Raw genomic sequence first — 119,975 nt, forward strand, 5'->3', positions numbered from 1 at the left:
ATAATACGGCAGATTTTTGGAAAGAGGTGAAAGCTCTTAATAACTGTAAACCATCTCTACCATTAACTGTTGAAGGTGTTTCTGGGGCAGATAACATTGCAGCATTATGGAGACAGCATTACAGTGCGTTGTTTAACTGTATAAAAAGTGAACCATATGAGGACAATCTTGACATGAGTAATGACACAATAAGTGTAAGGACACATGAAGTATATGAAGCCATTCATAGGTTGTCTGATAATAAATCCTCTGGTTTGGATCACATCACTGCAGAACATTTAAAACATGCTAGTGTAAGGCTAGCTCCTCTTTTAGCACTCTGTTTCACTGGGTTTATGATTCATGGCATATTACCAGACTCAATGCTGTGTATTTTACTGGTACCAGTTATGAAGGACAAAGCTGCAAAAGTGAGCTGCTTGGATAATTACAGGCCAATTGCACTAGCCAGTATTTTATCTAAGGTGTTAGAAAGAATCTTGTTTGACAGAGTTAGTGTGTTCATCTCTTCTCTGGATAATCAGTTTGGCTTCAAAGCACGGCACTGACATGTGCATATATGCACTCAAGGAAATAGTCAGTTTGTACAGGGCTAAAAATTCATCTGTCCTCATGTCTTTCATTGATGCCTCTAAGGCTTTTGATCGAGTGAACCACAGAAAACTTTTTGATAAAATGAAGAGATGGGGAGTTCCTCAGTACATCGTGAGGATTCTCTCTTACTGGTACGCTCATCAGAACATGCAGGTTAAATGGGGAAGCAGTATTTCTGCCCCCTTTGGTGTCAGCAATGGTGTTAGACGGGGTGGGATTTTGTCTCCAATTTTATTTAATTTGTATGTTGATGATTTGTCCATACAACTGAGAGCCTGTAACACTGGGTGTATATTAGGTAAAGCACTGATAAATCATCTTATGTATGCAGATGACCTGGTTGTTTTTAGTCCAAGCAGTGCTGGGTTACAGGATCTTCTTAATGTCTGTACTGAATATGGTGTGCAATATGACATTGAGTACAATGCTGCTAAAAGTGCTGTTTTGATATGTAGAACCAAGCAGGATAAACAGCTAAATTTCCCTTTGTTTAAACTGGCACAAAAAACTCTTGAAGTTCATAAAAAGGTGAAATACCTCGGTCACTTTATTACTGAGCAAATGAATGATGATGATGACATATACAGACAACGGTGTAAGCTCTATGTGCAGGCAAATACTATTGCACGCAAATTCAGCTTTTGTTCACTTCCAGTTAAAGTGGCTTTGTTTAAAGCGTATTGCACACCGCTATATACTGCCCCCTTGTGGTCATCCTACAAACAATGTAGCATGCAGAAGCTGCATGTTGCATATAATGATGCGATGAGAATCCTTTGCAGGATACCTAGAAGTGGTAGTGCCAGCCAGATGTTTGTAGCTGTGGGTGTTTGGACTTTTAAAGCACTTTTAAGGAAGCTAATGTTCAATTTTAGAGAACGACTGGATGGTTCGAGTAACAGTATAATTTTAGCACTCACAGATCCGACAGTGAGTGGTTCCCGTTACTCATCCAGTCTCAGAAAGCACTGGTTAAAGTGTTTGTGTATTTATTGATTTATTTTAAGTAATTGTGTTTTATGTATATTATGGTTTTATGTTTTTACAAATGTTTTAGATACTTATTTATATACATATATATATTTAATGGTGTATACCTTGTGTTGGGGGGGGGGGGGGGGGAGTGTTGTATGTGTGTGTTTTTTTTTTTTTTTTTTGTCTTGTTTTTATGGACATGAAGTCTGCCAATTAAGATTGAATTGAATTATAAAGATCCATTAGAGTGTTCATCATATCGTCCTATATCACTCTTAAATGTAGATTTAAAAATACTGTCAAAAACACTTGCTCTCAGGCTAGAGCAACATCTACCATTGTTAATTTCTCCAGATCAGACAGGTTTCGTGAAGGGTAGGCATGGTTTTTTCAACCTGCGCAGGTTTTTGAACATATTACACACCAAGTCAACTACAACCCCTGAAATTGCCTTATTACTCGATGCTGAGAAGGCATTTGACTGGGTGGAGTGGGATTATCTGTTTTATACTCTGCATAAATTTGGATTTGGCCCTAATTTCATTTCATGGATTCAGTTACTTTACTCCTCACCTATGGCACGTGTTAGAACAAATTCGTTATTCTCTTCTTATTTCCCACTTCTCCGTGGTACGAGACAAGGTTGTCCCTTATCCCCTCTTCTTTTTGCATTATCAATTGAACCACTGGCGATTAAACTGCGAGCTGACAGTTGCATTAAGGGCATCTTCAGAGGTGACCAGGAGCACAAAATATCCTTATATGCTGACGACCTCCTGCTGTATATGTCAGAGCCTTTATGCTCTCTTCCCCGTGCTCTTGCCATTTTTGAATGTTTTGGTAATATTTCAGGTTACAAGTTGAATCTGCATAAAAGTGAACTTCTCTGTGTCAACTCTATAGCCAGAAAGATTTCATTTTCAGGTTTTCAATTTAGCTTTAAATCAGGGTATGTGACCTATCTGGGGGTTAAGGTTACCCACTCATACAAAGATCTTTATGAAAGAAACTTTGTCCCGCTGCTTAAAAATACTGAGACAGATCTTCAGAGGTGGAACAATTTACCACTGTCATTAATTGGCCGTGTCAATTCTATCAAAATGAACATACTTCCCAAGTTCCTTTACTTATTTCAATGTATCCCATGCTACTTACCCAATAAGTATTTTATAACACTGAATAAGCATATCTCTGCATTTATTTGGAATGGCAAAAGTCCACGAATTCGTAAAGATTTCATGCAGAGGACTAGGCCAATGGGTGGATTAGCCTTGCCAAACTTTCAGTCTTATTATTGGGCAGCAAATATTCGTAATATGCTGTACTGGATGAGTAATGTTACTACAGAGACTCCAGCTTGGCTCCAAATTGAGTCATCCAATTGTGGCAAAATTTGCCTATCAGCTTTGTTGAGTTCAGCTCTCCCATTAGAACTATACACCTATAAACGTAACCCTTTGTTGTATGACTCGCTCAGAATCTGGGTGCAATGTAGGAAAAGGTTGGGGTTACACTTAATGTCAATTAAAGCACCTATCTGCTCAAACCATATGTTCCCACCCTCCATGATGGACTCTGCCTTTAAAATATGGGAAAGTAATGGCCTTAGAAATATCAAAGACCTTTTTGTAGATGGGATTTTTGCCTCATTCACGCAGCTCCTGAAGCAGTTTAATGTTCCTCGGCAACATTTTTTCCGCTATTTACAAATTCGTCACTTTGTAAAGAGTCGATTTCCTTCATTTCCGGAACTACCTGAGGAAACTTCTTTGGATAAAATTATTAATATAAACGTTCATAAGAGAGGGGCGATTAAAGAAATCTATGCTATACTATTAGATCTTCAATCTCCTTCTCTCTTCATCCTTAAAGCACAGTGGGAGAAAGACCTTGGGATGACTATAACAGATGAACTCTGGCAATCTTTTCTCCAGAGGGTACACTCTTCTTCGATATGTGCCAGGCATGGGCTCCTTCAATTTAAGGTCCTACACCGATTACATATCTCCAAGGAAAAGTTAGCCAAGTTCTATCCAGGAGCTGACCCTCTGTGTAACAGATGTAAAGCAGAAACAGGTTCGCTCCTTCATACCTTTTGGACATGCCCCAATCTTCATACCTATTGGGTGTCTATATTTAACACTCTGTCAGAGATGTATAACGTTAAATATGAGCCTTCTGCTCTAACGGCTATCTTTGGGGTGATACCTCAAGACATCACTTTGCCAAAATGCTATTCGAATTCTATTGCCTTTGCTTCACTTATCGCAAGGCGCCTTATACTTTTAAGATGGAAGCAGGAAGCTCCTCCCACACATGAACAGTGGCTTGCGGAGCTCATGAGGTTTTTACATTTAGAAAAGATGAGATATACACTGGCAGGTTCAACCACCAAATTTCTTAGGGCATGGCAGCCATTCTTGATGTACATGGAAACATTTAAAATGACCACCTTATCATGACCAGATACCATATCTCTATATCACTATCATAGCTAACTGTACGCTGAATGTCCCTTATACATTTTATTTTTCTATTTGTTTGTTGTTGTTTGTTTGTTTTTTGTTGTTTTGTAGGGGTTTCTTTGGTTTGTTTGTTTGTTTTTTCCTTCTCTATTTCTGTTATCTTTTGGGGTATTGTAAATACTGAACAGCAAACTACTGTATGTTCAATGTTTTGTTGTTAACATGCTGCTGTGACTGAAAATAAAATTTATAAAAAAAAAAAAAAGATTGAATTGAATTGAATTGAAATAAATATGCTAAGATGAGATAGCTGACTTCATCTAACTAGCAAATGTTGTCCAGGCTACGTTGGTGATACAGTTTTTTTTAATGTGTATGATATTTTTGTCATGCGATTTTAAAGCTGGTCCTACAACCGCATCCAAGAATAACATGCAGCGTATCTCAGAACTGTCGGTGAAAATTATTCTTGGAGCTAGGTTTAATTGAGCTGCATTTTAAAGAGGTGCAATTTCACAATTTGTGTATATTTTCTAAGTTCACTATTTTGTATGTGTTGAGAAAAACACAGATTTTAAAATTACATGGTCTAATATTTACATTTAGCATAACTGCAACATTATTTTTTCGTTTTTTTTTTTAAAGACTCGAAAGGACTTGAAATTCAAAGTTTCAGACTTGTGACTTGACTCGGACTTTTACACCAGTGACTTGAGACTCGACTCTGACTTGCCTGACATTACTTGAGACTTGACTTGAGACTTGAGGATAAAGACTTGAGACTTACTTGAGACTTGCAAGACAATGACTTGGTCCCACCTCTGGAGATTTTATTACATCGTAGTTATACTTCAACTAAACTTTACACCCTATATACACCTTAATCTTATCTAGTATTTGCTGTGCTTCTGTTTTACTGTATTTCGTTAGCAATTTTTGTTTTATATTGCTTTATGGATTTTATTGCGCTATTCTACTTCACTTGATTCTTTTCCCAATACCGAGCCACTACACAGCTCTTAGGATTCCCCTACGTGCTGAATTCCACGGTAACCTTGACTGTATTCATTTTATTGTTAGTGGTGTAGTCACTTTCTATGATGTACGCAACAAAAATAGTCATTGTCCTAAATTATCTTTCACTGCATGTGTTCTGCATCACCCATTCAAGCTCATTACAATAATTAGAAATAGAGTGTATATTTTAATAATATTTGTATTTTCATGCACTAATATCATTTTATTATTACACTAATATAGCACAAGGTTCAGTTACCTTTGTACAAAAATGCTTAGAAGAATTGTCCTTCAAGGAGCTAATATTTACTGTCTTACTTTAAGTACATTTTTGGAGCCGAGGTGTTCTGGGAATCCATCCTACCTGGAAAAACATCCTACCCAATGTTTCTGCGCACAAAACCAACGCCGAATTAACTCCAACACCGGTACCTTTCATGTTTAATTGAGTAAAGAAGTTTCTTCAGTACTTCAGGGTTTACTGGAGTAAAGTTGTTTTGTTTGTTTGCTTTTAACACGGGTATCTGTACTTCAACTCAAGCAAGGAAGGTCTGCACTTTAGCCACCTGTGGTTAACACTGGGTCAACATTACAATGAAGTGAGTGCGATGAGGAAAAAACAAGTCACCCAGCATCTAAAAAATATGATATAATAAGATATATATATTTTTAAAAAGATAGAACAATATAAAATTAAACTCCACTAGAGACAGAAATAACGTTTAAAAAGTAACAAAAAATAAATATTCTTAAATTTACATGTTACATGAGGTGTCATGGTGGATTTGAGTAAAAGTAAGCATTCATTTTACTGGAACCCTCGAGTCGCTCACTTCCTAAGTATCTCCTTCCATATAATTTTTTACCAGGCTAATTTCACCTCTTCCTTACGTTGTTGTTGGGATTCCCTCCTGCACTTCTCAATGGATGGTGCTAGCAAGAACAGCTTCCGGTGCCTATGAGACTGAGCTGTTGCTGGTACTACTGTTGCAGCTGAAGGCCCAACTAACATATTGCATGTTCATTTATCAAATTTTGCTGCATTTATTTTTAGTTTAATTTTCTTTTCTTACCGTTTCAGCTTCACCTTTTCGCCACTTCTGCGACACCACACTGTGTTGTAGTGTCCAGTTTAGCCATGTTTAAAGGTAAGGATTGCTCAATGATATTTAATAAACTGGAAATTTAGAGCTGACAAGTACGGAGGATACGGAAGAGGATAAGGAACATTGGAAAAGAAAAAAAGTGGGCATGTCTTCTTTTTTTTTCTTTTGACGAATTCTGAGGAAATAAAGTAAGAATTCTGAGATTAAAGTCAAAATTCTGAGATTAAGGTCAGAACTTTGACGTTTTTCTCAGAATTTTGACTTGTGATTCTCAGGTGTCATTCTTTTCCCCACGCTGAGCCACTACAGCCAAATTCCACTTTAACCCCTTTACCAACTGGCCACCTAGCTGTAATAATAATAATAATAATAATAATAATAATAATAATAATAATAATGATGATGATGATGATTTCAACTTCTGTAACAACAGAATTCCTAAATTATGCAGTAAATTATTTATTTAAATTATTATTATTTGTTATTTTGCTTCACACCTGAAAGCTCAAGACTAAGAGGAAACACTGTGGTGCTGATGAATAATCTTATGTCATGGAGGGCATTCAGAGGAAAAATCTTTGTTAAACTACACATGCAGATCCATCTGCTGTGGTGACCTCTTGCAAGAAACTAGAATAAGTTTCTATTTTGCTTTGTTTTTCTATTTAATTGAGCTCTTTGGGGGATTTTTTATGTAATTAAGCTATACTGTTTTTCTACCCAGTTAAAGCTACTTTTTAATAACTATGTTGTTTTGATGAGTCAAAACTAGAATTTTCCACCCCAACCTTTGCCTTAAATAAAGCCTTTCTTATCCTATCTTTAAAAAACATATCCCCTGGAGGGCTTACAAGTTTTTGTGAGATATATGAGATTATTTACTCTGCTATAATTGTCTTGCTGGTGTATAAACAAAGGCCTTGTACACAAAAAAATTTTTTAATGACTCGTATATCTGCAAACTAGAATTACTGTGGATAAAATTGTAAATTTGAGGGCATTAATAATATTTTTCATTTCCTCTGTAAATTAATAGTTAAATGATGAAACCAACAATATTTATAGCTACACAAAACAGTGAAATAACCATCCAGGTTTTTTTTCTCTTTGTTCCTTTGAACATTATTATGATCATGGGAGAAATATGGTTTGTAAACAGACATAAACCCATAGACCACCACTATATGCTGACAATCAACAGTGATAATCAATAATCAGACACATAAAAAGCACGTGAATATACAGCATAGACAAAAACACACAGACACATAAAATAAAAGGCAGCAAATCGAGACAAAAATAGAAACGCTACTTAATGCTACTTTCGTTTTAAAACCAGCAGCAAACTTGCTGTAAAGTGCAGGTGTTGTGGTCTCCATTATGTTAGAGATTCAGTCTTTCAGGAATAAATGGAATCGAATGCACTTTGTCTTTATGTTTGGGAGAAGGTGTGTGTGTGTGTGTGTGTGTGTGTGTGTGTGTGTGTGTGTGTGTGTGTGTTACTATACTTGTGGGGACCAACTGTCACTTATGGGGACCAAATGCCCATCCCCATGAGTTTGAAGGCATTTTTGAGACTCAAAATGTGGTTTTAGTGTCAGGGTGACAATTAGGTTATGGTTAGGTTTAGAGGGTTAGAGTTAGGCATTCATTTTTCATGGTTAGGGTTAGGGTAAGATGCCAGGAAAAGCATTATGTCAATTAAATGTCCCCACTAAGATATGAAAATGAGTGTGAGTTGTGTGTTAACTACAGTTGGCAGTTCCTCATTTTCATCTACACGCCTTGAATTCTTAAGTTATGACTTGATCAGAGCGTTTCATCGGGGAAAAAAAGACTACAGAAAAGCTGGTGATAGCTCAGCACTTAAAAATGTATGGTAGAAGAAATGACATCGAAAGATGTTCAAAGGGACGGAAATGGTTCTACAGCTGCACTTTGTCAGCATTGTTGGGAATGCGGTGTAACCAGGGTCCAAATCAATGTAGTAACCAAAGCACACAAAACTTGCCAGTTGTGGATATGTTCAATCAGTATTTGACCTTTATCATTGTGGCCCTACTGGTTTGTTTAGAAGCTGGCACAAAGCAAAGCACACGCCTGTTTTCTGACTTGGCCTAAGGCGGTTCCGTATTTCCACACGTTCAGTGTTAAATCGCCGTGATTTTATCCCTAAGTCTGAGGGCTGTGTCAAAATAAGATAACCGCTCCATCATCTCCAGAGATGATGATGCGGTGAAAAAAGTCATCTGGTATCCGTTATGCTGTCTTAATTCTAAAATGATTACAAATCGTTCCATGCAAAGCTCGAAAATCGAACCCAAGAAATGTCTGAGAGAAAACATGACTTTTCATAAGAATGCCGTGCCAAATAGAGAAAAAAAAATGACTGAGGGTTAAGTAAGAGCATGTCAGAATTGTGCACAAGCTGAAGTGTGTCCATTTGCATCCCTGTAGATGTCAACAAGCCATCCAAATGCACTTTGACAGGAAAAGAAAAGTAGAATGCATGCAGAGTGGCACTCAGAAATGGCCCCCTGGTTGGTTTGCCTTTTAGTAAGAGTGGTAAGCTTTTCTTTCTGTCCTTTGTCAGGGTTGCAGTGGCTAAAAGACGTTTCAGCGCTGATTTATCGACACTGCAGATCAAATTTTATCACAACACTTGCTTGAGATTTTTCAGTTCCATAAATCAGTTAAATCATCAGACTATTTCTGGGAGCTCATTAATAATGGAGAAAAACCTCAAGATTCAGACATTACCAACTAAATCGAGCTGCACGCAACCGTTCATTTTTCAGTCTGCTTGGCTCCATTCTAATGAATTTTACTGACAATTAGGAAGAAACAAAGCCTTCACCGTGGGTGACGAGCATATCCACGCCGTATTCTGTGTCATCCCAATTTTTCCACTTAATAGTGCCCATAATAAGTGCTTATTAGAGGTTTATATTCAGAGACAAAGCCCTTATCTGCAATTACATCCTGCTGTTGAGTAAAGTGGGAAGTTAGTCAGAGTAGAGATCCTCTTGACACTGAGTTGTGACCCTCCTGCAACCTCTGCCTCAGGATATGACTCTTCAGAGTCTCAGCTGACAAACTAACGCCTTCAGCATCTAAATTAGCTGTCTGACAGACTCTGACACCTGACACGAGTCTGACACCTTTACCAGGATATCTGCAATGGGCCGTTTCCTCTCGACCTGCATGCAGAAAGCAGTTCATCTCAGACTTTCCTCACCTAAGCAAAAGCAAGCAGTCACACTGAGCATTCTGAGTGATGTTGCTGGACTTAAAAAGAAGTCCTAAGATCATCTTATATCCCCACAATGATATTAGTTTGTCTTTATCTTTAACTTTGTCTGAAGAACTTGATTTGGTTTATGCTCATGTACTGCAATTTGCTGTTTCCATCCACAGCAGTCTGTCTATCCAGATATTTATTTCCTGAACGGATGTGTCGATGTTAATCTAAACATTTAGGGGATGTGGAAGTTGTGATGCAGACTGCAGATTGCTTCACTGTGGGGCTGTGGGCTAGTCCTACAAGTCCAGCAAACCCTGTAACGTGCATGCAATCATTGCTTATCTAGTAGAGTGCACACAGCTGACAATTGCATTGCGTTTTTTTAATATATTTTATAGTTTGCCCGCAGCCCTGGATAGCAACTGTTATTCCTATACCGTAAAGGCGTCTGTGCAGTCTGTCAGAAATGCTCACCGAATGCTCAGATGCCTTAGGAAACCCCCTTTTTCCACACCTGTCTGACTTTCTGAAACTACCAATTTGACATTCACCACCTTCGCTGGCTATTGGCCAACTGTGCAGGGGTTGGAAAGCAGCCAGAGTCTGAAGTGGTCTTCTTTTTGTTTTTGAACAAATTTACAGCATTTCTGTCTCTTTTCACATGGAGTGAAACATTATAAATATCTTCCAGGAGACAGTGGCAGAAAATGTTGTCTATTAAAACTCCAATAGCACGAGTCTAGCAAAAACAAAAACCTGCAGAGCCCAGACGAGATTTTGAGTCCCATCCCGGACCACTTGAGTAACAATATGCTGAAATGTTACCGTGGATTATTTGTTCAGTGACGCCAAACATGTGTTGCTTATCGCTACGGTAACTCCTGAGTGACAGCTGGCTTACAGTACGAAATAACACTATCAAACACAACCTCACCTTATCACCTGGCTCCAAACTGCTTAGCTGAAATATACATTTCCAGAATTATGTGCCACAGAAACACAGCAACACTACAAGACCTAAACATGTGAATAAAGTAACATATACGTGCTCTTGGCAAACTCCCACTGCACGTGCCTGTGGTGCTTCCCACTCTCGTTTTCGTGTTATGGAAGATGGACACTGTGGATTTAGAAAACATTTCTCAAACAATAGTAAATAGTGAATATATTTCGAACATATTGACATGACGGCATCACAGAGTTTCTGGAGATTTTGAAGCTGCTTATTCACAATGTGAATCTCCCATTTCAAATCTGGCCTGGTGACGATAGAGGCCATTGAAGTAAGTTGTCATGTTCAAGAAAACAGATTAAGGTGATCAGAGCTTTGCGACATGGAGCGTTATCCTGCTGGAAGATGGTGCACTGTGGTCATAAAGGGATGAACATGGTCAGCAACAATGTTTTCAGACCAAGTGCCATTCCAACCTTTTGTTGTCCAGTTTTGTTAAGGCTGTGTGAACCGGAGCCTCAGATTCTTGGTCTCAGCTGACAGGAGTGGGAGCCGGTGTGGTCTTCTGCTGCTGTGGCCCATCTGCGTCAAGGATAGACTTGTTGCGCATTCAGAAATGCTCTTCTGCATACTTTGGTTATAGTGTGTGGTTATTTGAGTAACTGTTGGCTTCGTATGAGCTGACCTCTGGCATCAACAAGGCATTTTCACCCAGAGAACTGCTGCTCACTTAATATTTTCTCTTTTACAAGCCATTCTAAGCATTTGTGTGGGAAAATCCCAGTAGAGCAGCACTTTCTGAAACTCTCAGACTAGTCTGTCTGGCACCAACAATGAGTCCAAGTTTAAAGTCACTTGTGTACAACAGTAGAGCTCTGTGGCACAAATGAATAGAGATCCGCAGCCTCAGTGATACTGCTCATTTGAAGGAGAACTTCATTGCTGATTTTGCTGATAGTAAGAAGATCATTAGGTGATTATTGCCATTGAAAAAAACCCAAAACTTTTAATTTGGCTAATCAAGTAATCAAATCATGACACACACTCACATATTGTGTTTTCCAATCCTGCCTTGATGCAGTCAAAAACCTCCTGGATTTCCATTAACATTAAAAAGCATCGGCACCCACACAAAAGTTGGGATTTAGAATTGAAGCCCCATTGAATGGGTGGCGTTTGCAGATTTATACACTAGAGGACGCTGCAAGCCAGCAGCTGTTCACCACATAGGCGGCAAAAGGGGAGTTGGCACATTGTTCTCTCAGGGTTGCAGCAATAAATTGCACTAAACCTACAATACTTAAAATTTCCAAGAGATGGCAATAGAGGATCGTGGTGGATCGCACTTCCATCAGGCACAGGAGTAATTATACACACAGATTGAAATCGACAGGGCCCCCCATCACCGCTCAACTTCTCAGAATTCAAATGACTTCATGAATGACTTAACGAGGAGCAGGACGCGTAGATCATCTTGCGGTTTGTATATTTATTTTAAAGCAACTTCGTTTGTAAAATATAAATACAAATTATGAGATATTTTAATTACAAAGTTAGAACAAAAAGAACAAACAAACCCAAAACAAAACAAAACTGGACACACCAAAAATTACCTTACTGCAGTAGCCTCCTTGTTATGTACAAGCTGTGCCAAGGGGTGAATATCAACATTATCTTAAAACTTTATTATACAATTTTGTAGTTTGCATGTTAAATTACAGACTAAACAGGAAGCAACATTTGAACATCCAGAAAAAAACCCCAAAAAACAACAACAACAGAAAAGCCCCTGAGGCTCAAGCGAGCACTAAAGTCTGAGGAGGGGATGGCTGGGGGGAGAAAAACAGGACATCATGTGCTTCCTATAAACACAGATACCACATTCAATAGCACAGCCTCGGTACTATTCTGTACAACTACACACATGCGCAATGTGCCGCGCGCTCACGCACGGCATCCAGTTGCTGACAACACGCTTACGCTCTGTTGCCATACAAAATCTTTCAGAGGGGCGTGTGAGCAAAAAAAAAAAAACTCTTGATATTATATATTTATTTATGTATATATATATATATATATATATCTATATATTTATTTATACATATATTAATTTATAAAAATAAGACCATTATTAAGTCTATTGAGTCACAAATATATTGATCCTCAGTTAACAGAGGGAAATGTTTCAGCAGCCCATCAGCCAGTAGGTCAGTCCATCTGTACAGTGCACCAGTGCTGGTCCAGAGTCGGGCCGAAGCGCAGGAACTAAAGGTCAGGCTAAGGCATATCGTCATAACCCCTGCTCGGTTCTAAAGCAAACTGCAGTCGATAATGATCAAGGTTCAGTGGGTCAAAGGGTCAGGATGAGCCCAACTTTTCCACAGCCTTGATTTTGTCCTTGAGTTTGTCACCGGGGTGATCCCAGCGGTCGTCCAGAAACTCCAGCGTGGAGCCCAGCAGGGCTGCGAGCTCTGCGCTGTCTTCCACCAGGTCCAGCAGCTCCTTGCTGTCGGGATGGAAGCCCTCCAGCTCTTCTGGGCAGGAGAAGAGCTGGGACAGAGATGCTTGCCGGTAAAACTCCGCCTCCGCTACCGTCACCACCTCCATGTGAGGGAAGGCCTGCCGGAAACCGCGAGCGGACATCCGCAGCCGACGGAGCACATCGGAGAATAGCAGCCAGTTTTTTGGCCTGAAAGAGAATAATTAACAGACGTTTAGGAATTTAGGAAAAAACAGAGTTGAAAATGTAATCTGCTTTTGAGAATAATACTCACCCCTGGGAGAGGGACACCTGGATGTTGTAGCAAGGCAAAAGAGGTCGGTCGGAGAACTCGAACTCAAACACCTCCCTTTTATCATCCTCATCTTCATCATCTGGACCTGGGGCGTCTGCTAAAATGTCATAGACACCGCCCTCTTCAGTAGACTCTGGACACAGAAAAAAGGAAAAGCACGGATCGTTTTTTAGTGAGCGTCAACATTACCATAAAGCTGCCTTGCCTAAAAGAGGCCAGTGCGACGTACAGACACTGATGATGTTTAAAAATAAAGACTTTGTAAGCACTAAAGGACACACACGCAGAGTGCTGATCAGTACTCACCACACACAGCGCTGCCATAGAATTCCCAATAAAGCCCTGGGTCGTCATCTGAGCGGCCCTGAAGGTCGGCAAAATAATCTACGGACAGAGGAGAGGAGCGAAGCCTGTTATTCAAGAGCCAAAGCCCTGGGGACAGGCAACGAGGCAAATACAATTGCCCTTGGAGAATACAGCAGAAAAATGGATAAAGAGCGCAGGAAAAAAAAGAGGAGAGAAGGAGGAGGAGGGTGAGGGGGAGTGTCAAGAGAGAAAAGAGAAACAAACAGAGCAAATGTTTTTGGGGGGAGGAGGGGAGGACGGGAGGGCTGATGGTCAGGGGCCAGCGGCTCTACCACGGGGGAGGAGAGTGGCTGTCTCCGCTGGGTTAGAGCTGGCTCAGTGCAGAGCAGGCCTGCAGACTGCTGCCAGGAATCAAACAAGAACCACACACAGTCGCCGAGTGCGCACACACACACAGAGCGATGGAAACAAACAGGCAGAGGGAGCTGGATAAGCACACCCAGCGAGAGCAAAGTGTGTATTCAGCACATGCGCGCGCACGCACACACTTGCAGAGTGAGAGCTGGGCTTTGTGCCAGTGCTGAGGCGTGGGGCGTCTGGCGTGTGTTTGGAGGGATTAACGGCCTCCAGATGAGTGGGACCAGGTGGAGGGAGGGCAGCAATCGCTTGCACTCGCTCATTTTCTCCGGTGCTCGATCTCCCTGCCGACATCGATCCATCCACCCGCGTTCTCTTCAACATTCAGCACCAGCTTTCGCAGGCGTCTACCTACTCGCATAAACCTCCTCCTGCCACCTGTTTTATTTTCGCCTCCGTTCCGCGATCGTCTCTCCTGCTCGCTACGAGCCCCCGAGTGTCTCTCAGGCAATAGCTTTTAACTAGTTCAGGTAATGCCAAGCAGCTGGCTACAGGGGAAACGTGAGCCTGTTTGTGTGTGTGTGTGCTTTCATTTCCTCCTCCTCCTGTGCACAGATTCGTGTTGACTCAACCCGAGTACAAACATCAAGCCCTCACAACACACACGTCAGACTGTAGCGTGGCAGCCTTGTGAAAAGACAGGCGCTCACATGCACACGTACAAAAGCAGAGTCTCTAGCCAGAGCAAAGCCCATTTCCGCACGTACGCTGAGCAAACACAGTTGCCGTTGCTAAGTAACCAGATAGAGGAGCTCAGAGGCAGCAGCACGCACCCTGGCGGGCTCAGACTCCCTGTCTAACAGGTGGTCGAGGGAGGAAGGGAGGGGGAGAGGAGGGGTAGGGAGGTCGCTGGAGGGGAGACGGGGATGACAGCGACGGACGTGTCGAGCTGTAGTTGGGAGGATTTGCGGAGGGGGCCTCACACCAACAGGTTGCACAGAGGTCAGAGCGCTGAAAGAACAGCAAACAAGCCAAGATGGGAGCTTTCGGGAACCGGGCTCGTGACCGATCTCTTTAACAGTTTACCCTTGCCTCACCTTTTGATGGCCACACTCCGGTGTGCCTTCTGGTTTTTGTTTTTTTGTGTGTGCGTGTGTGTTTTTTGAAAAAGAAATCCTTGCTTCGCGTTGGCTTTTATTTCCCTTTTCTAGCATTGCTGAGTTTTATGATCTGTGGTCAAAGGCACATTAATATTCAAATTTTGTGGCTTTTGCATTTCATTTTGTCTGCATGAGAGAAGAAACATTCTACCAACTTTAGCTCTTACTACACTGCGATTTTAATAAGGATCTTAAATTAGGTATTAAGTAACCTTTTTTTTGTTAAGATCCGTTTTGTCTTTCTTCATATTGCAGATAATTCCTACATATGATGGCCTAACTCAGAAGGCTTTGTTTGCAAGCCATCTATCACACGTGCCAAAATGAGACTCAAATGTAAGAATCTGAAGTCAAGGACTCAATGTCAATTTCTTTCTTTCATATGTAAGAAAATCACATTTACCAGTGAGGAAGCGCTCCATGCTGTCGCTGTGGGTCATCTTGAGAAGGCCACGGCCAGAATACGTTGCCAAGGTGGGGTCGGCGCCATAAGACAGCAGGACTCTCACCACGTCCAGGTGGTCGTTCTCCACGGCATCGTGAATCGGTCTACACACACAGGGAAGTAAGTTCATTGATTAACTATTGGAGTGGTTTTCCAGGATGAGATTAGGGGGGAAATTGCATTTTGCATCATATCTTTACAAATACATATCAAATTAAAATTATAAGAGGGAAATGTCTTCTTTACCTTCTTCAGAAAATATTTTAAACTCGGATCCACATATCCTTCAAAATCTATGGATAAAATTTATACATGGTGTGGAGGATATTTTTGGGAATTCACTTCTGATCAAACTTACAAGAACGATCTATATTTTCCTTTTTTAGATTTTCCCTAAACTCAGACGTAGCGAGACATAAAGTAAAATGAAATTCAGATTTATAAGACTACTGTTGTTCTTACTGCAGATGCTGCAAATCTCAAAAGCAAAACTGCATGGGCAATACTCCTGTAAGACCTGAGCACAGTTTCTTAGAACAGACCCCCCAGTGTAAATTTTAATAACACTGCAATGAAAGTACTAGCCTTCCCTTTCCAAAAGTGCAGCTAATCAGCCAAATCACTGCTCTTGTACAATAATGTAAAATAAATCCCAGAAATTTTAGTTATGAGAAAGCTCGCGTCACTTTATTGATGGCCAAGCCCTGGTTTTCTTTATTCGGGAATTCATGTAAAACCAAAAAAAGAAAATCCCTACATTTCTGCATTTTCCTAAGAGGGGTGTTTATGTAACCGTTGGTGTTTGTGATCGAGTGTGCACGTGCATGAAAGAGTTTGTTTACCTGGTGCCGTCCTGAGCGCTGCAGTTGATGTCAGCCCCGTAATCCAGAAGGTGTTGGACTATGGTGAGCCAGCCGCGGGCGCATGCCTCGTGGAGCGCGCAGTAACCGGCGTAATCTCTGTGATTCACCTCACACACTCTGTTCTCCAGACAGTACAGCACAACCTCCTAAAAAAAATAAAAGAGCCAACAAAGAGAGCAGGGCTTAGTGTGTGAGCATCTGCGAAGCAAACACTGCGAGAGCAGCCACACAAGTCAGATGCATGCGCAAACAGTCCTTCCCTTTACGGTTCCTGAGGGAGAAAAATGAAGGAAAGGATGAAGGAAAGGAGGAACTGAGTGTGTTTCCTGTGCTGGACAAACATACACGCTCGCACACAAATGCTCCATAATACTGGAGCTGGCGCCAAACACATCGAGGAGACCAAGTGTGACTCAACTGTATTTAGCCTGCCAGATTCTCCTCATGCACGTGTGTGTGTGTGTGTGTGTGTGTGTGTGTGTGTGTGTGTGTGTGTGTGTGTGTGTGTGTGGGGCATGGTTGGGCCTGGACGCTGCTGTGGCAGCCAGTTACAATGGCTGGGCTCTGAACACAGCATAATGGAAGCGGAACAAAGAGATTTGATAGCGCCGCTCAAGAGCTGGAAGCGTTTTCTCTGGTCTAGGGCTGTGACAGTTGGAGGTCCAGCACTAAGTAGTCAGACTGGTTTTTATTGGACTGGAGCAGCGTCTGCTGCCATTAAACAGAGACGAGCCAGAGAGACAGAAAGCAGCCTAAAAGTGTGTCGATACAGGGCCCGTTCGAGTCAGACAAGTGTGCTTTTTTTTGTTAGTTTGTGCACTTTTGGATAGGCAACTTAGTGTGGCACTGGCTATTACTAGTATTTGTAAACCCAAATAGATATATCCAGACGTTAAAATAGCTTTGAAATCCAATATGTCCTTAAATTTGCATGAAATGAGCAGTTTTGTGACCACGAGTGGCCCGTCTCCATGACACCAGTAAATTGTCCTTTCACTTTTGAGCCTGTGAAAATGGAAATGTCATGTAGAAATATAGAAAAAAAAATAGCTTGAACTCGTTAACATTAACACAATATTTGTCTTAAAACCCCTTGAATTAAAGCTGCATACATTTACATCTTTATTGCTATGTTTCATATCAATTGTAGTGGTATATAGAAGCAAAATTATATATAAATATATAGATTTTTTAAACTTATGGATCCAACTGTAACCACACACACACACACACACACACACACACACACACGTGACTCTTATATCCAGACACATTCATACCCTGTCCTGCTGACAGTCCTGTGCCGAGGGGAGCAGAGCTGCTCATCTGAACCTGGGAAATGACTCCAAACTTCCATTTCTATGCTAATTCTAGGCTGCCATCTAGTCCAAGTGTTTATCTCTCTCTCACTCGCGCTTTCAGAACAGGGTGGCTGGAGGGAGGAAGAGGGAAGGAAAGGCAAGCGGAGAGAGAAAACAGACTGACAGAGGGACGAGCAGAGGGTTAGAGAGGACGCGGAACGGGACAGACGAGAGGCAACACCCCGACAGATGACAGATAAATGAATCTGTGGATGAAATCTGCCGGGGCAGTCCTCTGGGCTGCAGCTGATAATAACAAGAGATGAAGGGGTGGTGGGTGGCGGTGTGAAAACGGGGAGGGGTGAAAGGAGTGATAGAGCGAGCGATCGGACGAGCCAGAGAGGCGGGAGAGATAATGGAGAAAGAGAAGGAAGAGGGAAAGCAGGCAAGGAAGAAGTGCAAAATAAAAAGAGGGAGAGAGAGAAATGAGGGAAGGTGGAGAGACGCTCCAACTGGTTTTCTTTCACTGCCAACGCTCTGTTTGCCTGCTGGAGAGAGATTCAGGAGCACTGTGCTCAAGCTCCCCTCTGGGGGATTCCACTTGCTGTGTGTGTGTGTGTGTGTGTGTGTGTGTGTGTGTGTGTGTGTGTGTGTGTGTGTGAGTGAATGAGAGCAAGTGTTAGAGAGACTGACGGGTAGAGAGTGTTGATATGCAGCTTTCCTCGGTCTGTGTCTGTGCGCTTGTGTGCCTTTTTGTGTGTGGCTGTGGAGGAGGCGTAGCGCTAAACCTCCGGAGCCGTGTTTAATATCGCTGGGAGAGAGCGAGGAGCTTAGCATGAGAGCCCCGGCTTCCCGCCAGACAGACACACACACGCACTCCTCCGCAGTAAAATGAGACACCCCTCCCCTCCTCCTCCTCTCGCTCTTTCGCTCCGTCCTCTAATCTCCCTCTCTAGAATGCTTCCCTGCGCTCGCCTGCAATCAATGCATCACTCAGACATTTAACCCCTCGCGGCTCGCAGAGTCCTCGCATACAGCACATGTGGTCATGTCGAGATGAATCACGTGCGCAGATGCACGAGTGGCTTTCCTTTGAATGATGAAGTCTAGGCAGCAAAGTTTGTGCGTGCTCAGAAAAGTGAAATGTGCGGATGATTGAGTGCATGTGTAAAGTGTGCGTGAAAGCCCGGCCCTCCTAGAATGGCACCGCTGGAGGGAGACGGGAAGCCTCAGTATGCAACTACTCATGATGTCAGTCAGACTTAATCTCACACTCAGCCACACATATGCTATTTAAGCCAATTTAAAAAGAAGAATGAAAAACAGGAGGATGTCCCATTCTCATCAGTAACCTGCACATTAAAGCTTCTCCACAGGTGTCTTTTAAATGGGTACGTCCACACTAATCCAGTTTCATTTTAAAACTTCTGCTTTCACATCCGCTGTCCAAAATCTTCGGCCGGTTTAAGAGCCCCGAAAATAAACCTATGGAAGCTCTGCTGACCCAACCTTTGTGTGAAAATAATGAGATATTGTTTTAATCTGGACAAACAATGATAACGCAACACCCGCGTTCACTGATCAAACCATAACAGCTAAGCTTGCGTACTTTTCTTTTGAGGTCGTCCTTCTTGTGCCAATGCCAGTGGCTTTTACTAACGATGAAAAATGGTCCTGCCACTGTCCTTACATTTTCTCTGCAACACCGCAAAGTCTGTTTTGGTTTTCTTGTTGCCGCTTCTACCTTCCACCTCGTTGGTAGTCCAGGCGGAAAAACGAAACCTTGTCTTGAATTTCGTCAATCCTGTTGTGCCGTTGCCTGCTGCACATGCATACCCTGTGGTATGCGAATGGTCTTGCAATAACCGTTTACAGTTGTGTTATTGTTTACCATATTCTGTATATTAGACATAGACGGCCCAAAATGTTTTGCTAATAACCAGCAGGGGGCGACTCGTCTCGTTTCAGTCGAGTTGTACTGAATCCTCAGACCCTCATGCTAACCGTCTGATGATGAAATTTACGTCAAGTCCCAAGCAGACTCGGAAATATAACCCCTGCTTTATGCTTCTTTGAAGTCCACCACTTTGTGAGCATGCGTAGCTGCTGCACTGTAATGTAAATTCTCCTTGCAGTCACCAAAAGCAGGTAGACGCAGACGCCCCCACGGAACTTCACACTCACCGTCTGATGATGAAATTTATATTACTTGGACCCAAGCAGGCTTGTGGATACGGAAAGCATAATCCTTTGTCACTCAGAGATTAGTAGCTATTGGTATTTCGTTGGATCAGAAGATGACAGAGTGCAAATGTAAGTTTGCAAAAAACGTTGATGTTACGTCCGAAGCTAGTTAGCAATCTTTTGCTAACTAGCTCTAGTTAGCAAGCGATACTGCTACTACCCAACAACATGATGGTGCGAACCCGCCAAAGCAGTTGTCATAGCTAGCTGGCCTGCGACGAGTAAGCTAACGACCCTAACGACCTCAGCTTAAAATTGTTTAGTTAAAGAGATGTGCAGTATTAGTCTGTTTAATGAAATGCAATACAGTTAGTGTGATAACGTGTTAAATTTTGGACTTTTTGGTCTGTAGTTCCATCAAAGGTCAGCACTGTCGGGACTGCTTGCCATCGGTCAAAGCTGAACTTTAAGTCACTGTGGATGTACTTTACCACAAAAACCACTGATCACAGTGATTTCATTTTCCAAGTTTTTCCATCACGCTTTCTGGTCCAACTACGCACTTAAAATGCAATCCAGTTTTTTCCTCTTTGCTTGGATCATACATGGATTTGAGGAGAAAAATCAGAAGCGATTCATGGGGAGAATAAATGACAGATTGCACCTTTATCTGAGCTTTCAATGGGCAGAGAGCTGAGGGGCCCCGAGCCCCAGCACTAGAGGGATGAAGACATCCGCAGAATCTCTGCTCATTACCATTTCAAATGCTCGGAGAGCGAGGGAGAGCGAGAGAATAAAAGGGGAGTGAGGGAGGAAGGAAGAGAGAGAGAGAAAGAGAGAGAGAGTGGGCTTTCATGTGCAGAGGCACGGATTGCAAAACTAAATGAACGTGAAATATGCACAGTGTCGGCCCGGGCAGCGAGAACAGCACGGAGAAGTGCATGTGTGCTAAAATCGCATGCATGAGGTGATTCTGCATCCTGCATGTGCCGATTTACACACAAACACGCACACAAAAAAGATGCAGCGGTGTATTTAGTGGCTTGTGCGTGCATGAGGAGACACTGAATTTGCATGTTCAGGTCTATGTGGGTGTGCGATAGCGAACGCCGAGAGTCGCCTTGTCTGTGTGGCATATGGAGAAGAAACATGTCAGGATGCCTGTGCATGTGCTTACTGGGTCAGAACGTGCGTGTGTGCGTGCGCGCACGTATTCCGTCGCATGCTCATAATCGGCATGTGAGCTGTGTTCGTGTGCGTGCCTCCGTCTCGCAGGCCCTCATATCTCTCTGCCTGCATGTGATAAGCCCAGAGCTCGCGGCGCTTAAACACCAGCGTGAGACAAGCGCTGTACGCATCTACAGGCTTGTATGCAAGTGTGTGTGTGTGTGTGTGTTAGGCTTTATGCATAGTTGGTGTGTGTGTTCCTGAGCACGTCCTTGTGTGTGCATGTGTGGGAGCCCCAGGGGCCTGCCCCAGGCTTATCGCACACAGGCAGTGAGAGACGAGCTTCCTGAGAGAGAGAGAGAGAGAGAGAGAGAGAGAGAGAGAGAGAGAGAGAGAGAGAGAGAAAGAAAGGGTGGGAGAGAGGGGGTTGTTTGCGCAGCGGTCAGTGCCTTGTTTGTGTAGTCTCAGGTTTTCTCCTCCCTCCTCCTTCATTCCCTCTCCACATGCAGAGCGCAGGAAGGGAAAAATGCGAAGGGGGAATGAAAAAAAAAAAAGAAGGAGAGGGAGGGAAAAAAAACGTTCGAGAGAGACGCATAAATCAGAGAGACGAGCCAGCTTCTCTCCAGCACGGCTGACTGAACCCTGCTGCTGCGCTGCACCCTGTTCGTGCGCGTGTATCTGTGTGTGTGAGAGTGTGTGTGTGTGAGTGAGAGAGAGCGAGCGAGCGAGCCAGGGAGAAAAACAGCCGCCGCCACTGCTAACCACAGTCACCACGGCACATTAGAGGGCCATTAGAACGCGATTATACTCCCAGTGCTTACCTCTCATTCACACTCTCGCTCTCTCCCATTCAGACTCACACACATAATCACTGACACACACACACGCGCGCGCGCGCACGTACCTCATCATCATAAACGTGTCCAAACACACACACAACCATAAAGCAACTCATGAATGAGCAACAAAAGAAACCCACACCTATTTACAGTTTCTGAGAAGATTCCTCTGCTGGTGATAAAAATTATCACGCACGCACACAGGCGGCATCAAAGGAGATACCGAAGGAGTGGACACGCATACAGGAGCACACACACACACACACACACACACACACACACACAGAGAGAGCAGGAATCCGCAGCTCAAGTAGCATTAAAACTACTCAGATCAATAAATCAATTTGTAACATCTGTCAACAAGGGGGAGAAACGTTTAGGCTCGCGAAGAGAAACACGGGGGATGAGGGAGAACGAGAGAGCGGGCCATCCAACTTTAATTAAAAGCTTTCGGAGCAATGGGAGTTGCGAGAGAGCGAGAAAGAGTCGGTAAAATATACACAAGTCTCATTCTTTCTTGCGTGTGGGGAGAATGAGGATCTGGTTTAGGAGCAAATGATCGGCAGCAAAGAAAAAAAAATCTCCCGATGCTACGGAGAGGCAGCGAGCATCAGTCTGCGCATAATGATCCCACCGATCCCTTCATGCTGCCTGCGCGTGCTCGTTTCTGTGCGTGTGTGCGCGCCGGGGTGTGTGTCACACTTCGCCTCACGGAAAATTAATGAGATGTGAGAGCGGAGCGAGGCGAGAAGAGGGGAGGCTGTGTGTGTGTGTGTGCGCACTTGTGGGGAAGAGGAGGGGTGCCAACGACAATCTGAGTCACAAAGAGAGGAAGAGAAAGAGAGCGCTGAGAGGAAAGGGGGGGAGGGAGAGAGCGGAAACCTGAGAGAGAGAAAGAGTAGAGCGGGCGAGCCGAAAAGATGGAGCATTTGAAGTAGAAATCGCGAGTGAGGGCGAAATAGGAGGAAATCATACAAGAAGGAAGAAGAGGAAGAATAGGACAGATGAAAGAAGAATCTCAAAAACTCTGAGAAGGGGAAAAAAAAAAAAAAAAGAGTAAAGCGACGTTTGGCAGAGTCACAGACAGGAACAAAGTAGGTGGAGAAAATGAGCTCAATTTAAGAAGGGAGAGAGAAAGCGAGAGATTTGGAAAAGACAAAGTCTGAGGGTGTAAATTGCGAAGAGAGAAAGCAGATAAGAAGGGAGGATGACTTCGACTGAAGCCTATTACCTCGTAGCCCAGTCGCGCTGCTCTCTGAAGGAGCGTCTCCCCGGCGTTCTTGTTCACAATCAGCCGACGAGCCTCTGGCGGGATCGGACGCACCACGGAGGGCTCGGCAGGGGGGGTTCTGTGCAAGCCCGCCGGCTCTGGTGGAACACCGCCCGCTCTGTCATTAGCCTGGAGCTGCAGGGAGGGTGGACAGAGCGCGGTGGGGGAGCAGGGCTTGACTGGAGAGCAGGGATAATGATTAGGAGAAGCGGCTCTCTTCCTCGGAGCGCTGCACTGCTCACTCAGCTGAGGAGAGAGTGAGAGATGGGGAGAGAGCGTTACAGTCCCTGCCACGAAGCAGACGGGACATTGACAGACACACACGAGCACGAGCATCCAAGGGGACAGGGATGAGACTACGCACACGCGCACGGAGGGAAATTAAAATGTGCATCCATGCACAGGAAATGATATCCACTTTTTTAAATAAGTTAAAAGGAGAATCAATTAAAAAGGTGGTTTAAGTATTCAAATCAGGGCCCAAAATTCATACTGAAATTTGAAGCTCAAATCTGTTCTTAAGCCATGTGTTTAGACCCCCCCACCCCACTTATCCTCACATGACTTCCAAACTACCTCTTTAACAGCATACCTACTCTATATATACACACACTCAGATAGATTTTTTATCAACAACATCTGTGTTTATATATGACTATTGTGTCTGGGAGATACGCTATGCATCGCTGAAAACACACACACACACACACTCACACACAAAGCTTTCACGCCCTAAAACAGTGCAGGTTGGCACGCCACTTTTCTTTAACTGCTAAACCAACAGAGCCCTCTGAACACAACACACGAGAGAGGGAGTTGCCTGCTTGAGTGTGTGCGTGTCTGACTGAGTGTGTGCGAACACTGCGAGCCCTCTCAGTGGAATTCCATGTCGAAGCAGCTGTCAGGCTGAGGAGGAGCAGGGGAGGAGAGCAGCACGGGCGGAAAACGACTCGCCTTCTTTTTTCTTTTTTTTTTCCGCTCAATTTTTCCCCCGTGCTCTCCCCCCTCCCTCCTCCTTTTGAACTCGGCGTTTCAAACGCTCAGTCGTAGCTGCCACATTCCTCATTGTGCGAGTGCGAGAAAGTGTGCGTGTGTGTAGCTTTGTGTTCAGGAGTGAGTGTGATATATAATTGCTCCAGGGTTTTTGAATGCTTGCGAACACGCAGACACTCGCACCCCTGTCTCTCACCTACCCACACACACACACACACACACACACAAAAAGATGACACGCGTTCGACAATTAAGGCCAGAGACACAAACACATGCATGCGGGGCCCTCCGCAGGGAGCCGCTGAGGGCGCGGGGAGGTCAAAGCTCCAGCAGTCCTCTAAACATTGTAAACATACTTCCTTCCTCAGTCCCTCCCTCCCGTCCCCAGCTGCATAATCAGAGGCGCCAACAGGCATACTGAAACAGAGTCTGCCGCTGCAAACATCCAGACGCCTGCGTCTTGGTCGCACTCACCTTGTCATCCTCAGCTTTTCCCAGCTCAGTCCCGCAACGCTGGCCCGGGCTGCTGGCGGCTGCCTCTTTCCTTTTCTCCCTCTCCCGCTCTCGCTCCCTCTGGCTGGTGTGTTTGGTCTTGCACGGCCGCTTGCCCTTGGGTTTGTCCGTGTCACTATGGCGACGGACCTTGAGGGGAGGGGTGCCTCCCACGGACTGTTCTGGGGCCGGAGAGGGGGGGCCCCTCCTGGACTCCTTGAGGCCACGGTCACCTGAGAAGGGGTTCGGCGGGTGCGCTCTGTCCTTCAGCTGGCTGGGGGGGAGGGGAGCGACGGCAGCAGCTACTCCTGGAGAAGGAAAAGAGGAAGGCAGAGTGAGCGAGTGCGAGGATAGGAAAGTATTGCAAGGCCATCTCTCACCCTCTGTTGGTTTATTAATGAGCACACAGAGCTGTCTGGGAGCGCAGCATGCCTGCTCGCCCAGGGAAAAAAAAATTATAAATAAAAAACACACACTCTCGCACGCAAGCTCGCATAAACACCGCTATAGTGATTCCTGTGCACTTCTTCACTGCAGCAAGGACACGGCTAGGAGTAATCTCCTTAAACAAATGTGGCACTGTCTGGTTTCAGCCTCTTATAGTACATATTTACACAAAAATAAAAAAGCTGCCCTTGAAACCTCAATGTCGAAAAGCTTATTGGAAATACATTTGCTCCTAAGGATCGTTGCAAACCCGCTTTAATCTACTTGGCGATCTGGTCTAGGTCTGATTTCTGCTGCAGTACAACTTTTAGAATAACAATTTAATAACAGCAATTTGTTGCAGAGACAACAGCTTTTTACAATGCAATATCCTTAACAGGCAGATTCATGCATTTCATGTGACTAGTGGTTTTCTGAAGGGGAAAAAAAAGAAAAAAACAACACACAGACACAGTGGAATAACCACAGTCATTATCAACACAACCGTTGTCACAGTCATGAGAGGTGAGAGGTAATTAAATAAATGTATATTATTTAAAAAAAAAAAAAAAGAATCAGTGCCCAGTAATGGTCTGTGGTTTCTACAGAAAAATACTCAAACCCTCTTCTGCTTTATTCACTTCCTTTAATCTCTCCACTGCTCTTTTATTCTCTCTTCTGCCTCGGAGACGCCATTTTGCGTTTCTCATAAGGGAAAGCCCTGGCTTTAGTAAGACCCCTCTACCTCACACACCCAACAAAGGGGAAAGAAAAAGAAAATCATTGATCACACATTAGTCACACTCCACCTGCCTACACATACCTCCACCAGCCACTTCCCCTCATTTGCTTTTTAATCGTCCTCACAGAGACCCCGCTGTAGATCAGCTGAACATGAAAGAAAAAGCCAAAATCTTTGCGCACCGGGAGGGTGGTGAGAGGCATTTTATCTTGTGGTTCTCTGCGTCCCCCCTTTTTTTTGATTCCTCAAGCCTTTACCCTGGCAAGAGGAAGAATCTCCCCCCCCCCCCGTGCTCCCTGACAGCTTTTGGGAAATCCCCTAAAGACAGACTGCTCAACAAGAAAGTGAAACGTGAGCCAAAGATAGATTTCCGTTACCCTAGCTGAACTCGGCGGTTTGTACGGCTGGTGGTTCACTCTTACCATTAGGCAGCTTCTCGCAGCCCCATTTCCTGTTGATCTCGCTTCTCTGCGCCGCGGCTCTGTCCTCGTGCTCGCCGGGCCTGATCTTGCGCTCGCGCAGGCCCTGGGTAGGGCTAACCAATCGGGGCTGAGGCCATGCCCTCTCTTGCTTGATTTGGGACCCATCAGGTGAAGCAGCGCCCGCGGCGGGCTTGCTGAGTCGCAGTCCCTTGAGCTCTATGCAGACCTTAAGCTTCCGCACCTCCTCGTCGTCGTCGTCGTCCGCACTGGCTTTCTCACGCTCGTCTGCAGATGAACACAAACACAGAATGTTGCTTGAAACGCAACAGTTTGATGGTTTTTGCGTTTAAACCTCGATGCAAAGATGTGAAGAGCAAGCTCTCGAGCCTCGGTTATTATTAAAAGGTCATTTTAAAAAAAAAAAACGCTAGGTAGTCTGAAAAGTGCATTATGAGCTACTTAAAAGATTTCTTCTAAGTGTCTCTGAGTTGACATTTGGATTAAAAGGTTTTCTGCTTTCTAAAGCCGTCATTGTCACCGTCTGCAACGTGCAGAACTACTGTAGATATTGACATGCAAGCAACAGAGCACAGAGAACAAAGGCCATTAATCAGGACATTCTTATGGCTGGTAAAACCCCATCTAAGCCTTACATATGACACACACCCAGGCAAGAGAGGCAGGGAGCAGGATGTAGAGCAGACAGATTGCGGAGTGAAAGGGGAGAGAAGTCAAGAGTCGGGTGGAGAAACAAAGCAATAAAGGCTGGAAAAGCAGAGGGAGGGTTCTCCCCCATGAAATTCACAGGGGACGGGTATTTGACTCGTCTGCCAGTGCCGAGGAGAACAAGCACGATACCGCATGCCAGCGAGAAAAGAAATAAAAAGGAAACCCAAACAGATGAGGGAAAAAAGAAAGGAGATGAAAAGAGAAGAAAAGAGCAGCTTTGAAGAGGGTGGGTAAGCACAGCGAAGGAACGGCAGTGCTGAAAGAAGAGAGAGAGAGAGAGACAGAGGGAATAGCTGTCCCTCTTCGTCGCTTCTCTCGCACTCCACTCAAAGGCAGGATTAAACACTTCTCAGAGCTGGCTGCCACACAGAGCGAAACACAGGACAGAGAGCAGGAAAGGGGAGGAAGAGCGTGTTGTGATGGAACGGATGTGAGGTGGAATTGATTGGGATGGAAGTAGTGATTATAAAAGTGGGATTTTTTAAAAAAAGAACAAGGGATGAAACGGTGCTCGGCATCACACGGTGAAGGAAAACTAACTGGGCGGAATTCTAAGGATGCATGGAGAGCGGATGAAGAGCAGAAGGGGGATGCTATTTGAGGCATGCGAGATGCACGCTTGTTTGTGAAATTCTCACCCGTACAAAGCTTGGCTCTTTTCTCCAAGTGGATCACCCTTTCTCCCTCCATCTCTGTGTCCTCGTCCTCCGCTTTGAGGCCAAGGGGGCGTTTCCTGGTGACCCCAAAGCCAGGGCTAGTCCTCTCGTCGGGAAAGCCCTTTGATGGCGTCAGTGTGGGTGGCATACAGTGACCTTCCTCGCACTCTTTCATCCCCTTCCTGACACCATCCTTTAGCCCTCCTTGGCCCGGACCTCTGGCCCCATCTTGGGCTTCATGAGGATGGGATAAAGGCTCCCTCTGCCCTCCACACCTCTGAAGGACTGGAACTCTGTTGTTTGTGTATGCCGGCCGGACACCTGAGCAAAGCAGAGAAGACGGGGACATGAAGCGAACAGAGGAAATATAAACATAAGATGATGGGAAGGGTGCAGACACACGGGAAGAGATTTCAGACAGAAAACAAGCAGGGAAACAGGGTGACACAAGGTGTGGTTGGTGGGGGTTGACGGAGCGAGAATGCCAGTTAAACACCAGCCCGCTTTTATTCTGCTTTAAAGACAGGCAGTAAAACTTTGATGAGTTAAAGACTTTTTAATCTGATGCGAGCCGAGCCAGCGGCCTGATGGTTCAGTGCAGCCGTGCACACTTCCAGCAGAGAGAGGCACGAAAACATCCTGCGCACATGTTGTGCATGGTGACTCCCATCCCTCTTCCCTCTCCCTCTTTTCGTCATCTCCCTGCCCCCCCCTCCATGACCGCACCACGCCCTTCTCACACAGAGCGTGACTCTACCCCCCCCCCCCCCCCTTTTCCTTCCCCTCTCTCGTCGTCGACTCCCTCTCTGTCTCTCTCCATGCCATAATTAGGCTCACACGTCAGCTGCGGCCTCGCTCCAACACACAGCTGGGCTGCCAGCCAATGTAACTACCCCGCTCCCCACCCCACCCCGCTCTTTCCGTTGCGCTCTCCCATCCGCTTTCACCCACCAACTCCCCCCCCCCCACCACAGCTTTCACTCACGCACTCCCTGCCCCTCCTTCTCCCCCATTGCCCTCCCCTCGCCATCGTCTCTCTGCGCAGATAAGCACAAAAGGCTTCTTGAAAATAAAACTCCCCCTCGCTGTCTCTCTTGCCCGCTCATTGGCTTGCGCTGCCTAGCTTGTGTAAAAGTGCGTGCACACACGGACACGCTTGTGTGTGTGTGTCTGTGTCTCTGTGTGTGAGTGGAAGAGTGTCTTTTTTTAGAGTGACCCGGTCTTGCCTCAGCATTTGCTGCAAGTGCATGAGAGCGAGTGTGTACGCTCCTATTGTTTGCGTGCGTGTCCCTTTTTTTTTGTGAGTGTTCATTTGCAGAGTGTCTGCATGTATGTGTGTGCATGCCTTGTGTATATGTGTGTGTGTGTGGTGCTGGGTTACTCACCCTCCCTCTCTCCCTGCCTGGTGGTGTGTTGGCAGTACTCCAGCACTCTCTCTCCGCACTGGCCGTCTGCCAGCTCCCGTCCTGCTGCCGAGGCAGTCATACACACACCGCTGCCCTCCTTCTCCTTCAGCTCCAGCTCCGAGAACCGCATCATTGCCCGCTGTGCATACACACACAAAAATGCAGAGAAAACCCATGAAAACCACTCATCATCTGCCCATGCCGCGCACACACACGCACCTCTCTAAGCCTAAATCTGGCCTCAACAGCTACACAAGCAAAAAAAAAAAAAAAAAGCATGAGAAATCACATCGTCTTAAAAAACAAAAGAAGAATATGCCAAAAGAATTAACCTCCCCCCACTCCCCCCCCCCCCCCCCCCACACACACACACACACTCACAACACACATACGCACACAAATACACGCAGGACACAAAGGAGGACAGATAAATCACAAGCACGGCGTCAAGACACAGGTTAGACTACTGCAGCCACTGTCAGTCCATGCGCTCTGGGGCTTAAATCCTGGCTTCTCCCTTCCTGAAACATAAACATGGCTTGGAAACATATACATCTAAGCCCTGAGGCGGAGAGAGGAGATGAAAAGGAGGGAAGAAGGAAAGAAGGGAGTGGGGAGGGGAAAAATAAAAAAAGAAGTGTGCAGCGATACACAGTACAAAGGAGACAGAGCCCGTCAGAGGCAGATGTGATAAGAAATGTAAAGAACTGACCTCCCAGTTAGCTGCAGGTTGACTTATATTACTCCCCTCTCGTGATATGACTTCCATCTAAGCAATTAGAACGGGGGGGGGGGGCTCAATATATCTGTCCAGCATTTCATCTTTTTCTTTTTCTTTTTTTTTAAATAAATGAATTTACGTTACGTTTCTCCACATGTTTCTTTTACACAGAACAGGTAGCCACAATCCCAACAAAAATAACAATCAAATTAAAGTGAATCAACAGGTCAATTAACACTGCATCAAAACCATCAAATAATCTCTGAACTGCACCAGTGACAAATTGGAAAATTTGAATGGAAATAACACGGGCATTTGAGGTATAATTGATGACACCAATTCAGTTTCAGCTGTCTTGCTTGCTTTCTTTTTTTGGCGGCAGGGGGGTGATCCAAGCAGACCACATCTGATTTTTTTTTACGCATCCAGAAATCCAGTGTTTGATAGCTTTGAGTTGCAGCTGTGGATTGACAAGCATGACAAAAGACAAAAACCACAGTTTTCTAAGGTGCATTCACAACATAGACAGACATGTGCAACCTATTAACATTTCTGCCCCTGAGCCAGTGGATAATATAGCATAGTGTGTCTTTGTGTTTCTGTGCTCAGCATTGAGCAAAAGGCAACCCCAAAAGACATAAACAGTTTGAAATGAATAGCTCAGTGTGCATGTATGAATGACAGTGGATAATAGCTAAATGTAGGTGATACTACTGTAATAGTATGTTTATAGAGGTCATGTGATCTTTGTTAGGAGGGCTGGTATTTTAGCCAATGGCGGGAGCGGGGATGAGGAGAATTATGACCTTAGACAGCAACCAGGCAGGACAGGCCATTGGAGGGAGGTGGGTTGGGTGAGGATAGTGAATGGCAGATGGGGGCATGCAGAAAGCCTTAGAGAAACCCTGAAGAGGGCAGCTGTTGGTTGTTAAGCACACTGCAAGCCCTCCACTGGCCCTAACCTTGGGGTTAAGCGTAGCCAAAGGCAGTGTGAACTGTGAGGGTGCCACAGTCATTCTCCCAAACTACTGTACATGTCTCTTTAGCACACTCAGCACTAACATGCTTTAGCCCCAAGGCAGTCACACAAGGACAAGCACATACGGAGACACAAACACGCACACACGCACAGAAATAACCTTTACAATGGCTGCTCACTAATCAACATACAAAGATAGCAGCTCTGGTTAACCTTTGAACTGCCACCCCATTAAGGAGGGTCTCGACTGGCCAGATCCCTAAGACAATGATAAACTATAAAGGGACAATCAAATCTACGGCCAGGACAGTAGCGTGACAGCAATTATATTGTATGCAAAGTATGCCAATTCCATGCAAGGTGTGCTCTATAGGCTGATCTGAATATTGCAGCAGGGGAAAACTGAGAGTGGCCTTTGAGGTTTTATTCCTGTGTGGATGTTAGAAATCAAAGTATGTCTGAAATGTCTGCACATAAGAAAAGTTGCTCATAACAACCTCTCCCCATCCCATCAATTATCTTAAACCCAGTTCATTACGTATTGCATGTATACACAAACGTGCACAGTTGTTTGCAGCCTTACCTGCAGAGCTCTCTGTTCACGGCTCAGCTTGCTCGAGTCAGCATATAGCTCAGTGGTGACACATTTAAAGCGGTCGCCAACGTAGCCTGAGGAGTTAGCAATCCTTTTGGCCAGGCTGGATCTACGAGAGTTTTTAGATGAAGTCTGGCTACCGTCTTCTTCCTCATCCCCTTCTCCCTGAGACTCCCCCAGGTCAACAATACTGTCTTCTTTTTCAGTCTCTCTCTTGGGGACTTTTTCCAGGTCTGATTTCTTCACCATATCTGTGCAGTGTTGTGTAAGGCGAGAAATTCTGCTGTCCCCCCTGTCCCCTTTGTCCCTACCAGAGCTGCGCTCCCCTGATGTTCGAGCACAGCGCAAGGTGCTCTGATCTTGGTCTTCAAGGTCTGGGCTGGGGCTCTGCTCCTCGCAGCTCTCCTCTGCTTGGGCAACCAGGCACGGAGAAGCTGGGGATATGCTAGATGTTGCCCCAGCACAGCCAGTGTCCTGGGGAACCTCTGCTCTCCCAAAGGGAGCTTCTGGTTGTCTGTCACTGTGGTTGGGCTTAAGGTTAGGACTCTGTCTGGAGTGGATTGGATAAGGAAGGGAAAGGTGGTGTTTTGGTTCATACTCAGTCTTTGTGAGATTTTGGTTACTATGATAACATTCATTTTGGGAAGCCTTGGTGCTGGTCTCGGCAGAATGTTGTTTGTGGCCTGATGGTGTAGTCTCCATATCTGTGTCTGAGTGTACAAGGTCAATGCAGACAATCTTTTCTCTGGATGTTAAAGAGGAAGAGGGGTGTTTGCTTTGACTGCCACACTGTCCTTGTGCTCCAGCTTCCCTGTCAGGCTTCATTTGGTTTCCTTCGCCTATCTCTTTCCCACTGTTGTTATCTCTGTGGCTTCCACCTTCTTCAACAGTTCCCCGAGATTTCTCCTGTCCCCGGGACTTCAGTGTTGCATCTGCCCTTTCTGCCAGCTTGTTGTCAGAGTGTGTCTGCATCAAGGGATGGGCCATCTCCTGTGAGTTATAAGTGAGATATTCTCCTCCTGGACCAGGGAGATTGTGGTATGGTAAAGGGTGTTTTGCTGCCAGGTGGGTTGGATAAAGGCTGTTGCTGCCCAGCAGTACTGGGTGAGGGTAAACTGGGCCTTTTCCTCCAATTGGCACAGAATGTATTGTCATGTTGTCTGTGATGGGGTAAGGTAGGTATCTGTTGGCATAAGCCAAGCTGTGGTTTAGATAAGCCTCATTCTGTGGAAGGTAAAGATGGCCAGGAGGATGACCGTTCTCTACACAGTGCCTCTTGTAAGATGGCACATCTGGGGTTGTTTCAGCTCTCTTACTGGTCTGGGAGGGCTTCTCTGTTCCCTCTCTGTGGTGACCCGCAGCTGGTGGAGGTTCTGACTGGCTGGGGCTGTGTTTGACCCACTCACCATTATGTTTGGGAGAAAGAGCCCTGGAGTTGACCACAGAAGTGCCAGATGGTTGAGTCGAGGAGTGGTTGGGCTCTTCTATCCTTGGACAGGATGAGCTACGTTGCTGAGGGAGTACTCTCTCCAGACCTTTATTTTTGATAACAGAGGGTGAAGAGCCTTTAGTTTGTGAAAGACCCAGGTCTGTATTAGGTCTCGGAGAGGTGGGCAGGCCCGGTGTGTGCTGTGCGTGAGAAGGTGATGGACTAGGTACGACCCAGGTGGAGTGTAAAGTGCTGATCATCTCTGGTCTGTCTGAGACCTTTGAAGAAGTGCTGCTGACCACACAATGTGGATGGGGAGAAGGGGAAAGGTTTTCTTTTAAGAGCTCTCTGTTAGGGGGAAGTCCATAACGTGGACCTGAAGTGTCCATCTTAACTGGGAATCCATTGGAGGGCAATCCAAAGTCTAGCATTCTTCCAGACAAATCCAAAGGCTTCTCTGCTGGGTCTTTGGTTGCCTGTGGTTGGTGAGCTGGTCTCTCAGAGCTGGCTTTGGAGGGAGACCTGCTGGGTCTTTTCTCAACTCCTGCATTTCTGGGTTCAGGGGCCCCATCTCTTGGCCTTGATTTGTGGGGGCTGGGTCGGGCAGGAGAGGGCTGCTCTGATGCCATGCTGCTAACAGAGAACGTAAGAGGAATGGACTGTGCGGATGTGGATGAGGCAGATATTGAGGAAGTGGACGACACCGGTTGTCCTATCCTGGCAACCGGCCTTTGCAAATCCAGTGAATTGTCGATGAGAGCAGGAGGAAGGGGAGGTTGTGGCAGGCGAGAAGAAACACGAGGAGAGGAATCAGTAGGCAGACTACTGATACCACTAGTAATAATACTACTTGTATTAATATTGTTGCTAGAGCCCTTCCTGGACGGAGGTCTGCTCGGTCTGATACTCCTGTTAGGTGAGCGGTCCCTGTCTATAGAAGCTTGATGGTGCTGAGAAAGAGGTGAGGGTTGGTGAAGCTGCTGTGCAAATGGAGGTGCAACACCAAGCCCCTTGTCTTGGCAGTGTACCAGTGATGTTGGGGCCACGGTGACTGCAGGAATCCTCATAGGTGGTGCCACCAGGGGTGAAGAGATGGGTGAAGCAGGATAGGGAGGCATATAATAGAGCCTGTCAGCAGCAGAGACCGCTGCAGCAGGGGTAACACTGCCTCCCTGGGCTGCACACAGAGAAGGATAGGCCAGGTGCTGGGGAAGATAGGGGTTGGGTTGGCTGAGCAAAGAGGCTTTGTACATGCTTAGAGCTGCATACTTGGATGTGTCCATGAAGGGATACATGCTCGCTTCGGGGTAAGGGCTGAGCCATGGCATGCGGAGGTAGCTGCCACCAGCACTTGCCAAGCCCAGTTCAGATGCTTTCTCTCCAGGCCCTACTCTGCGTTCCAAGCCGAGACCTTCGGCTCCAGGAACCAACACGGGCTTGTGGAGACTTGGATGAGCGCCCTTATAGAGGCCTAGGTATCCATTCGCCGTCTTACGACTGTCCAGAGGGCCATCAGGCTTGTAGATGAGTTCTGGGAGTCCATCCCTGTTATAAGTAAGTGGAAGTGCAGGCGCCTCTCTGCCCTTCTCTGCCTGAAGTGCTCTGATCCCTGGATACACAACCCCACCATGGAGATGAAGCCCATCGTGTAAAAGAGTGCTTCGGTCCAGCCCCATTGCTGCCAGGGGCGTCAACCTTGCATCCACCTGCAGCAACAAAGGAAAAAGTATCTATTAGCACACAAAAAAAAAATATATATATATATATATATATATATATATATATATATATATATATATATATATATATATATCCTGACATCAGCACAAAAACAAAAGAAAAAATACTACTAAAGATTGAAAAAGAAAATCTTGGCTTGTTTTTGCTAAAGTGACTTATGCGACAAATGAGTACAATCTGTACATGGGGATGAGCACGGGGACTTGCCATGTTTCGTGCGATATGGTTCCCTTGTCTTAGTTCCAGGTTGGTTTGTGCCTCAGCATCGACATCACGAACAGATGTTGCCCTGTGGAGATGAGCAAACAGTTAGCTGTCAGTGTCTTGGCTCCGTCACACACACTCACAAACAGGCACACACACATGCAAGCATGCACCGCAGCTGTGTTGCAATGCTGCTGCAAAAGCAAAAAAACCAAACAAGCAATTACAAAAAAGCGAATTCATAAAATTTCAAAAGAGGAAACACATTTTAATTCTTGCCAAGACTTAAACAAATGTGTCTCTGCTAAACAGGGATTAAACGCAGTCCAGGGATGTGCAAGTGAAACGAGGCAAGAGCAACAAAATGGCACTGTCCACTGAAGCGCTTGCTAGAGATGAAAGCACAGTGTGGGCTCCCCACTCCCGCCCCTTCTAATCTGTCAACATCTCCCCCATCCCCATATCCCCCTCCCGTTACCCCCAACCTGCCCACCCTTGGGCTAGACGTGCACTGTGAAGCTGCATCTATTCAGTCACGTTCCTCACACACTGGTTTTTCTATGCCCTCTTTGACCTGCCCCCTCGGCTGCCTCAGCCAGCAGAGCGAGGGAAGATTATGCATCACAGACCAATTCGGTGGGAGACCATTTACCACCCGCCAACACAGAGCTTCAGATCAACAAACACTCACACCAGAACACGCACACACACACAAGCACACAAAAAGAATATCAGGCAGCAAGAGAAAAGAGACGACTGTGCAAAATTTTTAATAAACCATAGATTTGAAAAATAAATCATAAATTTTAAAAATTAAGTTGACAATAGGAAACTTTTTTTAAACCCCAGAGGTAGTGACAAAAAGAAGAAGAAAAAGAAATCTTCATAAGACCCCCGTTTGTGTGAAACGTCCTTTAATGTCTTCTGTTTAGTATAGATTAGAATTTTCTTAAAGCACCAGAGTACAACAGGGTTGTTGTTGTATTTTTGTAATGACAGGGAAAATGTGAGAAGTTACAAGAGGATGGTTATCAATTATTCATTACTGCAACAAATTCTGAAGACAACAGATTCAACAACTGGTTGCTAAACCTGTGCTTTTCTCAGCTGGGTGCTGATGAGTTCGATTTCAAAAGGGGGAAAAGAACCAAACACGCCTAATTTAATTAAACTGCTGCGAAAGCAAATGTACAGAAACTTTCTGAAGAGCTAGGATTTTTTTTTTAAAGAGCAGTGGCAACCGATGTCAACCCTGCATGTTCGTTACTGCCTGAGTGACATCACAATGCCCTGAAAAACAATGTCACACACACACACACACACACACACACACACACACACACACACACACACACACACACAGGGTTTCAAAGATTTTAATTGCGCAAATGTCAAAGTATTTCGGACCCTTAACGGGTCATGTGGTATCTTAACAGCTTTTCCCTAAAAGATTAAAAATGAAATAAAACCATCAAACAGATGAAAGGATGAAAAAACTGTTTAAATTTGATCCCCTTTTCACGATTTGGGAAATATTTTACTTTGAATTCTGACTCGATCCCTAATTACGGTAAAAAAAAAATAAAAATATTTTTTTTCTGAAGGGCAGCCGTGGTAAGCAAGCACATACAGGAGTGCGGTGAGAGACGGTGAGAGAGAGAAGAGGCTTTAAAGAGGGGGGAAATGAAGCTTTGCAGAGAAACACGGCCCCTCGATCATTGCAGTAAAACGCCTCTGCGCCTCGCTGGCACGCCACTTTTATTGCCGTGACCCGGGGCACATTAATCAGCCTGCTGTGGGCCCCTCGACACGGCTTCTCCCTGTCCCATCCTCCCCCACCACCACCCTAAGCCACAGCTCCGCCGCCAGTCCACCGTCAACATCATCCGCGTCGGAAGCGAAACGGGTAGCTTGTGTGAGAGTTCGTGGGCACAAGCGAGACGGTGTATACGCACGTGTGCACGACCACGTGTTCAGCTGCAGGAGTTTCGTCAGTGCACGGGGACGCTGTTCAGAAATCACACCGCTCCTTCCTCAGCGCGTTTCTCTGCGTGCCGCTGTCAAAAAGCGGATCGTGTTGCGCTTGCACTGAAAAGTCTGCGCTCAACCAGAGCTCAACAGCTATAACAGCAGCGGACACAAAACACCCTCATTCAAACCTTTACCGGCGTTTCTGTCCAAATGAAAGAAAACTATCATAAACACATAAATCTGCTGAGCTTCTCTGGAAGGAAAAAACAGCAACTTGGAGATCGAGCGTTTTATGACAGTACTATCTCTACCTAGACTATTTTTAGATGAAATGAGCAGCAACAGGGCCGAGATAAGAGGTTGTATCGGGGCAAAAGTCAGGATGAGGCACCTGATAAACGCTGAGGGGGAGAATGCGTGTCTGCGGACTATCTCCCGCATAACTTCAGAATTGCACGAAAACGCTAAAGCTTTCTTTCTGCCTCCTACATTAGTGGGATATATAGTCATATGTTTATGTTAATATGATAAATGGGCTGGTGTTTGTTTTAGACGCTTTAAAACCTGCTGCTCAGCTCACATCCACATCGCGTGTGCAGGCAGGAAAAGATTAAATCAGGGCCCACAGGCTATCAAGACGCGAGCAGATAAGGTGTCATTAGAACCCTGTAAAATAGGTGTTTGAGGATTTTCCGGGAGTAAGTCCTGACATACTTTCTCACTGTAAGTGGATAGATGGAAAGAAAAGAATGAAAAGAAAAGCAGGAGGTGGGAGAGAAGGGAAAAGGCAGCGTGTTGACGCCCAACCCCACTGGCTAAGAATAGTTTGCGCAACAAACAACTCCCGACGGCCGTCCAATCCATCACGCTGGCCTGCAGCAGGCGGAGGGGGGAAGGGGGGAGGGCAGCGGTCGGTGCTGCTGCGTTTATAAACCAGACCGCTGGAGCGCAGCCCCGACGCGCACCATTAAACTGAAAACCACCGGGTGTTTTTTAGCGGAACCTGGTTTCAGCGCTGCGTTTCAACGGAGCAGCTGTAAACAAAGCCGAAGAGACAGACTGATGAAAAAAAAAAATAGGAGAGAGGGAGGAGAGGAGAGGAGAGCCAGAAGACAGTCCCGCTTCTCCCTCCTTTGTTTCCCGTCTCCGATGACAGCGACTTGAACTCTCAGTGACCCGCGGCAGGCGCACCAGAACAAACACCGGCACCACTCATCATTTCCTCCAGGGCTGAGGCCTCTCCCCGCGCAGCGCAGTGGTTGTGTGCATACCAATAACGCGCGCGCGTGTACAGGCCTCATCTCCTTTTAAAAGTTGATAAATGACCGCCTAGAAACGTTTCAGTGAAAGAGCTCGGGGCATATATTAAGCACGGCTGTTCCGTTTTTACGATCAGCCCGCCGCGCGACCCTGTTGTTGAATTTCTCTCAGACTGAACGAGGAAACCGGGTGGCAGGTCTCTGCTGTGCGCCGGGGGAGAATGTAGGCTACATAGGCGCCCTCTCGTTCTTTGTCCCTGGAGCTTTGCCAGACTCTCTGAAGCGGCAGAGCTGCGATCAGCTCTGAAAAAAAAAGAAAAAAAATGCACTGTGACGCAGGATAATCTCCGCAGCGACGGGGGTGGGGTGGGGATAAACATGGATTAAATGCGGGCGCGCGCGCACACGCACCCCCACCACCACACACACGGGATCACCGTGACGGCGGTGTGTTTACACGCACTCGAAACGAAAGGAATTTTTTTGCGCACACGGCGGAGAACATCTGCGGCAAAACACGTGAACAGCAACTACAGTCTGGCTACAAACTCCACAGCCTCAGGTCACCCGATCCCCGGCATTAACACCCAGCACCGTAATGAGCCAGGAAAGGGGGGGAAAAAAACCTCGGAAGAGAACGCCGGCCCAATTTTAATGGTTATTGATTATCGAGCCGACGTGTGCCAAATGGACCAATTGATCATCTCAGCGCAGGCTGCGCAATCTATGGAAAGCTGACACGCTGTAGTTTCAGATTTAACAGAGCTGTGAGCGCAAAGTGGAGGGAGGGGAGGGGGGAAGTGAGCAGGAGATGGAGGAGATAAATGTTGTGCGGGGACTCGGAGGAGAGGCGCGCTGCTGCCGGAGCGCGGAGCTGGAAGGAGAGATGGCGGCGCCTCTTCAGCTGTCACATTATTAGCGGCGCAGTTGTAAACAAGGGCCCCCCGCGTCCTCCCGGGCCGCTGCACAGCCGCACGCAAGTCGGTGCACGGTTCAGTTCCCCCCCGCAGCAACACGGCCGTCAACAACGGCGACATTGTGAGCCCCCCTCCCCCCTCGCTCTCCCTCCAGTGCTGTCACCAGGGCTCGGGCGGCGGCTGCTGAACTGGCTCTATTCATCCCAGGCCAAATGAGGACTAAATGGCTCTTTATGCCACCAAAGAACCCGATTGTAACAGAGATGCGCATGCACGAGCCGGCCCGCGTTTACCGGAGGTTTTTGGAAACGCTGGCATTGCTTTCATGTGTTTCTGATAAAAGCACATGATGATGAAGGAATGATCCTCTTTCATGTGCCCTCTATTTGTTCGCTACTTTCCAAAGGCTGAAGTTCCAAAGTGTTTCGCGCAGACGGAGACAAGAGGATGTTTTGCCTCTTTTCATACGCGCTGCTTAATTAACTGCGCCCTGTAAATTAGGCCAGACAATCTCTGCTGAAACAATTAAGTGTTTACCCTCACGGTACGACCCACGTGACCACCTTCCCCACCTCGAGGTCAGAAGCTCCGCGGCCGACACAGGCTCGTGCGATGTTACGTGCAGACAGCGCATGACGCATTCCTGGCTTTGAAGACTGTCGGCGTAATAAACTCCTGTCGCTATTAACATGCTGCGTTGCCAAGAGTCTGTGGGATTTCGTCAGAGATGCCCGAGGCGCAACGCGGTCTAAAAAAGAGAAGGGAAAAAAAGCTTCAAGACCGAGCCTGCAGAGACTAGGGAGGAAGGAGGTGAGGTGTGTCATCATCACTCTGCCGCTAAATCAATCACACCGCGGGCCAGAGCGAGGTCAGCAAACTAAATCCATTCAGAGTGAGATTTAGACTTTAATTACAGCCCCCCACTCGTTCACGTTACATTAAGCCACCACTGATGACATTTATCAACGATCGCTGCTGTAAAATAAGCAAATGTCTAAAAAAAAAATCGCTATTAAACCAACATCCCTGGGTCATCGGCGCCAGAAAGCAGCTGCTAGAGGAAAGAATAATGCTATGTGCCCCCCCTCTCTCTCTGTGGGTAAAGCAGTGGAGAGAGGGGGTGGGAGGGTAAGTGACCCGTGAGCTCCAGACCTCGTCGAAACAAAAAGCTCTCTCTCAGAGAGAGAGAGCGAGAGGTGGGTGGAGAGGGGAGAGGAGGGAAAGGGGGAGAAAAGGCGGAGGGGAGGGTGGGTTCTCCCGTTTCATCGCGAGGTCCCGGGAGGCCAGCATGGAGCATAGCTTCAATCAAACCGTGACGTCTCCTCCGGGAGCTGCGCAGCGCCTGGAAAACCGATCTCTCCTCGGCTCTCTGCCGTGCCTCCCGCTTTTGTTCACACGCATCTCGCCTCAGCAGCGAGTGCAGCGCCGGCAGCGACGAGCCTGCTGTTTTATATCCATGCGCGTGAGAGACACACACACACAGACACACACAAAGGAGCGCGACAAGAATAAGAGCGCCTTCATATTTCTGTCTGGATGTTTACCGGGACACAGGGCATTTCTTTTGACGAATTCCCCCCCGGACTATTTAGAGCACAGAAGGTTTGATAAGCAGGAGCGGGTCCCGTGATTGTAATGACACGCTCTCTCTGCTCACAATATTCCCCGCGTGTTCCCTATTGATTCCGGATTAGAAGCGGACAAACACCGGGGGGGTTAATTGGTTTAAAATGGAGGTGATGAGGGTTGTTTCTATTCTCTTAAAGGCAAGCAGATCTCCAGCCCCCCCGCGGGGCAATACGCTGACACGCTGTCACACATCATTCAGCGGGACAATAAGTCCGGCAGTCCCCGAGGCTGCTGTTGCCTCCAGGTGAACTGTGCGCCCACGGACCTCTGTGCTTTTTACAACTGCGGATTTCTCCATGTCTGCCTGCTCAAATGTCTTTAATGCTTCACACATCACTTCCCCACCTCTGCTGATTAAAAACCTGCACATGAATTGGCTGCACGTATGCAAGCGAGGTGACGCTGGCAAAGGTGAAAGTAATTAATAAACCCCCTCTTTTCTTTGCACGTTTCTGATTCTAAATTATGTCTAATTAATAAAATTAGCACCAGATGCAATCCTGTTTTGCTAAAGGGGTGGGGGGGGGGGGTGGGGGGTGGTGGCACTGAACCGCACTCTGTCAGCTAATGGGCCTTGGCAATACAACACTGTTTGTGGAAGAAGTGTGAAGTCTTCTCGTGTGAAACAGAGAAAACTCAAGTATGTCAATCTAGCGAAAGCAGCCCTCCCTTTCTGTGTTCCGACACCTGGAAAACAGATCAGTCCCACACTGACTTCGCGGCGCACAGTGGAAAAATGATGCGCAAAACAGTCCGACGAGCTTTCGCTAAAAATAAACTCGGCCCACACAAATGCGAAGTATTTGTTTTAGGCTTCCACGGCGCGCAGCGCTTGGGAACCAGACTCTATTGCAGACGAACCAAACTAAGCAGCCGTCCAAGTTTGTGCAGATAGTGTTTATTCCACGGGCCCCAATGAAATCCGTGCGTAACTTTTATTTGGACACCGAGAAAAAAAAACCCCAAGTCGGACTAAACCTGAGATCGTCACTGAACACACAAGCAAAAGTTGTTGAACAGTTATTTCAATTATAATAGAAGTTAAACTTAAAAATACCCTTTCAGTAAGTAATTAGCCCCACTGTCACGCAAAGTCACATTTAACTTCAAATAAATGCCTTCCAGTTGTCCAGCTTTTCTCTGCCATCCCAAGTAAGACCGACGTTTAATTTATATATAAACAGCTCTTTTATTCTGACTCAAAGCCACCTGAAACTGACCCCTCCACCCACACACCCACCCCTTTACAGTGTCCCATCCTGCTCCTGCAGCCTGCCGGCAGCCGTTCGCGTTATTGCAAGCGTTTCTTCGACCGTTTATCCTGCGCGGGTTGGCTGCTGGGGGCTGAAGTGGTCTTTTCAGTAGCTGCTTCCCTCACTCAGCTCGTCAATGAGCTGGAGCCAGCCAATATGAGGCACATCGATCGTCCTAAGAGAGCGTCCCCTAATTAGTGCATGCGTGGCTCCAGGACAGGCAGCAGGCAGGGCAGCACGGAAGGAAAACTCCCCAGATACGAATCTCTCTCACCGTCTTGTCTGCGGTGGAAAATGTGGTCCGATAACATCAACCTTCTAATAAATGAAAAAAAAAAAAAAAAAAGCCCCACTTCGCATAAACGCGCGTGAAACGCAGTCTGCGTTGCTCACAGAGGAGCTTCAAAGAATCGCGAGGTAAAAGACGACTCAGTTTGGAACGCATCCAACGCGCCTCGCGGCGCTTATTTTCAATTAAACTGCAATAGTGGAAGAAGCGGATCGCGCCGATTGACGTCGCGCACAACAGCGTGAGGAGGGTGGCGAAAACGATTTTTAAAGTTAGCGCAGTGTAAGTCAGTGAAGTGGAGTGTGTGTGTGTGTGTGTAGGGGGGGGGAGAGAAAGAAACCGATAATTACGGGAAGTTTATTATTATTATTATTATTATTATTAAGTGTTTGGGTTTTTTTTTTTCTAAGTGAAAGCGTCCCGGTGACACATTCTGTGCAAGAGAGCAGCGCGTATCGGAGCTCCGGGAGGAGGAGGAGAGGTGGAGATGGTAGGAAGGGGGGAGAGATCCAAACTGGCGCTACGACGAGTCTCCGTGCGCAAAGAATAATCCCCTGCATTGCAAAGCCTAGTCATACAGCAAGTGTGCCTGTATGAGTGTAACGCAAAGTCATATCCGAAAACACCTGCAAGACTCGGCGTGTGAGTGGGGAGAGAGCGAGAGACAAAGAGGTTTCCATCAAGTAGACACGAAGGTGAGCGGTGCAGCCCCCGCGTCCCGTCTCTTCCCCCAGCGCTATACCTTTGATGAGACAAGAGATTATCAGTCCACTCCGTCCAAACCAAACCTCCCCCGCGACACACACACTCCGCGGCACACCAACAGCCCACACACACACACACACCGCGGGGATGCCCTCCAACTGAACTGAACTGTGCATAAACGGAGCAGCAGCGCTCGCTCGCCTTTGGCAGGGCGAGGCTGGATTCCGTAACCTTGTTTAGCGCAGAAGCTCCCGTGTGCGCGCACGTACACGCGTACACACACACACACACACACTACCTACCCTCAGCCCCACAGGCACACTCGCGCTCTTCGTCACACAACAGGGTGCGAAAAGCCTGAATAGTCACCTTCGAGGACGGCGCCACTTTCAAGTTCGCTAATCTCTGGGATGTCCTTCTCACCTCTATCAGCTTGACAGGGCAGTTGTTAAAAGGACAAACTCATGCTCGGATAATTGTGTGTGTGCGCGCGCGCGTGTGTGTGTTATTTATCAACCACATGCCACTGCCCCGCCGAAACGCACAAAGACCACCCTATGCGCTATTCTTAGAAGTGGCCGATCCTCTCCCCAGTCTGCGCACAACACTGGACGATCGCGCTTAGATTCAGCCCCACGAGGGGACTGTTTTTAATCAAAAACACACCACATGAAAACACAGGATAATTTAAAACACCTTGGACGTTATACTGCCATTAAAAAACAGCGCTACACGTTTCGATCGTCACGCGAGGGATTTCACATCAAAGACACACGTTAAGGAAAATAGGTTCTGATTTGCCATTGATTGCCTCACCTGGTTAATTGGTGCAAGTTCCAACCGTGCTCAGCGCGCCCCGACTCACGCCTTATTTTTTCTTTTCTTCTTTCCCCCCCTGTTTTTTTTCCCCAAGTTAACTGGAAGGGCAGCGATCCGTGCGTACGTAGACTTGCCCGGTCACGGTCCTGTCCGCTGGAGACAGACGATCCCGGCCAGAGGGAGGAAAAAAAACAACTAAAAGTGCCTAACAGGTTACTCACTTGTCATAAAACAAAACAAGTCTTACATATAAAGCTTTGGGTCTTTATTCTTTTGTCTACAAGCAGCTCTCATCCATTCCACTATGTTTCAAGAGGAGTTTTTGCTGCTGAAAATGTCACTTGGGTTTCCATAAAGCAAAAACAAAAAAAGATCCTGCGCCGAGCAAAAACAAACGGCAGGATAAAGAGAAATCCACTAAAGAAAATCCGTTAAGGTCCTTTAAGTCGTAGAGCACTGCGCCGTATGGCCCGGACCCCTGAAGGATACAGGTGACGAGGTCGGCGGAATCGCGGAGAAATTAATTCAGCTCGGCCGTACCGCGCAGCAGCGCCATGTTGGGTTTCAGCGGAGCACGCCGTCCTCGGAAAAAGCCCCTTTCTCCAGCTCTCCGTCACTCCATGTCCTCTCCGACGGCGGAATCTGTGTCGCAGAGGGTTTGCTGAAGGTTATTCCGCGTAGCTTTCCGTCCCGCGCGTTTCCTTCGAGGATCGTAGACAACAGCCCGGTCGGAGCCCTCGGTTCGCACCGAGGACGCACGGAGCTGTACGGGGAGTGCCGCACAGAATGGATGAGCGCTGCCGAGACCGTGCGGCTCGTTCCACTCCCACTCGCGCAGCTCTACCCAGAAGGCCAGTCGGGAGACCGCAATTACCATAAGCCTCCAGCTCACGGCACTCACTGCGCGCGCACGCGCAAAGAGAGACACACACAGAAACACCGACACACACACACACACACGAGAGTCGCCGAAACTCCAAAACAGGAATAGCTGAGGTTTTAACCGAGAATAATTCAGTGATGAAAAATGAAAATAGGTATTTGACTAAAGGAAAAGTTCAATGAAGAACTTGGGTTTCTAGATCTCAATGTGCAGTTTGGTAACAGATACAGGGACATTTATGTTTAAATATATAAAGAGACATAACGAAAAGTTACATATATGCATGTAAATCTGTTTCTGCCTCTTGATTGAGTGAAGGTAATTAAGATGGCCCGATACTCTAACCTAACCACACATACATGGGGGGTTATGTTTTTAACAGCAGCATCTTCTTAGCTTCCTTATTTCATCCACTTCTTCGTGAATGTTCTAATTTTGACTCCACTGTTTTATTTTCAAATTAAATGCCAGTTTGGTCCGTTTTCTCCCTGAGATGAAATAAGGTAAAATCAGCGAAGCACAAGGCAGTAGAGACACAGAGAGAAGAGGGGGAGAGAGGGGGAAGCTGCTCAAGGCTGGGGCACATCTGTTAAGGCTCCCATGTCAAGTAAAGGAGGAGGAGGCTATGAATATCAAGCCTGAGGTGTGTGGATCGTGTGCCTGCATGGGTGTGTGTGTGTGTGTAGGGGAGAGAGAGAGAGAGAGAGAGCTCCAGGCAGAAAGAGAGGAAAGCCAACAGACAGACACACAGACAGAAAAACAGACAGACAGAAGCAGAGTAGGAGTAGGAAAAGAGGGAGACTTGGCAATGGAAGGTCTGGCTGCATTTGCCACAGCTGTTGAAAGTAGGAGTTAAACCAGACAGTCACACACAAATAAACAAAGCTCACAGAGCACTCACATATGGACGCGTTTAGAAGCTCAATTCATCGCAAAGGCCAAAAGTTTGGCGTCAGAGCACGTGGAATTGAGAGAAGAGCTTCTTCTGTGAAATGAAAAGAAAAGGTAGCTGGGTGCGCGACAAGAGCAGTGCTTTTTCAGGCTGGACACAACTCGAGGTGAAAAAGCCATGGTGCAAGTTTCTATTGCAGGCAATTTAAAGATCCTTTTATTTTTTATTTTTTTTCTCCCAAACCTAAATAACTTCAGGGTGAACTGCCGGGCACGTTTGCTCTGATCAGCTCCACCTGTACCTCTCAAAAATGAGACCTATCCCACTGCAACCACAGCTGCTAAACCACAAGACAGCTGAGCCCCGTGTTCACGCTTAACCAACTCGATGTGAAAGCGCCGTTTGCGAGGTGTTAAAATCATTGTCATTCGCGTTGAAATGTTTAATCAATAGGAAAAATGGTTTAATTGCTTTTTATTTCTCTTTTTTTTGGTCAACAACCTATAAAATCATGCACCTCAGCCAACATCTGGCAAGAAGTGGGGCAGGCGGGTTACTCTGCTCAGTCTCAGCTGGTTAAACCTCTCTGCAGTTCCTTCCTTCATTTTATGACCACATATGTACAACCAGACACACTTTTTTTTAACACTTCTTTTTCGCCTGTGTGTCTTCAGACAAATGAAAAAGCTTGAGTTAGTGAACTGTCTATGCTGGTGCTGCTGTACAACAAGGCTGCATTCAGAATAATTTCAGCATAGTGTGAAAAAAGGAAACGCCTTGCTTCACTTAAATGATGCTTGTCCACTGACGCACCAGGTGTTGCTCTGCAGAACCTGAAAAAGTATAATCAATTCAATGTAGATTGATTTGTACAGGACCAAATCACAAGAACAGTTGTCTCAAGGTAGTTTATATTGTAAGATAAAGACCTTCAAAAGAAAAGAGAAAGCGCCAAACAATCAGATGATACCCTGTGAGCAAGCATTTGGCAATAGCGAGAAGGAAAAACTCCCTTTTAACAGGAAAAAATCTCTGTCAGAAGCAGGCTCGGGGAGGGGAAAGCTGTCTGCCTTGAGCAGTTGATGGTGAGAGAAGAGAGACAGGAAAACATTCATAAAGAAGCAGAAAAAGTCTGACAAAGAAATCTAAATCTGAGTCAGCTTTTATCAGATAAAGTAGCACGGGACTGAGTCATGCACTGTTGTTGACATAACTCTAAAGCTGCTGCAACAAGACTCCAATCAAATCACTACTGATGTGACTGCAAAATTAAGCCATACTCTGACATTTAAGTTGTCATTTAAGTTCACGGGCCACATTTAGAACATGAACTAAAATTTCATCTAGAGTGGGCTCTATCCACTTCAGTTTTATTTTGTTTGCATAAGGCCAAATCACAAGCGCAGGTGTCTAAAGGCACTTCACACTGTAAGGTATAGATAATACAATAATACAGAGAAAATCCTAACAATCAGATGATCCCCATATGAGCAAGAGCTTGGTGACAGTGATAAGAAAAAAACAAACCCTTTTAACAGGAAGAAACCTGTAGCAGAACCAGGCTCAGTGAGGGGCAGCCATCCACTGCAACTGGTTTGGTGTGATGGGAGAGAGACAGTACAAAAACACACTGAAAACACAGAAAGTGGAGTATAAACACGTAGTGAGTGAAAAGAGGTGGGTGAAGAAGAAATTTTCAGTGCATCGTGGGAAGCCCCCAGCAGCTTAGACCTACTGCAGTGTAACTAAGGGAGGATTCAGGGTCACCAGATCCAACCTTAACTATAAGCTTTATCAAAAAGGAAAGTTTTAAGCCTAATCTTACAAGCAGAGAGTGTGTCTATCTCCTAAACCCAAACTGGGAGCTGGTTCCACAAAGAAGGAACAGAAGAAACAGTTAAGAAACAGAAGTATGATGGGCTCTTTGCTCTCATTACAATGAAACACTACCATTGTGACCCAGTGAAACACGTGGGCACGGCCCTATGGTGTAACCACTGCTATGGTAGGCCATGGTTATTATCTTTGTAAGCAGGAAAGTTTGAAAAATGAAAATGATTCAGACCTCTTGTTTGGATTGCAACACAACACTTCCTGGTGCAGGAAAAAGAAAAATGCAATGAGAAGTCCTGACATCCTCCTCTGCCTTTCATTAGAAATCTTCACACTTTGGACAGATTTGGACCTTTTAGCGGACCACTTCTGAGCCCACAGGCCGCATGCTTGGCACCTTTGACCTTGAAGGTTAACGATGACAGAAAGCTTCACTGCCACAGAGCAGGTTCACGTCACGGTTTCCCAGGAGCTGTTGCCCACTCCTATTTCACCAGCTGGCGAGGATGTAGCTTGTCGTTCAAATACCTCACTTTAGGAGAGGCTGAACAGGAGCTGCTGACAGATGGGACTGTGTGTAACACATAACACACACCATCCAATAGACTTTTCATGTTGGTTTTAGGAGCATGACAATGAATGGATTACACAAGAATAGAAGAATTAGGCAATATTTGAGTCTTTCTTAAGAAAAAAAGAAGATAATGAACTTGGCTGAATGAGACTTGTAAGATAAACTTTAACATTCAGTCACTGCTGGTGTTTTGCTTTCTCCTCCACTTTTCCTGTGGATCTAAGGGAGGTAACGAAATTGCAATAACACTTTGAAGAAAAGGCCCAGGACGCACAATAATCTTTTTATTCCATCAAACACAGCAAGCCGAGACTCTAAACTACGCATTCTGGACTATCCTGGTTAAGATGTATTATTTATGTAGTTACAAGCGGCAGCTGGCATGTGACAAACTGCCCTCGTAGCTCTGTAGCCAGATTTTGGTTCTGCTAAAATGTTTCTTTCCAGGCTAAAGAAATATGCCAACATTTATTTCCCCCCACTACATATAACACCATCTTTAGCCTTGGCAAAGTGAGTGTCATGCTCTACACGTTCAGCCACATTGCACCATATGTCCCATTTACTTCTGCTGCCCAGATTTTTGCAGGTAGGATCCAACCTGGCAACCCTGAGATCTCCTAGCAAAGCACGGGCTGTTTGTGCTGTTAGTGTAAATACTGGCTTATAAAGGGATTCGACGGGCTACTTTTCAGAACTGTCCAACCGTCCCGACAGTATGCTTTATTATGAGGCTCCATTTAATACAAAGTCACCAAGAATTCTCTATCGTTTACAAATATGGAAAACCTACAGTGCTCACGTGACAGAGTCTAGAGTCAGGAAAAAGGAAGTCAGAGGGTATTTTGGAAAGACAGACATCACTGCACACACCCTCCTCTCTCTTCTCTCCCCTCCAGCTCTGACTCAACGGGCCCTGATGGCAAGTGGCTCTCTCCATCACTCACTGGGAAACTGGATTAGGATGAATATTGCTGGGAGAAACCGCAGGCCAAACCAGATTTCTGGCGCTGGACACAAAAACACACAGCTGCAGCTCCAGAAAAACACCTTCGCTGACAGAGAGTCTGAGGGAGACACATAAACAGGTCTGGGGAGAGCGAGTCCAGCCCTTTTTTTCTTTTTTCATAATGGCCTCACTTTTATGGCTGTGTGTGAACTTTGCGGTTTGAAAAGCCAGCCCCGAGAACAGCATGTGCCTTTGAAAACCCTCTCAGTGGATGAGAGTGACAAAAACATCCCGCTTTAAATCGTGATGCCTTCCTCTCACTGCCATTTTATGTCATGTCAGAGAAGCACGCATGTAACGTGTGCATCTTGTTAAAAGAACCAAAACAGCGTGATCACACACGCGCGCAGACACAGATGCATCCTGGTGTGGAAAGTGCTGCACTCTGGGGGGTCACAGCGATCCAGCCATCTGCTGTTGCAATCAGACACTGAAGCAGCAGCGGCCTGGCAAAACACGCAGTTCGCATGGTGAGTTCACATGTGCACCTTCGGCGCACGTTTTGTCAGTTGCCTAAAAACGGAGACATAAAGCCACACAGCGCCGACACACATTTTTTAAAGGGGGCTCACTGCCAACACACACGCACGCACAAATGCACACACTCCAGTTAGGCAGGCGGGCTCAGATTGCAGGAAGCTCTTTGCACGCAGCTCAGTCCACAGCAGCCGGTACTAATCAGCACAATCCACCTGCAGATCGTTATGGATCGCTTACTGCAACTCAAACACAGAAACTTGCCTGAACACTCGCTAGCACGCACAAGCCCGGACATGTGCACGTGTGCAATCAATAGATCTATGCTCGCTTGCAGCACGCCGTTCACGACAGTCCACACTCACTGATGTTTTGCTTTGTTCGAGTTCACCTTAAAAACGGTGACTGCGCTAAAGCGTGGACACCTGGGGGGGGGGGCTCATTTGCATATCTAATAACTAATCGTGACTTTTTTTTCTTTTCCTCTCCTTCCTAAGTGTAAGGCCCCGCCATCAGTTGCTTTAAATCACTTTTGTCTAATCTGCAATTCAAAGCTCCGCGGTTCGTGCGAGGACTCGAAATGCGCTCTGATACAGGCTACCGAAATATCAACACAGAAGCCGCTCTCTCTCTCCCTCTGTGCCACACCAGCGCACGATCACGAGCGCGCGCACACGCTCTGGCACGCACATGCGCGCACCGCTGCCCCCCCACCCCGGTGTTGTAGGGCTAACCGGTTCCCCACAGGCGCGCCACGCTGTGTTAGCGCGGCCTCACCGGGGATAATTACAGCCTGGCGCGGCAGGGCGAGCGTGGCTCCGAGCCAAAATGCTGCTGCTCGCGAGAGAAGCAGAGCGAGCGAGAGAGGGAGAGAGAGAGAATAATTGGAGCGCTGAGAGACATTAACCTATAGATTAAGCCCTAATCAATAGGGCTGCTAAATTCATCGATGCGATCAATCAGTGGGCTCATGACATTAAAAAATGCGATCCCTGTCACGCATTTCTTATTTCGACCTTGGATGGGGTGGTGGGGATTAGAAACGGCAATCCCCGCTTCCAAATGCGCGCGCATAGAACACTGAACAGACCCGTCTCCCTCTCTCGCTCTTTTTTTTTTTTTTTTGGAGAATATGAAAACCTTCAAACGAACCTTATCTGAGAGGAAGGAGAAGCGGTGGCGGCTCTCAGCAGCGCAGTACAAGAAAGATCTCTCTCCCCCCCTCCCTCCCTGCCTTCCCTCCTCCTCATCCTCCCCTCCTTCTCTCTCGTCTGTCGGCCTCTGTCGAGTTCCGCTCATAACCTCGCCACCCACCCTCCCAGTTCCCCGCCTCTGCCTGCTTTCCGCTGCTGGCTGGGAGCGCACATACACACGCGCGCGCGCACGGAAACAAGCACACACCTCTTTATAGCTCTCTCTCGCTCTGACACGCACCCACAAGCATGCACACACACACACACAGACACACAGGCAGACAGCGTCAATAAAAAGCCCAGCGCTGTGAGAGGCCGCCGGCACTCCACTCCCCCCTCCTGCCACTGCGATTAGCGGAGGCTGGCTGGCTGGGGAGAGGCGCCCCTCTGTTATCTGGGGCGGTGGCAGCCTGTGTGTGTGTGTTGAGAGAGAGCGGGGGTAGAGAAAGAGATTAATTTAACTCTTTCGGGGCCGGATCGCAGCGCTTAAAGCGCCGCTCGCTGCTGCACTGTGCTCAGGCAGCAGCAGTAGCGGGCCTGCGGTCGACACGCTGGGAGATAGGGACGTTAAACAGACGATTCGCAAGCGACAGCTATAAATAGGAAAGATCGCGGCCACCGAGGTCACGTCATTGGTGGTGTTTCTCGAATTTCAGGGGATTATTCGAGTCACACACAGGCAGGTTTTCTGCACAGCTTATACTGATATTTTTGGACCAAATCCTCAGAGGTTAAAATGAAAAACCTGAAAGGATCGTGCAGCCTGTTGGCAGTACTAGGAGTGACTGCATGCGATGTTTAGATTATAGGGCTGGAACAATGACGCCTGGTCGATTAACTGATCGACAGAAAAGAAGCAAAGCTGCTTCTGGCTTTGTGTGTTTGCGTTGGCAACACAAATATTAGATATAAGGATTTGGGGATATGCGTGATGGTGAGGGGCGTTTGGACTATTTTCTAGTACATTATACTGAATTCCGAGTGGATGCAACTTTTTTGTTTTCAAAATTCTCTTAATGTACTAATTTGGTCTGCGGCTAGAACTTCGTAGGTACCTCAGTGCCTTCTAGTAATATGACGTGATTTTGTCAAAGCCGTTACGCAGAAGGTGACCTTCGACATCTCTACGCAGCAGTCGTGACTGCAATGGCAGAGAGATTAGGGTCCAATTTTTTTAGTGGCAGGCATGTCCTCCTGCAGACCAGCGTTTTTAACGTTTTTTTTCCTGATTGGTTTTCGCGCTAAAAACTACTTGGTCATATTAAGGCAAGGATCGTGGTTCCGTGTAAAACCCTCCCCTTCAAACTGGTAGCCCTGTGCGTTAAATATCAGTTGGGAACGAGCGACCATCTCAGCGCTTTACGCACAGAAGCCAAAGGACACTGTGCGTTAATGATCCGTGCCAGCAGTCAAAATAACACCCCCTGAGAAGAGAACCGGCTGAGTCGAAGCATCTGGGGGAAATTGATCATTTCAGCTTTTACGAAATCCTGGTTCATACTCTAAATGGAACCTGATGGTATCTGTCACATAAGTGGATTCACATTTGTGTAGACACTGAATCATTTTGTTCCAAACTGCACTGTGATTGGGCAAATCAGTCTCGTTTTTGGTGACGCCTGGAAAAACCACGTGGAACATACACTTCGAGCATTTTCACATCTTAATAAAGCTGTGCTCCCCAAAAATAGAATTTTGGTATTTGGTGATATTTGTTCTGTATTTACAGTTTGATCAGATCTGCTCTGAGCAAATGATCACAGACCCAAGGTCAGCGTTAAGAGGACCTGAGGATTTTGCACACTCTTCTTCTAGATATTTAGGCACTCAAACAACACCAATACCAACACCTTAAAAGAAGAGACTAGGCTAAAATCCATCTTTTGTGCCCCTATACAGATATCAAAAACAGAGTAGTTTCTTACTGTTACAGCAGAGTAAGAAACTTTTGCAGCTGCTACTCTGGTTTTGCCAGATTTGATGACCATGCGTGAAAGACAGTTTTAAGATTTTTGTACACTGCAGTCAACTTTTATAGCATTTGGTATTGTTTTTATGACCACAAAAAATGGCCACATTAACCTGTTGGTTGATCACCTGGGCAAAAGGTTAATAATAAGAAGAAGGGGGTAGGGGTCTTGCACTAGGCCACAAATTGAGAGGCATAGGGGAAAAGGAGCCCAGTTTACAGGTTTCTCTACATTTGCAACAACTTCCACTCAATTATTTAGATCAGTCATGCTGTAATCTCCTCATTAACCTTCTTCAGCCTTTTTTTTTTTTTTTTACTGTAAGCAGCCAGTGAGCTGGTATTAGGAGGTTATACCCTCCCCCAACGATGCCTGTAAATACTGCCGGGGCTCTAAAGAAACAACAACAAAAAAAACAACAACAACAAAAAAAAAACAGCAGACAGGGCTCCCTGTGGAAGCAGAGCAGAGCAGCCACAAACACCCATCAGGACTGCCTGCCTGCCTCCCTTTGGCTCAGAGGTGACAGAGCTCCAGCTTGTTTTTCAGCGTCTGCTGCTGCGCTGTCGCCTCTCCCCTCTCTCTCCACTTCTCCTCTCCTCTCTGTTTCTGTGCGTCACAGCTAGGTCATGGCCGGACTCCAACAAATGCTCCGGTTTCTCGAGCCACACGCACGCACACACACATACGCACACACACACAAAGGCACCAGGAGCACACAAACACTGATCTGACAAATGATAGGGTGGCGAGGCGAGGCGAGCTAATAGTAGGCAGTGCGCCTGCTGACATGCCCGTGGGCCGCGGGTGTTAAATTGTATCCAATTACGGCGCATGCGACGATATGAGGGGGGAATAATAATTCTTCTTGCGTGACAGGGAGATTCGCTTATTTCACGGGATCTTTATATGAAGTGGGGGCGCAGGGCTCGATGTGTTCACACGTTTGTGGGCAAGCTGTGTTGTCTATGCACGTGGAGGAAAAAGATCTGGTTTTCCGGAGGACACGTTGCCCATGATCCATTAATCAAAATCCAGTTAATAACGTTTGGAGATGGGCAGGGTCCGGTAGAGTCCGACCAATAATTAATATCCATTATTTAAGCAGGCCCCGCCTAAAACAGGCCTGAATGTACATACACATAAACAGACAAACACTTTGCAGGCAGGCAAGTGGGAATGAGGAATGGCATCAATGTGAAAATGAAATAAACAGGCCTAGTCTCAGCTTTGTTATGAAATGTCTCTCCTGCTCATTTATTTGATGGAGTGCGCAGCCGAATCAAACCAGCAACAGTGCCGGGGTGGGGGGGGGGGCAGTGTGGGTGATACGGTGGTGTGATTGTGAACTGCAAACCAAAGTTTCACCCAGGTGTGGCTGACACTCGGCAGAAAAGATTTAAAACAAAAAGGTCAAGAGTTGGTTTTCGTAGTTCAGTTTGGCAAAGACGGAGCTGACGGCTGGGAGAGATCCGACCGTAACGAAGGCTTGAAACCAGAAAAAACCAAATGGGCTGTGGCAGAGCATAGCAGGTGGTTCACGCTATTAGCCTGACAATCAGCGACACTGTTCCTTACTTCAAAACAGGCTGGCAGAGGCACCTTAAAGAAACAAATAAAAATAAAAAAATAAAAAAGTATCCGTGTGTGTGTCTACCAGGGGATTTATTTGACCAAAAGCATCTCTCTGTAGTTGTTCATAAGGCTGTGTGTGTTGAATTCGGTTCTGCTTGACGGACACCGCCGAGCAGCAGATCTGGACCAAGAAAAAAAGTTTCATCTCATCTGGTCCAAGGCAAAGTACAAAAATAGAGTGTACAGTTAAATATGTACAATACATTGATCTGTTAGAAATATTGTATAACAAACAAGTGTAGTATTTTTCATTAAAAAAAAAAATACAAAATAACCTTCCAGAAGTGAATACATGTGCAGCAGTTGCATCAACAGGAACAAAAAACAGGCAGAAAACAAATACTGTGAGGAAGGTGACATGGGTGCTTTGGGATTTAGTTGCCCTGTTGAGGCATCTTGACTGTTTATAACCCCTCCCACTTCTGTAGTTCAACTCCGCACCCACATCCCCCCTGTTGGCAAGAAAATTGTTCAGTAGCAGGATCAATCTCAGGGTAGATGCAGATGCTTTCACGTCAGACACACGGGACACATCTTAAAGGCCTCCTTTTCAACTAATCTCCTGCAGAGACGTGAAAAGAGAATGCTAAAGGAACACCTTGTTATGATTGCCTTTCAGCGGTCCTTATGGGTTCTTTTTTTCTCCATTTTATTGTTGTGGCATGCCGAAATGCTGCAGACGTACAGAATACGATGCAGAGAGGGAAATCGTTTCAAGACCTTTTTGGGAAGAAGCAGATGCGTTTAACATCGAGAGGATCTTTACAGCGCCCTAGTCCTTCCCCTTCTCTTGTAGTAATGCGCTGAGCTGGAGCTCTGTTCAGTATGTGTGGTGTGTGTGTCTTTAGGATATTAAATAGTAAAGGATGGGGATTAATAATGGAACCTGACAGCTCATCTCCGGCTCCTATCTGCCTGACTGTCCCCCACAATCTTCCCTTCCATTCCCTCCCTACCTCTTTTTCCTCCCTCTCAGTTTCTAATCTGCTGCGTTTCTCTCTGGCTCTGACCCTCCTTCGTGTTCCTTCCCTCCATCTCTTTTGTCTCCCTCGCTCTCCCTCCCTCCCGCTCTCTCAGGGCCCTCGGTCTTTCAGGGTCATGTCAGGAGAGTAGAAGAGCACATTGGTGTCATCGTCATCGCTGAGGTCGGCCAGGTCAGCCTGCATGTAGCGCACCGCCCCGGGGTAGTACTCTCCAATCCGTGTTCTGTCACAGAGCCGTGACTGCAGAGCCAGCTAGAAAACAGACACGCATACAGTTTGGAATTAGTACACAACACTTATACTGGTGTAGAAAGGATGTTCACACTAAAGCTCAAGACTCAAACGTTTTTGGCCATTAAATTAAAAACAGTGCCCCAGGTAGATAAAAATGAAAATATTAAACCCCAGATTTGCATATCCAAGGCGTCATCGTGAAGCTGTGGGTCGCCGGCCATAAGAACCAATAATCCCCTTCAAGTTCATTTTCTCATGCACCTCTGGACCGCTTTAACCCCGTCTGCTATTTTTTAAAGCATCCATGTTACAATCTTTAATGTGTCAAAACGTTGGCCATTCAACTTCAATTTCATTTTGGCTAAGAGACGAGACTGCACGGAGGGAGATTTGCTGAGCAGACTGAGTGGGAAGTGAAGGTCGCTGTGGTGTGACCAACAAAATCCCGCCTTTTCAATGCAGTGTGTGCTGGAATAGGATGGCACGAGGAACAACTGAGGTCGTTAAGCATTGAATGTTCTGCCTCGGGACGCAACAGTAAAACTTTTGTTATGGTGACATTAAAATGCTTAAAATTCTATATACTAGTGTGAGAAGTACGAGCCGCTGTAAAGGCCCACTTATGCAGAGTTAATTTTAAGACTCATACTGTGGCTCTGCTAGAATCTTTGGTCATCCTGCACAACGCTAGATTCCACCTTTTGTAAATTCCATGAAAGCAGCGTACTTCAAACAATATGAAAAAGAAAAAAAAATAAACGGCAGTGCAATAAAACTTTAATGAGCGTCTAAATCTGAAGAAGAAAGTGTGCAGCCCTACATCACTTAAGCATGAACTGCTTTGATGTGTGCGAGTAGCGGGAGAAAATAGCCTAACTGTCCAGTCAAGCCTGAGCATGTAAATGATATGCACGCTTCTAAACACGCTCACAAACGTCAGGCTCATGAGAGGCAAATGAGATTCTGCTCATTTGAGTTTGTACGTGTGAGCAGGGATATCGATGCACAGTGCCCTAGCCAACAATACTGAAACCGGGAAAACGTTTAGTAGATTACACTGGATCTGGAAATCTGGAATTTTCCTGTTTATCTCAGTCACCATTCCAAATGAAAGTGGGAATAACGGTCCACATTTTAACTTTTAAGCTGCCAAAATACCTTGTCTTGTGTTTTGGCTTCTGCTAAGCCCTGGAAATCATTCATAATGCAGTCAAACCACCCTTCCCTTCCTTGATTGCATTTAATTGCTTCACTGGTACTTGAAAATCCCCTCAGTGTGGGGCTGTTTTCGATCTAACAAAGAAAATTACCTATGGAACTCAAGAGTGAACAATTACATAAGCTTGTTTGGGTGAGAGGGGGGGACTTTTGTCCCCTTTCAATCTCGCAAACATTACAAAATTCACAGCACAAATCTCGTCTCTGGGTTCCACTGACTTTGGTTCTGTCAGATGAGCTAGTGACTGTGAAACGGGAATGTGATTAATGCACAGCAACTGTTTTTATGCTTTTTGAATGGTGTGATTATGCAAACCGAATCAGATGTTTGGCTGTTTTATATTTACATTTATTCAACTGGCAGATGTTTTGTTTTTTAGTACTGTTACCGAGCCAAGCCAGAGTAGCTCACAGTTCACAGGTTTTTCATTGCAGAAGGACAATGTGAGCTACAGTAGGATGGAAAGATGAAGGGTGTTTAGACCAGTTTAGACTGGGATTTTAAAATCCACATTGCTACCAAGACTCTTGTTCCATTGCAGATCATATGAATAGGACTGCTCACAAACCTGCATGGGATTATTCATGTAAGTGGGAGATGTGCTGATGGCTACTCTGCTGAAATACCCAGAAAAGAGTAAAGAAACGCAGAGTGACATATGCCGTCTTTGGCTGGTTGAACCTCAGATGTGCTGCTGCAGTTTGGATTTATTTATTTATTTATATATATATATATATTTTGCTGGGGTTTCACTGGCAGCCCTGCCAGAAGGGAATACAGTACACATACACTATAAGAGAGCAAGGGGGAGGACTGAACAGAGGTTTAACCAGCTGAGCCTCAGCAGCGTAACAAGGCTTTGTCTGCCTCTCCTTAACACACGACAGCTGTGATGCGCAGTTTCGGTTATTGGTGGACAAAAGGGGGCCATGCTCGTGTGGGCACGCGGTGTTTCCACTAAAAAAAACAAACCCCAAAACCCCAACAACAATCGTGTTTTAAAATCAGCCTGCTTTGCGTTAAGATTGCCACGATACCGAGACATGTAGGGCTTTGGAAGAGCTTCCTTTCCTGCGTGCACACTCATAAACACAGAGAAGGAGAAGTGAGATGTGAGCTCATTGCAGAGCCACGGGCGGTTCAGCTGTATGGCTAGAATGCAGATCAATATCAGGGTAGGAGCGAGAGGAAGAGGGAACGAGACGGAGAGTACACAGGTGGGAGGGAGATGCTGGAGAGCAGCAAAAATAATGTAAGATAGATAAATGCCAGAGATGCTGTAACAGGGTACTGGGAACAGAGGAGACAGCAGAAGAGTACGGCGAGGCAGAGATGGGCAGAGAGAGGGAGAAACAGAAGAGCGGCTTCACTGCCGCGAAAGAGGAGGAGGGTGGGGGAAACCGAGGACTAGATAAAGAAAACGATGCCATGACAAAGAAGCAGGTTAATGGAAGAAAATGGGTTTTAAAAAACAAAAAAAAACAAAAAAATGCGCTTCTGTTCACAGTAATAACCTGGTTGTGTGAATGCATGAATCAGATCTGTAACCAGAAGAGGCCTCTCAGTGAAAGTGTGTTAGTTTTAGTTTTAGTTAGACCGACTCTCCTCACGCTTAAATTTAGCTTCAAGAGGAAGCGAGGAGGAATGGAAATATCTGCTAAAATCACGACCTGGTCCGATTTCTTTTTTTGTTTTTTGGTGTCATGATTTGAGTTTTAATCTGGTGTGTGCCGAGTCTTTTACTTAACTTTGTAATTCTCTGCACTGCAGTACGAAACATAACTGGCAGGTAGGCTTACTCACCTTAAAGGTCAGTGTCTAACTAAATTTAGGGGGAAAAAAAGAATGGTAGTGAAAATGTGTGGGTGTATGCAGCAAAGGCTATTTGAAAAATTTAACAGCTACAATTTCTATGGCTCAAAGTAAACAGTGTACTGAAAGCCACCGCGCTTCCTGTGTTTTTGCTCAATCTCTCAACTGAAACTGGCCAATAGACATCGTGCAGGCAGAGTGTGCTGTGCTTTTATGTCTCTAGTGACGAGGACCCATGTCCACTACGAGTCTAGACTCAGGGAAACCCAGTGGTATTCACAATCATGCATGCTAGCCTAATAATCAACCTGAAATGCCATTAAATTTAATCTCATTTCCATCCTGCAGTTTTATTTTTAGTTGACATGGGAGCTGCTCGAATGGCTGCCAAGATCATTTATTTTGTAAGGTTTTTAAAAAAACATGTAAATTAGTTATTTTTAGCAAACTCTGCATCACGATCTTTCACATGTCACCATTCAAATCAAAGCAGCTACTTTTCATAGTGAGAGTGGAACAAATTGTGGATGTTTTGAGGGATCTAAATGTGGTGCCCAAACTCAGCGTTGCTGCCAATTTGCTCCAGTGGCCATTTGCAAGCACTGAAACAAATAAATGGCACATTTTTGCCATACCCTATAAAATGCGTGAGCCTTTCTTAGAACTCACAAAAGTGCTTTTATCTGCACTGTCTCATCCTAATGTGCTATCTATGCACTGAGCAGAACAAAACTGGCAGGGCCACGGAAAGCAATAATAATGCCTTTTTGCTATGTGCTGCATAAGCCAAAAGGGAACCTAATAAACTGAGAACAATTCAAAATCTTGGAGTCCAGTATCAAGGTTTAAAAAATACCAATGGCACAGTACCAGGCATGTTTGAATGACTGAACATATTGGATATTAAAAAGGTACTCCGCACTTAAATGTTGAGTTTATTGAGCTATAAACTTAATGATATTACTGTCACTATTACTGGGATGAAACACGTCAGTGCTGGTGGTAATGACATTTCTTTGCAAATAATAAAAACCTGAATGTCACTGTTTGAAAATGGCTCAATAAGCAATCTACTGTTTTAAACCTTGCAAAGCCAGACTGCCACAGGTCAGACTGTTTAGGGCTCATCAACATGTCTCAGATCAGCTCAAATCAGCTGTGGGAGAACCCCTCCCACCCCTTAGTGTTTCATACTTGAATGATGGAAACTCATTTACATGAATGTCTGCCATTTCCTGCAAACGCTCTACTTAGGGTTTTTCAGTTTTGGTGCAGTGGTTTGGACTTGTGCTTTTGAGGGCTGCGAAAGCATCACCAGACCCTCACATAGCTCAGCAATAAAGGTGGCAAGATGCCCCCTTTTTAGTGAGAGACAAAGACACACAGAAGCTTTAAGCAGTATCCGCGCTGGAGCCAAAGGCTTGAACTGATGCAGCACGAGACCAGGATGGTCAGGACCAGCATGGCCTTCCACCACATTAATGTCTGTTTCAGCTGATTACGGATTTCTTCACCTCAAATAAACCCTCTGTGGCAGACATGTGTCTCTTTCCATTTTCTCTGGACTGGAAAAGAGAGTGGGCAGCCCTCTCCTCACCCTTTCTCACCCTTTTTCCTCATTTTATTTTTAATACGTGGGGGTGGAGTTAGATTAAAAACTGTGGGTGAACTAACATTTTAAGAGGTCTCTACCCAAAGTACAGGTGCAGATGCAGATACAGCAAATGCATTACATTACAGTCGACGCATGAGTCCACTAGTGGCTTGAAGGTGAGCTGTGGTATTTGGTGCCAAGATGTTAGCAACAGATCCTTCAAGTCCTGTAAGCTGGGAGGTGGGGGCTCCATGGATCAGACTTGTTTGTCAAGCACATCCCACAGATGTTTGACTGGATTGCAATCAGGAATTTTGAGGGCAAGTCAACACCTCAAACTTGTCCTCCTCAAACCATTCCTGAATCATTTTTGCTTGGTGGCAGGAAGCATTATCCTGCTGAGAGAGGCCAGAGCCATCAGGGAAACAGTGCTTAGGGTAGGTGGTAATAATCATAGCATCATAGTAAAATCCACATGGATGGCACGACCCAAGTTTTCCAGCAGAACATTGCCCAAAGCGTCATACTGCCTCCACTGGCTTGCCTTCTTCCTATGCCACATCTTGGTGCCAGGTGTTCCCCAGATAAGCAAAGTACACACACCTGGCCATCCACGTGATGTAAAAGAAAATGTGATTTATCAGACGAGGCCACCTTCTACCATTTATCTGTGGTGCGGTTCTACTGCTCGAGTTCCCATTAATGCTGCTTTCGACGGTTGACAGAGGTCAGCACGGGCACCCTGACAGTGTTGTTTTTCATTTTTGCTCCTGGTACTGTATGACGTCAAAGAGAGCGGCTGTCCCTAATGTAGTCATCTCAGGCACACAGCTCTGCCTGTGAGCACAAAGGTCCCATCCACCTGCTGTTTAAAGCCTCTGTTTATGAGGAGCAGCGAATCGGAATAATGATGGATCGTTATGAGCTGTAAATCACGCAAGACTACTATCACGGAGTCCAGGAATAAAAACATGAAGGTGGGAACGAGCATAACAGGTCACCTTTAATTAAACTGATTTTCTCCGCCTACCCAAAGCAACAGCCACCAACAACTTTTCCAAAGTACGTATGGCACGAGAGAGCAGAGTGAAGACAGCCTAGGGAGAAGGAAAAAAGGCGCCTACCCTTTAAATCATGCAAATGTACTGCAGGCAAGCAGCAACAGAGGCAGAGAGGGAGAGAGCGCTGGTGAGTGAGCACGAGGAGACAGGGTTAGGAGGGCCAGGGTGGGGGTGGGGGGTAGGGTTGAAAGCGCAGATTCGTCGCTTTGAGAGAGGAATGTTTTGACGCTGTTGCAAAACCCTCCACACCACCCCCACCTCCTTCTCTCCCAAACCCCCCCCCCCCCCGCGCCCCCTTCTCTTCCCCGCCAATCTCACACCTGATGTGTGGGGGCTGCTGGGAGCCGCATGCCAAGATGAATAACAACCGGCTGTTAGTCACGATAGCGCACGAACACACGCCGCCTCTCTCTCTCTCTCTTTCACTCGCTCTCGCTCTGTCATCTTCTTTCTCACCTTCTCTCTCGTTCTCCGTGAGACGCGCAAACAGCGTTTTCTCTGTGATTTACGAACACATTGAGATTCCGTTTCACTTCTCTGTCTCTCTCTCTCTCCGCTCACCACAGTGCAACATTGACATTTGGGCTGAAGGTCACACTGCACATTCCAGTCTTCCACACTGCGCTCACGACCCGTTATCAGCGTGGTTGGTGGTACTGACTAGGCGACAATATGTGTGTGTGTGTGCGTGCGTGTTTGTGTACGCGTGAGCTAAGACCACAAAGAATTTTCTGTGTTTGCGGTTCAATATCTGCTCTGGCTCGTATCTGCAGATACAGTCAATGTTTGCAGATTGAGATAAATCTGTGGAGAACCCTATTGATTGTGGTGTTTATTGAAATGCAACCACGCAGGTTTGTGGTTCAAATTTAAAAAAAGAGAGAAATTAAATATAATATATACACGTAATTTTTTTGGAAAAGCTTGTCTTCATTACATGTTCCTAAGCCCTGAATTTGCCATTTTACACTTTAAAAAAAGGGGGGGGGGGTTTGTACCAAAAACCCAACAAGCATTTTCCGTACAGGTGGCGTGTGAACACCTGTAACAGATGGTAACAGTCAGTGTGGGAAGTTAAATGGCCTAATTACAAATCCTGAAGCAATTATTTCTCACTGGGAAGAGGGCTAAGATGATGTTGCAAAAAAAGAAGGAAAAAAAAGTAAAATGACTTTTGTAGAATTACCACATCATTAAACTTAAACATCTTCCTTACGTAAGCATTTCAACACTGGTATAAACAGAAAATTCAGCCACTCATTTCGATGCCCTTCAATTCGTATGTCTTTGCTGGGATGGGCTTCAGCCACCTGAGTCCCTGAAAGGAGTAAGCAAAGGTACACTGCAGAGGACAGATGGCATTCAGAGCTTTATAAAGCTCCTTTCAGACGTGGAATCTGTGACATTGCCGACTGAATAGATCTGCTGAAGGAATGGATTTTAAACCACGCTAACAGCAGGAATAACAATGATGCTCAATCTGAAATTCACATAATTCAAATGAGTAATCCCAGCGATCATTTTTGCTAAATGTCACAGCAAAGCTGATGTTTTTTTCTTAGGACTAAAATGTATTGGAAAACTTTGGTGATCCCAGACTTTTAATCCGTCACCACAGATTTAAATTTGCCCATTTAATTCACGTGTCTATTACTTTACAGTTAAACTGAATTATACCTGCTAACCAGCTGCATATTGGGTGGTTGCTGAGTGTGTCTACATGCGTATCCTGGTTATGACAATCTTTTAGAAGTACTCTGTTTTTGTCTTTGCGTCTTTATTTCTGACACTTGAATGGGCCTTTGTTCTAGGTGTTAAGAAACCTGGATATGCTTCTGAACATGTTGAAGTACCCTTATACAGCACATCCAGGTGTCTGAATGTTCCAGCCAAGTTACCTCATAGAAACACAAATAATGGTGGGAGCAAGACATTCAAGTCTACAGAAGACAGTTTGCAGAATGCCTGTTTCTCAACATGTAGAGTGAGACAAGTCAGGTCAAAGCCACCTGGGCTTATGTTTAGTAGCTATGAAGATGAACTGTGAGAAACTATTTGCATGCCTAATCAAATGTATATAAGTGTCATATCCTGAATATGGTTAAAACCAGGATAAGCTTAGGTAACCTGGGATACTCTGTCCATGTAAATGCACACATTGTGACCATGTTTGCATACTTAGCGCTGAACTGTAAGCATTTAACCAAATGCACAGTTTCAACCAGTATAAGCCTCGATTGAGAGCTCGTGTCAGTGCAACAGCCTGATTGGTTCCTCGCGTGTTGGGTTAAATATTTTCAAGTGACACGGACATGTATTTACCTTTATTTTTTGTCACCCAGGATTGATTCGCATCAGTGCAAGTCTTTGAACAGACTACTGTATGCAATCACATGAAAGATGACTGAGTGTCTATTCAAGCGTAACCACTATGTATAAATAGCCTCCAGATTTAAATAACGATGCGGTTCTCACAGGTGTGTGTGAAGTTTACCTGCATGCCAGTTGGGCTCAGGAGGCTCCACCAATCCCTATTCAGGCCAAACACAAAGGCATTGGCCAAGCCGTGGAGTGGTGCCGACAGGACGTGCAGAAGTGTGAGGTAGAAGGACGGTGCTTTAGGGTAGAAGGCGTTATGGAGCCTGGAGGAGGAGGAAAAAAAGAGAAGACAGAGAAGTTTTAAGTTCTCCCGTAAAAAAGTTGTAAATACAGAGACAACTAGGAGCAGAGCTTTAGACGTGACGATGGAGTAATTCAGGGAGAAATCAGAGGGAGAAGACGGCAACGGGGGAAAGGGGAACGGCAGAGAGCGAGAGGTTGATAGAGCAGCAGAAAGAGAGGGAAAGAGAGGCAGAGGACAAGTGAGTGACAGAGTGAGGGACAGGGTGAGAACGAGAAGTAATGAGAGTGAGTGGCGGAGGCAGAAAAAGGAGAGAGAGAGGAAAAGGGGAGGGCGAAAGAGCGAGTGAGCTTTATATCAGCGTTTAAGAGCCCATTAGGCAGCGTGAGACGGCTGGGCTGACACATTCTTGGCTGCCGCTTCGACAGCACGCAGCACTTTACAAGGACAGGGAGATGTGTAGCGCTCAACTCCCTTCCTCTCCTTCTCACCCCCTTTCTCTCATCTCAGTTTCCTACTTCTCCTGACCACAATTTCGCCATCCCATCTTTCCCTTCTTTTTCATTCCGCGCACGTTTCCCCCGCACGCTGCTCGGCCTCACTCAGATATCGCCCCCATTTCTTTGCATTCAGTTTCATCTATCTGGATATCTCATTTTCATCTTGACTCGTGAGAGTGAGCCGCTATTCCTTTCTTTTCAATTTCCTTCCCCGCGCCTGGAAACCTGGGGCACGACTAGGAGAAGAACCTGATATTGTATGGTGCGGCTGAGAACTAATGGCTGCCTCTGAGAACGATGCTGCTCAGCCATTAACCCTGGATTAACCTTGTATTAGCGCTGCTCGCTGGGCTAGCCCGCCACTAATGTCTTTTATTGATCTATTAGCGTGAGAATCAAACCGCCGCGCGGCTCATGGCATTTTCTGCATGTGTTGTGTTCTTGGGTTTAGTGTGCAGCACGAACTAAGTGGCCACAGTGGTTGACCTCAGGGTCGCCAAAGTCATCTGTGTCTTGGGGGTTGGGTGGGCCACTCTTGTATTGTGGTTGCACAAAGTTACGTGGGACTCTCCAATCACCTATTCCTATGTGACTGTCTGACTCAGAGAGATTTTTTTTCATTAGTTTTTGAAATGACAATTATATTGGGGAAATCTTTAGCAATTTTAACACCGCTGTGCTTTAAATCACTCTCTGTAGCAATCACTTCACAATAGCACCACAAATACTGAGCCATCACTGCACCCTGCACATGAACATGACGAGTCTTCGTGGCTGCAGTGACATCAGCCAGGCTAATAAAAATAACTCCTGGTGACTAACCAAATGTGTTTTATAAAAACAATGTTAAATGTCGTGATGCTATTACATCACTGTCACTTTCTAGTCGCACAGGAGGCAGATAATGTTTTAGAGAATACTACTCAAAAGACTGGAAACTTTCTACTTACAATAACAGGACACTGAAGGCCAGATCAAAAATAAACAAAAAGCTTTGTGTAGTGGAGACGTCCAAAGTAGGTTCAGGGCTTGCAACAGGATTTATTTCCAATAGGAAACACATAAACTTACATTGGCAGGGTTATCCTTCAGAGGAGTTTCATTTGATGGCAGATGGTTTAAGCACTGAAAAGGCAATGGATAAATCCATTTTAACACATTTAAGCACAAAGCAAGCATTGAGAAGCACCCAGGTGCCAGGAAGAGGAGCGACTCTGTTACTTGCCGTGAGAATCAACTAAAATCGGAGCAAATTGATTTATATTTAATATTTGTCATTATTTTTTGGAAATGACTAAAAAAGTTAATGTAATGTCTTACATTTCTAGAGACATAAATAAAATAAAATAAAATAAAAACACTATATATCCCAAACAGGAGTCCTCTCTTTCTTACTGGGGATTTATGCTTCAGCAGGAAATTTGTCACCTCAATGTGAGGGGTGATAATCATAAGCATCAATATAAGGATCTCAGCAAATTTCTGCCTATCATAAAAAGGAATTGGAAAACTTGAGCAACAAAAATGTTTTACCCCACAAAAACCATGGAGCAATTAACACACAAGTCCACCAGCACAAGCATAAACACTTCGACGTCAGCCACGCACATGGGCCAAACTGTCGGCTCGATTCAGTCTAAATCAGGCCTCAGTAGTAGATGGCATTTCACAATTTTCTGCCCAGTCTGTCAGGACATCATGTCCAGAAAAAAAACAAATAAGAACTACTGAGCTCATTTTTGTGCTTGAGTTCTTTTGTGGATGTAGACTTCTTCTGCTTCTGCATCACGGTCTTGAAAAAGGCTGCGTGCACCACCCATTTTTAGACGGGAAGATTTTGTTCCCGGAGATAAGATGGAGCTCCAGTTGGGATGTCGCAGCTGTATGAAACTAATAGCTGGTGCAGCTTCTTTGGTACACACAGCTGCTTCAGGTGCGCTGTCAACAGCAGCCTCTTACACTACCAGCAGCAGCGATAGCAGAGCCTGAGTTTCTGCTTGATGAAAATATAAACGAGGCGCTGTACATGCTTTTTTCCTAACGTCTGATAACTTCCAAATTAGCCAGCTTTTTCCTCCACCTTGCTCTCGCCAACGTGACAACTAAAAACACAGCGTTGATTTATGTTACCCAAGTGAGATATGATTAAAAAAAACCCTGCATTTTCAAAATATTTTAAGGTTATACGTTTTCGGATCCATTTGTTATTCCTAAACTTAACCTAGCCTGGCCACTCGCACTTTTGTGTCATTACAGTGTGTTTATTTACAGCAAATTCCAACCCGATACTACAATAACGACCGTGAATGTTTTTTATTGTAGTGCATTTGCAGACACGGTTTTGCTAAATCTGCTTTCTGCTTCATTTTCATACAGATAAATTCCCAACCTGCAAGCCACTCTTAAATATGAAAAGAAAAAGATAAAACTTGCAACAGAGGCTATCCATCATTTTAATTGTGGTCTCTTGGAGCAATAATACATAAATGATTATTTTTTCCTGATGTAACCACACTCAATAATCTCAACGTTTAAGTGAAACCAAACTCTGATCCTTAAATGTGTCAATAAAGGCCTTCAGTCACTGGACACGTTAACATAATATTTGCAAATATCAAATCAAGCTTAATTTTTATGATTCAAATAAGCATATCTGAGCAATCGGACCGCTGCACATGGCAACAAGTGTGCTGTAGCTCAAAATGTGCACCAGTATTGGATACACAAATAGTAAAATAACACTATTTTACCTCTTACACACAGCTAGATGCTGCGGGTCAATCGGCTCTCTGAAATGATTTCCCCACCTCCTCAGATGTGCTCCCAGCTCTGCCAGCAAGAGTTCAAACTGCCCCACTAACAACATAAAATGTATGGAGGCTATGAAGACATAGGCTCCTTACAGCTGTTACATACACTAACATCTTTTGCTTGAACAACAGTCCAGTTCTTTTTTTTTTTTGATAATTTAAATTCTTTACACGCCATAGAATTTGACTGCTGTCTGCTCATTGCTAATTTAACAGAAACCATGAAGTTTAATGATGCCAAATTCCCTTTTCTAGTATAAATGAACCGACTACAATGTCTGCCAAAATCTTTCGTTATAGAAAAGGGGGATGCACGATTCAGTGTTTATTTCTATTTTTTGCCTTGATACTGATCCCGAGTCTTTGTGTATCTGTTTGGCGCACCTTTCTGACCCAAATACTGAAGGTCCAGATTCAAGAACAAATGATCTTTAATTGCCAATATGGATTCGATTTTAAGCTTCTTTGGGCAAATGCAACTGCAGAAATTGAGAACTGCGTAAAGTGTCTCACTCTGTTTGAGTTGGGATGACAGAGAAACTCAGTCTCCTCGTGGTTTATGGTTGTTATTACAAATATGTTTTAAATTGGCATGCCACAGTGGAGGACCGTAACTATGAGAGCGGAGGCTTCAGCTCTGTCAAAACTTAGCCACACACACCAAAATAAAAGGAAAAGGGGAAAGAGTCGTAGTGGCTACAGACGTCATGCCCTGCCTTCACTCCATCTATGCTACAAGCAAGGTACGCCTGGCCATTTGGAAAGGCGACTGTTTCATGTACCTGTCACTTTCTAAACAAACACACACACGGCTATGGTCTTTGGCCCCATTATGAAGTCCTAATCAGTGAGCGATCCAGCTATGGTACCTGCAGCCGGCTGAGAAAGGATGGTATCTATGCCATTTTATGAAGGAAACCTGATAGAAAATTAGACTGAAATTCAAATTAGAACAGAATTATTATTATTAAACCAAAGAAGCTAAATGCAACAAATCCTTCTGAGAAAGTCTAAATGGTCCTGAGGGTTCCCCTCTGCTTTACCATCGAGTTGCTCAGAGAATTAATAATTACTCACAAAATGTATTAATTAATTAGTGAAAGCTTAAATTATGCGCTGACAGAACTCTTTTTTTAACAAGTGAATGAAACAGTCGGCACTGGTTGAAAACCAGACTGTTTCCCAACAAAAAAAGACTGCATAAAGATATAAGGGATACATGTCGCCATCTAAGCTTTGAGGATCTATATACCTTTGTGGCACTGTGCCCATATGCTTTTGCCACATTCAGGCATTTTTATTTTTACTTGCATACTGAGGGAAATGCAGACAGTATAGCATCACCTGATGCCACGGGCTGGGTTAGGGCATATTGTAAACAGTGTGACAGTAAGCTTAAGCGTGGGAAGAGAGCTTGGTTCACCTCAACTCCAAGCAATTCACAAGAGGTTAGACTTCTTCTAATATTCTCCTGAACGATAGGTAGCACCACTCAAACCATACCGTCATATCAGTATTGATATAGGAAGAGAAGATGTTTTTTCCACAGTCTCACAGAAACTGTTGCACCATCTCCCTCTGTCTGAGCAGTAACTTTTATATCATTATTATGGCAGTAAAAACCATCATGGTCGTACCTCAACCCAGCTGCGATAGCAGTGGTACGATGTGCCAAGTAACAAAAGTCAACAGGTCAAAGAAAAACTAAAACAGCGGTGCATTTGACAGGGAATAAACGGTCACCAAAAGCGACCGGAGAGATGTTGTACTGTAGGGAAGAGAGAGCTCAGTGTGAAAGTGAAGCTGTCAATTTACTTGCCAATCTATGTTCCCACCCTCATCTTTAAGACCACAAGCTCTAGATCACAGGTGTCGAACTCCAGGCCTCGAGGGCCGGTGTCCTGCAGGTTTTAGATGTGTCCTTGATCCAACACAGCTGATTTAAATTGCTAAATTACCTCCTCAACGTGCCTTGCAGTTCTCCACAAGTCTGGTAATGAACTAATCATTTGATTCCGGTGTGTTGACCCAGGATGTTATCCAAAACCTGCAGGACACTGGCCCTTGAGGCCTGGAGTTCGACACCCCTGCTCTAGATAGTGACCTAAAGAATGAGACTGAGAATACAAGCTGCAGAAATCAGTTTCCACTAAAGGATGGCCAGATGTTCTCTTAGTGATAGGGTGAGTTGTGTCGTTTGGCAGGACCCACTACTTTGCCACATAAAACAAAACTAACTGAAATAGATCAGATATCTGACTAAGACGCCTCCTGGATGCCTCCTAGGTAAGATGTTTCGGGCATGTTCTATCAGGAAGACCTAATTCCCGCCGGATGAGCTGGAGAAAGGAAAAGGAGGTCTGGGCTTCTCTGCTTAAACTGCTACCCCCACGATCTGGAATCCAGAGCAGTAGAAAAACGGATGGATGGATGAATGAACAGATGGAAGGATGGATGATTAAGGAGATTTTAGTGTATTTTTTCTTGTCATTTGTGCACATTTTGTTTATTTTTTAGCAGTCTTACAAACAGCTCCTAAAACTTTTAGATTTAAGTTACGCAAACTTTGTCAAAACCAAGCAGGCACATAAACAGGCTGTTGTTTTTTTCCCTTAAAAGCCCAGTGAGAACTGCAGGAGAAAAGCACAGAAGATGATTATGGAGATTCATCCACAAATCTGGTTATAATCCTCTCTTATCCTCTTTTGCAGCGTGAGGTTGCAAGGTTTATTTGCCATTAATCTGTCTCCATTTACCTTCCAACAACCCTTTAAAAAGTTGTGACAGAAAGAAAAGCACAAGTTGAGTTGGCCAGAGGTCGAATATAAACCAGCAACAAGAATCTACCTGCCGTAATTCTGGATAAAGGTGTCGACTAAACGTCTAAACGAAGCTTAAAATAAAACCAACAGTGCAGCCAGTGGAGCGTAGAGTGGCGTATCCTGGTGCTTGTCAGAGTAGGGACCATTTCAGAACTGTTTTCTGGGTTAGCCTACCGCGATATCTCCGAGGACCAGACCAGCTGCTAGTCACATTCATTTCACTTCCCATTAAAGGTGAAATAAATCAGGAGTCCCCACACAACCTCCTAAGAGACGCAGGAAACACACACACAAAGACACACACACGGACACGCACGAAGAGGAAGTTGGACACATGTGGATACACATAAACACACATCACTGCCCGTGCGTGTGCAAAATAGGTGTCTACATTCAGTCTAACCTGGGTCACATACGCCGAGAATGTCAGAAGGAGAGGAAATGCAGTGGATGTGTGTTTGTGTGAGCGGCTGTGTGTGTGCGCCTGCCTGCGTATGTGTGTCTCTCTGACAGCACAGCGGTGAGAGTGAGTGGGTCTGTGTGAAGGGGGGCTATTTCTGGCGTCTCATTTTTTTTTTCCTGCTGCCGCAAAGAAACACGATCGGCGTCCGGGAAACGAGAGCTGGCAGCAAGCAATCATCTGCCTGCCACACACAAACACACACACAGACACATGCAGGCGCACACACATGCGTGCGCACACACACAGACACACACACAGACAGCACCTCGCAGCGCTGAGCAACACGCGCCATGGCAACGGAACAGCCGCAATTAGAGGCGAAGAGCCTTTCCCCTCCATCGAGGGAGAGACGGAGAGCAAAATGAAAGGAAGAAAAAGAGCAGGCGAGGGGGAGAGAAAGGGAGACAGGAAGGCGGGGGGAGGGGGGAGGCTGGGCAGAGACGAGTGTCAGAGAAACGGCGCTGCACAGGAAGGAGAGAAGGGAGAGCGGGAGCGAAAACGGAGAAGACGATAAAAGAGGTGAAAACGTGGAAGAGTGAGGAGGCCGTGGAGGGGAACGAGGGGCCGAGAGCGATGGAGGAGGAGGAGCAGGGAAGAGGGCAAAGGGGTGAAGGAGCGAGGCTGAATGAAAAAGACTAAAAAAGAAGCCGAAGAGGCAGAGAGAGAGAAGGGAAGGGAAAGAGGAAGAGGAGGAGTAGGAGAGATATCTAAAAAGACAGATTGCAAGACATGAGTGAGACAAACAAAAGAGATTACGTGCGAGAGAAACCAAGATAAGACACGGGGGGGGGGGGGGGGGGGGGGGGTGCAAGGAGGTTAGATAGAGAGAAGGGAGAGATGGAGAGGCTGGTGGAGGCGTGCGGAGGATGGGGGAGGATGGTAGGGGGTGGTAGGCTGTTTCTCCTGTGTGAGCCAGGCTAATGAAAGATGAATGAGGGAGGCAGTGGTGAGAAGGAGAGTGTGGCTGCGGGCGATGCCTGGCTGAGCTGCTGTGTGCGCGCGTGTCGGGGTTTTGTGTGTGCGGCGTAGTTGAGCAAGTCTCACAAAAGGGATGATGCTGTGTACACAATATCGGGAGCAAATGGTCAACAACAATAAACACGAAGACACGCTTCTGCGCTCACGCTCGCGGGCGCATGTAGCCTTAAGTCTCAGCCTGCTGCCACCTGTAAGCATGCAGTCAATCATTAGTACTCGCGCAGCGTCTCCGAAGCCTCGCTCACTTATTCAGACCTTCCATCTATCAAGCTGTCACTCACTCTTTGAACCCGTCTATCTCACCTTCCACATTCTCTGCAAAATCCCTCATTTACTGCCTCTCCCTATCTCCTCCAATATCCCACCCTGCCAGTCTATACCACTTTCCTTCCCTCCGTTTCCATTTCCTCCTTCTATCAGCGTTCACCTTTTCTTTTTCTTTTTTTTGTCTGCCTCTAATTGTTGTGCCGAACATCCTCAGAGCTGTGGGTGAAACGCACTTAAAACAGCTTGGACGAGAACTCCTTCCCCAGAGTGGAGGGCAGCCAGACAGAGAAGTCATCCTGAACCCGATTGCACTTCCTCCGCTCTATGACTGACTGCCTTACTTCTTTTTTTTTTTCTTCCCTCCAGACAAATCACATGCTTCACAGTGCCCAAACAAGGCTCTCATTCTCCCTGCGGTGCCGCTGCTGACAGCGAATCAGAACTTTTCTTTGACTAGAAAGTCTAATTCTGTAAAATTGAATTTGATATCTAAGATAAATTATAGGTGGGACAAAATCAATGCAAGTATAGGACAGTAAAGAAGGAGATTTATATATAATTTTTTAAATGTATGCCAAGCTCACATGATATTCTACTGCCTTTCCTGAAGGTTTCAGAAAGATTTTAGCTTTTAAGCCCCTAAAACTAAATCCAGCTCAAAGGTTTCTATTATATCTATATTTCTAAAACATTTAGAAAGACAAACACTAATCTCAAACAGAGAGGATGAAAAATGAACTAGACATTGTCACAGTTTATTTTCGTCTAATTATTCTTCACAGTGCTTCGAGCCATGATAGCCTTTTAAAGGACTCAAAATATGGTAGAATCCACTTGTTGAATCCAGATTCTTCACACGTAAAAACTCTAATCTTTGTGGTTTTTCCTCTCAATAATCTCAATAGACAAAGCAATAAAGAAGATTTTTTTTAAACACTCAACACTGGGTTTTTTAAACTCAGTGCCTGAAATTCATTTACATAAAGCTTGACCTGTTGATCCGTTGGTTGCTTGCGTCTCTTTGATACATGTGTGGTGGCCTTTAGGGCAGCAAAAACCCAGGACAGGCTTTTCTTTGTACAGTGACAACATGTGATCAACCGCGCAAATGTGTGTTCAGCTCTATTGCTTGGGAACTATCTGCTAGAGGATGGTGCGCTTTATCTTCTTTCTCCTGGGTGTAACGACACGTAGATGAAACCACGGTCTGCATGTGCGTCGTGCTAGTGTGTCTGCATGCGTGTGCGCTACAACTGAAAACTGGAAGATGATCTACTTTGAGCATAAGGTCAATATGGGTGTAAATGCTCCCATTATAGACAACTGCACATGCTTGGTCCAAACACGTTCATTTTGGCCAAAATTTCTGGAATAATCCTGAAACACATAAACAGGCACACCTGCATGGGATGCGCACACACACACACACACGCACGCACACACACGGTAACAGACAAAGCGGCATACACAGACCCCAGGGACTAAAGCGGCTAACGTTCACCAACAGAATAAAACCCAAACAAAGAGACATCCTGTTTCCTGGAACACAACACCGCTCAACGCACTGTGCTGGGAGCCAGTAAACGCATGCACACACACACACACACACACACACACAAACAAAATCTCTTCGTGCATCGAAGCATACGTGTTTCCCTGCACCTGATTCATGTACCTGCATGTGTCTGTGCGTCCAGTGATGCCACTGGCTGTGCCTCAGAGTGTTTGTGCGAGTCAGTTCGTCCTTGTGAGCGGCTGTGGCTAGAAGTGTGTCCGTGTCTGTAGGGGTGGGTGCGCGTGTGTGTGTGTCTGTGAGAGAGAGGAGGGAGGGAGGGAGAGCAGATGATAGAGTAGGCTTTAGCTATTCCCTGGAGTGTGAGGCAGCGTTTACGGCACTCGCAGAGCAGCCAGAGTGATGAATATTTAAAGACGTGCCTGAAAGAGCAGAGGGAGGGGGAACAGGGTATGTGTGGGTGCGTGTGTATGTGTTTATGTTTGCATACGGCAGAGTGTGAGGGAGGTTATCCAGTATCTCCTTTAGGTTTTGCATGTGTATACCATATGCATATGTGTTCATGTGCATATACACCAGAATGACCCTGTATGCCTATATATGGATATTTGTCTACATGACCTACATGTATGTAAGAGCAGTCAGGTCAGTACATTTCAATGTGTTGGGGTCATGCAAATGTGTTTGTGTGTTCTGCTGGTGTCATTTACATGTATGCAAAGAGATACATGTTACAACTATGTTTCTACTTCAAAACTGAAAATTCAGCCTTGGTGTGTGTGTGTGTGTGTGTGTGTGTGTGTGTGTGTGTGTGTGTGTGTGTGTGTGTGTGAAGTACACACAGCCCTGTAGACCATCTCGCCGTCTCGCTAAATGGGGATGAATAGCGGAGAGTCACTGCTGCTCAATGGGAGACGAATGGCTGTGTGGCTCTCCGTCTCCAGCTGCACACCAATCACTGCCCGTGATGCAAATACAAGTGTGCGCATGCAGGCGCGCACAGTAGGCATGGTCACATAACCACCAAATATTATGTGGGTCGAACAGCTGTCTGTGGCTACGCTATCGCACAGGCAATCGGGTTGCTCAAAGAGCATGACATCTGATGCTACAGACAGGTCAGATTTGCAAACATTGATGTTCTCTGTGTGTAAATAGGTTAAAATAAAATGTCAAAATTAAAGGATTAGAGGTTTCACTCTTAAGTATGTGCTTTCTTAAAATGTTAACTTTCACTCTGCGCAATTACAGTTTAAACCAAGCTAATCTCAACTTTAGTGGCAAATCCCTATAGACTGTCATGTCACTCCTGCAAAACCGCAAATCAAAGCATCCCAAAAAAGACAAGAATGGTTCATTTTGCCTCTAGATCTGAAAAACAAAACAAAACACCACTTATCTGCAAGTTATATCAAGTTCAAAACTTATTTTAGCAAACAGGACAACGCTGCCACTCTTACACTGTAAATTGAAAGTGAGGCGATGGATAAATAAAGAAGGCTTGCAGACAAAGAAAGATGAGAGTTTGGAACCTCACATACTGCCTTTCAGCACCAGCTTACTTGTTCAAGTAAACAAAATACACCACAAAAGATAGTAAGGGTATACAGTACGAACCACACACCAGACTAGACACACACGCACACACGGGGAGTCACAAACACACGTCCATATGCGCTGAATGCAAGATATTCCGAGAAGCGTAGAGGCAAGGAACGGAAGGAGGGGACTGTAGAAAGGGAAGAGAAAGCAGGAGTGAGAAAGAGAGAGGGAGAGCAAGAGCGCATCCTGGGATGCAGAATGCCGAATACAGTGTGATAAGAGTTAATGTATCCCCCCCACGCCCCTCCCTCCATCCCTCCCGTTTGGCTCTCTCTTTCTTCCTCCCTCCATCCATCCATCCCTCCCTCCCTCTCTCCTCCTCCCCCGCCTCCTCCCCGTTCTCTTTGAGGGATGAATAATAACTGCTGCTCTGAGATTTCCTCCCTCGTTTTTCAAAGCGCAGAGCGGAGATGGGGAAGGTCTGCCTGGCCCGGGTAGCGCGTGTGCGCACACACACAAAAGTGCAGACACGGACTGAAGCACACACAGATGCGTGCGCACACTGTCTTGTTCTCGCTGCTCGCCTGGAGCAGGGAAATCAGATCTCCTCCAGAGAAAGACGAGTGGGGGTGTAGGGGGGCTAGGCGCTGTAGGGAGCCCATACAAAAAAAATAAATAAATAAAAAAATAAAAATCTTGTGCTAGCACCGTATAGGCCTATACACACACCACGAAAACCACACAGACAGCACTGAGTGAAACCAAGAATAACTAGGAGGATGCAAGCTACCTCCTGGAGCGGCAGGGTGAACTCAAGGTTACAGACACATCACCGGTTCAAGCCCTGCCGCCAGGGCCAATCTATCCACGCTGAAGCGCCCCCCTGCACAAGGCGCGTAACCCTGATTGCTCAAAGCCAAGCGGCTTTGAAAACTGGAGCTGCAGCTTCAAGACAAAGCTGTAAAGAAAAAGAAGGGGAGAAAAAAAAAAGCACTGAATGGTAAGGCCGATTTGGTGGTGCGCTTTGGTGTTTAAAAGGGGATCGGGGTGCTTTTGAGGAGAGCAAGAAGTCTTGGCAAAAGACGAGCAGGCTGTCCGGGAGGAGCACTTGCACATCGAGCTGCGACGCACCACAGAAATCGGCAGCTAGGTTCCGAAGAGAGGGCTTATTTATGCAAACAAGCGTACAAGCGCGCACAGTAGGAATCTAGACAAGCCTTGTAAACAAACACACACCCACACCATAAAGCACACAGGGGAGGCGATGTGAGAAGCAGACTGTGAAAACTCTAGTCGTGCCCAGGCAGTGCTTACACACACACGCACACAGACGCACACACACACAGACGCACACAAAGAGCCGAGAGAGACTGAAGTGGGAGAGCGCGAGAGAAAGAAGGAGAAGGAGAAAGGGGAGGAGAAGGAGGAGGGATGAGTGCGAAGGTGCGAGTGTCTGGTGCTACTTTTGTGTTGCCAAATGAGGGCAAGCGAATGAGTGAGTGCGAGAGAGCGAGAGAGCGAGCGTGTGAGAGAGATGGATGTGTACGGCGAAATGACGTAAAATGGCTTGTCTGTGCGAGTGTGTGCAAGCGCGGGCGACACGAAATAGGAGCGTTTTCCCATTTCAATTCGCAACAGCTGGTGTCGAATTAACACATTTACCAGTGTGCATTTGGAACAGATTAAAATTGCGTGTGGCGTGTGACTATGTGCGTGTATGTGTGTGTGTTTGTGTGTGTGTGGCAGCAGCAGATGAGGGCCAAAACAAGAGTGTGTTTGTGTGTGGGAGTGTCTGTGTATTAACGCAATGGATCAGGGCAGGGAGAAATGGCACAGAGAGAGAGAGAGCAGCAGAGAGGGTTGCACAGCGAGCGAGCGAGAAAGAGAGAGCTCTACCCGACGGCTTTAGCTGCTGCCCTGGGCCGTCTCTCTAAGCCCTGTTTAGGAGGCTTTGGAGCTCAGATAGAAATAATCCCCCACTCAGACACACACACACACACACACGCGCGCTAGGCATGCACACACAAAATAAAAAACGCACGCACGCAAATACATGGGAGCTGTCGCGGGCAGATGCGAAGAAGCACACACTCCGGTTGAGGCGGACAAACAAGTGCGCACGCATTCACGCCGACACACACACACACACACACACACAGGGGAACAAGCAGAGACAGCACATTCGCCTCGACATGAAACCAACCACCCACCCACGCGCACGCACGCTCTCATATACAACAAAACACACACACTAAGGCTGTCTGCCGTGCGGAAGCAGAGCACAGCGACATCGGCACGACACCGTGACAAACACTTTACACACTCCAGCACTCAGCAGAGGGGAGGGAAGGAAGGAGGGAGAGATGGAGAAAGAGAGGAGGAGGAAGAGGTGGAGGATATGAGGCAGGGGGAGGGAGGCGAGTGAGTAGGGGAAGGGGAGGGGGGGGGGGCTAACAAATTAATAGGAGCCGGAGATATATACAGCCAGCGCTGCTGAACGGGGGAGGAGGAGGAGGACGACGACGAGAGAGCAATTCATTCCCGTTTTCTACTCGTTCGCTCTCTGGAGAAAGGCAGAGCCGAGCTGAGCGAGAGCGTATTTGCTCAAGAGAGGGGAGAGAGAGAGAGAGAGAGGGGGGCTTTGTGTCGCTGAGGAGAGGAAAAGTGGAGGAGGAGGAAAAAGGGAGGGAGGGGGTGGAGTGGGGTGACATAAAAACACAGCAGCAGAAAGATGGAGCGCCTGAGCAAGGAAGAGTGAAAATAAGAGGACAATAACAAAGACTTTTTGAGCGTAAAAGAAGGCGAGAGGAAGGGAAAGTGGCATTAAGGGAGGGAAAGGGGGTGGTGTGTGTAAGGTGGGGGGGGGGGGGGGGGGCAGCGTTAGCGCAGGATGCAGTTTGTCATCTTCATCAGCCGACAGCCGGGGCACGGGAGGAAAGGGTCTGGAATGGATGGAGAGGTGAATGGGGGGAGAAGGGAAGGGTGAGGTGGCGAGCAGGGCGGGGGGGGGGGGGGGTGAAGGGTGATGGGCAGTGTTTGAGCAGAGCTTTTGAAAGACGTTGACCCTGTAATTGACCTGTGTCTCCGCCTACATCGCCGTGGCGACAAGCAGAGCCGCTGCAGCTAATCACTTAGTAACCCTGACCTGTCAATCACACCAGTGCTGTGTTGAGATGGGGAGGGGGGGGGGGGGGGGGGGGGGGGGCAAATAAATGAAAAAGGAGAGGGAGGGAGATGAGGAGTAAGGAAAGGAAGGGAAAGGAAAGGGAGGGAAGGAGTAATAACAGCGCTGGGGTTATCATTTACTGGACCACCCGCCTCCTCCCACCCAACCCTCAGCCGACGAAGCTCAGGTTTTATAAAAGCCAATAAAACGCTCTATACCTCCATCTCTCTCTCTCTCTCTCTCCCTCTCACACACACACACGCACGCCCTCCTTTAGCGTTCAACTGCTACGAACGGAAAGAGGGAGAGCAGTGCTTTCCGAGAGTTAAGATAACAGAGAGAGCTAAAGAATGGGAAAGGCACATCAGGGCTTGGAGGGTGGGAGGAGATAAGATAGCAGAGTGAAGCCCCCATGCAAATAAAACAACAGAGTTTATAGCTGCACAGGTGTGTGTCTGTGTGTTACCTGTTGATGAGGGGAAAGATGGACACGAGCAGGTAAACTGAGGGATACCACTTCAACGGCTTGATCTCCTCCGCCAAGGAAACCTAGATGAGAGAAAATTGGCTGCTCACCCATGTAGAGAAACTCAAATGCTCACGTTAATGCTCTCGTCTCGCCTTTGCGTCGCGCACATACACGTGCACGCGCAGCGTCAGTGTCTTCACTGGAAGATCAGAGCGCAGGGGCGAGAAACAAAGGCCAATTAAAACCTAATAAAATATTAACCTGCTGATAATACGCAACATCCACACAGTTATGAGAAGAAAGCGGGGATTTCAATTAAACGAGAAGCAAATACTTTGCAGCAAATGTGAAGGGGATGAATTCAATATCTCGTGGACAAGCTGAGAGGAAGACAGAGACATGCTGCAGCAGCAGCTAAAAGTCGAGGAGGGGGGTGAGAGGCTGGTGGTGGAGAGCTTTTACAAGCCGTTATCTAATTCCCGGGAGAGGAGGACTCTTGCGTCCGGAAGAGGCTGAGAAGCGCGGCCCCTGGATTGATTTTCTGCGCTGTGCTGTTTTTTCGCCCCCCTCCTCCTCCTCAAGGCTAGGTCGCAGCAGCGGAGCCAGCGCAGAGCCTCCTTCTCTTTCTTTCTCCCTCTTTCATACACACACACTTACACACAGTCGGAGCCAGGAGGCAGGCCCACAAGCTCTGGTCTCTACCCCCACATGGAGGAAATTAATTACTCACCAGAAAAACCCTGAGGCAGTCAGGCTCTAACGCAAGCATTTTAAACAATTCAGATGAAATCCAGTGGTATTTTATCTTACGCATATATGCGTGTGTGTTCTTGAGGGGGGTACCGAATGCAAGAGGCGGTGTTTCACTGTGTGAGAAAGGCTGGCTGTATGTGATCTACTGAACAGAGACCAGTCGTATTTCCACATCACTGTCTTTAACAGCACAACCCCAAGGCAAAAACCAAGCTCAGCCCGATTAGCATCTATTATCACGGGAAGCCCTGTCGTCACTGGCCGTGTCAAGATCTGCCAATTGCTAACTTGTGTGTATGGTGTGTGTATGGTTGGGCACTTGAGTGTACGCATACTGCAAAGAATTTTGCAACGTGAAAGAGGAAAAGGACAGCCTGAAGGATGCTGCATGCAAAAGGCAATTTGTGGCTGTGTGAGCATGTGTGTGTATATTTTGGGGGGAAAAAATAAATCCAGAAAAAAAAACAACTTCAAAGACTGCTTGGAGCCAAGTGATCTCAGATCAGATTTCGGTGAGGCGTAGAAACAGGCATTTGAGGAATTTCAGTGAGCCAAGGAAAGGGTGCAGAAGGGTTGAAGAGAAACAGGAAGAGTGTGGGTAAAGTGCCTCCGCTGCCTCGTGTTTTTAATCACAGTCCTCCAGTGTCAGAGGCCCCTGCGCTGCTTGGGAAGCAGAGGGGGGAATGAAACCGTAATTATGTGAAGAGGGCGCAGCGGTCCCAACGTTAATGACACACGCTAGATTACAGACAGCAATCGGGAGCGACCCATCCCCTCCACCACCAAGCACAGCACTCACCCGGGCTTGCGCTCGTCTCAGGAAAAACTTCCTCTAAAAATAAGAGGATCGGGTTTACTGAGGGCACTTTAGCATTAAATTCAAGGACTTTTTAAAGGATTTTTGGGAGTAAAATTCAGGAACTAAAACTGAATAACATAATAGATGGAAAATGTTTCTCCTTAAAAAGCTGTACCACATAAGGCGCAGCAGCAGCATCTGCTGCAGTATTTCAGACTTTCAGTTACAACTTTTAAGCCAACATGGCTGAGAAGACCCGAAAGTGCTCTTTTGCTGATTATTTTTATCTTGAAGATGTCAAACGTTGCCGATTCTTTGAATTACTGTGGTTTAGTAATGATGCAAACAGACACTCCTTTGTTGTGCATTCATTCGTAACTGATTACACTTCTGATAAACAAAAAAAAAAAAAACTTGGCTAGGTTTACAAGAAAACGGCGACTGATTACAATCCACACAGCTTCATCGCTGTAGGCTGAACACAGAAAAGTCACCAGCATCACTATCGGTAAATTTTGCCGGCGAACTGGCCAGCTCAAACCCTCAGGTGTGTGTGTGTGTGTGTGTGTGTGTGTGTGTGTGTGTGTGTGTGTGGCTGTGCTGAGCTCTGGGTTTTCCCCTCGCAGCTGAGAGGTTTGCTGGATGAGGGTTTGGGTCAAAATATTGCATCATTTATTTGCAGCTTGTGCATAAAAAAACGTTTAAGACAGGACATACTTTTGAGATAACTAACATTTAAAATAGAGCAGTGGAAGTTGGAAAGCCCGGTTGTTAATGACTGTGTCATTGCTTGGCTGCTTTTGAGCACAGTGGGGATTCTCGGCCTGTGTCTTTGGCCGGCTTTTGCATGCTGCATCACGTATGATGCTCACCATATCTAACATATCACGATACAGTGATTCTGCAATATTTAGGCTATTACAAGGCAGTCGTCAAAAATACATTATGATATCTGTGTTAGATTAGCATGCATTAGTATGCATGCTGTCATTATCTATGTATGAACTTTATTATACATTTTAAAAATAATTAAATTAATTAGCTCTTTAATTTGACTTGTGCCACTGTCTGCTTTTTTCCTCTTCTGTGAACTGCTTCATCTTCTTTGAAAGTTATTTCACTTATATTCATTTTACTACCATTAATTTGATAAGCCTGACTTATTAAATAGCGACTTTGGTAAGTGAAGCTGGTGGGGAATCCTTTTAGACACCCTGTGCGTTTAAATATAGAGATGTCTGGCGGCAGGGCATCGATAACGTAACACAAGAGGAAGAACTGCTTTAGTAATATTGTGTTCCAGCCATATATTTGTATATCACTGCTGATCGTTTAACAGCTGGACAGCTGATCCCTTAAAAAAAGGAGGCATGTGTGTTTTGTCAAAAAGTCAAACGTCCTACTGAGAGCCCTTAAGAGAAAAACCACATACTATTCCCTTTTGCTGGCCAAGAATAAAATAAAAAGTTGATAGACCAATTAGAATACACACACATAGAGCGTACCCTCAGTGGTTTGCAAGGTTGTGCATGCATGCGCACACACACACACACACTTGTATAGACATAAAAGTAGAGGCCACTGCATTGTTACTCAAGGCAAAGCTTGTGTGGATCGGTAAACAAACATCTTGAGAAGATAACGAACAAGCGACTTGCTGTTTGCTCAGCCAGTTTTGTTGCTACCCGACGGGACTGAGCTGCTGTGTGTGCAGTTGTGCAAATGTATTTAAACGTGCGCACGCGCGCATGTGTGAGGGGTGCTGAAAAACCGTCATCCGAATATCCTCTCGTTGACCTGTGCCGCTTCAAAACCTTGTGGCAATCATGTGTGCTCATGCATGAACACAAACAAATTGCTCAAGAAATACACACACACACACAGATGGGTCACAACATGTGACTTACAGCACTGATAACTGCCAGCGCTAGTTACGTACGTCACCACTCCAGCCAGATGCAGACGCACATGCACTCAGACAGCGGGAGGGGGGATGATGCTGCGCTGAGTCAGGGAGGAAAAAAAAAAGGGTTGGGAAATGCGTGTGGACACAGGGCATTAGGGGTTTGAGTGTATGTGTGCGTGTGACAGTAACAGAGAATGTGTGAGGCACAGAAGGAGGGAGACGTGGCAGAGTGAATGGAAATCACCAGAGCCAGCGGTCTTCAGACACCCAGCAGGAATCGCTTTCTCTAGTTTACACCTGCTGCTACACACTCGTACACACATGAGCAGGAGCTCACTGGTTTGGCAAGCACAATCTGGGAGGCTGTTGTTGTTGTTTTAAAGCATCGCAGCGCGTGCATAAACTCTCATAAATATTCATGTCCATGAACCTGGCTTGCTGCTTTATTCATGCTGGGTATGAGCACAACAGTGAGAGAGACAGCGAGAGAGGGGGTGAGAAAGACAGAAAGAGAAAGACAGGGAGAAAAAGAGAGAGAGAGAGCGTGAAGTGAAAGGCAGGGAGAGAGGAAAAAAAACAGATGGAAATGAGCGGAGTGACCGGGAAAGAGAAATACGAGGAAAGAGAGTGTGATAAAAACCACTGCTGACTTATTTACACTCTGTGCTACACATAGCAATTAGCCCACATGAAGACCGTGTGTGTGTGCATTTATGTGTGTGTGGTCACACATTCATGCACACGCGACTCCGCTTAAGGTTACGCCAGTTCACCGTGCAGTAATTATGTCTGCCACTTAGGGGCAGCATCTACATAACCTTAACCCTAACCTGCCCTCCGACACCTCACCCTGCTGGGCGGAGAGGCAACACCAAACAAGGAGGAGGGCGGAGGGAGTGCGAGGGATTGCTGCTGCTAGTTTTTCCTACTATGCATTAGTCATATTGTTTCAATAGCACCTGGTTAGGGAGAAGTAAGGCTTTATAGTCTTCCTGGTGAACAATGCATCATGAGCAGTCAATGAACCAGGTAAAAAGACGTGGCAAAAACCTGTTTAACGATCCACTTTCTAATACCAGGATTTTCAAGAAATCTACTTTTGTTCAGCTTTTCCAAACTCTGTGTCTCACAAGAGATGAGAAAATTGTTAAAAATCAAAGTAGCGGAGACAAGAGGTTTTTAATTTTCAAGTGCAGGTCAAGCATCTTAGATTTCCATCATGCAACCAGCTATTTCATAAACCCTTCCTGCCTACATCCTTTATTTAATTTCTGCAATATTTTGTGTTTTGTGGCAACACTATGAGAAGCTTGCAGAACTGACTGTCCTCACATTTAAACAGTGGCTCCATTGTGTAGTGGTTTACACATTTAAATAAAGTTATGTCTCCAGTCACGTTGAGTCCTGCTGCGATCGGAAAAATTACTTTCGCGAGATAGTTCTGTTCACGTATAACCCAGCACTAATGTGTAAAATCAGTGAAGTGCCCCTTCAGACTAGGCTAGGTTAACCCTCTCCCCAATTAATTTTCCCTTTTTCTATTCCCCTTATTTCTCCTCCTCCTCATGTCGCACTTCTCAATCTGTCTTGATTTACACCTATCTCCTGCTCCATTTAAAAATGAAGCTTAAACACACCTTTACGTGCATGCACACATTTATATACACATACACAAGAGCTCACACAGGAATAGATTTGAGAGGTCAAATTGCTCCCTGCTGTGTTTGACACCTACCCAGCGTGAAGGCAAGAGCTAATCCTACAGACACGCTAATCCTCACATTCTGTGTTTATACGTGTACATGTGCGTGTATGTGCTAAGAAATTTGATGGTCAGACCATTACCTTGCGCCTCTCTCGCTCTGGGTTGAAAGTTCCCAGCCATGACTGCATCTGTGCAGAAAAGACACAAAATAGGAAGAAAGAGGTCAGGGCAGCTAAAAAGCAGGGGAAAAAAAGAAAAATTGCAGTGATTTTCCGATTTTAATCAGATGGGTTTTCCTAGTGAGGAGTGACATTGTGCTTAGAGGTCATTGCCTGCAGTGAGAAACCTGAACAAATATCACACTGACTACCACATCAATGCAAAATCCCACCACCTTCTCACACGCCTCAGCAAAATTACCCAATTCACAACCGAGCGCACAGCTTAGAGGCAGAAGGGAGCTCTTAAACAGCTCCCAGCATCTTGCAAAAAAAAACCCTGATCAGCTTCAGTGCACACAATTTGACAGAGGAAGAAGAAAACAAGGCGGAGGGTAGGGGTGTGTGTGAGGGGGTTGCGTGGGGGAGCGAAAAAAGAGAATTTTGTTTAGAAAAAAGTGTCGGGAAAAAAAGAAGTGGAGCAAACATGGCAGACACGAGGCCTTTGGAAAGAACGTGGGAATAGTTTTCGCTCTTCCTCTGCGTCCTCTCTCGGGGGAATGAATGGAAAATGTCAACAGGCAGGCGCAGGAACACACATGCACACAACCATGCACAGGACTGGGGATTGGCGATGGTGGGATAGGAGGGAGGGGGCTGTATGAAGCCAGAAGGTTTATGTAACCCAAGACATCAGAGACAAATCTCTGGAGGCCCTGTGCGAGCTTCATACGCATGAACAAAAAGGCAGCATGAACAACATGCACTAACAGCTCTTCTATTCTGCTATTTATTAACTCAATGTTGCCATGGTTTCTCGGTGCTGACGTGATTGTCATTGTAAATCTATGCGTGACCGTGGTGTTTGTGCAGTGCGGGGATAAAAAAAAAAAAAAAAAAAGGACAGCCGTTTGGTCATTAGATTCAACTTGTTTCCACAGCAGCCCTCTGCTGCCCAGCTGAGCACCGCTATCCATCAAAATCAACAAACGCTGATAATAAGTGGCAATATCATTAGGCTTTGGCCAGGTCTCCACATACCCGGCTTTCGTTGCAGTCTCTCTTAAGCCACGCTACTGAAAGGGAAGCGGTTATGCTAGTGGCGTGTTGAGGGGTGAGGGCTGGAAGGAAGGGAGTGGACATGTACAAATTGCATCTGTAAAACAAACACACTCCCAGAGCTCTCTGTGTGGCCCGAAATGACTCATTAGCCTTCAAATCCCTCCAGTTATTATGAGCTCGCACAGCCACTCAGAATGTGTCCTGTTTCTTTTTGTTTTGTTTTGTTTTTTTAAACAATCTGGGTGTAAAGGACTTGGAACCCCCTCCCTCGCCACGCCCATCTGCCTCGGTGAAATCGGAAGGTGGAAAAACTTCTCCGTCCAGCTAACATCCCACCTCTCCTCACTCAGCCTATTCGTCTCTATCCCTTTCTCCATAGCGTCGCCACCTACCCTGCTTTCAAAGCTTTTGAAATTCTTTCAAGTGAGACAGCCTGCAGCTGAAAAGAGATAAGGCTTGAGCTCTTCATAAATACGACAGAGAAAGCAAAACGGCAGAGTGAAAGGGGGAGACAGACGCGGAGGGGGAAAGGAAAAGGGGGGGGGAAGAGAAAATGAGCGGGAACACAGAGAGAGAGAGAGAGAGAGAGAGAGTGACAAATGAATGCAAAAAAGGGATTTAGAATAAGGAAGGTGGGAAACAGATATAGAGACAAGAGGTAGAGGGAGTGATAGCTGAATACTGTGAGCTGAATGAGTTATGAGATGCAGGTTGGAAACCAGCGACATTCATTCATTCTCTTTATCGCAGGCGTGATAAAGAGTGTAGTCTCTTTCCCGTTCCCTGCCTCTCAGCTACCTGCTGTCTGTCTCCGTTGTCGTCTTCCTGCAGCCTGGCTATCTGCAGAATCTCTCTCACTCCACCGTTCCCTGTGCAGCCCAAGCAATGAATGCTAACATTCAACAGCAACACAACGACTGTGAGTCTGATGAGGCTTTGGCCTCGTCCTCCCTTCACGTCAAACGCTCACGAGCATACTGTGGCAACGCAAGTCTACCGTCGCTGTTCCAGCGGCCGCAGTGTGGGGTGTCGTCAGATCAGGGGAATGGCAGCTATGCGAACTTTGTGGAATGCTGCCCCTGGGCTCCTACAGCACCGAGCACGATGAAGAGCCACGCAAAACTACAAGCTACCATGGTGAGCACATCAACTAAGTGGTAAATGAACTTATCTGATTTCCTGCACAATTTAATGGATTGCAGTACAAAATATTGAATACGGTAAAAAATGCCCATCACACAAGAACTGAAAGTCCACAATTATATCAATTCAGACAATTTATTTGCCCAAACATCAATTCCAATTAGCCAAAGTAGACAATTTAGAGTCACACAAAAATTAGAGAAGCATAAAATCCTCATATTCTAGTAGTTAGACCAAGTAAATGTTAGCATAATTAATAAATCAAAGCCATTATATTTTATGTTTTGTCCAAGCATCAGTTTAAAAAACAATTTAAAATGAATAAAAAAGCAGAAATTGGTACAATGTAGCAGCTGCACCAAGTGAAAGAAAGGTATTCTTGCTTGATAAATTACTTTAAGTATAGAACCAGGACGACATTTTATGACACCGTTACTCCAGTATGAAAAAAGTCCCCAGAAATGCATCACGAAACACATTTCTCACTCAAAACGTTAGATGAGATTATTCCTTGCTACCTTTAAACAATATTGCAAGCTTCTTGTAAACTGTATCTCAGCAGTTTTGACCTGTAGTCATTTCTCTTCCTTAAAGAGCTGCTTGACATTCAAACAACCATTATTACCTTTTCCAAATGCACTGGAAGCGAAAATGAAAACGAAAGCAAACTATGAAATTATCACAATTGTTTAAATGTGTCTAGTTGTCTGAATTCATGTACTTTTGCTAAGTATATGCCACACATTCTCAAATCTCCACAAACCACATTTATCCTTTACATGACTTTTGATCAACAGGATAGGATCGTTTCATAGCGCATAGTGTTTTGGGGAATTTTTTCTTATATCTGTACTTCAGTGAGAACATTTACACCCCCACCCCATCAGTACACCCACAGAGCAGTTCCACTAATGCCAGGTTTTAAAAGCTCACAGCGCCGTCACGTTCGGCTAAGTTGTCTTGAAATAGACGTATATTGAGTACTCACTCTCTTATTGGCCACGCAGATGATCCTGGCGTAGCAGAAGATCATCAGGAAGATGAGGCCGAAAAGAGGCACGTACCATCTGCAAAGCACAGGCGTAACAGATCAATAACAAAACTCCAAACGAGAAACATTATTAAAAGATCATTTTTGCTGTTTTGTCGGTGGAGGTTGTTTCTTTAGCCTCCTTGCTTCAGTTGTAGAAAGTGTGACATGAAATCACATGAACAATATCAAAAGTTATGATTACGGTGATATACTCTTATGCATTCTTAAGGAATTCACACCTTAGGAAAACACAAAAGCAAGCCACGTGTCCTGTTGCTATAGGATTTAGTCCAGACTTAAATAAAAGCTTATGTTTAGCTGGCGTGTCGCATAAAATCATTGCTCATGATCTGCCTACAGATACATTTTTTTCATTCTAGGCAGCGTTATCAATATGAGTGTATACACCAACTTACAAATTTATATAACATACATTTATGACATGACTATGTAAAAACATTATGATAAAGTAAACGACATCGCTTGGAGGAAAGAAGCTACAGCAAATGACCACCTCTGTGCTGCTTTCCTTAGCTTTACAGAGCTCTGCAGTTCAATTTTTAGCTGTTGGCCACCAGTTTTACTTGCAGAAGTGTTGCATTTTTGGAAAAAAATGTCTTGAAGTCCACTGCGTGCTACTTGCTCAGCACCAAAAGGAAATATAGTTAAAGACTTGCTGGTAAACACTTAAGAGCATTTACAAGCTGAGGAGGCAGCTATTTCTCTCAGAGGATGGGAAACGACCAAGAAAGAACAAATGGGCCGTGAATATACGACATGCATTCACCAAGCAGACAGGCACATTACTCTTATAATAATGTAGGCCCCTATAAGAAGGAATTTAAATAGGCAGTTGTTTGTTAAGAAGCTGATTATATCAACTTAACAGGTAAAAACTTAAGCTAAAAAAAAAGAAATTAAAGGTTAGAGTTTATCAGTACTTTTTCCATAACCAGTTCAGGTGAGACTGTTTCGCTGGCTGACACTAGAAAGCATTATTCTAAACAGCTGATGCGTAAAGGGCACACAGTATGTACACAGTCACCAAAGACTGTAAAAAAACCTGACGAGGCAACTCTGGACCTCACTCCATATAGTTTTACATACTGAGTCAAGAGGTAGATGAAGAACAAAAGATCATTCCAGCAAAGTCACAATGCTGTAAATGCATGGCATTCCTATGGGACAAGGGTTGCAATTTATAAAGGGGAGGTGTGGGAGAATAATATGTCAGGTATTTCAGAGCGGATGAAAGCGAGCAAGACGAGCAGGGGAAATGAAGGTGATTACTTTTGGTGGAATGGCAGTCTTATGTTATGCAACCTCTTGGGAGGGAAGCTCAGAGGAGTTTCAACCTCTCCCTGTAATTGTGAAACAGGTCTTTGTCTCACTTTGATATACAGGTTCCTGGTCACAACTTGTCTTTTCAGTCTAGGTAACCCTGAGCAGTCACAACTGTTGTGTTTGTCACCTACCTCATATCTAAAGAAGTCTCAAGGGCTGACATGAAATATGACTGGCCAATCCCCCACCTGTGTCATCCTATGCATGCAAATTCAACTTTCAATACAACTTTCTGGCTTGCACCTGCACTTGACACAGGCAAAAAATACTGGACAGTACTGAACAAGGCCACCAAGAGTAATTATAGCACTCATGATAAGACAAAATGGTTCAGCTGACTATTAAAACAAAGAGTCTGTCTCAGACCCTTAAATTTACAGACACACGCTTATAAAATTGATGAATGTCCAACAGAGATCATCAAAGTCCTTGGCATAGGCAAATGCAGAATCCAAACATCCAATAATTCACCCATCCATGCATTTTCCTCTGCTTATCGAATTCAGTGTGGTGGAAAGGCTGGAGACAACCCCAGCTGAGAGGCAGGGTACACCCTGGACAGGCTAGCAATTTATCCCAGTTCTAACACATAGATACAGATGACCATTCACACTCACAATGACACCTATGGGCAATTTAGAATCACAAATTAACCTAATGTGTATGTTTTTACACTGTGGGAGGAAGCCAGATTACTCAGACAGAACTCACGCAGACACTGGACGAACACGCCAACTCCAAACCGAAACACTGACTCGTCTGTCTATTTTGTGCTCACCCATGGTTGTCCTCCATGCCCAAGGACTGAAAGAAACTCACTGAGCATTATTAAATTAAACTTTTTATTGGAGGAGGAATCCGATACAGTAGGCGTTTGTTTCAATGCAGGAAACAGGCTGAGGGAAAGGCTCCTTTATGTGCCTTTATGTCTTGTAGGGAACATCGGCAGACAAAGGATACTGCCTGTCTTTGAAAGCTGGTATGACTGCATCTGCATGTGTGCATCTGTGCAGGTTCAATAACGGCATGGGACACTGATGAAAGCGTTTCAGGGGGAGACCTGTGCGAGCGTCACCCCGGTGTGATTTAATAACCCGCTCTCCGGAATAAACAGCGTCCAATTACGCCAGCGCACGTCCTGTTAATGATGGAAAGACGAGCTTGGGGGGTGGGTGGGTTGGTGGAGAGGGGAAAAGGAGGGATGGCCTTTTTAACGATAGTGTGGGGGGCTGTGAGGAGGAGAGAATGACGGGCGGCAGCTACAAAGTGCTCTAATTAGCATGATAATGATCTGCCATTAGAGTCCGCTGTGCTCTACAGCTGAGCACTACCCGGAGAGAGAGAGTCAGAGCAGGAGGGAGACGGCGAGAGACAGAGAAAGAAGTAAAAGCAGAGGGAGAGAAGATTCAGAGTGGGCAGAGGATGATAAAAGTGATGAGATGAATAGAGAAGAGGATGCAAAGGTGGATAGATGACTGCGGATTGCGGCTCAGGACCAGAAAGAGCAGAAATGAGAAAGAAGCTCTGGGTGATTAAAAGGCAAGCAGAGGGATAAGGTCGCAGTGAGAATGAAAGGAACAGCAGAAATTCGTTGCCCCCGATAGATCGACTAGGGAAAGATGGATAGAAATACGGATAACCACAGTGGGGTTTTCAGAGGACAACAGTGAGCAAGAGTGGATTGCCTGAAAGTGGCAGAAAGAAAGATCATCGCAGATGTGCACAAATTCAATCACTCGGCCTTAGCCTGGCCTTCCCTCCAGTACGGCTCTGAAGTGAAGAATGAGGCTCGGTTGAAAGAAGTCTTAATTGAAGTGCCTGCTAGAAGACGAGAGCATGGTAGAGACCCGTCTATGCAGGTTAATGATCAACTGCAGCCGTCAGCTTTGACCCGGGAGATCCTAGCACACAGGGAAAGATCACGATCAACCACTTACGCAAGAAAGGATGGCCTGACAGACAGAAAGAGAGGTGGAGACTTAGAAGCAGGGAAGGAGGAGAAGTGTGTTCAGGGTGAAGGTCGGGTCTCACTTGATGCACTAATGGAAAAGCCATAAGGTATCTACAGCCTAGCTAGAGGTGCTTTGACTTAAAGGCAACCCAAGCGTGCAGCGTCATTGGGTGAACACAACAGAAATGGACAGCAAACTGAATTCAAATGGAGCCTCATATTTACCCACTGATCATCAAATTAACATCGCTCTGTCCCACCTGGACCTTTACATACTTGAAGTAAGCATAAGATCTACGTGTGAGTGCTAAAATTGTTGTTATTTAAAACCACAAATGGTAGCCTCATGTTAGAACTGAAGTAAAGAGCCAGGAGATCAATCAGTCAGGAGATCTATGGGTATGGGTCAAATCCCGGACAAGCCCCCACTTATGTTACATCCGAACTCATAGACTGCAATATAAAACCGACAGTGACAGCACTTTATAATAATAGGAGATTTACTGAAATTACTACATAGGCTAGGTTCAAATTTAGGGGCATGTCTAATAAAAACATAACTGGAAACACATGATGACCAAAAGCAAAGAAATGAGGTGTCCAGTCCAAGCTAACTCTTAGTGCCCTTATGCACACTTTCTCAGGTGTGGACAAAATGGTAAATAAACAAGGGCAGCATAAAAAAAAGTCTTGCATTGCCGCTGTGAAGAACTTCAGTGCTGCAAAAGAATATAACAATGATCACAGGTATAAAAATGCATTTTGTAAGAAAATCTGCACGCATTTTTGCATAAATCTGAACCAAAGTACTGATCAGATCCACAGACTTCTGTAACATCTGTAAAGCAATGCAGCTAAAACAACCACATAACCATTAACTTCCACTTGCAAAGTTATTTTCACTGTTATTTCTCAGCCTTATGCTTGAGTGGGGCCCGTGGCACACACCGATGGGGGACCTCTAAGAGCGTTGACTCAGCTAAGCTCGAGTGCTTCCAATTGCTGACTCAAGCCCTGAAACTCTGCACCTTCATCACACAGCCCTGTCCTCCGCTTTGCTTTCTCCTTCCTTTTTCATTCCCTTTCGCACACCCCCTCCTCCATCAAACCTTCCCTGCCTCCTCTGTTCTGCCCGTGCGCTTCGCTGAACTCTGATGAAGACGCACTACAGGGCGTGGGCAGACACGAGGACAATCTATTTCTCTGACTCCCTTCTCCTTCCCGTCCTGCAATGCCGATCCTCTTTCCTTCTCGTGCTGAATAATTCCCTGTCTCCGTCCAACTAGACTATGTATGTTACCCCTCCCGTCTTTTCCACTTTTCACCTTTAATGCTACAGCCTCTGCCCCCCACAAGGTGTCAGCAGGCTGTGTGTGTGTGTGAGTGCATGTGTTTTTGTCCGTTGACGGGTGCTGCCTTGGCCTCTAATCTCTCGTCTGGTTTGATGTAATTAAGGCTAATGAAGATTCCCTGATCCTCTGAGCGGCTCGTCCCCCTGGGCCACGACAGCGTGGAAAACTAGAAAGAGCCGGGGAGCAGAGGAGCACTGATAAAAGAGACATGGGCTCGTTTAGCACAGCTGATAGCTATGTGTTGTTCTCTATATATGTGTGCGTGTGTGTATTTGTCTGAGTGAGTCTCCCTCTGTGTGTGTGTATACGTTTGTGTGCTTATTTGTTTAAAAAGATTGATTCCCTGCTGATGCTGCGAGCAGCAACGCGATTACCTTGGCTCATAGCAAAGTGTTGTTGTGTGTATGTGTGTGTGTGTTTACGTGTCTGCACCGGCAGATTGGCAGAGCCCTTGCAGACTTAGGGCCAGTTGCAGAAAGCAGTAGACAGGCATAATCCTTCATAGCCGTCCTAAACACTTAAATACACAGTGTAGCAACTCCCCTAAATCTGACAAGGCAGAGGCAGACACAGGAACATCCACACACACACACACACACACACACACACACACACACACTTACTTCTTGGCCTTGCACCAAGGGGGGAAAAAACCCTGCAGGCTCCCCTGACATGCAACCCTTCACATTTCCCCGCAGAGACAGCCCTTCTCCTCCCTCCTCCTCCCCATCTCCCCCAGTGGGGGAAGCTTTGATGGCGGTGCTGAAAGGGTCTACTTACATCCCAAATCTCCAGGCTACGTGATCGTCTGTGATCCAGCTGGGGGAAGAGAGAGAGAGAGAGAGAGAGAGAGAGAGCGATGAGGGGGTTACAAAGGAAAAGGGAGAGCGTGAGCGGAAGAGAGACTTGTGTGACTGCAGAGGGGAGAAGCTGTGCAGCTGTAGCTATTAATAAGCCGAGAGTGGAAAGAGAGAGCCGAGCCCGGAGATTAAGGCTCTGTCCCAATTCTCATTCCACCGCCTCCTCTCCTTGGCCTCTTCCACTTTTCCTCACCCCCTTTAACAACCCTCCAAACAAATAATGCCTTTCCCATTTACCACAAGAACCGGAGAGCACGAGGAGGTGTTGCACTGTGATCAGATGTGCTGATAATTGCCAATTTTAAGCACATAAACTCCTATAATGGTTGAAGCAAATCTAGAGTTGGAATGAGGCCAGTGCTGTGGCCTCCCTTGAAAGAAAAGACATTTAATGGAAAATACACGGTCACTAGCTGACAAAACACAAAAACTACACTCTAGCTGGGGCGTACTCACCACCAGGCTCCTGCAGGGCCATAGTAACCCTTGAACAGCGGCAGCGAGGCCATGACCAAAGGTACCCCCCACGCCATCAGATGGTAAAACCTGATAAAAGGAACACATTTATTTCATTATGAGCACAGAGGGTTCGGCAGGTTTTTCCCTGGAAAAAAAAAAGCTTATAAATAAATCAATTCTTTTCTTCTTCACTTCATCCCTTTGTTGGCACTCACACTAGGGTCATTTTTCAGGTCCAGACGAATGTCTATACCAGCCAGACAGCCAATTACTCATGGTAATATAAACCATAATTAGCTTAACTGTTGGGGAAAAGATGATTTTCAGTGGAAATCCCTGCATCAAAACCACAAGCAGGATGCAGATTCTCACTCAAGGGGATCCTAGTGGATGGACAATTTAAGTGTAACTGTGTACCTAAAATATGTTTGTGCACTATAAAAACAGTCTGCTTTCAAAGGGAGGAGGTTAAGGAGGCTGGAGAGCCTCATACAGGCTATCGATGAAAAATGATAACAGTGACGGTGACGGCCTTTTGAGCGTGTGTGTGCCAGACGAGGTGTGTGCGCCAGTGTCTTCGGCGTCTGTGTGGGAGTCGATACTTCATAGAGCGTACAGCGTCGCCTGGTCAATAGAGTGGAAGTCCTGCCCTGACTTGTTCCGAGTACAGTCAATCGAGCAGTGGTGACACAGCTGACACACGCTCAATCCCACTCCAGTTGTGTGACACACACACCCACACACACACACTTTATCACTCTATTTCACTGGGGCGCACTGTACGCTCCCCTCTCCCCGACCCTCTTGCTGATGGACAGCCCTGAGTGTGTGGGAGGAGCAGGAAGAAAGGAAAGGCTGCTGGTTTAAATAGAACAGAAAAGTAGGCGGGAGAGAGACATAGTAAATATATGGATCCAGACAGAGTTTGTCTTTAGATCGAACATGAGAAGGAAGTGTGTGAGAAAGATGAAAACAAGCAAGCAAGAGGCCAGAAAGAAAACAACAAAACAAAGAAAGACAAGGCGGGAGGATACAAACGGTGAAATCGGTGCTGCCAGTGTATGGCATGACAACTGGTGCATATGTGGGGGGGCTTGTCAGGAAATCAATGCTGAGAGCTCACAGAGCCCTCACTCCCCACCCCCTCCCAAACACACATGCACCAGCATGCACGCTGCAACACACGCATCACACACTTGCAATGCTTTGAGAGGGAGATGACGAGGTCCGGAGCTGCGCTCAACATGGGCTTAATGAGACACAGCAGGACTGCTATGCGTGCTGCATTTCACACACCTGCATACACACCCACACGTGTGCAGACACACACACGCACGAGCTCATATAGAAATCTCTCTCGAGGCTCAATCTCATTTCTCACTGCCTCACACCACTCCTCTATCGCCCCCACCCCTTTAGCTTCTATCGCCCAGCACATTCGGTTTGCGCGAATTCTTACTTCAAATCCTCATAAACATTCACACACACATACACACACACACAAACACACACACATGAGCGCGTGTGCACACTTCCTATCCTCTCTTGCATCCACTTCAATCATTCTTAGATCATCCGGCCTCCATTCTCCATCTCCTCTAGCAGTTTGTTCATTCATAAACCATCGCGCTGTGTCGTCCCTGTGAATGTGAGTGCGAGAGCGAGAGGGTGGGAGGTTGGGTTAGGGGGCTGAGACGTAATTGTGTATGGATGCAAAGCCACATACTGCCTCCTAAACACATGCAGCTTCTCTCCGCAGAGTCAACACACGAGAGCCCCACTGACACGCCGTCTTTGCTTCGCTCTTACTATTAAAGCGCTGTGTTTTTCCCCCTCTTCACATCATGTGCGACCAGCCGCAAATATACAGATATATCCTCCTCCCACTTTGCTCCCCCGGGACTTATAAGAGGTATGCAGCAGATAAGGCTCTGAAGCAAGCTCATTTTGGCCTCCAAGTTTGCCCCTTGCCAGCACCCATAAAACCGTCACCTTTTGAGTTATACCACCATTATATTGTCTGGCGTATTGCTAATCAATGCAGGAAAATTCCCATGGGGGTGGTGGTGGGTGGCGTACACATCTTAATGGCCCACCCTCTCGCACACAAGGGTGGGACTTTTTTTTCTGGACCACCAAGACACATCAACAGGATACGCCCATTAACAATTTGGCTTGACGTAGCACGCATAGTTGCGTCTTTTTCCCCCCCTTCAGATTGTGCATTTCTCTCACAAAGCTTTCATTAGGCATTAAAAATGCAAAAATATTACACACACACACACAGGCAAATTCACACTTGCGCCATGGAAAGTGCTCATGGGAGTTTGAGCAACAGCAACATAGAGACATAGAGCCACAAAGCGTGAAGATGGGTATGCGCGCCCACACACACACACACAGACACACACACACTAGAACGCACTTAACGGCTGACACTCACTCCCTTTTCAATTAGAGTGTCGGCTGGCTGGAACATAAAAGGAGGAGGAGGAGGGGTCTGTCAATGCTCTGTGGGGAGACACATGCTCTGGCAGACCAAACATGCATATGGACATACAAGACACACGCGAAGGAGGAAGAGCCCAAAACAAGACACAAATAAACATTCAAATGTGGACACAGAGAGAAAGAAAAAGAACTGTTCATGCACACGAGGGATAAACGGATTATGTTAAATTTAAATAACTGATCAAATTATTAATAACTGGCAAGATTAGAAAAAAATACAATCAGTGACATCTTTGATAAGTGATAAACAAGTGATTGCATCCTCTCCAATATGAGGAATTGTCGTTGCTCTCTTGAAACACTACAATTTGAATACATTTACATTTTGTGAAGCAGGTTAGAAAAAAGGACATTTAAAGACACAACAAACCAAACGATAAATCAAAAGAAGTTATACAAATAAAATAAAATAAAAAAAGATCCTCAAGTAGTTCCCTACTTACATTTCATATCTGTTGGTGCTTATTTCTCCGACCAGGTTGAGGTAGAGGTTTAGTGTGATGAGGCAAACCCAAGCCAAAGCACTCCAGTCTACAGACACACACACACACAGAAAAACACCAAGGTCAAATTACAACACAGCTCGCTGCCACACAGCATGCACCTGCAAACGTGTGTCCAAACATACACCTATGTATGAAAGAGAGCGAGAGCGAGAGAGTGAGTGTGTGTGTGTGTGTGTGTGTGCGCGTGTGTGCATGTGTTCCACTTTTTGATAAATGAAGGCCCATTCAGCAGTAATATGAGGGAAACCTGTAGCTTAGGGTGATGGATGAGAGGTGGGAGCTCAAAGAGAGATAATGATGAACTGTAGAAAAGCAGAAGGGAGATAAGACTAGAGAGGGAGGGAGAAAAAAAGAGCAGTAAAGTGAGGGGCAGGGTAATCAGGGGTGGAGGTGGCGGAGTGGACTACAGCGAGTGTTAAAACAATGAAAAGAAGATACACTGAACAAAAATATAAACGCAACACCTTTGTTACTGCTCCCATTCCCCATGGGATGGACGTAGAGACCTAAAATTCATTCCAGATACACAATATAACCATCCCTCCCAAACAGTGGTCACAAATCAGTCCAAATGTGTGGTAGTGGGCACATCTGCTATATTGAGATAATCCATCCCACCTCACAGGTGTGCCACATCAGGATGCTGATCTGACATCATGAGTAGTGCACAGGTGTACCTCAGACTGCCCACAACAAAAGGCCACCCTGGAATGTGCAGTTTTTTGCGCTATTGGGGGTCTGGGGAGCCAGAACCGGTCAGTATCTGGTGTGACCACCATTTGCCTCATGCAGTGCAACACATCGTCGCATGGAGTCTATCAGATTGTCAATTGTGGCCTGTGGAATGTTGGTCCACTCCACTTCAATGGCTGTGCGAGGTCGTTGGATATTCGTGGGAACTGGTACACGCTGTCGTATTCGCCGGTCAAGCACATCCCGAACATGCTCAATGGGTGACATGTCCGGTGAGTATGCTGGCCATGCAAGAACTGGGACATTCTCAGCTGCCATCGAATGCTCGCCATCGAATGTGAGCATTTGCCCACACAAGTCTGTTACGGCGACGAGCTGGAGTCAGGTCAAGACCCCGATGAGGACGACGGGGATGCAGTTGAGCGTCCCTGAGACGGTTTCTGACAGTTTGTGCAGAAATTGTTTGGTTGTGCAAACCAATTGTTCCAGCAGCTGTCTGGGTGGCTGGTCTCAGACGATCTTGGAGGTGAACCTGCTGGATGTGGAGGTCCTGGGCTGGTGTGGTTACACGAGGTCTGCGGTTGTGAGGCCGGTTGGATGTGCTGCCATATTCTCTGAAACGCCTGTGGAGACGGCTTATGGTTGAGAAATGAACATTCAATGCATGGGCGACAGATCTGGTTGACATTCCTGCTGTCAGCATGCCAATTGCACGCTCCCTCATTGCTTGTGGCATCTGTGGCATTTTGCTGTGAGACAAAACTGCACATTCCAGGGTGGCCTTTTGTTGTGGGCAGTCTGAGGTACACCTGTGCACTACTCATGATGTCAGATCAGCATCCTGATGTGGCACACCTGTGAGGTGGGATGGATTATCTCAATATAGCAGATGTGCCCACTACCACACATTTGGACTGATTTGTGACCACTGTTTGGGAGGGATGGTTATATTGTGTATCTGGAATGAATTTTAGGTCTCTACGTCCATCCCATGGGGAATGGGAGCAGTAACAAAGGTGTTGCGTTTATATTTTTGTTCAGTGTATAAAGAAAGGAGAAGGAAGGCACAGTCAGCAGCACGGGAAAATGGGTGTACACAGAGACGAGGAAGAGTCTAGAAGGACAGCTTCGCATTTACACAAATATATTTTCCACTACGCATGCTCCCCTTATATTTAGGGAACCTTTGGGATTGCTGTGCAATTGCCAAGAAAGAAGAAGAATGGCTGTTTATGTCATTATTTTAATAAATTACTATCACTGCAATAGCTAATGCATTTTACATAAGCAGAAGGCAGCCAAAGGTTTTCTCGAGCTGGACAACATACAGCTCGGCTTCACCTCCTGTCCCGCTGCTGCCCCTGATACCGCCTTCCTCTATTTCAAACACATTTCATAAAATTTTATTGGTGGGAGTTAAAAGCGGAGCTGTGCTCTGCGGCTCCCGCCAGACTCGACGCTGTGCTACAGAACAAAGTGCCGGTTCAGCTGGTGTTTATGTGCGCCCGTTTGTCCTCAGCGCGAGGATCCTCATGATAAACCAAGGTGACACACACAAACCCTGCAGCACTAACTCACCGCCCATTACCCTGCATCAATCTGAGTGTGTGTTTGCGCGCGCGTGTGTGTTCGTGTAGGTGAGTGTCTGCCAGCGAGACCAATAAAACGAGCCTGGTGTAGCGTCGTATTAACAGCCAGTCCTAACTAAGAATCTTTAAACGAATCAACGCTAATTGCAACAAATGCAAGCAAAGCAAATACACCCGAGAATCCTGAAGCAAATGAACACTAAGAACCTTGAGGTGTGCCCGGTTGTCACAAATGAAATCAGAAGTCCTGTATTGTCATTGGCGGAGAATCGTCTCCTCATACACTTCTTAATGCGCCGCCCTCTGGTTTGAAGGAGGTACACTAAAAAGGTAGCAACAGGCCAATGACTACAAAACACAGTCGCAAATATTACACACCCATACTTGGCACATATTTGTGTGTGAATACTTGTAAAAGCTGAGCCGGCCTAACCACTTTGTTAGCAACAATGATCATTGCCTTTTTTGGAGAACTCAGGGTAGGACGCGCTGGGGATGGTGTTATCTGGCTATCTATGACACAGTCCCTGAATTAATTTTAAATCCATAGCATAAAACAGAATAGCCACAATCACAATGCCAAATGCAACAAAAGCACATATCCATTCATATTATGACTGAGAAAAAACACACTGATTACCAACATATGAGTAAGCATCTCTAAGTAATGAATATTTCTGATTTAAGGATCTATTTTAATACCGAAAAGCAGGGTTGTAGCAGTTATTTGATCAACAGTGGAAAGCTCACTTGAATGCACAAACAACTCCCCTTATATTTATCTGATGTCTTTGCTTGATGTCTATTGTTACACATGCTTGTCATGCAAACTGCACCAATAAACACTCAATTAAACTGTTCTTACCAAAATACGTTAGCCACCAGGCTTGGAAATCACAAAGTGATCCATCTGGTTGGGACTCACCCTGGGCAGAGAAAGAAAAGCAGCACGGTTTTACATTTTTACAACCGCTGAAAACAAAAAAAGACTGCGTGTGTGTTTAGTGGAAGACACAAGAGTAACTCACCATGACATATGCTACGCTGTCAAAGGCGGCGGCTACAGTCAGGCTAAGAATCATCTTCTGTACAGTGGAAATTAAAAAAAAAGACAAAGGATTATTCTCTAAGATAACATCCAAGGTGGAAAAAAAAGACTGCGTATTTATATTCACTTAGAGAGAAGGGGCAAATTATTGTTCGAATGATCACTGATGTAACTGACAGACTGGGATCCCTGGTGACAACTCAGTGAAAATATCAGATACGAGAGAGTCTCCGTATTTCCACTCGCTTTAGAGCAAAATCATTGTATTTTATATGAAATGAATCAATAATCTGTACGCTGCAGAATTTCCGGAGGGAAGGTTGTGCTCGCCAGATGTTAGTTAAATTCTGCCTGTAAAGGTGGTAACACAGTGTGGAAGTGGCTGCACACAAAAAGACACACACACACACACACACACACACACACACACACACACACACACACAGGGTATTTTATCAATTTGCGTCCCACAGTGACCCGGCCAAGGCTACAGAGCAGGAGGGGTGGGGAGGATGGGGGTGAACAGAGAGAGGTGGAGACAGGAAAAGAGCGCAGGAGGGCCTTGAGAGCACTAAAGACTATTGACTGACAGATAACCTTTGAAAGTGGATGGACTAAAGGAGAAGGTTTATGTGGCATAAGAGCAGAGGAGGAGGATGAGGAAGAGGAGGAGGAAGAGCATTAGGGATGTGAGGTCACTCCCTGCAACCTGCTCCAGAGGTAATAGGATCCATCAGAGCCCAACACTAAGCTGTCATTTACTTCAGATTAAGAGGATAATATGCACTGCTTCGAAACCTGACATTCCTGCTGGACCGGCTTTAAAAAACACAAAAAATTCCACATGGTCTCAAAAACACAAAACAGAAAGAGCAGCATACTGCAGAAAAACTCCCTTTGACTCGACGAATGAAAAAGTGGAGAAAAAGCTAGCCAACATTTTTTATATATATTTAAACTTCTTCATTTGGAGAGAGAAAAAACAAATAAAGAAAAAAAAAACCCAAGACGGCAACCACTATCGCAGAATGACCATTAAGTCAATTAACTCCACATTTCATTAATCTGGTGCATTTTAATTGGATTCAATTATGCCAAGATTTGCCATGGCTAATTAAACATCTTTCTGCTGGCAATGAAGCAAACAGGAAAAGAAGTGTCAAACACATACTGAACACCGTAGGTACAAATTTACCTGCGCCAAAGAGTGATACCTGCGAAGCAGCCAGATTACAAACAGCATGAAAACGCTGAGGAGAGAGAAGAAAAACATCAGTGAGATTGGCTAATTACAAGGGCACCGGTTTGAGCATTACAGACCAATTACTGCTCTATACATCATCACAACTCTAGCACGTAACCCTGCGGGCTCTCTTGTACTCTTAACTGCTAATACTGTTTAGCTTGTAGTAAGATCACTAAGCATGAAAGCTTGTTTAGGCTGAAATTAATAAAAACTAAACCGCTACGGCTTGCTTAGAGTCGTGTGGCGGGCCTAATCCGTGTCAACAAAGGACCACCTGGGTTAAATGTTGTAAAGTCAAAGCAGTATCAATGCTAGAGTCCAATATATGAACTGCTAACTAAAATAATTGTCCACTTAAACTCTTAATGCTACCAGCCTGGGGGTTCAGAAAATTTTGATATAAATTATTTAGTTTCATTACTATTTTCAACTATTTTTTTTCTACCTACATAAGCAACCTCAAGGCTCACTGGAAGCTTTACATGGACAGTGTTCATTATTGGTATTATTCCTATAAAAGGTGACTGAATTTTTTGCTGTTATAATGTCATCCACCCCAACACAACCCACATCATCAAGCACTCTTAATTATATTCTATAAATGTTATATGACTAATTCTAATTAGCAGCTTAGCCAAATATGTAATACTGTGGAAAGGCCAGTGACCTATTAAGCAAATTATCACCAACATCAAATACCACTAACACCTACATACTGTGTTGGAAAATATCACTGACTGTACTACATAATGCACTGATGGCCACTTGATTACCTTAATTTATCTATTCATGGATGAGTAAGTAATACTCTTAAAGAAATGTCAAGCAAACAGGATGCAGAAGGGTGATTTTTGGGTTTGATCTACAAGTTTGCTAAGTCTGAGAACACAAGCACTGCAATTTCATTTTCATTGTCAAAGTAGCTCAAAATACTGCAGTCATCCCTCGTGTTATGGAATCTGCCCCATGTGTTGCCTGTTTTGTTTTCTTTTTCTTTTTTGTTTTCAATTTTCATCAAGTCATCAAGTCCTCCTTCAACTCTGTGGCTCTGGTTAAAAGCACAAATTTTAGATCAGTGTGAGCAGTGCAAATGCGATGCATACATCATCCTTTTGTCATCCTTAATTTGAGAAACACCCTTCAACCATGTTTTGAGTATTGACATTGCATAATTTATCCATCAGAGGGCAGTCTGCAACTTCCTTGTCACACCTTTGGAACACCAAAAACAAAGCTACCAGTTGATCCATGCAAATCAGGCAGGGTGTAAACAAGTAAATAAACGACACATAAGAAATATTTTTTTTGTGTCTGAAAGAGAAAAATAAAATCAAATTTCTTTTTTATATTGCCAAACACCAATATTGGTAACGGTCTTCAAAATTCTCACATCACTCAGTCTGTATATCTTAAATACTTAGCAATGTAGAAAAAATTAACCCCTGAACACAAAGAATAATTTGAGGAAGATATAAGTCAAAATATATTCACCATCCTACTAACGAGAAGGTTCCTGTGGCTCGCTTTACTGTTAAAATCACCCCCTGCAAAACAAAAAAAATGAATCTTATTAGTGTCCAGGTCACGTGCACTAATCATAAAAATATATAAATCATAAATCATATAAACATCTTCAGCTGACTTATGCGTACTCCTTGTAGTGTACTCTGTATGATCTACTGGAAGCACTGGAAAGCACTAGAAGCACGTACAGCATCAGATGTACAAACGCTGTGCCTGATAAGCTCAGGCTACACGTCTGCCATTTGTTCTAGCATGTGTTCTCTGTGTTTGTGTACATAAATGCAAACATGCAAGCTTAAAAAAAAAGAACAGGATTTGCATACACTTATGGCAACCTGGGCATCAAAACTGGAGGCACCTGACACATCTACAGTGTCCATGAACCTATTTTAATGCACTATAAAGAAAGGGTTTCTGAGGAAGCTTTGGGAAATGAAACACAGACACAGCTAGAACCTGACACTCTACATTTTCTGCTAAAAGCTGCGTGCAACCTGAAACTGATCTCAGAAAGCGAAAGAATGATGAGAATGAATTATATGTGAGTCAGTCCTGTCAGTCTGGGTAGATGAACGAGCCAGCAGCAGAAGCCTTGCATACAAAACAGACAACGGCATGTCCGCACAATCCAACATGCAACATCGCTGCACTGGCCCTTTGCACACATCCAACACGTGTGTTCTCGGAAGGGACACATCAACAATAACAAGGAGCTCCTTCGATCAGTCTGATAATCACTTCCGCAAAAAACAAATGCTGCGTCATATCCAGCCCTTTCAAAAAAAGATGGAAATTTACTGCAAAAAATTAAGTCTTCCTTTAATGCATAACTTAGAAGTTAAGACTTTCAAAGGTTTTAAGATAGGAAAGATTTCATTTATTTAAAGGCATATTTTTCAAACATTCTTTTTTGTCTGTGTGGCCTTCCTGTTGTCTTCGTTTCATGTGAAGGACTTCCAATGTAGTACTGCAGGAATGTTAACAACACTCAGGGTACAAAAGCTCATAATTCCATTTTTTTATTTTTTATTTTTCTCCTCATATCATAGTTGTGAGTTTTACCTCTGAGTCTCATTCCTACTAAAAACTGACAAAGTAACGAACCTTCAGTGAAAACAGCCTTATTTTAACATATATGGCTGTTTACTTTGACTATGTAATGAAGGGTTAGACACGGGGGCTGAGTCAGAAAAAACCCCCAACAAATCCTCACAATTAAGCAGCTGGAACAAGAAAGTATTTATTAATTTTCTTATTTGATTGTGTATAAACTATACTGTATTGCTAATTATATTTTTTAATTGATGAACCCATCAGTTAAATACTTAAAGATTTCAGCTCTAAAGGTAATCAACCACACACTGTGTTAAATCCACCAAATTCTTTGCAAAGCATCCAATGTAGCAGAATCCATTCAGAGGGTCGGTGTATATTTGTTGCCATATGTCTCCTTCCACTTATCTTGATCTGGTATTAAATGATGACTTGAATTATTGAGGAAAAAGGCTGTTTATTTTCAAAAAGCCGCAACCAGACTTGATTACTGCTAGACCTGCTCAATTGACAAATCAGTTAAATATAATCTATCTAACTAAGTGAAATAGGCTAAAAGATCTCAAAATACAACACAAGTAACAATCATGCCAGGTGGTGGCCGTGTGATGGTCAGGGGCTGCTTTGCTGCTTCAGATGTTGATGTAATTACAACTTCTGCTCTCTACCATAAAATCCTGAAGGAGAATGTCTGGCCCTGAAGGTCAAGTGCACTTAAGTTATGCAGCAGGACAATGAAGCATAAAACACACAAGCAAGTCCACCTATGAATGGCTCACAAAAAACAAAAATCAAAATCAAATTGCAATAGCCTAATTAAAGAATTAAAATTAAATCTGATTTCACATGACCTCAAATGGGCCGCTCATGCTTGAAAACCCTCCAATGTGTCTGAAAACAAAACATTTCCACAAACTGAAAGGCTCATTGTCAAGGTGTTGCTAAGCCAACAAAAACATGTGCATTAACATCTTTCCCACAATCTTTAATAATGAGAGGATAAAGTACGAAATCGATGAATAAAAACTGTCCAAAAACTCAGATAGCTACCTTCTTCACTGAGGAACATCTGTATGTGGGTTAGTCAGCTATTTCCCCGGAAATTGCAGTTACCTTTGCATCATTACTGATCTGGGCGCCGCACAAGACAGCCCTACTGCAGCACACTTTATCAAGCGCAGCTGAGCTGCTGCAAGAACTGATGATAACCTGCAGCCTGATACTGCTGGCACACGAGACCCACACCTTCTCACACAAGCAAATTTAGTGTACCAGAAAAAGTACTGATTTTGTCTTTCCAATCTAATCTCCCAAGCTCATGTCAACTTTGGTTTAGGCAGAAAGCTACGCCTGATAAATTTATTTATCAATGACCTTTTAAAGAGTGCACACTCCATACCACCTGTATGTCTAGTGCCTTATAGTATCCAGGTTTGGCACTTGAATTTGCAGAGAGGTGCTGATTGAACCCTCAAGCCGCTTTGGGTTTAAGGTGATTGTTTGCCATGTCTCTGTGTCTCTTTTTTTTGTTGTAAATATTAGCACAGGGCTGATCGATGCTGTTTTAACAGTTGCGCTTTCTGTCTATGTCATAAGGCAGTTCAACACCACTACAGCCCCAAAGCAGCAGAGGAATGACACAGAGTTTGAGCCGCCAGAGTGCAGGGTTTGGCCTTGGATTAGAGATAAGAGGAGCAGTTTCTATGTACCGGTAGCCTACCATCAGACTTTCAATCCAGATTACGCAAAGAACAGAGGGCCAGCAACAGGAACAAAGATGTGAAGTGATATGGGGAAATTTGAGGAGGTTAAACACCAGCAGTATTCTTAATTAGCTTCAAAGGACTGGTGGCAGGCAGAGGAGATTCAGCAGTTCAGACAGATGATGCCCTTTGCCAACCCCCTGCTGAGGAAGAGACTGTTCTTCCTGAAGCAACTGCTGTTGCCATAGTAAAAAAAAAAAAAAAAACCCACAACTCTCTGACACATTTTGACACTATACAAACACCATAATATTCAAAGAGGTGGTGGGTTTTGAGAGGGCAATGAATAACAATCAGATATTCAGAATATAAAACTGGAAAACAGACCGCAGATATGCTGCCAATATCTGCATAAAACTCTGTTACATTATTCTATCACTGCATAATTACTACTGATGTATTAACATGTTAGCACTACCTTCATGTTGTACAAACATTAACTGCTTCAAACAGACTGAGTAGTTTCATTTATAGGAGGATAAACAGCTGCTGCTAATAAATTAATATTGTGGAGTAAAAGCTACTGAGCCATTCTACAAGGACACTTCTGGTCCCACCCAGGAACTTGAAAATATTCCATGCACAAAATACTAAAACACGCATTTTCTGTGTAAACTACTCTTGCTCTCCAACAAAATGTAAAGTTAGCTTTATAAAGTGGTTCCAAAATATTATTTAAAATACAAAATAGCTCTTGAGAACCCCAAAAATGACCTGTTGTCTTGTCCCAATTTCTTGATGCCCAAACTGCATGTCAAGAGGTAAAATTAGTTATAAATACAATTTTTATGTGGCTTTCATTTCTTCATACATGTCTCTTATAATTGTTAAACAATTTTATTTGACACCAACCTATTTTAAAGAACAGTAATTATGCATGACCCCATGTGCAACCCCGCCACCAAAACCTATTTAGCGTTTAAAAGGAAGAGAATAAACAGTGATATGACACAACAAACAGAATGTGATATGATCGGATCATGTGCGAACACCACGGGTAAAACAAAGGTCAGTCAGTCTTTTGTGTTTCTGTCCTGATCAGATCGAGACTGTCGCTCTAATCAATGCAACTCCGTTACAAAAATAACCAAAACAAGACAAATTATTTTCAGTTTCCTTCCTTTGTTTAGGTAACTCCATTTAGCTGGCATTCTTTCCTCAGAAAGCGCTAATTCTAGGTCTAGCACTACCATAAATAAAAAAAATTAAAAAAAACTCACTGCAAATAAATGTTAAAAATTCAGTATATTTAAACCTTGTTATATTATTTTAATTAATAACAATAGTTTATCTCAAATCTCAAAAGCGTTTAATCTATTGCCTCTTTATAGTTTGAATTATAAAATGTATTTGAACAAAGACTTGTGTATACATTGTGAAAATCTGAAAGAAAGAATAAAAGGTGTGACAATTTGAAAAGTTGCTTACATTAATATAAATTAAGCCTTGTCTGAATTTGCATTGAATTTGAATGAGTATTCAGCATAATGATGACTATCTTTTACTTACATTAACTTGGTGGTCAGGATTATTTAATGAATATTTTTCAAAATTGACTTTTTCTAGTTTTGGTAAAGTAAACAAACTTTGTTTTAGTAAACAAGCAGCCCAATGATAGCACACATCATTTAGGCCTAAATGGTTCTCCACGAACGATCCAGCGCTTCCTCAGAAATCTATGAGTGGTGGCACTCATTTAAAAAAGAACATTCCACCATAATACCCTTGCCCAAGAAATCTCATATCTCTAGCCTAAATGACTATAGACCAGTGGCACTAACCCCGGTGGTGATGAAGTGCTTTGAGAAACTTGTGCGTTACCACATTACAGCAGCCCTACCCAGCAGCCTTGACCCACACCAGTTTGCCTACAGAGCAAACCGATCGACAGAGGACGCCATAGCAACAGCACTCAATGTAGCATTAACACATCTGGAGAGGCAAGGAAGCTATGTGCGTATGCTCTTTGTGGATTATAGCTCGGCATTTAACACCATTCTTCCATACAAACTGGACGCCAAGCTAAAAGACCTAGGGCTTCCTCACAGCACCTGTAAGTGGATCAATAGCTTCCTCACCGACCGCAGACAGAGAGTGAGAGTGGGATGTTACACATCTCCAGCCCTAAATCTAAGCACTGGGTCGCCACAGGGCTGCGTGCTTAGTCCACTGCTCTACTCGCTTTATACACACGACTGCACCCCCGCCCACCAGAGCAACGCCATTGTAAAGTTCGCAGATGACACTACTGTGGTGGGGCTCATATCTGGGGGAGATGAGTCTGCCTACAGAGATGAGGTGGAGCGGCTGTCTTCATGGTGCAAGGATAACAACCTTCTCCTAAACACGAAAAAGACCAAAGAACTCATAATTGACTACAGAAGACACAAGACAGAAATCCAACCACTAATCATCAGCGACGACTGTGTGGAGAGGGTGGCAGACTTCCGCTTCTTGGGAGTCAGCATAGAGGGAAACCTATCCTGGAGTGTGAATACCTCTGAGCTACTGAAAAAGACACAACAGAGACTGTACTTTCTGAGAGTGCTTAGGAAGAACAACATCACACAGAGACTGCTGGTGTCTTTCTACAGAGCCTCCATCGAAAGCATACTAACGTACTGCATAGGCATATGGTACGCTAGCTGCACAGTGGCTCAGAGGAAAGCACTCCAGGGAGTAATCAACGCTGCCCAAAGGACAATCGGCTGCCCTCTCCTCAAACTGAAAGACCTACACAGTTCCCGCTGCCTCAAAAGAGCCCATAACATCATAAAGGACACCTCACACCCTGGACACTCCATGTTCGAACTGCTGCCTTCAGGTAAACGGTATAGAACAACATACACAAGGACTAACAGACTCAAACACAGTTTCTACCCAATTGCAATATCATGTCTCAATGCTACTAAAAGTAGATGACTTTCATTGCCCCTGTTGTCATTTGTGCCCTTGATGTTGGAATGCTTTCAGACATGTTTTGTTGGATGCGCTAACAAATTGATTGAGTGATTGATTGTTTGAGTGATATATCAACTAGGTCGTATGTTGAGTGTCTGTATGGGGCCTTAGGCCTGGATTGCTTGGGTGTATCTACGGTATGAGAATACTGTATTTTATATGTATTTCTATCTTTTATATCCTATCATTATAGTTTTTAAGTATTTAATTATAGTTTTTAAGTATTTATCTTTTGTGATGTTGCACTGACCAGCGACATCTTTCAATTTCATTGTACCTGTGACAATGACAATAAAGAATATTCATTCATTCATTTAATTGAGTTGAATGAATTTAAATTCTAATTAACATCTAAAATTACTAAATTGGCTCACGTATCATTTTTATATAGACAAACATATGAACGTACTCTTTCCAAGCCTACGGCTTAGATATAAACTAAGATATGTTAACAATACGTATTGACAGTAGTGTTTCAGTGTAAGGCTGGTTAAGTGTGGGTGAGTGCAGTTATCGTTTAATGAGCCAGTGGACCTCACAGTAGGTTTCTGAAATGACGTTAACGTTGATTAGCCGCAGCTAGCATGGGAGACGCCTATGAAATCGGGTGAAGTGCCAAAGCTTAGCAGCAGGAACCAAGCAGGGGTTAGGTCTTTGTTTATCAACTAATCATTAACTAAAAACAGGATGGGACATTTCTTTTACTCTCTTTTAATCAGCAGAGTCCCCCAGAAGAGAAAAACGGTAAAACGTTTCGCGGCTAACTAGCTAATTAGCCAAAAGCTGAAGTTTAACTGACGTCAACTACTTACGCATTGATAGTCTCCTGAATGAGTGTTAAAAAATATGCAGCGTGAATCGTTACTTATTGACTTTGGATCTGGACTGGCCATATTTGATTCGCAGCGATTTTCAGCCAATTTCGCTTCGATTTGTTTTTATTTTGCTGTAGCTTTCCATTAACTTCCTGTTTCTACCGTGTGCGCAAGGGGACAAAACTGATAGACACTGTTTGCGAAAAAATCGAGTGCAGACGTTTTGTAGCCCATGTTTCTGAAAGCCATACAAAAATATGGTTTTTGAAAAGTACAGTGATGAGGTAAGGTTTTGATCAGGTGTTCTGACCCACTATTATGTATGTTTATATATGTATATATCTGTAAATTTGTATATCTTTTGGTGTGTTAGTGGGGTTATAAATGCAAATACATTCAACAAAGGAAGAATTTATGATGGATGGGGCATAAACAGAAAGAAAAAGTGTTGACGATTAGTTATCAAATACTGGAAAGGGGTGGGATTAAATGAGCTTATGCTTCCTCCTACTCCCTTTTGAACATGCAAGCTATTTATAAGTATTATTGTTTTGTTTTCGTTTTGTTTTGCTCAGTTTTTGTGTCTCTCTTTTCTCTGTTGTTGTTGCACTATTTCAATATGTTCAAAATAAATATACAATACCATACCTCTGTTCTCCAGTTTAACAAAGGGACAATAAAGCAGAAACATTACCTGTCCTGATGTGTTATGGTGAAATGTGTAAGGTTTATATGGCCATAAAAATATGATGAAATAACAAGATTGTTTTTATTATAGCATAACATCTCCCCAAAATTAAAAGAACCTTTACGCTGAGTAAGCTAGTGAATGTTCACATGAACAAAGTTTTGCATTCTTATGTTTATTTAAGCAAGATATCTCATACCAGTTAACCTTTAGTATGCAACTAAGAGGTCGCAAAGTCCCCCATGTCTAACGTGATTATGGGCACAAATAATTAAACAAACATAAACAAGCACAACCCACAAAACATAACCTTGTGATTCCATTAAAGCATGTTGCAGCATTACTGTCTGGTGACTGACAACAAAAGCCTTTCTGGTCGTTTCTGGTAGCCATTTTAAGGTTGAGATTAAGATAAGATTGTACTATCTCAGCGGATGTTTTTACAAACTGCCAGCTCATTTAGACTACTGATAAATGTAGCAAAGCATGTTACCTTTGTCCTTCGCATGGGCAGGGTTTAGATTTTGTGCAAAACCTCTGAGATGTATTTTCAATTTGTGTATGTTTGGAGATTTTTTTTATTTTTGTGGACTAGGCTCTATTTATATGCATTTTAAAGGATGTGTAAATTTTATGTTTCTCTGAAACAAGACAGGCAAGAGAAAATTAAGCAATGTTTTCACTTCATTCCATGTTTTGTGTCTCAATATTGGAGTGGTTTACACATTCACTTAACAACCTAATGATTCCCAGTTCATTCGTAGGAGCAATTTTTCCTTTTGGGACTGCATCAGGAAGAGCATCTGCCATATCAAACAGGCAGAGATACCCAGTGTAGTAGCCATTAGTAGCTTTCTATTAGTTATTGTAGATTTTGTTCATGCATTGCATTGGGTATAATTAAATATACAAGTTAAATAAAAGTAAAAAAAAAAATCTTTATTTCAGTTAGCTGTAGAGAGCTTGGCTGCATCACAGAGATGAATGTATTAAGTGCGCTTCATTCCTCAAATGTCACCTTTCCTTTCAAATTGCCTTATTTGCTGATGATTGTGGCTTTTTGTTTTCTGCAGTTCTACACAAGTGTGAATGAAACAGAGAATCAAAGTGGAAAGTGGGTGTGTGCATCTTTGTTGCCCTATTGTTACACTGGAACTCCAGCTGTACCTGCTGGTCTTTGAGGTTGTCACTACCTCAGTGAAGGAAATCTGTTTTCTGGGTGTTTTCTGGGTGTTACATTAGTGTGTAACACATGTGTAACACATGTGTATATTCACAACAGACTTGGCACTCCTTTTCATGCATTCCAAAATGCTTACATACTGTAAAATGTTAGTTTGATGAAAGTAGTTACAGAGCACACCTAAACTGCCACAGGTATTCCCAGACTGCAGGAAAATGCTGATTGAACAATGTAATTTCAAATATTTTACATATTTTCTTTCTGTGTCATACACTTAGTCAGTTGGAAATATCCAGAGGAAACAATGAGATTTTAAGAAAAGGAAGTAACAAGTCTTTTTCGACGCATTCAAATACATGTAATATTATCAGCCTTTTATCACACAGAGCCCAGTTGGGTTAAGGTGTTGTCACTCGAAACTTAACTGGCAGGTAGCATTCCTTCTACTTCTACTCTATAACATGTTTTTAAATTCCAAATGGCTGAATGCAATTGTGGTAAATCTGAAGGTCAGAATGCCTTTCTGTGAATCTTTTGGTTTTTAACCTGAGAGGTTATCATAGCACGGACAAAACTGCAGTATTGTTGGGTCAGGCTGCATATGTTGGCACTCTATTGACTGCAAATACAAAAAGATCAACTAATTCCCTTGCTGGTTTTGAGATCTACCTTTCCCCAGAGATTGTCTTTAGAAAATGCAGACAATGCTACAGCGTCATAACCTATTTTTTTTCCCCCAACAACAACACAAATGATCAAAAAAGAAAAAGAAACAAAACAAAAGTGCAGTTGAGCAACAAAATATTTGGGTGTTATGATAAAATAACTCTAACAAAACTCATACTTTATCTGTCACCAGCTGATAAGAGCTCAGAACAATGACTTTACACAACCATCATCACTGTGAGATAACCAGTCGTTTTTAAAAGTCAAGGATTGAAGCTGAATGCAACCAGGAAGTCTGGATGTTTCCGTTCTCTCTCTTTTGTAATGTATAACCTGGCTCTTTCCATCTCTGGATACATGTTCATGTTGCATATTATTTTAAAAAGATGGTTCAAGTTTATAATGCATAATTTGTGGCAACTCTTAACATTACCAACACTCTGAATGTTTAAGAATAGCCTACAGGCTTTCATTGTGATCAAAAGAGGAAAGATCAGTTGTGTTAGGTGTTTAGCTTTAAAGCAAATCCCAAGTAAAAATCAAGAAATAACTCCATTTTTTGCCGTCTTTACTCAATAGTTATTCAATTTGTATAGTATCTGTTCACAAAAGTCAACTCAAGGAACTTTAGATTGTAAGGTAAAGACTCTACAATAATATAGAGAAACCACAACAATCACACAATCAGCAAGTGCCTGGCGATAGTGGGAAGGAAAAACTCCCTTTTAACAGGAAGAAACTGAGAGCAGAACCAGGCTCAAGGCAGGGTGACCATCTGCCACAAAGGTTGGGAGTGAGGGGAGGGAGACAAAACAAAATAATACGCTATAATAATCTCCCACTTTTTATCTAAAATGTAAAACTGCAGTGATTTTACAAAAAGAAAAAACAAAACACAACAAGTGCAATAAGTTTCTATAAAAGTTTATTTTAAAGACAAATATTACCAAGTACAAAAATGGGGCATAAGGTGCATACAAAAGCATCGGCTTAAACTGACAGATGGACATAACAGGGTAAAATTACAATAACTAATGTATCTCATGGAAAACCTCATTATTCTCCATCCAGAAGAATTATCCATCGTTTCCAGTTCATTGACCATTTAGGACATGAGGCGATCATGGGCAGCTACAATAAGCATCTGCCTCCTTCCAAAGAACTTTACATGAGACACATTAGACTAAAACAACAGTCAATACATACAGTTCATCTGAACACACTAACATCATCAGTGTCACAGATAGGACGCTAAGTCTTTTGTCAGTATCCCTGTCAGTGAGGTGGTTCAGAAGAACAGTCTAAGATCCAACAGACCACTTCTTCTCCAACTTTGAAATAACATCTGGCTCTTAAACATACAGAGTGAGGTAATAAATTACACATTAAATAAAAGGCTTAAATACGTTTCATCTGTGGATCACTTGAACTGAAAGCATTCTGCGTGTGACACTTTGGAGTGCAAAAATATAGTCAAGTGTGATGAGCACGCAAATGCTTTCTCCAAGATCAACACATCTACAGTCAAGACCACAAAGTAGACCAACACCATTTAGGCCTGTAGATAAAAATAGCTGCTTTCTTTTCTACCATTCAAATGTTTGTCCATGAATTTCATCAGTAGTAACAGCAGCAGCAGCATGAAGGCCTATTCAAAGAAGACACTTTTGTCATTCAGTTAACGAAAAGAGTCTGTGCGTCAGAGTTTATGTGGGCTCTACTGGCCCCAACCTCCGATGCCAAGCTCCTTCTTGTAGCGCTTGGTGAGAGAGTTAGCCTGGTCAGTGAGCTTGGACAGCACCATTTGCAGCCCGGTGAGATGGTACTGGAACTGGCTCTGCAGATTCTCGTCTTCAATCTCGTCTTCCTCCTCGGATGAGGCTGAAGAGAGGGAGGACATCGACATCGAGGAGTGAGAGCGAGTGACTTTCATGCTCTCTTTGCGCGTCTCGTCGGAGGTGCCGTGCCTGACTCCCCACTCGATCTCCCCGCGGATAGATTTAAGCAGCTGGTAGTAGCTGTACATGTCCCCCTCGTCCTCCTCTGATTTCAGAGAGCTCATCTGGCTGTCCTCATCCAGCGGGACATCCCGCAGCAGGCTGGGTAACAGGATGGTCTGGTCCATGTTCTTTACGGCCCCGATGAAGCTGTTCATGGCGTTGAAGAGGGAGTTTTTCTGAGTTGTGGTTTCTTGCAGCTGCATCATCATCATCTTGGCGGTAGTTGTTTTTTTCCTCCAAACGTGAAAGCAATGATCCGAATGTCTTGTCTCGCTTTCCTCTCTTCTGTGTGTGCCCAGCTGTAATACCGCGCTGATCGGCTTTACGCAGAGGCTGCTTTTCTGTTAATGCTCCAGCGAAGATTGGCTGCCCTCAAGCAATCATGCGACTTGCTCTGGTAGTCGTGCTCGGTTCTTGAGCTTTATCGCTCAGTTGCTTGCTCTTCTCGATCGTTCTGAAACGCGTCGAAAGCGCTGGGATATATACACACAGGTAGTTTCAAGGCGGTGCCACAACCTGTTTGTCGAGTTCTACCAAGAGTAATCGGACCCAAATGACCTGAAATGGCACAGAGCAGAGAACAGAGGTTTGGCGCTTTCTCTAGAAAAGGCGTGGCTTTATGTTGACAGGTAGACTAGAACACATTCCACAGTAAACCTCAAACACCGATGCAAAGCTCGAGAAAAAGCTCAAAATCGAGTTCAGACGTCAATTAAAGCCCAATACACGCGATGTTTCACGGTGCGTATTTACGCGTAACAATTTCATCCCAAACTTCACTTACTGTGCAACGTGCCGTCCTGTAAACCTACAGTGTACCGCTGTCTTCCGGTAAAAAAGTCGCTGAGATTACATCACCACATCCCACATTCTGTTCCGATGAAGCACACAGCTGAGGCACGTAGGGTGAGGCTGTAGCGTGCGGACCGGTATTATGAATATTCATTATCCAAGCCATCAGCCCATCACTTTGGTTTCCAGGCAAACCAATCATGACCCGGAGGCGGGACAAGTCCGAGTTTGACCAATGAGGAGACGGTAGTCGTGCAAAGAGCACAGAAGCAACACGTGGAAGAAGTCCTTTCAACGATGTATATTTATAGTGTAGTTATTGGAATCCTTGAGAGCTCGACCACGTAGTGCCTGTTTTCTGTATGTGAAAGACACTCCGGTAGAACTGGTACTAATGTAGAGTTACTGGGTTCATGATCTGGAGTAAAAAAGCACAGGCAGCAAGTCTACAGCAGTGACATCAGCAAATTATAAGCAGCAGTATAATAGAAGTATTCAGTGGTTCTTTATCTGTATTAAACGTTAGTATAAGTGTTTACTGTTGCAGGTGGAGGGGGTGTAGCCTGTGTTAAATACTTTATAAAGCTGGGTGTTTCAACGTTGGGGTGTGTCAAGTGCAAACAGTCATTACACAATTAATGCTTTAAGAAAGAGGGGGCAGTAATGTCCTGCAACATCTATCACTCAATTATCTTTGAATTTTAATTCCTTTTTCTCTTTGTGGATCAGGTTTTATTTGGTTTAATAGCACAGGGAAGTTGCCTGGTGTCCTCTTATGCTAATCATATACAGTATGCTTACAGTCTATAATACTGTCAACTTGTTTTTTCATAAAGCAATTTCTTTTTTTGGTGTATTTTATGTACAAAATACCCATAATAGGCAGAAATACCATGGATACTGTGCATCTATGGCAACAAAAATGCAATTAAAGTAACAAAAAATGTGATTAGAGTACAGGTTTACTCGTTACTGAGTACCAGTCTCACACTAACAGAAATATAACAGGCCTGCTGAACTCCTCTCGGGGTAATTTAGTCCATAAACCAGGTGCAGCGCTGTCAAGGTTTGTGAGATTACGCTTAAAATCTGAACTGTTGCACCAGCCGGTTTCCAGCAGTGGTGGTGGGTAGCTGATTTTCGTCTGCCCTTCAGCTGCTGGTAAACAGGGGAACTCCCACACAGCCCCTGCATCAGAAATAGCCCAGCATTAGTACTTGATACACTAGGTGCACCCGGTGGGAGTCTGAAATCTGAGCTTTGGTAAACACTTCTGGCCAAGGTGAAACTGTACACACATGTTTTCCACATACCACCGTCAGCAAAAATAAAATTCCACCATGTTGACAGGCATTAAATCAAAATGTGTTAAATCAAAACAGGGATAAGCTCATATGAATGATGTTAGGATGTGTCGGAAGTTAAAGCACGGATAAAGGGGTGGCCTGAATCATGCTGTGTGTCTTGGAGATGATGTATGCGGGCACAGTTTGTTCTAGATTCTTTGTAAATGCATCAGCATTCAAGAAGTCTCACTCAGCAAGAATTGTGAGAATGTGAAGACAAAAACCTGTTTGCTGGGTTTCTGTCTCTCTGTGTTTCGTAATCTACCTACAGCTTCTCTTTGTTATGTCCCTTGTCATATCGTTTCCACCGCACACCCAGTGGTGGAGGAAGTATTACTAATACCAATGAAACATACTTAAAGTATAAGAATCAAACTACTCACTATGTAAGCAGAAAGGTTGTGTGTCATTATTCTATTGCTCTATAACATATTATTGATTCATACTTATTCATATTAAGCAAAAACCAATTTGTACTTTTTTAAATTATAATGCAAAGGTTAGCATGACAAAATATATTTCCCTGTGAAATGCAGTATGAGCAAAAAGTAGCATATGAGCATTAATGTAATGCTGCTTTTGTTTATTTTTGACTTTCACTGTACTCTGTGTTTTATCATCTGTTTCAGTGCCCTAAACATATAAATAAATACAGCAATATGCAAAAGTATCAAGCCAGCCTTCATTTCTTTATATTTTGCTAGGAAAATGAGAACTAGGCGCAGAGATTTATTGAAACGTGCAAACATGTATGGAAATACAGTACACAAGGCCAAAAGAGAGTCTGTGCAGCTCTGACAAGCTTGAAAATCAATAGTTTGACCACCTTTATTCTTCAACACAGTAGTCTTCAGGTAGAGATCTCTGACATTCTTTAACAATCCTTTTGTTCTGTTCTCTGTTAAAATGATCCACACTGCTTCAGTAATGTTGAGGCCTGTGTTCCGGGGAGGCCAATCCATGGCTGACAGTGTTCCTTTGTGTGTTTTTCTATTCATCTATGCCCTTTACTGCATTCTCAGTGTGTTTGGGATCATTGTCATTCTTATCATTGTTTATCTGTTGTGTTTTAAGCCTGACATTTCTTCTTTTTCCTTTCAGTTTTCCAGTTTCCTCGAAAATCTTTTAAGGACACTCTGCACAGCATGCCGAGATGTGTAAAACTGTGTTTTTCATAGTCAACTAAAAACATGGGGGCAAATGATTTCTTTTTACAACATGCGACTAGTAACAAAGTGCCATTTCTTTGCTAAGTTGCCTCAACACTGGTTCATTCCTTGAGTTAGGTGCAATTTTTGTGCTTGAATGATTCATAGGTCAGTGTTAAATGGCTTAACAAACCCTGGAGAAGCCTGGAGAACTATCACAAATTAAAAGAAAGTCGAGCACCTTGGAAGGAAACTATAAAGAAAGGAGGGCGTCTCAAGATTTTTGCACAGTACTGTGCTGTAGAGTGAAGGCAAAATATTGAAGAAGTAAAAATGTGAATGCTTAAACAAAGGACCTTTTCTGGATAAAAGCAAATGTGCTTGGAGCCTTGTCCCTGTCCCACATCCCTCCCGCTCCAAAACTGCAAAGCCTCATGAAAACAAATGAACTAATCTTAGTGCTGCTTTGAAGATTAGCTGATCCCAGATCTAGTTAAGAAAAAAAAAAGAAACAGGTCAGCAGAGCAAATGTGCACCACTGCAGAGGAGAGATGTGAAACTGGAGCTGGCTTTGCTTTCTCAACAGACCTGTCAGTCATGGACCCCACCTCACTGAATTCCTCTATTCTACCGTGAAAGGCCTTTCCACTTGTCAGAGGACGTACCGCGCCTGAATGCAACAACCAAACCCGGATCAGTTCGGGAGAGTTTCTCGATTGTGTGTCATGTCAGGAGCTGAGCATCCACCGATTACGGCGGGTGTCATCATCATCCCCGAGGCTTCAAAGAGTAAGGGAGAGAGAGGAGATAGAGGAGGAGGGGGAGGTGGTTGGGAGAGAGGGTTAGAGTGGTGTGCTGAGCTATAGGAACAGGCAGCTTGAGTGGGAACTCTAGTACTTGTCATCACAACTGCATGTTGCTGAAAAGTGTGAGGCAGGGGTGTCTGAGTTAAGCGGGGAAGCTTGAGGCAAAGCAGCAACAGCAATTAGAACAACAACAGCTGCGAGAACAACAGCGACAACAGCTCCCATCACAAACAGACAGGTGGAATGGGGCTGGCCTCCTATTTTACTTTATAAGACAGTAAATAAGGCGTCACCGTGGGGTGCAGACGGTAGGGTGTGGGTGTGGGTGTGTGTCGAAGCAGTCAAAGTAATTCCTGTTGTGGATTTAATACGATTTTTAATCAGCCATTTAAAAAAACCCAACTTGTCTTTCATACTGAACCTCGTGCGCCGCTTAAGGCTGGCAGCCATCACTGAGACAAATCAGGAGCAGCGTCCAATGTAGCACATTAGCATTTACGACAATAAATGGGAACCTTCTAATGACATAATGTTTTCAGGTAAGAAGGACTTCAGATACTTGGGATACCACGACAGGGGTTTGAAAACTTTACAACAATACTGCAGTGAGTGATTTCCCTGTTTTTGTACAGTTGTTGGATTTCATGTAATATTGTAACTTATTTGTAAATTTTAAGCACATTTGGACTATTTAGTTACCCCAAAAGAATTACGTTAACACGCATTTCAAAGCTGTGGACTTTTGTGTTTTTAAAAGGCCTAAAAATAATGAAGCTGTCTGAGCGTCAGGAGGAGAATTTCGGGATTGCTGAATGTATCAACACCTTGCCACAGTGACCTTGGTTAAGATTGGTTTTTGGTTTTCTTTTCAGATTTCTGCATCTTTGAATTATTGAATAAAACATCTTACTGATGACTGTTTGTTGTGCAATGAACTCTCTAAAGTCTGCAGAGTAAACTGAACAGTGCAGTCATAAAACCCATGAAAACAATGACGTATGTCCCCGGCACAGGACAATGCGACTGCTAAAGCTCATCGGAGGAAAGCCGTCCTCAGTTTTAAATATGTCACTGTGCTTTTCCGACTTTGGTAGCGTCCCGATGCTTTTGAGAAAAGTCTCTGCCAAACTACAATAACTAGGTCAAGTCAAGCTGCTTAAAAGAAGGCTTAAAGTGAGGTAGATGCAACTTCATAGGGAAAGAGTCTTGTGCACACCATCGCATTTAGGGGAAAAATAGGATGCGGCATGGTTATACCAAGCTAAAATGAACACAGTCGTAGCAGTTAACTTTTTTTTCCATGATCGTTATTGCTCTAAACTGTTTAAGAGGGACATTGATTCAACTGTACGGTCATTTTGAGGCTTCAGGTATTGAACTTTATTGCAATACTCTGACCTAATTAACACAGCCCAACAAACGGGTTTTAAAGGATATTAAAAGAGACTTGAGGCTTTCCCACAGAGTCTGGTTATAATTTGCAGTCTGGGGGTGAGGGGGGGGGGGGGGTAGGGGCGTGGGTGGAGAGGGGCCCCCCAACAACTCCTGACCTCAGTAGTTTTCTCTGACCGCCCTGCTGATCCACCGCGCACTCAGAGCGGTCACATTTCCGTCCGCTGGCTCATTTCAGAAGGCAAAGACTCTAAATTCTCCTTATGTTCTGTGTTTTCTTTTTTCTTTTCTTTCTTTTTTTTTTTTTAAAGTGGACTGACGATAAGCAGACTTATCTCCTCATAATTAGACCCGCTGCACTGCGCACACACCGACGCGCTCTGGAGCGGCGCTTTGTGTGTCTGCCGTGCGTGTGAGTAATAGCGCTTCCCCAGTGAATGCCTCCCTCTAGCCTATAACCCATTATGTGCAGTCGGGAGGCGGAGGCGAGGGCGAGGCAGGGCGCGGGAGGCAACGGCACGCACGCTCCATTAGCGGACCCACTGCCGCGCCGCTCTGCCGGTAATTTGCGTAACGAGATTGGAGCGAGCCCAGTCGGTCGGCGCGGTCTCCCCGCGAGTACCAGCCTCTCTTCCCCTATCGTCGCACCGCTTTTTCCGGCCTTGTTTCCGACGCAGCCCGCAGCAGCAGCAGCTGCAGCAGGGGAGGAAAACAGACACACAGAGACCGGGGAATGTGTGTGCGGCGCTTTGACAAATGCGGTTTCCCCTCCGTGTTTTCTCCCCCCTCCCTCCGCACGCTCTCTCTCTCTCTCTCTCGGTGAAATCTCTCCACAGTTCCGTTTTGAGCTGATAACCAGGCGCCATCATGTGGACGAGCACGGCGTGATAAGATAAAAGAAACGGCCACCTGCGCCGTTAGCGAGTGTGCAGCGATGCGGGAAGAGGGAGCTTTTGAAAGGACTGGAAGAACATAAGTGAAATTATTTATAGGATGAGATCACGTTTAATGGAAATTTACATTTTTGTTCATTTATTTTATTTTCATTTTACTTTTTAGGGGGTATTATTATAACACCATATAGGTGCTTGTCGTCTATTTAGCCTACGTTTAACATGTTGTTACTTTTAATCCGATCTTTTCTCTACTTCTCGTTTAAACCGAGGCCCTATACACTGGTCAAATTACGAGCCATCTAGTGAATCAAATACGGATTAGATATAATTTCCCAATTTTAAGTGAATATTTTTAGTGAACCGAGTGGGGATTTTTTTCGTGTTAAATGGTAAATGGCCTGTATTTGCGCTTTACACATTCAGTCATCCACGCATTCACACACACATTCACACACTGGTGATGGCAATCTACATTGTTAGAAGAAGTCTTATGGAAACAACAGGAAATCATGATGCAGAAATGGCTACAATGCTGTGCAAAATTCTTAAAAGTCAAAAGCAATAAAAAATAAAATAGACTTTATTGTAGTTTTTCTTTTTTTGAAGTGGTCTTGAGGAGCAGTTCTGAAGGTATTTCAAAGTTTTTCTTTGGACATTGGCTACTTTTTCACTCATTTCCAGTGCAGTCCTTGCACCTGAGCGTTTTCAGAGGAATGTTTCTTTCCACTTAACACCGACCCATGACTCATTCAAGCTTAAAAAAGACACCCAATTCAAGGGATGAGCCGGAACAAATTGTAAATCGTATCTTTAGGCATTTTGTTACAAGCAGCATGTCACAAAACAAATAATATCTACAGCATGCAAACGGTATCTCAAAGTCTTGTCA

The 119,975-nt window shown here is 44.8% G+C and overlaps 3 protein-coding genes across 7 annotated transcripts; all 3 read right to left on the reverse strand.

Moving 5' to 3' along the window:
* Positions 1-11,822: 11,822 nt before the first annotated feature.
* On the reverse strand, positions 11,823-43,433 carry bcor (BCL6 corepressor). Of its 3 annotated transcripts, none has more exons than XM_082508900.1 (14): positions 43,414-43,433; positions 34,578-34,659; positions 31,190-34,336; positions 29,619-29,675; positions 28,886-29,045; positions 27,483-27,821; positions 26,116-26,400; positions 24,508-24,833; positions 23,002-23,286; positions 16,259-16,425; positions 15,375-15,520; positions 13,455-13,532; positions 13,128-13,281; positions 11,823-13,042 (listed from the first exon to the last, which is right to left on the reverse strand). In XM_082508900.1, exons 2-14 carry the CDS (start codon positions 34,578-34,580, stop codon positions 12,712-12,714), a joined length of 5,478 nt encoding a protein of 1,825 aa, XP_082365026.1. In that variant the 5' UTR covers positions 34,581-34,659; positions 43,414-43,433; the 3' UTR covers positions 11,823-12,711. The 3 variants fall into 3 exon arrangements, with proteins under 3 accessions (XP_082365026.1, XP_082365024.1, XP_082365025.1); XM_082508898.1 differs by lacking the exon at positions 43,414-43,433 and adding an exon at positions 39,294-39,439; XM_082508899.1 differs by lacking the exons at positions 29,619-29,675; positions 43,414-43,433 and adding an exon at positions 39,294-39,438.
* A 10,460-nt stretch (positions 43,434-53,893) lies between these two features.
* On the reverse strand, positions 53,894-108,480 carry LOC309691567 (cyclic AMP receptor-like protein A). Of its 3 annotated transcripts, XM_082509305.1 has the most exons (14): positions 108,167-108,480; positions 101,545-101,597; positions 100,003-100,057; positions 98,788-98,844; positions 98,625-98,685; positions 95,415-95,502; positions 92,458-92,547; positions 91,922-91,960; positions 86,450-86,528; positions 83,239-83,286; positions 77,933-78,015; positions 63,280-63,427; positions 62,002-62,103; positions 55,009-55,117 (listed from the first exon to the last, which is right to left on the reverse strand). In XM_082509305.1, the coding sequence occupies exons 1-13, from the start codon at positions 108,245-108,247 to the stop codon at positions 62,035-62,037; spliced, it is 951 nt and encodes a 316-aa protein (XP_082365431.1). In that variant the 5' UTR covers positions 108,248-108,480; the 3' UTR covers positions 55,009-55,117; positions 62,002-62,034. The 3 variants fall into 3 exon arrangements, with proteins under 3 accessions (XP_082365430.1, XP_082365432.1, XP_082365431.1); XM_082509304.1 differs by lacking the exon at positions 62,002-62,103 and having other exon boundaries at positions 53,894-55,117; positions 108,167-108,475; XM_082509306.1 differs by lacking the exons at positions 62,002-62,103; positions 100,003-100,057; positions 101,545-101,597 and having other exon boundaries at positions 53,894-55,117; positions 108,167-108,478.
* Positions 108,481-111,614: 3,134 nt separating this feature from the next.
* LOC309690304 (mid1-interacting protein 1-B-like) lies at positions 111,615-113,634 on the reverse strand. The gene is made up of 2 exons (XM_082507298.1): positions 113,491-113,634; positions 111,615-113,264 (listed from the first exon to the last, which is right to left on the reverse strand). Exon 2 carries the CDS (start codon positions 112,916-112,918, stop codon positions 112,424-112,426), a length of 495 nt encoding a protein of 164 aa, XP_082363424.1. The 5' UTR covers positions 112,919-113,264; positions 113,491-113,634; the 3' UTR covers positions 111,615-112,423.
* Positions 113,635-119,975: the final 6,341 nt, after the last annotated feature.

The sequence above is a fragment of the Aulonocara stuartgranti genome (assembly GCF_965226115.1).
Source record: "Aulonocara stuartgranti genome assembly, chromosome: 16".
In the NCBI taxonomy this organism is placed as follows: domain Eukaryota; kingdom Metazoa; phylum Chordata; class Actinopteri; order Cichliformes; family Cichlidae; genus Aulonocara; species Aulonocara stuartgranti.

Excerpts from the sequence above, each read along its gene's own strand:
- bcor (XM_082508898.1), bottom strand. The coding sequence starts at position 39,412 with ATGTTAATAGCGACAGGAGTTTATTACGCCGACAGTCTTCAAAGCCAG. Across the intron at positions 15,521-16,258 it reads AGCGCTCAGGACGGCACCAG|ACCGATTCACGATGCCGTGG; the intron begins GTAAACAAACTC and ends CTGTGTGTGTAG. Across the intron at positions 13,043-13,127 it reads CAGGTGTCCCTCTCCCAGGG|GCCAAAAAACTGGCTGCTAT; the intron begins GTGAGTATTATT and ends ATTCTCTTTCAG.
- LOC309691567 (XM_082509304.1), bottom strand. The coding sequence starts at position 108,247 with ATGGCCAGTCCAGATCCAAAGTCAATAAGTAACGATTCACGCTGCATA. Across the intron at positions 86,529-91,921 it reads GTAGCCTGGAGATTTGGGAT|ATGGTACGTGCCTCTTTTCG; the intron begins GTAAGTAGACCC and ends TGTGCTTTGCAG. Across the intron at positions 83,287-86,449 it reads TCTGCGTGGCCAATAAGAGA|ATGCAGTCATGGCTGGGAAC; the intron begins GTGAGTACTCAA and ends TTTTCTGCACAG.
- LOC309690304 (XM_082507298.1), bottom strand. The coding sequence starts at position 112,918 with ATGATGATGATGCAGCTGCAAGAAACCACAACTCAGAAAAACTCCCTC.